This window comes from Myripristis murdjan, chromosome 9 (genome assembly GCF_902150065.1).
Source record: "Myripristis murdjan chromosome 9, fMyrMur1.1, whole genome shotgun sequence".
Taxonomy (NCBI): Eukaryota; Metazoa; Chordata; class Actinopteri; order Holocentriformes; family Holocentridae; genus Myripristis; species Myripristis murdjan.
This window is the reverse complement of record NC_043988.1, coordinates 20,223,363-20,366,793: the sequence shown is the minus strand read 5'-3', so window position 1 is coordinate 20,366,793 and position 143,431 is coordinate 20,223,363. Positions and strand designations below refer to the sequence as shown.

General features: G+C 40.3%; 7 protein-coding genes across 13 annotated transcripts in view; 3 read left to right on the top strand and 4 right to left on the bottom strand.

Moving 5' to 3' along the window:
- LOC115365938 (kallikrein-15-like) overlaps nt 1-1,508 on the bottom strand; it is a 3,516-nt gene extending 2,008 nt beyond the window's left edge. Inside the window, exons 1-2 of the mRNA XM_030061168.1 lie at nt 1,466-1,508; nt 961-1,123 (exon numbers count right to left, since the gene is read on the bottom strand). Coding sequence (XP_029917028.1) covers nt 961-1,123; nt 1,466-1,508 — 206 coding nt within the window. The remainder of the gene's footprint in view (nt 1-960; nt 1,124-1,465) is intronic.
- Nucleotides 1,509-12,983: 11,475 nt separating this feature from the next.
- Nucleotides 12,984-15,455, bottom strand: LOC115365939 (kallikrein-15-like). The gene is made up of 5 exons (XM_030061169.1): nt 15,414-15,455; nt 14,938-15,100; nt 13,960-14,243; nt 13,737-13,876; nt 12,984-13,272 (listed from the first exon to the last, which is right to left on the bottom strand). The coding sequence occupies exons 1-5, from the start codon at nt 15,451-15,453 to the stop codon at nt 13,126-13,128; spliced, it is 774 nt and encodes a 257-aa protein (XP_029917029.1). The 5' UTR covers nt 15,454-15,455; the 3' UTR covers nt 12,984-13,125.
- A 3,725-nt stretch (nt 15,456-19,180) lies between these two features.
- golm1 (golgi membrane protein 1) lies at nt 19,181-28,755 on the bottom strand. Of its 2 annotated transcripts, none has more exons than XM_030060425.1 (11): nt 28,580-28,755; nt 27,010-27,151; nt 26,395-26,574; nt 25,836-25,890; nt 25,522-25,624; nt 24,966-25,089; nt 24,011-24,188; nt 23,703-23,921; nt 23,121-23,282; nt 22,686-22,784; nt 19,181-22,023 (listed from the first exon to the last, which is right to left on the bottom strand). In XM_030060425.1, the coding sequence occupies exons 2-10, from the start codon at nt 27,136-27,138 to the stop codon at nt 22,687-22,689; spliced, it is 1,248 nt and encodes a 415-aa protein (XP_029916285.1). In that variant the 5' UTR covers nt 27,139-27,151; nt 28,580-28,755; the 3' UTR covers nt 19,181-22,023; nt 22,686. The 2 variants fall into 2 exon arrangements, with proteins under 2 accessions (XP_029916285.1, XP_029916286.1); XM_030060426.1 differs by having other exon boundaries at nt 24,011-24,185.
- A 1,241-nt stretch (nt 28,756-29,996) lies between these two features.
- LOC115365318 (LMBR1 domain-containing protein 2-B-like) lies at nt 29,997-41,976 on the bottom strand. Its single transcript, XM_030060274.1, has 18 exons — nt 41,617-41,976; nt 40,577-40,799; nt 40,274-40,383; nt 39,798-39,896; nt 39,505-39,672; nt 38,626-38,836; nt 38,041-38,115; nt 36,841-36,957; nt 36,526-36,709; nt 34,924-35,105; nt 34,079-34,212; nt 33,708-33,813; nt 33,429-33,526; nt 32,737-32,840; nt 32,141-32,187; nt 31,885-31,993; nt 31,000-31,099; nt 29,997-30,773 (listed from the first exon to the last, which is right to left on the bottom strand). Exons 2-18 carry the CDS (start codon nt 40,748-40,750, stop codon nt 30,764-30,766), a joined length of 2,028 nt encoding a protein of 675 aa, XP_029916134.1. The 5' UTR covers nt 40,751-40,799; nt 41,617-41,976; the 3' UTR covers nt 29,997-30,763.
- An 11,814-nt stretch (nt 41,977-53,790) lies between these two features.
- On the top strand, nt 53,791-73,995 carry slc1a3a (solute carrier family 1 member 3a). Of its 2 annotated transcripts, XM_030060827.1 has the most exons (11): nt 53,791-53,912; nt 54,620-54,702; nt 54,797-55,000; nt 56,613-56,750; nt 66,088-66,292; nt 66,783-66,825; nt 68,088-68,356; nt 68,522-68,755; nt 69,210-69,404; nt 69,956-70,090; nt 71,794-72,001. In XM_030060827.1, exons 3-11 carry the CDS (start codon nt 54,817-54,819, stop codon nt 71,999-72,001), a joined length of 1,611 nt encoding a protein of 536 aa, XP_029916687.1. In that variant the 5' UTR covers nt 53,791-53,912; nt 54,620-54,702; nt 54,797-54,816. The 2 variants fall into 2 exon arrangements, with proteins under 2 accessions (XP_029916687.1, XP_029916688.1); XM_030060828.1 differs by having other exon boundaries at nt 54,620-55,000; nt 71,794-73,995.
- Nucleotides 73,996-76,669: 2,674 nt separating this feature from the next.
- On the top strand, nt 76,670-118,744 carry nipbla (NIPBL cohesin loading factor a). 4 transcript variants are annotated; one of them, XM_030059580.1, is made up of 49 exons: nt 76,670-77,035; nt 78,560-78,631; nt 80,433-80,584; nt 80,872-81,037; nt 82,151-82,251; nt 82,448-82,562; nt 84,040-84,203; nt 90,584-90,732; nt 91,011-91,101; nt 91,435-91,656; nt 92,700-92,951; nt 93,061-93,815; nt 94,359-94,572; nt 94,765-94,941; nt 96,995-97,171; nt 97,657-97,818; nt 98,162-98,265; nt 98,485-98,571; nt 98,883-99,114; nt 100,461-100,612; nt 100,767-100,847; nt 101,427-101,527; nt 101,867-101,996; nt 102,165-102,247; nt 102,560-102,692; nt 104,061-104,204; nt 105,148-105,234; nt 105,690-105,910; nt 106,106-106,208; nt 106,358-106,456; nt 106,745-106,891; nt 107,410-107,544; nt 107,775-107,873; nt 108,042-108,095; nt 108,193-108,301; nt 108,526-108,656; nt 109,442-109,582; nt 109,847-109,940; nt 110,172-110,326; nt 111,199-111,289; nt 112,655-112,828; nt 113,410-113,600; nt 114,280-114,387; nt 115,072-115,272; nt 115,563-115,709; nt 115,873-116,249; nt 116,418-116,592; nt 117,133-117,330; nt 117,431-118,744. In XM_030059580.1, the coding sequence occupies exons 3-49, from the start codon at nt 80,521-80,523 to the stop codon at nt 117,791-117,793; spliced, it is 7,656 nt and encodes a 2,551-aa protein (XP_029915440.1). In that variant the 5' UTR covers nt 76,670-77,035; nt 78,560-78,631; nt 80,433-80,520; the 3' UTR covers nt 117,794-118,744. The 4 variants fall into 4 exon arrangements, with proteins under 4 accessions (XP_029915440.1, XP_029915441.1, XP_029915442.1 ...); XM_030059581.1 differs by having other exon boundaries at nt 82,451-82,562; nt 117,431-117,793; XM_030059582.1 differs by having other exon boundaries at nt 93,061-93,236; nt 117,431-117,793.
- A 631-nt stretch (nt 118,745-119,375) lies between these two features.
- Nucleotides 119,376-131,512, top strand: ndc80 (NDC80 kinetochore complex component). Of its 2 annotated transcripts, none has more exons than XM_030061194.1 (17): nt 119,376-119,445; nt 119,990-120,085; nt 121,381-121,464; nt 121,724-121,850; nt 122,152-122,324; nt 122,639-122,741; nt 122,963-123,049; nt 123,492-123,585; nt 123,876-123,976; nt 124,234-124,378; nt 125,000-125,205; nt 125,518-125,670; nt 126,031-126,120; nt 126,550-126,642; nt 129,519-129,649; nt 130,340-130,442; nt 130,905-131,512. In XM_030061194.1, exons 2-17 carry the CDS (start codon nt 119,997-119,999, stop codon nt 131,031-131,033), a joined length of 1,908 nt encoding a protein of 635 aa, XP_029917054.1. In that variant the 5' UTR covers nt 119,376-119,445; nt 119,990-119,996; the 3' UTR covers nt 131,034-131,512. The 2 variants fall into 2 exon arrangements, with proteins under 2 accessions (XP_029917054.1, XP_029917053.1); XM_030061193.1 differs by having other exon boundaries at nt 119,397-119,518.
- The last annotated feature ends 11,919 nt before the right edge of the window (nt 131,513-143,431 follow it).

Genomic DNA, 143,431 nt, shown 5'->3' with positions numbered 1-143,431 from the left:
TTTTTTGGTAACTCCAGATGGCCGGCTAAACTGGATGAGAAGCTGACAGCAAAGCAGGTAGATGCCGCCCTTGTGTCCTGGATTGTTGACTACCTGACTGGCAGACCAAGTATGTGCGCTTGCTACGCGTTTCAATCCAAGGGGTCGGCATGGACATTGTGAAGGACTACGAGCACTTGGGAGTGTACATAGACAATAAACTGGACTGGGCTAAGAACATTGAAGCCCTCTATAAGAAGGGCCAGAGCTGCCTCTGCTTTCTGAGGAGGCTGAGGTCCCTCAACATCTGCCGGACAATGCTGAGGATGTTTTATGAGTCTGTGGTGGCCAGCGCTCTCCTGTTTGCTGTGGCACGCTGGGGCAGCAGGTTGAGGGCAGCAGGCATCAACAGACTCAATAGACTAATTTGCAAGGCTGGTGACGTTGTTGGGGTGGAGCTGGACTCTCAGGCAGTTTTGTCAGAGAGGAGGATGCTGTCCAAAAACTATGTCATCTTGGAAAATGTCTCCCACCCACTCCATGACACACTGGTTAAGCACAGGAGTGCATTTGGTGGAAGACTGATCCCACCAAGATGCACCACAGAGTGCCACAGGAAGTCATTTCTTCATGTGGCCATCAGACTTTTTAATGCCTCCCATGAAGGGTCAGACAGTCAGAGGTAAAGGACGTCATAACTGCACACTATTTAAACTGTTGATTTAACCATTTAACTGTGCAATATAGTGTATATATATACAGTATATAAGGTGTATAGAGGTGTATATACTCTTTAACATATGGTCAATTTCTTATTTTCTGTATTTATTGTATTATTTTGTAAGATTAATGCACATATTTAGACTTGATGTACATGATACACATACTTTTGATACAACTTTATACATACTGCACATACTTTTTTTGATTCCTCGGAGATCAAAAAAAGTATTTCTGATATCGATGTTTAATATTTCTTACCGTCCAGCACAGTGAGCAGCAGTGAGGACCCAGCGAGTGTTGAGCAGGGAGCCTCCACAGACAATTCCTCCTTGGACTGACTCCACCTGGACATGGTAAGGCCTCTCCTTTTTACAAGACAGACTCCCAACAATTCTCTTTTCTACGCCCTCTGATGCTGCACCTGTGAGGGACAGAGGGCAGGAGAGCAGAGATTGCCTGGCTGAGTGAAATGACTCCTGGGTGTCTTCGCTCTGAAAGCTTCCCACTCAGCCCTGCTCATGTCATGGCTAGTCTGGGTTCACACATGGAAGGAGCTCTAGGTTGTTTAAATGAGAAGACCCGAGACTTTTTTTTTTTTTTCCAATTTATACTTTCATATTAAATTCATTTAATACACTTAAATGGTTTAGCCAGTGCACTGGTAAAAATAATGCTGGGTTCCTCCAAAGCATGATAGATTGCATTTCAGCTCCTCTAAAAAAGTGCAGAAAATCTGAATGTGGTAGAAGAATGAAAAACTCACCAGCTAGCATCAGAGCGAGAAGAACGAGGCATAGCTTCATCATGGTCCCTCTGAACGAAATAACTTAACAGGGTGATGCCTCAACATTTATATGGAACTGATCAGATCAATACTTTTTCTATTGGCTGCCCCTGTGGGCAGAGTTGACGTTTTACCAAATTATATTTGACTATCAGACCATACACAGGTCCTTCTTGCCATAGCCTTTTATGGCTATGGATGCTTATCCACCTCAGGGTAATGGGCGGTGATGAAGGCAGGACGAAGAGTGCTGATGCAATGGAAAAGGAATGGAAAAATTTAAGTTTCAGTTTCCATTTTTAAAAAATCATTACCCAATTTTCTCTTGGGGATTAGTGAAGTATTTCTGATTCTGATTCTGATTCTGGTTTTGACACTCTAAGTAGTCAATACTGTTGGGATCTCAGAGACAGAAACAGCAGGTTTTGCAATGTCGGAGGTAACTTCCTCCTTCCTCAGAGAGCGTCCAACTGACAGCCAGAGTGGCATGTCAGCCATGTCTGACCAAAAGAAACGAAAAACGTCTTTTTAGTGAAAAGGAAGACATGATGAATATGTTTGAACTACCACCATTATCCATTATTTTATTTTAAATTAACTGTTAAAAATTATTATTGAACAGTTTAACAGCTTTGACAGACATTTATTACACAAGTAAGATGACAGAATATATGTATATGAGGGAAAGACAGTAACAAGTCCTATTCACTGGAACATCGTTTCTAATTGTATTTGTGTTGTTTTCTAATTCAATTTATTTCCCTTTTCATTTCTTCATGATCATTTATTTGTTTCTATATAGTTTGTTTCAGTGGCTACAGTCTGACTCTGGTGTGTTCGGATGTTTGTGTTTACACATGTTGCTTATGTTGTGAATTAATACATTTAAGGAGAGGAAACAGAGGAAATAAAGAGGGAGGTAAAGAGGATGTCTGGAAGTGCAACCAGTTATATTTATTATGCATATACATATGTATAATACATATTATACAGATACGTGTGTGTGTGTGTGTGTGTGTGTGTGTGTGTGTGTGTGTGTGTGTGTGTCTCTTTATTTCCTATCTTCATAATTGTATGACCATATGAAAATTGAGTTCCTTATCTTATGAAAAGGCCTTAGGGGTCATCTTAAAACATGCAAAACAGTCAAACTGTGTTGAGCGGTTATCAACACAAATGCTTTGAAACATTCATGAAACACTTTCCAAATAAATTTCAGAAATGCACCAATGTAAAACTAAGAAAGTCTTTCTGGATGCCTGAAAAGCAGATTTTAGTGAAATGTGATTTCAGTGATTTCAAATGCCAAAGGTGATTTGTCATTGTTGTATCATTGTTAGCAGCCACACCAACAGACCAGAGACAACCAACTTCTCCAAAACTTAATGAAACAGACTGTCTTGATAGTGGTAATAAAAGCTTTTTTTATTAGTTATCCTACAATCATCAGTATTTCCTCAATAAAGGCTGTGATTGATAAACATATGAGTTTGTTCATGAATGGTTCAGAACAAACAACAAACAAAACTACAACTAAACAAAACAGTGAACCCAAATGATAAGCATCATGACGTATTCTCTATGAATACACAGACGTCTAAATCAAGGCAAAGATTACTTTCTGACAAAATAACACAGCTGCTGCCAAAGCTTTGCTGTGTCCGGGGAAAATAATCTTCAGTGAAAATGGCATATACAAAGAAAAAATACACCACAAATATCCTTCATTCATTTAAACAGCATTTTTCTGAAATCCCACTCCACCAACAGCCCATTCAGTTCGGCAGAGCAGGACCAGCACCCATACAGTTCATTTACAAACCTCTGACAGGGAGTGGAGGCAGATAATTAAAGAGGCACAGCCGCACTATGAAGCTGGTCCTGTATGCAGGCTGGGTAAAACTGGCCTGTATGCATTTCTAAACAATAGATCCATAAATATCATCAGTGTCTTCCAAACCATATCTTCAATTTTGATCCAGAATATTTCTGATCCTTGATCAGACAGAGGCTGATAAAATAAGAATCTTGTCAGGATGAAATATGCTAGACTCTTGAGCTTAACACACATCCAAACATCCAACATTTTGATTCCTACATTATATCAAAGCATTTCAAAAGTGGAACTTCAGAAACAACTGGGCTTTGATCATCTCATGATCATTTTGCACTAATTATGTTCAGTATGACTTTTTAAGTTAAATTAAGAGATAAAGCAGTAGCTGATTTGTCTATTTCTCATGTGGCAAACACTGTGCTTTCTGCTCAGCTAAATCATCTCGTTTGCAGCAACCAGAAGACGTTGCAGTGCCAGTCAGTGTGGACAAAGTGTTTTCTTTTGCCCATTTCACTGTGTTCAGCATCAGAGTCTGACAAGCTTCTCAACACATTTCCTTTACACATGCTTGGCTGATATCGGATATTGGTGGATTTCAAAATACACATTCAAATGTCTAATGAAAGCCAGCATTTTTGATGTGAATGAATTAATGAATGAATGAATATGTTTATTTCAATCACAGCAGCACAACATATTAAACATAATTAAAGAACTAAAGAAAATGAATATGGCTGGTCGAAAAGGGTTTTCGGCTGAAGCAAAAGCTTATGGCTGCCGAACCCTTGATGTCTGAATATAATATTGTATAGCAGAATACAAGACAAGCATAGACACTTTTATTTTTCCAGACTGAGTGCATACAGTGCAGTTAAATTCAGTTAGGTGATAATGTAAAGTGCTAACAACTTCCCTGTCAGGTTCTTGTCGCTGGCAGCCTGACAAAGGCTGAGCGGCTGCATCACACCAGCTTTGGGGCTGGACTACTGGACCGTGCCATTCTGTGTGATCCATGTATTCTGAATACCAAGTACATGGCTGTGAGTGTGACAATATAGTCATTTTATTTGGATTACCTCAAATGCTTCATTTAACGACTACTAATACCAGCAAAACCAAATGAATGAAAAACAGCAACCCCTGTACATCTCTGGAACCGGTACCACCCTTTATTTTCTTTATTATAATGTTAAAATTGAATGTAAAAATGTTATCGCTTATTTTGAAAATGATACATCTAACATTGAATTTATGGTAAAGTTATTGATTCTTTATGGTAAGTTTCATACACATGAATGCAGAATGTCAGAGCTTACCCCCGGTTTCATTGTTTTATTAATGTGAATTTAAAAAATGCAAAGAATGCAAGACTACCACAGAGGACTCCTCTGGCCATCAGCCAATGGTCAGTGGGTGTGTAGCTCCCAGCCAATAACAGTGTCTGTGCAGAGTCAGATCCACAGCAGGACATCCAATAGTAAAAAAAAAAAAAAAAAAAGTAAACACAGTGAGGAGAAACGCCAAGCAGACAAAGCTCCCTCCACAGTTGTAAATATGAGATTGGCTTCGACCTGCTGATGAGCACTGAAGGAGAGGATGAGGATGAAGAGCAAAGCAATACTGACCTGTTTTCTGTTGCTTGTAGGACAGGTATTTTTTTGTTGTTGTTTTTTGTCCTAGGATGGCAACAGAATGGTTTCCGGGCAGGGTGGAGGGGGCAACTTTTTTTTTTCCAAACATAGTTTTATTGAATTAATTTGCAGAGGAACAACAGCAGCAGCAACAACAACAACAACAATATACAGGTGCAGTAAAACAACACAGCATACTGACAACCAAACAAAACAAAAAGACACAGACTGTACTGGTCTCACCAGCTGATAGGTTACCCAGTCAGTTAAACACAGAGTTCAATAAAATCCAGTAGAAATCGGGACTCGTTTTGGACGCTTTACTGAACCACAGTGTCAAACTGTAACAAAAACATGATAAAATATACATGTTACAGGTAGGTACAAAAAGGTAGGTAAAACAGTATAGTATATTGAATATAGCACACAGGTGAGTATGTGAGGTAATTATATACTGTACTGTAGTGTATACACTGACAGGTAAGTAAACTAAGAATGTATACTGCATACAAGAAAAATTTTCTGTACCACAAGAGGTAATATACTCATAATATACGTAGGTAGGTATGTAAAGTGGGTATATGCATGAAAACACAGTAGCATAGAAGGCCATCCTACCATCCAAACTGAGTTAGCAAATAAACATAACAAGTTTTGCGGTAACTAGTGATTTTACCATGAAACGACCACTAGGGGGCTCCACAACAAACATCAAGAGTCACTCAAGAGTCTATTGAGTCGATAACACTCCCCGCCCAGTGGTCTTAATGGCCCCACAAGAACTTTACTCTTCACCTGGACTCCTCAGGAGAAAGGAGAAGGACCACTTCGGTAACAGGTTGAGAGAAAACTTTCTGGGCTCCATCTTTGAAGACTCTGATGTCCATCTTTCTGACTTTTCCGTCTTGGCTTGGCGAGGCTTTTGTGATGATGGCCAAAGGCCACGCGTTCCTTTTGGCCTGGTTGTGCTTCATCAGGACTATTGCCCCTTTTCCACTAGTACCTACTCGGCTCGACTCAGCTCGACTCTACTCACCTCGACATGGTTTAGGTGGTTTTCCATTACAATTGAGTACCACCTCGCCGTGGGTGGAGTCATCATAGCAAGGCGGCACACCATCCAGCTCCCTTTGGATTCTTTGGGCCGCCACCAAGCACAGAAGAGTCTCCACCTCTTCATTTGACCACGGTACCAGTTTGCTTGGCATTTTCCGACTTTGTCAGCAATGATCAATGCGCACAGTCGCTGTTGCCGTTTTTTTTTTTTTTTTTTTTTTAATGCCGGGTTTGGTTTTTGTGCAGGAGTCGCTCTCATGTGTCATCGCTCCCTGTCCAATCAGTGGCCTGCACGGCGTTTACATCACATTTCGGGTCGACTCAGCTCACTTGGAACCCCGGCTGAGTAGGTCTTAAAATGGGACCTGCTACCAGGTACAACCACCTAATGGAAAAGCTCTCAAACCGAGTGGAGTCGAGCCGAGTCGAGCCGAGTAGGTACTAGTGGAAAAGGGCCATATGTCTCCTTCCTTGAGATTAGGCCTGTTATCTTGCCACTTGCATTGACACTGTAGTGTGTTCAGGTATTCCCGTCGACACCTGTTCCAAAATGTCTCTGCTAGGCTCTGTGCATGTTTCCATTCTTCTTTGAGGAGTACCACTTTTCCGAAGTCCCCAGGTGGAGGGGGAAGGATGCCAGTTTTCTGGGTCAGCAGCACAGCTGGAGTCAGGATAAGTGGTGCTTCTGGGTCCGAAGACGGGAATGAGAGGTCTTGAATTAATCACAGCTGTGACCTCAGCCATGAATGTCGTCAATGTCATAGGGCAGAAGTGTTTTTATGGTTTTATTTGTAGTGTTTATGCATGCTTTTATGTTTTTATTATTTATGCATGATTTTATTTGAATTTGGTTTTATATGTATTTGTTGTGTTTTGATCCATAATTTTATTTGCATGTTTGATGTTTTAGACACACTTCTGGCCTTAATTGGCACCTGATTTGAGATAGCCTGCAGGTGTAGTCTTGTGATTGACAGCTTTTACAGCCACTGGGGGAAGGGGAACAGTACTCCTGCAGCCAATCAGTGCCAGGGAGGTGGGCCTCACCTGCAGGGCGGCAGGGAGAAAAGGCCCTGGCAGGAAAGGACAGCAGAGGCCCGAGGGACTAGCAGGAGATGGTGGTGCCGGCCACCTGGCCAGAGCGGCCAGGTGGCCGCTCTGGCAGAGCCGAGGGAAGTGGGAGTTGCGGCAGGAGCGGCCAGACAGAGACGAAAGCACACATTTTGGAGGAAGAAGGGTTGGCGCGTGGCAGCAGAGAGGCATTCACCTGCCTTGCGCAGCGGAAGCGGACGACACCGTGGGCCAGCAGAAGGCTGCGACTGAGTGCGGCAAGCGGCCGAGACGGGACGAGAGGTTCCCCCAAACAACGCAACCGAGCTGCAATTTGCAATGCAGTTCAGTTCTTTGAGAAAACACTCATGCTGCACACCTTTCAACGATCACGAGGATCTTAGCTTTCTCCAGCTTTTCCTCAGTAGGGCCTGTACGACAGATGTGTCATCCATGACAGGCGTTGTCTGGTGTAGACTGATTGAAGGAACGAGCTATGTGGATTAGGCGTGCAACTGATGTCATGAGTGTGCTCCATTTAGAGAAACGCTCAAACCTTTCAGTGCTCATCAGGTCTTTTGAAACTTCTGCGGCGCTATCTGTGATCATTGGATGTATCTCAGTATCGGTGAGAGGGTTGATGAGGTGGAAGGTTTCTTCAGGTTCTGAGAAGTGTAGGGATGGATTCTGGAAGAAAGCTGGTCCAGACAACCAAGTTGTGCTGCTAAGGCAAGCTGCAGCGACTGACCTGGACCAATGGTCAGCTGGGTTGTGTTCTGTGAGAACGTATCGCTGCTGCTCTGGGGATGAGGATTGTCGGATCCGCTGGACTCGGTTATTCACATAGATCAGATTCAGATTCAGATTACCTTTATCTGCCATTTTATGATAATACACAATTGGAATGTGTCACAGCCCATGCTGTGTGTGTGTTTTTAAATTCTTTTCATGTAAATAAAGTGCAGAGACAGGACAGGACAGCGAAACCACAACAATCAACCACAACAACAGTCAATGCAATGGATGGTAGTGCAATAGGTAGACCAGGATGAGAATAAAGTGTTGGTGCAAAAAAGGTTTAGCCCTGCTAGTGGGGGAAGGGGAGAGGGAGGCCTGAGTCATTCACCATCCTGGCGGCTGATGAGAAAAAACTGTTTCTGTGCCGGGACTTCACAGCCTTCGGCAGTCGCAGCCTTCTGCCTGAAGGAAGCGGGGTGAAGAGGCCATGGCCGAGGTGGGAGGTGTCAACCATGATCTTTCTTACCCTCCTCAGTGCCCTCGTATCATACAGGGACTTGAGGGAAGGCAAGGGGCAGCCGATCACCCTCTCCGCTGTGCGAATCACCTGCTGCAGTTTGGTGAGGTCCCTGTTAGCTGCAGCGGGGAACCAGGTGATGATGGAGTGGGTGAGGATGGACTCAATGATGGCAGTGTAGAATTTGACCATCATGGTCCTCGGCAGCCTGAATTTCTTCAGCTGCCAGAGGAAGAATTTCCTCTTCTGGGCCTTCTTCAGGAGGGCCACGCTGTTAAGGTCCCACTTCAGGTTCTGACTGACGGTCATGCCAAGAAAATGGCATGACCCCATGGAGGCCACCTCAGTGCCTCCCAGTGTGATGGGGGGGAGGGGGGCAGGGTTCCTCCTGAAGTCCACCACTGTCTTCTGGGGGTTGAGTTCCAGGTTGTTACAGCTACACCAGCTCCGCAGTCACGCAATTTCACTCCTGTAAGCAGACTCCGGAGATAAGGCCTACCAGGGTGGTGTCGTCTGCAAATTTCAGGAGCTTGACTGACGGGTGGAGGGAGGTGCAGCTGTACAGGGAGAACAATGGCGGAGACAGGACGCAGCCCTGAGGGGAGCCTGTGCTGGTGGTTCTGGAGCTGGATATGCACCTCCACAGCTTCACCCGCTGAGTCCTGTTGGTCAGGAGGTCCGTTATCCACCAGTGGGTGGGGGCCGGTATCTGTAACTGGGCAAGTTGGCGCTCCAGGATGAATGGGAGGATGGTATTGAAGGCCAAACTGAAGTCCACAAACAGGATCCTACATAGTTGCCTGCAGTGTCCAGATGTTCCAGCATGTAGTGGAGAGCCATGTTCACCACGTCCTCAGTGGATCTGTTGGCTCGGTAGGAAAACTGCAGGGGGTCCAGCACAGGATCTGTTGTGGACTTCAGGTCGGCCAGGACCAGGCGCTCCAAGTCCTTCATGGGAACAGAGGTCAGGTTTAATCTCTGCCATAGAACCGCCTTGGTAGATTGTGAATATATCCCAACACCACTTTGCTGTCAGTATAGTAAGTTATGCGGTCGAACTTCAGGTCCATTTCCTCGACTACCAGCTCTGCAATCTCGACTGCCAGAACTGCCGCACATATAGTTTTATGTATTTTATTTTATTTTGTCTTCATGAAGATGGCGAAAATTAAGATAATTGTTACACCTCACCTCAATTGCAAGACTATGCCAATTAAAGTAATTGTACACATGGCTACATTGTAACATACCTGATGCGACCCAATGTCTCCTGTCTGTATTCTTCCTGTCCAAAACAGGTTAGTAACATGTGCTGAAGCATCACAATGTACTTTGACAGACTCATAAGCCTTTCTCCTTTCAGTTTTGCTAAATACTGATACAGGAAGTAGAATTAATTTAGTGTTTTGTTTATGTTGAAAATTCGGGAATTGTATAATGGAAAGTGACCGGTTTTCCAAAATGGCGGCCTCCTTGTTTATTTCCGGTGAAAAATGGGATGTACTTTATATCTGTGCTTTTACATAAATGGTTAGCATCTAGGTTGTGCACAATATAGTTAAGGTTTATTATTGAAGGAAAGTGAATGTTGTGTGTGTGTGTGTGTGTGTGTGTGTGTGTGTGTGAGCGACTAAGTTTAATGCTTAGCTGTATTTTTATTAGCTGTTCAGATAAAATAATATTTTCATACTTGCACTAAAGTGCTCGATACGCAGTGAGACTGTGGAAACTAAACCAAAAAGGGTTTGAATATTGTATTATTTGTGTAATTTTGAAGTGAATCTAAGCTTGTAAAGCAGCATTCAGAGACTTTATAGCGCTCTAGCAAGACACATATAGATGTATTTTAAAACTTTATTTTTGGTGAAATGTGGAAACAGACCAATGTGCAGAATTTATAGTTGAACAGTAATAGTTGATCCTATGTTTTATTGCAAAAGGGTGAACAGTGGAATTTACTGATTTAAAATTATTGTCATTACTGCAGTTTTGTTTGAAATTAAGAAAAGGATGAAAAGAGAAAACGGAAATGATATGATTCTGTTTAATAAATATACAGACCACAGCCTGCATGACAAACAGACATAACGTCTCCTGTCCATATTCTTCCTGTCCCAAACAGGACACATCTTCTGCTAACAGGTATCTCTTGCGAGGCCTGTAACATACTCATAATATACGCAGGTAGGTATGTAAAGCAGGTATATGTATAAAAACACAGTAGCATAGAAGGCCACCCTACCATCCAAACCGAGGTAGCAAATAAACATATCAATTTCGGTTGTACTTCTCAAATAATGCACTCTAAGCATCAGTATAAACTTTATAAACAAATATACTTACAGACATTAATAGGCATATAAAGAGGATGGAGATAGATGAAAACACACAGAAAAACCTGTCAGCTGCATATGCATCATTCATTTCCTGAATTATGACAACTTCCTGTCTAGACCGGAAATAAAGTAACCCTGCGTTCCAATACCCATACTACCATACTATTTAGTAGGGAAAAAAAGAATTAGTATGTCCCAATACATACTAAACTACATACTTTTTAAGGGCAGCTGCAGTACATACTAAAAGTAAAAAGTATAAGTATGCGATTTGGAACGCAAGTTTTGCGGTAACTAGTGATTTTACCATGAAACGACCACTAGGGGGGCCCACAACAAACATAACAGACACTCAAGAGTCTATTGAGTCCTTAACACAGACCAAACAGAGATCTAAAATTTAAAAAAGAAAAAGAAAAAACAACCTGTAGTCCTTACATCTTACATCAAGCCTGATACACGCTGCACTTCAAAATCATATCAAGCTATAATTTAACATTCTTTTTCCAGTCCAAGTCTGTCATTCCCAATTTCATCCTTTGTGATTCAGTGGCTCCCAGGTTTTCAAAGACGGCGTCCCAGGTCTCCTAGAACAGAGGGAGCTATCCTTAAAGACTGTGGAGAAAGCTTGTCACAATATGCAGCTGATTTAGAGTGGGAGCTTATCAGTAATCCACATGACTAAGATACATGTCCGAGCAGAGTACAAGAAAATATGCTGGGTCGTTGTTACAAAAATCAGCAGGTAGCTCATCATTTCCCAGCAGACAAGTCCTTGCATCCAGATGTAACTTAAAAAAATTATGAAGCTGTTTGGCAATTGTAATCCAGTAGCACTGAAAATGAAAACAGCTCCATAAACAATTAAAAAAATATACCACCAGCAGATTGACATTTAGCACAAAGATGTGATAGCTCTGGGTTGATTCTGTGCCTGGCTTCAGGAGTAATTAAAGCATTTGTAAAATCTTAAATTGCCTCTCCCATGCTGAATTAGATGCTAGGACACCAGAAGGCAGGCTACACAATCAAATCAATTCCTACATTGAGTGATTGATTTTATGTACATGATTAAAATGAAAATTCCTACCCTTAGGATGCAAAACATGCAAAGCGTCAACTAGGCCAAGTTCACTGCAAGTATCTGAAACAGCTTTGGCTCTTTTAGACATTGGACTCTGCAGTGTTGGGGACCTATCCATCACTGAAGAAAAGGAAACTATCACAGTGTTGTCACATATCCAATCAGCAAATTTAGAAAAAACATGGGAGATGAAATTAGACTGTATAAGTAAGCAGGGGCGCCGCCAGGGATTTTGGGCCCCATGAAAAGAAATCTTATTGGGCCCTTGTATAGCTGGCCAATATGCAAACCTTTTTATTTCAGGCCTTTTGAGGGCCCCCTCCCCCATTGTGGCCCTAGGTAATCAGTCCTACTTTTCCCCCCACTACGACGCCCCTGTAAGTAAGTATATGTTTATGAACGACACCATCTGAAATAGAATCAGAAATAGGACATCAGACATCTAATTTCTTAAAAACCAGGTCAATCCTTTTGTCAAAGAAGGCTTCTACACCTTTAAGCACTTCAGTAGCTATTCTTACCACCAAGCTGTCAGCCCCCATGTGACTCATAAGTGATGGCGTGTTGTCCATCGTGGTAGCTTGACTGTTTTGGGGTGACTTAACTTCTCCTGACTTAGTGGTTTTCGCTGTGAGGGTGAGCTTTCTTTGAGTGCTCGGTATTCTCTGACTTATTGTCCAAGATTCTTGCTCCCCTTCGCTGTTTTTATCTATGAAAACCAAAAACAGTTGCAAGCTGAGGGAGCCCAGGCGTTGAGCTGCTACTCTGAAATTTGTTTCATGTGACCCCTGGGAGACCAAATTTGAATGTTGTGTTCACAAAGGGCAATGGACAAATCCTACTCATTCTGCCTCTAAGTGATTTGCAACTGCTTAAATTCTGTCTCGTGATAACTGTGTCTCATATATACATTACAGGCTTACAATCATAGTGACTATTTAGTATAGTGGGGTAAGGAAGAGGAAGAACTTGGGCCTCTGTCCACAATAAGTAAGATAATGGTAGGCACACTACATTTAGACAAAATTTATTTGAATTTGAAATTTCAAATGTTATTTGTAACAAATGTAATCTGCAAAATTTGGTTTTGCAGAACTGAATGAAGAATATATAAAGCATCAATGGATCAAGAAGCTAATCACAGGAAATGAAATGTATGATCATACCAAAAAAGGCTGAGAAAAATATATTTGGGTGGTACAAGGGTCTATTCTGTTCTCTAATCCCCTAGTTGATTTACTGTATTCAGATACATATTTAATTTGTAGGGTGATTACTTGTTCTAAATGAACAGACACACAAACACTTGTTTACTCGTAGGGGGATTTGTGATCTTTATTAACTTGTAAGAAGATCTGATTTCTCTTTTAGTACTATTAAGGTTTACTAATCACTTGCCACGCATGGTTTCATCAATCCACTTCTTATAGTAACAAATATCCATTATTACAATTGTGTTTGCACACTCATCTACAGGTTTGCTGACAATAACACCACGCAGGAACTCCTCGAATACTACGGCTGTACCACCATCTCCCTGAAAGAGAAGAGAGACAGAAAAATTTAAATTGAGGGGGTTTCCTTGATAGATAATAGTAACAACAACAACAACAACAATAATAATAATAATAATGATAACTTTATTTATACACAAAGTGCTTAACAATAAAACAAATAACACAATAAAATAATAAAGTATAGAATCCAACATGAAAAACAAAATAATAATAAAAAAAAAAACAAGCCGGGATCCAGGGACCAGAAGTTGATCCCTACTGGAGGATCTCAGGAAGCAATCAGGCTTGTAAGGGAGCAACAGCAAAGGAGAAGAGCAGAGGATGATGAGGCATCACCAAACATCAGGACGTATCTGACAGGGCTACACCACTGATGCCAACATGATTCTTCAGACAGTTAATCAAGACATCATGGACATCAGATAGATAAATAGATAGATAGATGAAATATTCAACAACAACAACAACAACAAAAAAGACTTACTAGGCAAGCCTCCACACCAGGTTTGAAGGCACACATGGTGTTTGTCTCGTCACTGTGGTACTTTTCATCCGGTTTATCGTTCTCACCACATGAAACGATTTCTGTCATGGCACACCTCAGGGATTTGGGGGTTTTGGCCTCTGAGAATTTTAAGAGAAAGGTCATGAAAATGACTTTTACTTTAAATTGGTGAAATTGAAAGTAGTATCTCAGTGTGCCTCACTTGTGACATCGGCCTTCTTGGCTCCCCAGCCCCCGACTTGGACCTCCGTCCCCTCGCCTGGTCTGGTGCATTCACCAGCAGGGAGCTTGATGATGGGGAGTTCAGGTGCAGCATCTTGACTTAGTCTTATAAGCATGATGTCATGAGGCTTTTCATCTTCACCTTTGAAGGGAAACTGTTGTGTAACTTGAATTTGCTGTTCACTTTTTATTGACTTAAATTTCTTTTTCAGTTTTTTAAAAAAGCCAAGATCAAAGGCTAAGCCAATCTTCACGTTCACGATCCTGTAAAGAAATGAGGCAAGGTAAACTTGATAAGAGAACTGACATAAATTAAAGCAAAAGCAAAATAAAAGATAAAACCTGGTCACTTCACTGGGGCTATACGAACAGATATCCTACTATAAACCTCTTACAGGAGTGGATTTCTTATCTGTCTTTTCTTTTTCTTTTTTTGTTTCTGGTGGGATGTCTGAACTTGACTGTCCTGTCCATCCTTGAATGACACCCACTGTTTCAAAACACATATCCTGGTTACAGCTTGAGGCAAAAACAAGACGTAAGTTGTAATTTCATCTAGTATATGCTTTTGTTTTTTGGGTATATTCAGTTGTCGATGACAGAATTTACACTTCATTCAGCAACAGTATTTAGTGCAACTGCATTACTATCTTGAGCTGTTTTTTATACCTAGGCTAGCCAGTAAGCCAATAGCAGGGCATTGAAAGCAACACCAAGACAAAAAACACTCCTTAAAAACAGAACTAATACATTCCATATTGAAAAAAAACTCTTAAAATTCCAGTTCTGAGGAGCTGGTAAAAAAAGAATGGCTACAACAGATACAAAGCAACACAACCCCTGCCTGTTTGATCTTATGTAGACAACACTTCACAGGAAGATGAAGTAGCAGACTAGAAACTCTTCAGTTTCAGTGATTGAAGCTTCTATACACGTCTTAATGCTTAATATTTCTTACCGTCCGCCACACTGAGCAGCAGTGAGGACCCAGCGAGTGTTGAGCAGGGAGCCTCCACAGACAATTCCTCCTTGGACTGACTCCACCTGGACATGGTAAGGCCTCCCCTTTTTACAAGACAGACTCCCAACAATTCTCTTTTCTACGCCCTCTGATGCTGCACCTGAGAGGGACAGAGGGCAGGAGAGCAGAGATTGCCTGGCTGAGTGAAATGACTCCTGGGTGTCTTCACTCTGAACACTGCCCACTCAGCCCTGCTCATGTCATGGCTAGTATGGGTTCCCACACTGAAGGAGCACTACTTTTTTTCTAATTTATACTTTGTATTAAATTCATTTGCTCCATACACTCAAGGGACTTAGCCAATGCACTGGAAAAAAAATAATGCTGGGTTCCTCGAAAGCATGATAGATTGCATTTCAGCTCCTCTGAAAAGTGCAGAAAATCTGAATGTGGTAGAAGAATGAAAAACTCACCAGCTAGCATCAGAGTGAGAAAAACGAGGCACAGGTTCATCGTGGTCCCTCTGAATGAAGTAACTTAACAGTGTGATGCTTGAACATTTATATGGAACTGATCAGATCAATACTTTTTTCTATTGGCTGCCCCTGTGGGCAGAGTTAATGTTTTACCAAATTACGTTTGACTATCAGACCATACACAGGTCCTTCTTGCTATAGCCCTATAGCCTTAACAGCCTTTGTGATAGCTTTAACATCAATAATAATAGTAATAATAATAATAATAAAAAATACTGTTGGGATCACAGAGACAGAAATAGCATGTTTTGCAATGTGATAATTCTGTTAATTCATATTTAGAATACAAACACCATCATTATCCATTATTTTATTTTAAAGTAACTGTTAAAAATGATTGTTTAACAGTTTAACAGCTTTGACAGACATTTATTCTGCAAGTAAGGTGAAAGAATATATGTATATGAGGGAAAGACAGTTACAATTCCTGTTCTTTAATGGGTCCAGGAACATTTTTTTCTAATTGTGAAATTGATTTCCCTTTTCATTTCTTTATAATCATTTGTTTGTTTCTATATAGTTTATTTTAGTGGCTGCAGTCTGACTCTTGTGTGTTTAGATGAGTGTGTTCACATGTTTATTATGTTATGAATTAATACATTTAAGGAAAGGAAGAAGAGGAAGAAAAAAAGACTTTGGTAGGTCAATGTGACATTTTCCTTGTTGTAGGTTGATATCATACTATTTTCAGATTAAATATTGAATTCATTTATTTGCCTTCGTCCCTTGCAGTACTACTGTTAATATTGCAATAGAATTATAGTCCTGTAATATTGATATCATGTTTAAACAAGGAAAACAGTCAAAGCAGTTATCTGTGAAACCATCATCAACATTTTGCAGATTTTTTTTAAATTGCTACAATATGAAAATGAGACTATCCTGTTTCCTGAAAAGCAGATTTTTGCGAAATGTGAGATTTTATCAGTGATAGAGTTCATTTAGGAACAACAAGCCTCACGTAAAATATCAACATGTTGAATGGTAACTTGTTTAAGAGTAAGCTATAAAATTTAAATTTACAGTTTTACATGCAAATGTTATTTCCTATCTTCATAATTCTACGAACATGAAAATAGAGTTCCTTGTCCTTTGAAAGGGCCATTGGGGTCATGTTTAAACAGGAAAATCAGTCAAACTGTGTTGAGCGGGTTATCTACACAAATGCCTTACACATTGAAACGTCCAACATTTTATGCTTTGAAATGTCGCTGTGTGTCAAAGCCTTGATTCCTACATTATGTCAAAACATTTCAAGAGTGGAACTAATAATGTTCTGTATGACTTTTTAAGTTAAATTAAGAGATAAAGCAGTAGCTGATTTGTCTATTTCTCATGTGGCAAACACTGTGCTTTCTGCTCAGCTAAACCTTCTCTTTTGCAGCAACCAGAAGACGTTGCAGTGCCAGCCAGTGTGGATAAAGTGTTTTCTTTTGCCCATTTCACTGCGTTCAGCATCAGAGTCTGACAAGCTACTCAACACATTTCCTTCACACATGCTTGGCTGATATCAGATATTGGTGGATTACAAAACACACATTCAAATTTCTAATCAAAGCCAGTAATTTTGATGTATGAATATAATATTGTATAGCAGAATACAAGACAAGCATAGGCACTTTTTCCAGACTGAGTGCATACAGTTCAATTAAATGATAATGTAAATTGCTAACAACTTCCCTGTCAGGTTCTTCTGGCAAAGACTGAGCAGCTGCATCACTCCAGCCTTGGGGCTGGACTACTGGACTGTGCCATTCTGTGTGATCCAGAGGGGTGTTCTCGGGTGCCACATCATCTATGCTAATTTTTTTTTTTTTTTTTTTTTTTTTAAGAGGAGGAATGTGTCCTTTCCCCCTGCAAACTATTATGGACTGGCAAGCATAGCATATAAACTAGGCAAAAAAGTTCTGCACCGCTTTTTCAGTCTATAATTTCGCCCCTTTATTTATACCCAATAGTGTTGTATCTTATACCATAGTAAAGCCTGATTCGTTCTCTTTCCAATGAGATACAACTTGTAAGGATCCTGCATTTCTGGAACGAGTGACAAAATCCCATGCAATATTTTTTCACTTGGTCATTTCTCCCCTGAGATAAGACCAATTGGATTTGTGAGTTATACTGTTGGAATGCCAGACACCTTTACAATAGGGTATAACTGTAAGGATAAGGCAGCTAAACAGGTGTGAAACACAATATTTTATTCATTTTCTCATTTTGCCATATATTGTCAATTAAGTGGCAGTTAGGTACACCTGTGAGTGCAATTTAAATTACCAACAGAAGAACACTGAAGGGAATTTTGATTGACTGAAAGGACGCTGAATGGGATTTTGCTCCCCTCAAAAAGGGGGGGAGGGGACATGTTTAGCCATGTTGGTCATACCAATCGATTGACAATCCTTACAACTTATTTCTCATTGAAAAGGGGACTAATCAGGCTTTCTAACGGTATAAAAGACAACACCAATCAGTATTGTTAAATGGGAGAAATGATCAAGTGAAAAAATATTGCAGGGGATTTTGTAAAAAAAAAAATTGGTCGCTTCCCACACAATTACCGGTGTCACTCATTCCAGAAATGCAGGATCCTTACAAGTTGTGTCTCACTGGAAAGAGAACGAATCAGGCTTTACAACGGTATAAGATACAACACTATTGGGTATAAATAAAGGGGAGAAATTATAGACTGAAAAAGCGGTGCAGAACTTTTTTTGCCTAGTATATAATCCTGCAGATGAAAGCAGTGTCTCTTGGTCAGAGGAGCACTCATTATGCTGCTTTAAGTAAGTTCTGTTCTGTTTAGCTGATCTATATTCCCTTAGCAGTAAAGGTATATTTCTTGCTTAAATGTGTTTCCAATAATTTGACACGTCATTTTAAGAGAGGAGCTTTGTGAACTGTAGCAACTTTAGTTTGTTCTTCTATGAAGGCCTGTGGAAGTGCAGTTAGTGTGGTATGTAGGCAAGCCTATAGGATAGGGAGCAGTAAGCCACTGGACAAATACCTCTCATGTCAGCCTTAGGATAATAACAAGTTGTAGGCCTACAGTCAGGCAGACAGGTGTGGCTATCCCATCTTAGACTGTAAGGTGTAATGACCTACACATACACCTGATTGTATGAAAAGTAGAATGCAGCTGCAGTTGCAAGAAGAGATTAGTAAATACATAAATTAATTAAAAATAAGGGATTTTGGCATCAGAGGAGTTTGCAAAAAAGATCAGGAAAATGAATTCTACTTTAAATGGCAACATTAACCCTTACATTAAGCTAGTGTTTCAGTGTGCCTCATTTGTCAAGTTGGCCTTCTTGGCTGCGCCGCCAGCTGCCAACATGAATACAGTGGAAGTTGTAAAATTTACATTTTACCGTGTCAAATGCAAATCTTGCTATCTTCAGATTTCTGAGTGTATGAAAATTGTGGGCCTGTTATTTTGAATAAACTGCCACTATTTAATTAGGTGAGAGAGTCATACAGTCTGGATAAGGGTATCTATAGAACTGCTTTGACACATTTATGAAACATTTTCCAAATATCAAAAAGGCAACAATGTGAAAAGTAAAGCTAAAAAGACAACTTTTGGGAAACATCACTGCCAAAGTTGGTTTGTCTAACAAGTGTCACCTCATCACAAGCCGCCACACCAATGGACCAGTGACCACAAGTTCCCAAAGCCACTTTTCCCAAACTGACACACTATCTTGATAGTGGTAATAAAAACAATTTTATTGGTTAACCTTCAGTCAGACAACTCCTCAATAGAGCCTATGATTACCAAACATTTCGCTAATTTGTTCATCAACGGTTCAGAACATAGAGGTTTTCAAGCAAATCAACAAAAACGTGAATCCAACTGATAAAAATCATAACATAATATCTCCAAGTAGACAGACGTCCAGTTCAAAAAGTGGGCGTTGTTATACAAACAAAGTTTAGTACCCGGCAGAAACAAAGCATTGGCGGGCCAGACTTTGCTGTGTCAGAGAAACTAACCCACCGTAAATTAGCGACAACTACAAAACAACAATACACCACAAAAATCATGTTTTACAGCATAAGCAGTCTGTACAGGAGCAGAGTGTGCCCTGTAAGTTTTAACAAGAGGAAAATAAAAAGGCAGACGGAAGACACTTTTCACCAACATACTGGTGGGTCCACGTTCATAACTCAGAGCAGGAGTGCTGATTTGGGAGCAGTCTGCCAACTGTGAAAATAGACATGAGCAACATTTGGACACAATGTCAACAGATCAATGTCAAAAGATAAATCAAAAAGATGCCATTATAGGTTATCTTATGATTTGGCAGTGATCCTGAATCATTACTCCTATTCTTATATGACTACACTGGGACTTGATGATAAGGACCAGACAAAATAAAAATAAAATAAAAACAATAAAAATTAAAATTAAACAATAAGTTAAAAATCCTGATCTCATAGAAGGTAAAGTGACCTTAATAATGTGACTTAACAGGGTGAAGCCTCCCTGGAAAAATTTTAAAATCATAAACCATTCTATTTCTAATACGCTCCTTCACATTTTTATCAAGATTTAACCACTGACACACAAGTCATGTCAGACAGGCAAAAGACGGCAACATAGAAAGATAATTGACTAAAACATTATGGATCCTGTGCGTGAAAATGTACAAGGACAGCCAACATAGATCACAAAGAAATGCACATTAATTGTCAGAACTAGCAGTCAGTGTATGCCAAATAATGGTTGTTACAATTAGGAAACTGCAAGTATGCAGTCAGACCAGCCGGTTCTATGAACAGTACCTGGAACCAAATGAAATTCTGTCAAATATACAGTATAAGGCAACAAAACATAGGACCTCTGCAAAATTTAACAGAAACAGCTGCATTTTTGTTTCTTTGTTTTTGTTTTGTCTTGTTTGATCTCTAACATTTCTTTACTTTTATACTCAATGATTTCATTTTTAAGTTCAGCAGACTGTCCTGCATGTGCAATCAACATTAAAAATAGTACAGTTATTTTAACAGTTCAAATCTACAGGCTTGTGGGTGGGTTAAATAACATGTTGCTCCACTCTAAGGACATGTCCTTCATTCAGTTTTACAGCAGTTTTCAGAAATCCCACTCCAGTTTCTCCACAGTCCATTCAATTCAGCAGACCAGGGCCAGTATCCACAAAGTTCATTTACAAACCTCTGAGGAGGAGTAGAGATAGCACACAATCTAAACATTTGTTCTAGAGGAACTGGTGCTACCTGTGCTATTGGAAAGCTGATATATGCAGGAACGGTAATACTGGCCTGCATGCAACATCTTGAGAAAACAGATCTGATCAATGAATACCATCAAGTTCTTCTGAATCATTCATTTCATTTTGAGCCAAAACCTTTAATAATGCTGGGTTAACCAAACCAGATAAAAAGAGTAGATGTAGATTCTTCTGGCCCCTGAGCTGAGTACACATTCAAACTTTTGTGCTTTGATCTGCCAAAGCTTGTCAAGGGCGACACTTCGCAAAAACTGGTCACTGATCATCCCCTGCACTGACTGTTTTTTTTTTCCACTACTAATTAAAAAATGAAACCAGTAGCTTTGGTGTTCATGTGACATATATTGTGCTGATGTTGCAGTGACACCGAGGTGGACAAAGTGCTTTCAGTTGTCTGTTTCACTGGCTTTAACATCAGAGTCTAACAAGCAACTCAACACATTTCCTTCATTTGTTGCCAGCATTTTTGCAATCACCAATTACCACCATGGTCAGTAACTTTCCAATGAACAACTTTGTGAATACTGGGCCCAGGAGTAACTTAAGGCAAATTGTGACATGCTGTTACACCTCTGGATGGGCAGGAGCGGATGTTACAGAGTCCCTTTATAGAAGAGTTCTGTCATTGAAATCACTCAGATCGTCTACGATGTATGTAATATTCCACAAACCAGCTAATATGATGGGTCTCTCTTGCTGTTACAAACATGAATTAAAATATTTCTATGGAACATAAATAACATAGGCATAACAGAGTGAATATAAAGAATATATCCTAAGACATCTTCAAAACACACATTGGAATGTCTAACAGAAGCCTAATGAGTGTTTTTAAGACAGCCTTGTAAAATGTCTTGCCATGTCTTAAGCTGTGAGACATCTTAAGACATGTGTCAGGGCAGTGCCCGAAACAATAACCGCTGTGAATGCAACTAAATGGGTAGTGTGTACACATGCTTGGCTGATATTGTAAATTTGATGATGCTTTAAATGTGCCAACACAAAGGCAAAGGACTTGAATATCCCAAGTAATAATGAGATATTAAGTGTATGCAAAGCACTCATAAAATAGTTTCCATTACACATTCCATGGCAAATACCAATGATGTTAACCAGCTGAATGTCAGAACACTTCCATACAGGAAGTTCTGTCTGGGTGTGTTTTGTGTTCACTGTGTTTGTGACTGTCGTGACTTGTACGATGCTGTTGTGCTGAAGTCAAAAAGAACTACTGGTTCAGTTCATATTTGTTAATGTGGTGGATGGGATACTTCTCTGATCCTTCAACATCTCTGCAAGAAAAAAAAAACACAATATCAGGCAAATTCATTTTGTATCATGGAAATTACATGGTTGTGCTGAAACTTGACGTGACTTGAAGTGAATGGCAACATGCAACTTGTGCTGTAAAGTCAATGTTCTGTGCAGTCATTAAAGAGAAAACAGGATTACCGCCTCACGGTTGTATGCCTCTGTCAACATAAGTTGTAGTTCACATCCATGTCTTTCCAGACTCATAATATATGAGGAGTTTGAGTGAATTTAAGAAAAAGGTACCAAGTGTAATTACGTGTATTGTTTGGTGAAATTGATGTTGTAATTATACTGACATGTATGATTCCCTACATGAAAGTGAAGGCTTTGAAGGTAGCTTGCTCCTCACGGCATAAGACACTGCCATGCTCACATACCACTGGACACTGAAATACTGTCTTGCTTGACTGTATGTGATTGCCAGCTACCGCAATGACACATGTTGATTGTGGTCTTGCTGCTACGCCAACAAAGTTAAATCACATGGGAAAGTGTTATGTGAATCTAAAACAAATCTGAAATGTGGTGTTACAGTGAACTTGAAGCCCTGTGTATCTGGCTATATCACACTGAGGAAATGAGAGAGGGGAAGTGAATGAAAGAGGGGAGGATTTCAGTATGTTTGTGTAGAAGTGCGTACCTTAGATTTGTGCAAGCTCAGCTTGTTTGTCTGCTTCAAACTCTCCTTCATTCTCGTCGTCGCCATTATAGTCAGCCAGCTCCTCCTCCATGTCCTTGTCTGTCAGTCGGTACAACATGATTACATGACACATACATCCTCAAACATCACAATCTGCTTGAGAACAAAACAATGTGTATGCGTATATGCACACACACACCTGTTCAGTTGGTAGACCATGATAATTATTATATTGTATTCTGTTCATGTTCTAAAAAGTATCATTCACTCTCTATCTTTATCAGAAAATGACTATTAGTAAAACGTTACCCCGATGGTGGCCTTAAAATGTTCTTTAGACCCCCAAGTATTGCGAGCACACACTCATCCTACTCAGGACAAGGAGGTTCTCATTCTCTCACATATAGCATGCTCTAAGTCTCTCAGTGCACACACCTATATTTTCACCCTGCTGATTCTGTGGTTTTTCCAAATCAACTCCGCCCACTATTTGTTCATCTGCGTCGTAATCCTCTGGGTCCTCAACTCTGTGACCAAGAGGAGTCTCACCAGCCTTCCCCTGGTCAATCAGCATGTCTTCCATGCCAGGATCTGCCTCTGGAGAAACAACCAAGTTCCAGATCAGTGATGTGTTTGAGTATTATCCCTTTCTACTGAATTAAGTTAAGAGTGCACCACCTCATCTCGATGAGCTGCCATAATACTCAAAAGTTTAATTTATATGGATTTCAAAAAAAGTTTAACTTTGTCATGGTTTAAATTCAGGTTCAGAGGGCTTTCCAAGAAATATATCGGAAGGAAAGTTGAGGTGATCTTCTACTACCTCATGTTAGTTTGATACACATACAGCTCACATCAGTGTTTCCATCACATACTGTGGATTCAAAATGGGCAAAATGGACTTGTTTCAGGTGGAAAACTTAATGTGTTTGGTTACAGGCCGAGACTAAAATACTGCATTTAGCTACTTGAAATACAAAAAAATACATCTGGAATATAAAAGGTGAATTTTCTTACCTTCTATTTGTGTGCCTTCTCCATGAGCATCCATCACCTCCACCTCATCTTGAGTCTTCTTCTGTGGTTTGCTAGCCTCTGCCTCCCGGTCTTCTGCCCCCACAGGCCCCTCTGGTGGCAGCAGGGTTTCCTGCTTCACTGTGACGGTTAAGGGAACAGACTTGGACTCTGGCTTGGAGAGATCCTTTGCAGAAGGCATAAGCCGTGGGGCATCCAGACCTCGAAAATAAAAAGGAGGAAACTCAGATTAGATTAGGAGCACCACTTATCAGCAGACTTAACCATCAAAATATCTCCAGTTCTTCTACCTTTGTCCACTATAATCTCATTGGTCAGGAGTTCAGCTGGCTCATTTACTTTTGCCTGGGCAAGGTTGGGGTTCTGGCTTACGACAGGTGTAGTCTTAGTTTCATCAAATCCTGCCTTCACCTGCGCCTCCTCTTTAGTTTGCTCTTCTCCATTCACAGTGGGAACTCCATTTACCTGCTGAAGAGCAAGCATTTTTGTCACCACAAGTACATTTTGGTAGATAATGGTCCACAATTTGCAATAGCAGAGAATAAACATATCAGAGGCAATGAAACATTTTAAAATATCTACTGTAATTGAAAATAGTCAACTCAGGTGATTATGATGACAGAAAAAAGGCAGTCAAATGTATTCCTCACGTAAAACTTAATTGTGATTTATATTCATGATCACAATATCTAACAAAATAATAAAAAGCTGTCCACATTATTAAAGGCAATGCATGCACTAGGGCTGTCACAATATCAGAGTTTCTGTACACGATAATCGTGGCCAAAATCATTCACAAAATCGATATAAATGAATTACAAATGAACTGCACTTAAAATGTGAGTGTAGAGGAGTATGTAACCACGCCACGTGTGTGCTCTGTGTGTGTGGCATTGGGGAAAGAAGACAAAGTGAGAAGGGAGAGAAATGGAAATGATTTAGCAGGTGCCGGATTATTTACTAAAAATTATTATATCCATATTATTAACATGATATCAATATGTCATTTTCTGATGGTTAAAATCAAAACCGGTATATCACGACACCCCTATTACCATCAAGACCATATTTAGAATAAATGTACACGGCATGAAAACACCTACCCTAAATGTATACAATTCTGCCTCAGTAGTCACAGTCATTTCTTTTAGATAGAGTGTTTTCATATCACTCATACATATTTGCATGCATGTAAACGCAGTCACTGTGTAGTGAGTTTAGAGTGAGAGGAGAAAGCTGACTCACCTGTGAGGAGATAACAGGAGGAGGGATGAGCTTCTCCATCTTCTTCTGAACTTCAAGTTTTGCTGACGCCACTCTCTCATCACACAGCTCCTTCTGCGACAGGATCTGCGTGTTACACTGGGTCCTACACACACACACACACAATTAAAGCAAGAACAGAAAAATATTTAGCTGTCTGAGAGGGAAAGAGCACTGAAGCACTAACAAATCACTCCTTCACACATGACAAACACAAGGAAATGATTTTCCCCATGAGGTGGAGATGCTCTGTGTGCTGAGGACAGTGAAGTGAAGTCAGTCGATCACTCAGCAACACACTCCACTCCCTCAGCCCAAAAAAAGGAACATGTCACAGTGTAGAGTACGCTTCTGCACATAGTGAGCATGTTTATATATCATTTGCATTGTGCTGACTGGTATAGATGACAAATTCAAAGATCAACTATCAAACCTTAGTGATGAAATTTTGCATAATGCTGGCTTGGTTTTCAATGAAAATCCCACAAAACCTTTTAAGATTGAAAAAATCATCTGATTGGTAGTGGATTTTTCTTACATGTCATAAGTGAGTTTCTTGTTAAGGGTGTTGAGGTTGCCTTGGCAACTCTGCAGCTCCTTCTGAAGTTTTCCCAGGTCATCATTCAACTGGTTCAACTGACCTACACACACACACACACACACACACACACACACACACACACAAAAGTATGTATACAGAGAACTCCATTTCACATTGTAAAACCATATAATAGCTGCATTTTCTTGATTATTATGTATAATGTGTTGTTTTTGTAGGGCAGTATTTTCCACTCAGTTGAGTTTTAAAATATTTTGTTTGAAAAATGTGAACTGTGACAAAGTTACCATTACCTTTGAGTGCCTGTATGGTTTGGGTACTGGTGGAAATGTTTTGCTGCAGCAGACTCTGAAAACAAAAATACAGCAACAGTCAATTATCAAAATCTCTGACAGGTTCGTACATTTTAGACATCTCCCCCCTTGTAATTTTTTTTTATTCGACCTCATTGCCTCCTTTATATAATCTTTAGTTATTTTTAGCATTGTTGCTACTAATCCTTCAGTACTGTTTTAGCCGGGTTTTTGTTGTATTCATGTTGTTATTTAATGCTGTAAACTTTGCTGAAATTGAGCAATCCTTTTCAACCTTTTCATCATTTTCAAGTACAAAAATAAAGGATAATGATGATGGTGATGATGTGAGTAGGCGGTGCGGTATATAATTTGCATAGTTATACTGAATTAAGCTCCTGTCATCTAGTGACTTGAATTTAAGAGTATCAGCAGATGACTTGTGTATCTAAAGTGTGCTTTAATGCATTAGATCCACAAATTCCAATAATGACACAGTTATAAGATGATGTGCAATGATGGCATTCCCATGTAAACACCCTCCAGTGTTTGTGTGTACCTTGTCCTGGCTGCAGGTGTTCTGGGCTCCTTCTAGCTGTTTCTTGTAAAGGTTTTCCATCTGAGTGAGCTGATCCTTCTGCCTCTGGATCTCCTCCTGAAACTCATTCTTCTTTATCTCTGCTGCTCCTCGCTCTGCTGCCCCCCGCCTCACCTGGCCCTCCAACTCATACAGCTTGGTCTGGATGGACACACAGAAAGAGAGAGAGAGAGAGAGAGAGAGAGAGAGAGAGAGAGAGAGAGAGAGAGAAATAAAATATAAACACATGATATTCACTAACATACAGTTTGAGTAATTCAAGCATTCAAGCAGTAATTCAATGCCAAATCAACACACAATATGTCGATACACACATACTGAAATCCACTGAGGAGTTTTCCAAGAAATTATTTTTAATGTCTGATTTCTGACGGTTGGCCAGACACACTAAAATGATCTTGGCATTTTCTTCCTCTCTGTCACTCTCATCTCATATGCCCCAACCACTCCCGACTCTTTTGCAGGTGTGACATTTTTTTAAAGGGCATATTTGCACTCTTCAGAATAGTAAACAGACCACAGGAAATCTTTCTCAATCACTTCTTCACAGACACAGTCACACACAGAGAAACCTACCTGTAGTTCCAGGTTGCGGGAGCTGGATACCCAGTAGTTAAACCCCAGGACCAGTATACAGGCAATAAGGGCGCCAATCATCAGAGGAGGAGACCTACCGCCGCGCCGACCATTACCCAGCCCACCCATGGCTGCCTACAGACTGAAGACAGACACCACAGCCAGGGTGAGTGCACTTATGCACTTAGTACACAAATTAAATCAAGCACTTGTTTTGAATTAAACTTCTCTGTACGTACACCACCAACCATATCTGCTATTTGAATTGAGCCAGTTAATCCTAGCTGATATAATGGCAGGTGCTGCTGATAACAAGAGATATCTGTTCCTATAACTCTGAGAGGACAACAAAGGTCAATAGCTATAACAAAATTTAAGTAAATGATGATGAGGATGTTGATTTTTTTTTTTTTTTTTATTATTAATTCCACTAAAGAAACTGTTGTCATTTGATCACTTTAACAAATATATGATTTTTTGATGTCTGTCACTTAGCTTAGGCCTAATGTCAATTCCAGCAAAATTTCTGCCAGACGCATAGATGCAGGAGGCTGAGAAACATGGGCCAAGCTCAAGCGTTAAGGATTTCATTTCTCTGAGACAATAATGGCTTTCTAAAGTGTCTGGATGTATTGTGGTGTAATACAACCTTTGTACATGCCCATCCCTAATTCAGCTCACTGGCTTCTTTCCAACATAACACAATAATATAAGCATGGCCCCAGGGAAAAGGACTGTATAAACTGTTAACATCAGTAATCCAATAATAGAATCATGTACACGCCCAACCCTCCCTTTGTGCTCACTTGGTTGTTTCCAATATGGCAATGATAAGAGTATGCAAAATAAATAGTAAACACATAAATTCAAATAAAATAAAATAAACATGTGTTTCATGAACAAAAAATGCAACTTTAATAGGACGGAAGAGTGGCTGCAAATCAAATGTCGCTAAAGGGTGAAACATGGAAATGAAGAGGCTGCATGGTGCATCCCACACACCGCGCTGGGATGGCGGCGGTACCGTTAACTTGGCCCGGCCGCGCACACACAGGCTGGCCCGGTGCAGACACCACGTCCACCCCGGCTCTGACCACCTAGCCTCGGAGGTAAGATGAGAGACTGAGCCGTGTGCTGGCCAAATCACAGCTCAGCCACTCGAATGAGCTGGAGACAGGTTTGGTTGTGAGGACGATCCACCGGGAACCATTAAATATGTAATTAGACAAACAGGTGACAGGTTAAAAACCCATCACCCAAATTGAGGAAGCCCCTCCGCGGACGTTTGGTGGATAGTAGCCGTTACCGTTAATTGTGCGCCTGCCTGGCATCACTACCACACAACAACCCTACACAACGATGCGATGTGTCTTTAAATTACAATATAAAACCTTTCACACCATCGACGACGGAGGAGATACAGCCAGGGCAACGTTAAAGGTCAGCACAGTCGCTTCTTTTTTATTCGCTTCGACACTAAGAACAACGAACTTGGCTAACTTACGTTACGGTGCAAGCTAATGGCTAGCTAACATTTTTAGCCAGTGTGTTAACAAGGGAGCAGCCAGACCTGGTGAACGTGAGACTCCCAAAGCAGGAAAAAAATTAGGTGTCCCGTTAATACAACGCTGATGGTGGACAGGCAGTATCGGTGGAGATGGGTCTCTATTGTCTTGCTGCGTTTCTCCAGCGGTTATCAACGGAGCAGTCGGTATTTACATAGTGGCGATCCGCTTCTTCATCTTGTTATGCACTTCCGGCAGGCTGGGGGTCTTTGGGCACAGTGCTGCCTCTCGCAGGTCGAGATTATGCTGCACTTCGGGGTACATTATTTGCAAAGGTGTATTGTAATCCTCTTGCCGTGATGGAGGCCTTTAATGGTTCTCGGTGGGTTTAGAGTGACCGCGACTGTCTGTATTCCCATACGTGTTAAATGTGGTATATAACTGTGCTCCATTCACTTCGTAGTCCATATAAGCAGATGTTAGACAGTTTTTTTCCCCTGCAGGTTCCAAACTGTCCATCCCAATGCTTGCATATCTTCGCTGGATCCCATGCCAGCCTACAATGCCCTAGTCTTTTTCTGCTCATACTGTCAGTGTGCTTTGTCTGGTTGCCTAGATAGCAGTGCTATGACTACACCCTTTTGTATCAAGAAGTAATGAGAGCCATTCTTTTTTATTTTCCCACTGTTTCTGCCACACAGCTGTTTTGTTTTCCTCAGTGATAGATGGACATTCAGATATCTCCATGCATACACTCAGATCAGTGTCTCCCTCCAGAGCCCTTTTAGCTGCTGTGTCTGCTGCTTAACTCCCTTCTACCCCAACATTAGCTGGCACGCAAAACAAACAAACAAACAAAAAAAAAAACACTCTCAGCCTCCAGCCTGTTCAGTTTCACACAACATAACTAACAACTTCACCACAAGGTCTGGTTGGGCCCTTAACTTGTTTTGTTTCAGTTTCATTTGAAACAGAGGCTGAGTCTGAGCATATGACTGCCCCAGAGATCATCCAGCAACACTTGTTGCAGAGAGAACAACTTTATTAATAGAACAGCACATTTTAGCTTGGAGCCTTCATTACTGTCATCCAAGGATGGCCCTGAATGAATTATTTATTGCTTGAGCAAGGCCTTAAATAATTATTTTGCTTCATTCAAAGGCGGAGTGCTTTTGTTTCGGCCATGGTTGTCTCCGTCACTTAAAGATTAATATCAAGCAAGACATCTGGGATTTTGTTTCTAAATGGACTTTTACCTGCCTCTCTAAAGAGCACCTGTTAAATGAGCCAGTAGAGCCATGCAACACTTCCTTCTCCATATGTAAAAAAAAAATGCAATAACATTGTTTCATATGTGCCTCACCCCTACGCTATTCATAATCCAACAAAGGACTACAGTATACTTCTCTTTTCGTGCATGATCATAATTCTTGTTGAACACACAAATGCCCATTTTGTACAGAAAACAGGCTGTAGAATTCATTAGATAGGAAAATTCTTGTCATTTAATAGCAAATATATCTCAAACAGGATTCAGACACTAAATGCCAAACATGAGAAATACGTTGATTAGTGTTCCCTTTGAGGGGAGTGTAAACAGATTTTTTTTTTTTTTTTTTTTTTTTTTTTTTTTTTTGCTTTGACTGTAGTGGTGCATTTCATTGACTTCATAGTGACAACTCTTACTGTCGGCATGAACTTTTGTTACACTTTTTCACAAAACAATGAATTGCCATGTACCACTGGTATGTGTTATTTAGTGTTGTTCATATTAGCTGGTGTAGTCAGCCAATATGTGTTTTTTTTCCCCACAGTTTGGTGCATAACTTTGCCATATGTCATCCAGTTCATCATTAATCTGCTCTTTATGAAAACAGCTAGAGAAATACCACATTAAAAAGAGATGGCTAATAAGCACAAACATGTTAAGAGTTTGAATGAGACAAAGTAAGATAAAGGTCCAATCCCGTTAAAATTTCTGTTACAGTGTTCCTTTTACAATAATCCAGTTATAGCAGTTACGATAGCAATGACAGTGCTGACAGGTAATGTTTTCACATTCATCCATTTTCTGCTTGCATCTCAGGTACATAATTTTCTTTTTTTTCTGAGATATTATATCCCATCGTGAGAAAGTCCTTTCAAGACCCGCATAATTCTTTGTGACTTCTTTGTGACTCGTCTTGCCTTCAGTGTATGAAAGCTCATCAAAGATGTTGATCTGAGAGGACGACAGAGAGGTGATGTCCTCATGTGCACCTGAAATGAAAGAGAGATATACAGAGATGATGTTGAAGAATGAGGAAGTTTTTTTCATTAAACATAGTTCTGTATGCCATCTTATTGTTATTTGTTTTTCTAATGTCTGCTTCTGTTTGGTGGTGCCATTTCCTCATACCTTCAACTAAGCACCATGTTTGATTTAATATGTGATTGATTATGGGAGTTGTAGTCTGATATGATATGAGGTAAATCAGGCCCATACCTGGTTGGTGAGCCTGTGAGGTTTTCATTACTGCCACTGTCGTGCAGCAGGCCCACCTGCTGCTCTGTCCTCTCTCTGTCTCTCCAAGAGAACTGAAAAGCTGAGACACAAACATAACAATATACTGAATATAAGCACAAGCATACAAACACATCAGGCCGATATTGGCTATAAAATGAAATATAGGCATTGGCCACAAATGAAAGTTTATACCCAAGTGTGAAATGGGTTAAATTTGCCTGGGTTGTGGCTGTTTAAGTGTTTAAGCTGTTTAAGCCTGTTTGAGTGGGATGAATTTTACAGTTTTATATGAGAAAATGTTGTATAAAAATAAATATGGCATGTTTTACACAACCTTAGATGAAGTAGTTTTCTTATTTTGCCCAGTGAATGTGTACATTTTGAAAAGTATTGCATGTTATGTCAGCATCTGCAAGTGGGTAATTCCACAACGAGAGAGACTTGATGTTCTCTGTTATTAGATGGAAAAAATATGTGGGCCTATATTCGCATCGGCAGAAAAAGTTGGAAAATATTGGCATGCCAGATTATCAGCAAAAAATCCAATATCGTGTATCCTTAACTGTAAACCTTTATGGGCAGATGTTTAGTTCCCTGTGTTGGAGAAGGAATCTCCTCTGTTAAACTGAACCTGTCCACAGATAATTGTTAAATTGTTCTAATCTTTAATTTCTACAAAAAACTAACTCTCTCTCATACATACTCCTGCATATTGAATTATATCCATCCATTGGCCTGAAGTGCAATAAAGGGGGAAAATATGGCATGTTGGTGTCCCAAGGCCTTTCTGTTTCTCTAACTGTGCACACTAAATTATTTTATTGTTTGATTAAAGTTGTTTTTTTTTTTTTTTCAGGGCTTTACCGGTTTTATTGGTCTTGGTGAAAAGGCTGCTGTCGCTGTCCTTTAACTCAGAGTAACCGTTTCTGATCCGTCCTACAGCTCCCTGGACCCCATACCGCTCCCTCCAGCTCTGAGACACACACACACACACACACACACACACACACACACACACAAGTACAATCAGTGAGTCAGCAGGTTGGTTGCTTTATGTGAGTAATGTTGTCATCTTAGGGCAATGTCAGAGAAATGACATGACAGAATTAATTCTTCTAACCCATCTGTGCTTCTCCCCATCTTCGATCCTCTGTCGTTTTCTTCTCTCTACAAAGAAACCACAAATTATTGAGTGTTTTAAAGTAGACATTTTAATTACATTTTTAGCTCTCACTGTATTAATATGCATTTTTTCCTGTTTCCATATGCACATGTTATTTATGGACCACTGATTGTTGAATGACTTTGTTGAATGAGTAAATAAATTTAAAACAACAAAAATTACAGAGCTTTTTTATTATAAGAAAAATTAATGACCTTCTTTTGAAACTTTACTGTCAAATGTTGATAATTCACTGTGCATGCTGCAGTGTTGCTCAGAATTGCAGTAACTGAGCAGATAGAAGAATGAATACCTCAAGTGCAAATGGATTTGAACTGAGCCGTAAACAAATTAATGTAAACGAATGAGCCAATGAATAACTGAAAGAGTCAGCCTCATCTAAAAAGTATAGCAAGAACATTTACTAAAAACAATAAAGGGGCAAAGAAATGAACAAGTCTGGAATTGCAAAATATACGACTGAATGAGTCAAACAATGAGCAGAAGTTTTAGAAAGATGAGGAGGATGAGACGAGTGAATGAAGCTTCTGTACCTCTTCTGATGAGTTCTCTGCCTTCATCCACCAGGTCAGAGGTCAAGTCATCATCGGTGATGTACTGATGGAAGCCCAAGAGGTTCAAACAGCGAGAGCCCAAGCTGCAAATGAAAAACTAAGGTCACATATTTAACTTTTCTTTTTTTTTTTTTTTTTTTTTAGGTTCTTTGGTTGGTAAGAATTGGACCTCTAAAAGCTTTTAAGAGTTGACACATTCTGCATAAGCACTATCTAATAAATATTCAGTGGAAAAAAGCTGCAGCACATCAGTCACACCAGAAGGGGACAACATGACCAGTGCTGGCAAAATGATACATAGAAATAATCCCATTTAACACATATAAAATCAGTGATTTTTTTTTCTTCTTTTCAAAAATAATCTTTGGCACACAAACAAATACACATAAAACAGACAGGACATAAACTGAGTTAGGTTACACCATGCAGTTTAACTAGTTGAGTTTTATTCAACTAGTTCTCCAGAGAGTCAAGCTATAGGAGCAAGCAAGAAGGAGCTGGTGGTGACTAACACACACAAACAATAAGATAGCCACAGCTACATCAAGTTAATTAACCACTCATATCATCAAGGCAATTTAACAATTTTCATTTAGCACATAATTAAAATTTTAACTGCAGTATTGTATTGAAATTATCCACATAGTGGTTTCTAAATGTCTAAGGCTTACTTGCAATAAGTGGCAAAGCACAGCAGCAATACCAGCATTGGGTAATAGATGTAAAACCCATCAGATATGAAGGACAACAGTCGCATTGAGCCCATGATCTGGCAGAGAGCGGGAGACGGAGAGAGAGGAATACGGGGCATGATTAAAATAGTGTCACACTTCTAGTATATCGGTCTGTTTGGTCTGCACACTATCCAAATTAGACTTGTCTAGGTGTCTAGAGTTTGTGTGTATGGGTTTAGTGTGTGTGTGTGTGTGTGGGTGTGCGTGCAGACCCACAGAAGTGTAGGAGGTCTGTATTCTGTCTTGATGGGAGATGGCAGAGTCCATGTGAATCAGACCCAGGAAGTTGAGGCACAGAGGAGGAGTCAAACGACAAAACAACCTGATCAGAGAGGAGAAAAGAAAGCAGGTCTGAACTCGATCATAACACCTGAGTGAAACCTGGCGTGACCAAACAGACCAAAGTCAGGTTCTGCCTTCAGAACTGTGTCTAACACAAATTGTCTGGAGGTGTCATGAACAGAATACAGAGATATCTCAGTCTATGCATCACGTTTACTACAAATCTAAATCTAATGGCCACACTGGCTTAAAGCAAAAGCATTACAAAGCATTTCAAAGAATTTTGGATTGTAGCAGGGACATACGTGCCACTGAACTGCAGACTGTAAGCATCAGTCTGGTGATGTGGCACCAGGTAGAAGTAATTGAAAACTCGTATCCTGAACACTGTGGAGTAGACACACACACACAGGAAGAGGATACTGACAAAGCACGCCATCTGGTGGAGAGGAAACACAACAGGTAGAAAGATGAGGCAGGTAAATTGAAAAGAATTCAGTACAAATTAACGTAATGCTGTGCTATACACAGGCTCATTCGGGCCAGGGACAAAAATAACTTTTCACATCTGGGTGTTTGATAATGAGCAAATTAAAGTGACTAATTTGCACAATTGTCCAACAATCATAAAAGGAAAAATATGGAATATGTAGGAAGTCACAGACTGAGATAACCAGATAATGCAGGTTGGGGAAAGTGAGTACACAATAAATAAATGTAACACTTAAATTGTAACACTTTATCACAAAATAACTCCTGAAATGCATTGAATGGCACAGGTCAGTGATGCCTAACTGTATCTGAGGATACAAGACCCAGTTTGCATTTTGGCACTAAATGCTGCCATGAAGGTGATACAACTCCACTTGAGCAGCTTCATTTTTTCAGAAATGTTCAAGAAATAAGTGTTAAAATGGTGAGTGACAAGAGAATAAAGTAAATGACCCCACCTGCATGCATCACAAAATTACACTTATGGAAGGAAAAAAAACTCTTGAAATGAGATGATTTGTATAGAAAAAAAATAGGTTGCAACAGGTTGCAACTTTTTTCAGTGTTTTTGCTTCATTTATGTCTGGCTATGTGCTCGGATGTGTGTGTTGGCTTGCTCTGTATGTGTTTCTGTGCGCCTCCATGTTTATCTGCCCACCTCGATACAAATGTAGTTGTGTTGCTTTTCGGCCATCTGGATGAAGACAGCGAAGAGGGAGAGGACAGGCTGTGTGCTGAAGAAGGTGCACTCCGACCAGACCACGGCTACGGACAGGAGACACAAGAGCACCGCCAGCGCCCTGTAGAAACTCTGCCTCAACACACACTCCCAGTACCACTCTGAGGAGGGAGCGTAAACAAAGACACAGACAAACATGGACACAGAACTTACATGTGACACATATGGAGATGGATGGATGCATACACATACTGGAAAAACAAAGATGAGTATATTATTGCCAAACTATTTGAATTCTGTTTCTCATACACTGTCCTCCAATGAAACAATGATTTCCTACAATTTTTCATGATGTGTACATACATACAAAATAGTTACATCAGGAGGAGTCCTTTCTATGGATTTTCATTCTATGAGTGCTACACCTCTCTATTACTTTGAGTTTTTTTTTTTTTTTAAATCTGCTTTCCATGACCATATGTTTCTACTGAAGCTGTGCTAATAGTCAATATTTTGCGCAGACATTCAGAATCTGTAAATTTGACCGTATCCACGGCCCAAACATTATGTTTCCTATAGAATTTCATTCCTGTCGGTGTGGAAAACCTCTGATTTAACCATAACTGGACACTGAAACTCTTCATTCAAACCAAGCCAGATGCAATTATTTTAAGGTTAGCAGCTCTTAAAGGTAGAGACCGACCACCCACATTCAACTGCAGGGGAAAAACCTCTGGGTTTTGTTTGGCCTGTTAATGGAAAACACTACAGGCACATTGCTGAAGAGCTGACTGAGTGAGAAAATACAAACTGAATACAGGTTTTGCAAACTGGTTTTATGTAGCCATGATCATGGAGAAACCTAAATCATATTGGCAATGGAGTGACTGTCCAGTAAATATGCCTGATACATGAAATATGACTGATTACAAAAGCCAAACACTGGCTCAACATGAGGCAAGGCATGGCTACAAACAGAATAACAGTTTCAGGAGAAAAGCTGTCAAGAAAAACACTATAATACATTTTACACTGTAAAGCCATGCCCAGCATCAAATATTTTTCTGCAATGCCCCACTTAGACACTGTTTATGTTGAGCAGAATGGTACATGAGCTATGTGTGGGTTCAGAGATGCAATGAGACAAAAGCAATGACTTGTGTGTGAACAATACAGGACAGTTTGACACGTGTTCACAGAGTCTTTGCCTGCCTTTAGAGATAAATTCAAATAAACAAATTAACTGATGTAGATACACTGGCTGGTGTGTTGTCAGTTCTGTGCCATGAATCCTGGTTTATGCTGTCAATGCTGTATATTATATTGTTGTCCTCCATTATGTCATGGTGCTATTTAAAACAATAATACTTGACATTGGTAGTATGTGTGTGTGTGTGTACGGTGTGTGTTTCTGTTTAGCATGCATGGATCGTGTAGTATTGTGCTGCATCTATACAACATATTGCACTAGTGAGTGTATCCATTGTCATTTGGCATTTTCAGTAAGAGAGCTTGTTAAGCAAAAATCCTCCCCCTGATGTGGAAAGAAAATTCAGACATTTGAGTACAATTCGACCTCACCTGCTGTAGGAGTGTAGATAAACCTGCGGAACCAGCCGCGGTGTTGTGCCGAGGGGAAGCTGTGGAGGAACTGGTGGGCTGCGCTGCTCTGGCTCTTAGCTACGTCCTCTAGATGGAAGGCCTGGTCTAACAGGATAGACCACTGCACCTGAGTCTGACCCTGCCTCTGCACTGCAGAGATCACCTGAAACACACACCAACAGCAAGAGTAATCACTCAAATGAATATATGCTGTCAGGCCTCATGCTTGCAATTTTTTTGTGGCATTTCCTTCAAAATCGGAGTGCTACAACACTTAGAAATATTCAAAGTTACTTGTTTATGAAGCTTGACAAGGCTCCTCTTGGTGGGAAGGACATTTTGTTGGTTACCAGCTCCACCACCACAGGTTTCCACATCTCCGCTCATGTGCTCCTGGTACTCAGTAGGGCACTGAAATCAGATGAAGTCAATGAGCAACTGTCTACAAAACCAGGACTGTAAATGTCAGTAAATAAGTCGGTAACATTTTATTTAAATTTCAAAACATGAATTTTGAATTTCTTGACATTATTGTAATACAGGAATCAGAAAATTACAAAAGCACATAAAAGTACAAAAGCACATACGCATTAATGATTAGTGACTCATATAAAATGTGCACCACTGAAGAAGTAGGAAGATCCAGCACAAATTAACTTCTATGACTCTCTCACTTTTTTTTTTTTTTTAATTCCAAGGCATTTAATTCAAATATGCAGGAGACATTGTGTGAGCAAGACAGCTTCGGCGTTGCTGTAAGGTTTATTTTTTCACATTGACAGAGCTTGTCTAATGACTCCCACAGACTTCAAGTTTTCAAGATCTACAGATGTGAAAGTGGTAACAAACATCTTGTCTCAGTCTGGGTAAGTAGGAAAAAGGGTATTTTGACCAAAAAACTGGAGTATTCCTTTGAGTCTAGAGAAAGGGACTGCCAAAAAACCTTATTTCAAGGACCAGCCTGGGATGTAAGTGTTTAGCAATTCACAAATAAAACTGGGATCCAGGTCACATGTACTCACAAGGATTTTAAAATGTAATGAATTGTCAGAGGCAGCCAGTGAACAGCAGCCAGACCAGGAGTGATGTGAGAGCTGCGTCTGGCCTCTGACAGGAGCTCTGCAGCTGCATCCTGAACTAACTGAAGTTGCACCACAGCCTCGAAGCTGAGGCAGGAAAATAATGCATTGCATGACTATAGTAGTCCAGGCAGGAAGTAATAAAAGCATGGATGATGCGCTCTAAATCCCTCACTGATAACAGAGACTCTACTTTGGTGTTTCTCAATGGAGAGGAGCAGCACTAAACAAGTTCAGTAACATGTTGATCAAATGTGTGCCATTTTAAAGTTTCCATTTTAAATGCCACATAAATGTGGAGTGATTACCAGAAGAAAATACTCTAACGGTCAAACCTTGCCTGTAAAATGGGATATAAATGGGCAGGTAGTAAAATGGACTTGTATTACCACATGTAGAGGTTTAAGCTTCTCACCTTTGTCACAATGGTGTCCACAAACTTCCTGAGACAGTGGTTGTGCTTGACAGATTCATGGACACTTGCCACCTCCTGATAGAGAGAAATGTTTATTTTGTATTACAGTAAAAAATAATTTTTAGCATAGCCTAGTCACAATACATGAAGGATGACTGGGCCAAACCACTGAAAAGATCCTGATTCCTGGAAAACTGAAAAAGTGGTGTTGTGATTTTGCTTGATTTTGATTGTCAGATAAAATAAAAACTCTTAACTCCTCGTTTTTGTGATTTTAATGTAACTACAAATGGAGAATTACATTGTCCTCAATGAGTTAAGAAAAAAAAATCAAGAAAACTTGTGTTTATGAAACCCTTTCAAAACTAAAAATGAACTTAAAAAATACATGGTGGTGAAACTAAATACCAGAATGTTGTTCTTAGCTCCTGGCAAGTTGACATTTTGGAGATATGAGGTTTTCAAAACAAAAAGGCTTTTATGAGAGTGGGACTTTGGCAGATGTTACTGCCGAAGTCCCACTACAACTACCGATATTAAAATTTACTCAGAGAATGATTCCAACCCCATTTTCAGTGCTCTCACCTCCATAACATCTGCCAAGTTCTCCTCGGCCTCCGCCTTCTCAGTGGCCATTTTGGCTGCCTTGAAGTAGGTCTTGGCCAGCAGGTAACCATGGGAAGATGAGAGCCAGTAGGAGCGAGGGATCTCCACCAGGCCGTAGCCTAGCAGCAGCACTAGGAGGAAGAGACCCCAGGTGTTGGCCGCTGTGATGCCGATGGTCTGGAGCTGCGACCTGCTCACGTTTTACAGAGGCAAACAAATCAACACACGGGCATGGGGAGAAAAACACTAACATCGTGCAACCCAAATCACCAATTCTCAATAATGTTCTTTTCTTTGACATTTAAACAAAAGTCTCCCTGAATTTCTTGGCTTGACTGCTATTGGTCGACACTTAGTAATAAAGGTACAAGGAAGACAATGACATCCCAAGAGGAGGTAATTGAAGAAAGACACTCTCATTTCTGTGTCATTTGTATTTTAATTTTTGCCTTAAAGGTTAACCTAGGAATTTCAAGGAAGAGGTTAACACTTAATCAGTGTATCTGAGCAAAAAAATGAGGCACATGTTCGAGAATAAAGACAGAGAAAGGATAAAAAAAACAGGAAATTTGATGTAACCATTGTAATGGTGGCTGATGGCATGTAGGATTTAGTAACTGATCTTTCATAACATCCAGAGGAGGTGAAAGCAGTGAATTGTGCCATATTAAAAAATAAATAAAAGAAATAAAAGAAAGGAAAAGAAAAAAGAGGAGGAGAAGAAACAAGATGAAAACAGAATACATGTCCTTGCTATTCTATTTGTCTGTTTTTGCAGTGCAAATGTAGGACAGATGCCGAGTGTGATGATTCCCAGAATGGCTATCAATGCCTCGGACAACAGCATACGTCACTCACCAGGTGAGTTGCCAGTGCAGGTGAGCAGCCAGGTAGATGAGCAATGAGATAAAGATGAGGAGGTAGGTGCCGTAGTAGATTGCATTTTCAATAAGGGCTGTTTTAATCTTTCCAACCCTGGAGAAAGCCCCTGACCGTGCGTAGGACTGCATGAAGGGCAGCAACAGCCTGCACACACATAAACACACACCAGCATGCATATGAGCATCAACACAGGACAGTGAACAGAGTGAGTGAGTGAGGTAGTGAGTGAGTAAGTGAAGGAGTGAGTGAGTGAGTGATGTCAGAATCACCAGGTGAGAAACTGCGAAGTCCAGTACACAACTCGCCAGAACACTGGTAGGACGCCATCGGGAATGTAGCTCCACGGCTCTTCACATACCGTAGGTACACTGAAACACACATACACACACACATACACACACACACACACACACACACACACACACACACAGCATTGTCGATATCTCTTGTTTACGGTAAATGCCAAGAATGCTTGCCTGATCTTTCCCTGAGGAGCAATGCAAGTCAGAATTGTGAAATTTATGTGTAGTTTTGATGTTTTATTAACATAATTATTGTCATGGATACAACTGTAAAACTAAGTTGATTAGAAAATAAGGGCATTCATCTTCATACATGCTTTTAACTGAAAAGGTGATATTTTATCAAGCATGTTGGAGTCAACAAACTGTATGAGCCTGAATTTCCTGGAAACATGCAAACCACTGCTTCAGTAATTCAAAAATCAAAAAAGTGTTGCATTTACCTGACAGTTGGATAAACAGATAATTTGGTGTCTGTCTGATTGGAGGGACTTCCCCGGGTCACTGGAGTCGGATGTTCACTATTATCAAGCTTACACTGCTTGTAGATGGTCTAAAAAGAGGATTGAGGTACAAATTTATAAACAGAGAATGAAACAGAAGATCAGGCAACAGTGTAAACAATCAGAGGGTCCCACATCCATACATCCATACATATACACATTCACACACACAAATAAAACCTCTGTCCTGTATTTTTCCTGAGCACACACACACCAAACAGCTATAGTAGTTAGTAGTCATACCGTGCTGACATCAAGCGGCAGGATGAAGACGATGAGGAAGGAGAGGTACCAGGACAGCAGCGTTCCCAACAGCACCATCCACTGCTGCTTCCGCAAGTCTCCATAGCGCTGGAGGAGGTAGAGGGCCAAGAAGAAGACCACGATGACCACAACGGCCAGGGCAGCACCACTCATAGCGATGGCGGGGATACAGAGACAGGCGTCAGGAATTCATGATGGCAGACTGGGGGAGGGAGAGGGAGAGAGATACACAGAAGAAACGTATTGGAGGAACTCACAGAGTAGATTGGATATCACCTCTTATCTGGAGAACAGAGTCAGGGAGAAAAGTAGTATGACCTGATCACACAGGGCAAACCGACCCAGTGCATGTGATTAAGTGGCAGGGCAGGGGAGGGCTGAGGAGGAGGAGGAGAAAGAGGAGGAGGCAAAACAGTAGGGGAGGGGTCACAACTGTCCCAGTAGAGACAAAAAGTCATATGTGTGTTTAATCTTTAATTCTGGTGGGATTAAACATATGATCTTTGCAGCAAACAGTGACTAACTTGACAATGTTAAAAAAAAAAAAAAAAAAAAAAAAAAAAAAGGGAACCAAAATGTCCCAGTAACATTCCTGCTGAGGTCCTATGTGTGTTTTAGTGACCTTATCATAGTTTATGGTATTTGTTGTCTTAATTTATCACTACAATATCAGTATAATATCCCTATAGCATAAAATACAACATTTATAATTCGGCTGTAATTTTTGTGCAATAGCCTATTCTTTTAAAAATATTATTACCAGGCGATAAGATTAACAGTACTTCATACGGGTGTAGTCAGGCGCCCAGTTCCAAGGGAGGCTCGGCTGATTATTTTCACGAGTTCTGCCTCTGCCATTGGCTCATTATGACTGTCTAATGTTATTGGTTGCAATCGCTGCTCATTTCTAATGCATGCCTGCAATTATTAAGATCTTCTGATCACAATCTTCCAGTTAAGTTGTATTCCGTGGACGGATACAGTCGCAAGAAGCAGAAGTGAGGTGTTTTCGTGCTTACCCGCCGAGTTTCTGCGCTCCGGCTGAGATCCTCCGCTCTGTCAACTCATAAACTTGCAGTCACATCGTGTTCCCGAAACGTGGAAACCTCGAAGTGTACACAATCTTTGAACCAGCATTGCGTAACGATCATACGCGTGGATACGCACGCTGAACATGGAATTCTGGGTATTGTAGGCAAAATAGAGGCTGCAGAGAAAACTTGCAAAAGTAGGAATTAGTGGCCTATTTCTCAAGGGGAGATGCACTGTATTTACTATATTTAGGAACAAAGAGGAGGTCAGACCTGATTTGTCCCATCTTGCCTGTTACTCAACTGTGCAGAAACGGTATGCTCACAATATGCTCACAAATATGTTGATGTTAATATGTTGATCTCTTAACATGATGAGACTAGATATTTTGAATATGAAGATACATTTTATTCTGATGCATTATGATAATGGTTTAAGATTTCTCTTTTCCTGGTTTTAAAGGCTGCATTAATGACTGCAGGTTATTTTCTGAACTTATTAGACTGTTGTAGCTGTTCTATCTGCCTCTACCAGCTTGGTCAACATATTCACATTATTAATTGTTGTTTATTTAAAATCTCTTATGTGGAAATATCTTACAAAATACCAGTAGTCACCCCTATTTGTGACATTTGATTTTGTCTCCCAGCCCTAATTGCAAAACAAACTAAGCAGCACTAAAAAGGCAGAAAGGATCCCCTCACCTACATTGGCTGCTTCCTGACTAAAAAATGTATTCATTACAGTGAAAAGTTGTGGTTTTATCTCAAAATGGTGCTTCAAAGGCTTTTCAATCTAAAAATCTAAAACAAAAAAAGTTACAAAACAGCATCCTCAACCCATTTTAGCTGTGGAGGAACATCACCACATAGGGGTCATCAGCGTACAGCGGGCCCAGCACGTTGAAGCACACGGCCCAGTGATCCAGCAGGAAGTCCATGTGGCCCAGAAGGTCCAGACACAAGTGCTGAACCAGGTTCAGACACACAGACCAGTCGTCCGTAACGCTCGCCTCCTCCAGTGCATCCATCCACACCGACCCAAAAAGCTCTAGCGACTCCGGCCAGTCCTCTAGAAAACTGTCCATCAGCTCCATCTGGGCTGTACAGTGGTGTTGGGGTTCACATCAACAAACAACAAAAAAGGCTTCTGTATCTTCACTGTTTATATAAAGGGTACTTTATTCCTAGTTCCTCTGTTTGCAGTTTCGGCTCATATTTTTTTGTTGCGGTTTTCCTCTCTTTCACTCTGCTGCTGTGTGTCTGCCTTTCTCTCTGCACAGGAAGGTTAAGTGCCCTGATCCATGCATGTGTCTTTGCAGTGCACATAAAGCCTAGCCGTAGTAGCAGGTGCTGCAACAGTGTCAGGAGCAGCTTAGTGAGGCCACCTGTCAGCATGTATCTTCACCTTAACCCTCTCTCTCTCTCTCTCTCTCTCTCTCTCTCTCTCTCTCTCTCTCTCTCTGTCTGTCTCTCTGTGTTTCTGTCTCTCTCTCTCTCTCTCTCTCTCTCTCTCTGTCTCTCTCTCTCTCTCTCTCGTGAGGTGTATTGGATATTGGATTAGTGTCTTATCTACTGCCATTCAGGTCTACAAACCCTTTTTTCTGCTCTGCACAGAGCTGTAGGATGAAATTCCTTCATCCTTCATCCATTCACTCCTTCAGTCTGCGGCAGGACTGTGGGAGAAACACAATGGCAGATAAACATAAGAGCATTTTTTTTTCTGCCACTGGACTGGACTATTTTGTCACCTTTTGTTTCATGCATTCTCCTGCTCAGTGAGTCACACCAGAGAAACTCTAAATTTAGGAGTTTTACAGTGTGTAGGCGTGTTCATTCATTCACTCATGCAAACACTTCACAGAAAGGGCCTGGGATGATGCATGGTCAGTTTGATTCACACTCGTGTCTTTTGTGATGTGAGATGACAATCTGGATGTGCAGTGTGTAGAGTTATTGTCATTGTTTTGAGAAACACATTCTGCAGGTGAGCAGATCAGGTCAGTTATATATTATATATAATTGTCTGGCATCATGGGAATAACCATCGCTAGCTGCAGCTCTCAGTTTGGTTAAATAGTCAAGCAATACCCCTCACCTGTTGTCAGCTGTGTTTTTTTCCTTATGAAAATCAAATTTACAATTGTCACCACCAGATGGGGTGAATTCTGCTGTTTCCTGAAACAACCTATTACAGGGATTTGAGAGCAGAGGAGAGCAGGATGGAACACACCTCAGCAAAGACTGTTATTTAAATGCAGCAACTGTCTTAGTGATATTATTAAAGGAATTTTCAGGAAGAGACAGTTTTCATGTTTATGTCTAAAGCTGTGTTGTGTTGAGGTAGGTATGAGGTATGACACAAATGCAGAGGCAGGCAGGTAACCAGGCTCAAAAGAACTAAAATATTTAATTAGTAACTCAAAAAGACCAGGAACACTTGAAGCACTAGGAAACAGTGGGAACTCAAGAAGCAACACATGGGAGCAAAGACGATAACCGGACAAAGAACTGCACTGAGACAGGACTTAAATACACTGGGAACTAACTGGGGAAACAAGACACAACCTGGGGAAGGGTCTGGAACACAAGACTGGAGGACACAGAGGACTGGCTGAGGGAAACACCGAGGAGGGAACAGAACAATCAGGGATTTCAATCACAGACTCAGGACAGGTGTGGAACAAGACACAGGTGAAAATACTGATGAGTAGGCTAACACAGCAGGGCCAAGAAAACAACACCAAACATAAGGAAAACACAGCATGAAACGAACTCAAAGAACAAAGTCCACAAACACAGAGTCCAGGAGCACGAGACCAAGAACACACAAGTACACAAAGTCCAAAAATAAAGTCCAGGGGAAACTCAAAAGACAGAGTTCAACAATAGTCCAAAACCAAACTCCAAATACAGAACCATGACAAACATAATAACCTACGTATATAGCAATAACCACCTCACCTGTAGCTTGTATCTATCTATCGATCGATCGATCGATCGATATATATATATATGTATATGGTGTTACATATTATGTTTAGCTGAGGGTGCTTTTATGTATCCACTAATATGGAATCACTTAAATCCTGCATTACTGGCATTCAATACTGTGTATGTCAGTTGACATCTAGTATTTTACTTGATTTGATTTTTTAATTCATCTTTTCTGTTTTGTTATGTTCTGCTTACAAACATGCACTTATGTTTTGGGTTAGATACTTGTTTTTGTTTTTGGACCACAGTATCGAACTGTTTTTTTTTCTCTTTGCTACTGCTGTTATTCATAAAACCAATAATAAAACTAAAACTAAAACATATGTGACTTTTTTATTTTGTATTTATTTATGTATTTATTCATTGGTTTTTTTGGGTTTTTTTTTTTCAGATTTTCTTAGCCAAGAACTGTACGCAGTGTAGATACTTAGATACTTCTCTTGGAAACAAAAAATTTTAAAAATTAAAAAAAAATAAAATAAAACAATAAGAACTCTTATGTAATCTATTTGTATATCTGTCAGTTCTTAGGACAAAGTGCACGATAACTGGAAGGCAAAAAATAAGTGGAATTGCAAGTTAGGCTTCCTGAAGTGGCCTCAGACCTCAGTTACTGTATAACAGAGTTACAAACAAGACGAGGAATCAAGAGACAGAAAGCATAAGAGAGAAAGAGAATGAAACAAAATAACTAAAAATACTCAACTATTTTTCTCAGTTTTAAATCTTGTTTTTTTTTTCACCCATGAAACAAGGCAAAAATATGTAGACCGTTCACCGCTCGACAAGAAGGAGAATGCTGGTGGAAAGCATCTGTTCGGTAGATCTTTCTCACTGTGATTTCTTGAAACGAGTGGGGCGACAGTCTACTTATATGACACATCACCGTTCAGCTTGTGCCTCCAATCTGAGACAGAGAAGCGAGCAAGGATCATGCATTTTATGTCATTGTGCAAAATCTGTTTGATGCACACTGCTTTTCCTTTTTCCTACATAAGATATATTGCCATGCCTTTTAGTTTTATTTCTGTTGATGATACATAGTAGTTTTCTGCAAAGATGTTGTTGATGTTTTACCAAATTTTGTTTTTAAAAAATTGTATCTAAAGGTCTGCATTCCTCTCTCGTTTCTTTATTACAGGCCATTTTGAATCTCCACTTGTGATCTTCCAGTTTCACTGAAATAGAGAGTAAGGTGTTGAGACTGAAACCAAACCACTGCTGCTCTGCTGATGAGATACTAACACAGTCTGAACTCCCACACACTTACTGAAATACAGAGATCTGTTTCTCCTTTAACTTTCCTTCACCCTGTTATCATCTCTCTTTCATCTTATTGTCACCCTGTCATCTTTTATTCATATTCACAATAGTGAGCCTCTTACACCATGCTGGACAATAAAGTTGATCGTTGTGTCTTATTCTTTGAGAGGGAACATAACCTTAAACACATTGTTAACAAAGCTACGGTCAGGTTTCTAGTCATTCTCCCTTGGCACCACGGTGCAAAAATTGCTGAGGAAAAAAAAAACATTTTGCCTTTTACCGAGTGCATGTGCTATCTAACATGAGTTATATACACTGCTATCACACCACAGGTTCTTGAGAAAGAAGTAAGCTTTGCTATAAATGAAAATGAAAAGTGCAATTCCAAAATGCTTTGCATCCATTTAAAATGTTCATAAGTGTGAAACTATTGCACTGCTCATTTGTGGTATTCATTTTAGATTGGAATTAGAAATGTACAAGAAAAAGTGGAAAATACAAAGGTTGAATTATGACCTCTGAACCTTGCACAGATCTGCGCTAATGGTGAAATGGACTTATTTACAGGCGTTTTTTAAACTGTACTTATTTCTGAACTTGTCTCCATTGTAAAATTGTTCAGGAGTTTCCTTCTCTTGTGCCTTGGCCTGAAACCGTAAAACAGCTGGTCCAGAAGGGCTTCCTTCTTGGCTGACAGATGGATGTTTGTTTTCCTGTGTAGGAGAACCTGGACCTGAACACAGGTCTCCTACAGTTACAAGTGTCTAGACTTCCTCTGCCTCTTGTACTTCCTTTAGATGCTCTCTTTCTCTCTTCCACTCCTCTCTGTCGCCTTACTGTTCGGCCCTTGTCTGCCTCCCTCTTCTCCTTATCCACATTTTAAGCATCTGCTCTGCCTCCCTCCCTCCCTCCTTATCCACTGGCAGACGAGGAGTTGGTAACTGGGACCAAATCCAGTGTGGTCTTATTCAGATCAGTGAGAAACAGCCTGTGTGTGTGAGTACCCTCGTCTCCCAGCGTGCCCACTGAACAACAGTTACGAGTGCGCTGAGACCCCGGGGTTTGAAGTCCATAACATTTGATCCATGGGAAACCCTGGTGCACAATGACGCTGGTGAACAATGAGGACCCAGTTCTGTGTGTCCCCAGAGGGCCACCGTAGACTGCAGATCTTATAACCTGTCCTGGATACATCACCCCCCTGGGACAGGACCACTCCCACCTGAATCTACTGGCCTGGTAGGGCAGCCTGGGCCAGCTAGAGTTACACACTCAACCACACTCAACCATGGTCTATCTCTCTCTCTCTGTGTGTGTGTGTGTGTGTGTGTGTGTGTGTATGTATGTGTGCGTGTGTATTTGTGTGTGTGTGTGTGTGTGTGTGTGTGTGTGTGTGACACCTACAATCCACACCTTTGATTGAAGGATTGCAGATTGATGATGACATCATATTCTGCAGTTGCAGTACAAAAGTAGCTGCAATGAGATGATGAGGTTGCCCAGCATATCATAACTGTATTTGCTTTATTGTATTGGAAAACACATTAATTTTGTAGTGTTCCTTTTACTTTATGAATCATAGAAACAAAGAGACCAGAAGTTACTTACCTACTCATGGGAGACTAAAACAAAACTTTAACAAGCATAAAAGAAGACAATTTTCCATTGTGGTTCTCATTTTTATCAATACAGCTATCACACAACAAGATCAGAATTTGAATATGATTTAGATCCCCTCATGACATGCAATACCAATAGACACGTCATCAAGAAGCATTACATCAGAGTGGAAAAACACACACACACAAAAAAAAAACACAATCCCATTTCATTCCACATTCCCCCTGTAATGTATTTAACAGATTTGAAAACAAATTTTACGCTGAAGTATTCCAGGAGACAATTTCCCAACCCTGCTACTCCTTTACCAGGGAGGGAGAGGGAGAGAGAGAGAGAGAGAGAGAGAGAGAGGATGATATGCAACAAAGGGCTGAGCTCAGAGTTGAACCCAGGCCGCTGTGGTAAGGACACAGCCTTGATACGTGGTACACACTCCCCCAAGTTCTGTGATTGGTCTTTATTGTAAAATGAAAGAATGAGAGAGATAAAGGGGGCAATGAGGCAAACTTAGTTTATTTCATGCACAAGAGAAACACGGAGACACAGGGATGCCCTCCTCTGAAATGCTGTATCACACATTTCAGTGCTCCAGGTAGCTAGTGCCCATACTAATCAGGGCCATCCTGAGGTTCTAGATTTACTCACTCACAAACAAACACACACACACACACACACACATACACACACACACACACAAACACACCTAAAGTGACAAATTCTACCCAGCGTCCATGGTGATGCGTCACATTCACCTGATTATCCGCGGTTCCTTTCTGTGTGTTTTATGGTGGGGTCTCTGGCTCCCTGTCCCTCACTCTTCCTTTTCCTGAATTTACAAGTTATTCTCTTCAGCCGAGCCCTGCTCTGTCCTCTCAAGACAAAGGAGTGTTGTTGCTTGTTGGGATAGTTGTGTGACAGATGCCATGGGTCGCTGTGGTGAGGGAAAAGAATGGTGGTGTTTCAGATTCAGTGGCTTCCAGATGAGCTGAGGTTTCATGATGGAAACCGAGGACTTTGTCCTGTATTGGATTTATGTTCCAGAGGAACTGGCCTCTCCTTCATATGCAGAACATGCACATGCACATGCACATGTACACACACACACACACACACACACACACACACACACACACATATTTTTAAAAAAAATTCAGAGATTGACACTATAACATCTAAGACTTTTAAACTAAAGAGTCTTAGACGAAAGTTATTGAGGTTCAACAATGAATGTAATGTTGCAGTAAAATGACTATGTTCTCTGTGTGCCTAATCTGACAGCACTAGTTGGGGTAAAGTTAGTACCTCAGGAATGTCCAAGTGAATTATGAATGAGAACTGTCTTGCATGTAAACTATAAGCCGTGTCTTAATCAAATAAATAGATTACGCTCATTATTTGATGCTCCACTAAAAGTATACTATTTTGATTCTGCAAAGTGAGTCTTTAAAGATAATTCTTTTCTCATTGTTCCTCCTCTCTGCAGTATTTCTGCTGGGGTTGGAACACAGTCAATGGTTGGAGATAAATTTGGTGGCTGTCAAAGTGAGATAATCTGTCACAGTTAAACATTAAGCTATAAGTTATTTTTGTCAGAGTTTCTGTCGTATGTTTTTTTCACTGTGAAGGAGCTGCATGATTACATATCAGTGCATGAACTGAGTTCCTCTCTGCTAACTGTCAATCACCTGAGACCCACAGGAAGACATGGACATCCCTGCCACCAAGTGTTATGACCCTGTCTAGGGGTAACTGGGGACACAACATGAAAGGTGCATCTTCCTCCACTCTCAAGCCGAGGAACACTAAATCTGACACAACAATGGCAAGTGAATCACACATGTTTGTTTACAGTTGTGAAGTGAACTATATAGAGTGCCAGGTACTAAAGGAGGATAGCTTCACGGTGGACGTCGACCAAAATAACAAACAAAACAACACTAACTCAGAGGTGGGAGATAACCTACAAAAGAAAGAGAAAAGAACATACAACTTAAGTAACCTCCCTAACTTAACAAAACCAGGAGAAAAGGAAACCACAAAGAAAAATGGCAGCCCACCCCTATTGTTACTTATCTCACCGTATATTTTAAACAAGAACAATATCTAAAGCTACAGCGCCCACAGTCGAGTTGGGAGCGGAAGAAGGGTGCCTCATTCCTCTTCCACTGGCCTCCATTTATAATACCTGCCCCGCTGGCTGGTCCAATCATGGCCATCCCGCTTCAGTCCAGCCAATCAGGCACCAAATCACTGCACAAACACACATACATTAGACAGCAATATGACCATAGGTCGTAACACAAGCAATCATTAAGATATTAGGATGACATGCTTCTTGCTTCCAGCATCTTTGTTTGCCAAGACAGCAGATCATGTCAAAAACAACAGTAATTGCCAAGTATGCATTGCAAAATGTTTGGGGGTAATGTAAACTAGATGTAGGTACAAGTAAATGAACTGTAACTCTGCACCTTTAATTTGATAGAGTAGTCAGTGCATGTCTGTCCTTGATGGTTTGTTGTTTCTTTTTTAAAGCTTTATGTTTTGTGCTGCACAAAATAAATCAAAGACATTTAAACAGTGAGAAGACTGAAAGAAGAGAAGAGAGAAGCAAAGTGAAGAGGTAAAACATGGAGGGGTAAGGAGATACTAAAAGATGGAGCAACAAAAAGTCTTACAAATGGAGATGGAGGTCCTAAAAAGACATATGGAAGTGACAGAAGGGGAGAGCATTGACTGCATGCATGAAAAACCAAAAGAAATTTAAAAAGCCTTTCTTAAAATAATTACACATGAAACATGAGCAATATGATACATGGTATTTCTGGAAATATAAAATTGCATCAACAGAGCCTGCTAGAGACCCAAGGAAAGAACCAGAAGGCTGTTGACCTGCCCGTGGAGCTCAATGTGAGGGTTCAAGATGAAAGAATTCATCGATCACAAGGCACCTGGATTAAATGAAAACTGAGAAAGTTTCAGGTTGCTACCCTCAATGAAGGGGAGAACTCACCAACAAGAAAGAGGAGACAGAAAAGCTCGACCTCACAGGTTAGTCAGCCCTTTTTGAGTCTTCATCCTCTCTGAGCAGGCAGGCCAACAGCAGGCGATGGCTTCAAAATTAAAACAAAGGCCCAGTGATGGTGCTGGACAGGCTGGATGACATCAGTAACCATAACCACCAGAGAGAGGAAGGAGGGGGAACAATATGGGAGGTGGGTCACCAACGAAGAGGTTCGGATTCTGCGCCTCAGATTTCACCCCTGGAGAGGAGAGCATGCAGTCTTCTCCTTATACTCCCAAGGAAAGAATGACAAAATGGCAGAAGAGCTGGTAGAAATTAACATTATAAATAATAAAAATAATAATAAAATAATAATAAAAATCAAACGAAATTAAATAGAGAGGAACCCTCAACATGGTCATACTTGTGTAATCTTTAATCACTTTTCCATGTGTTTGAAGGGTAATTACTTACGTGTATCTCTTTGTTTGTCTCCACAATCTGATAACCTAAGGCAACTGAACTGCCTTGAAGCCAGCTGTCGTCATTGCTTCTTTTCCTTCCCACATTCATTTCCATTTCAGCCCCGACAGACCTTTGTTTGATTCTTCTTCTGAATGAAAATGACATAAAATACTTACACACTGCCTTTCTATGTTGCTGAACTGTCTGCAAAGGAAATCAAGGCAAACGTATACATGTAGGGAGCCAGACAGCTGAGATCACATTCACGTAAACTGCTCCCACAGGACTCAGCTTGTTGACTGTTAATAGGAATATTCATATCATCACAGGTAATGCCAGTCCTTTGCCCAAATGTTTAATAAAGAGTTTGCAATTGTCCTGCCAGAAACCTGTGCCGACAAGATAAATAACAGTCTTTAAGCTACTTTCAGTTCTTGTCATGTCTATAAACTGCTCCCTCCACTTTGCAGATACATCTATGATACTCTTATATTTTATCACTCTGGTGAGAAAGAGCTGAAACAATGAGCTTGAAACACATTGAAACACAGCAGTCTCACAGAGGATCTGCCAGCATCGATGTCCAACCTTTAATCAATGGCTTTGTGTTTAAATGTAAGTGGTATAGCTGCAGTAATGTAGTAGGATCTGTGGCCTTAACATCTGATAAGTGTACCAGCCAGTGTGTATACTGTGCCAGTGGCTGTTGCCTAGTCTCCAGTCCTTCAGCAGTGATGAGAGGAGCTGTCCAGTGTTTCTGAGGCCCAGGGGATGACAGAGGAAGACCATAACACCGTTAGGATTCTCTTTCCCTGCTATTCAGCTCTAAACTGCCTGTTTGTCCAAGGCTAATGATGGTTATCTAAGCATCTCTGAGGAACGATTGTATCACAAATAATCCAATGCTTCTCTTTGTTGCTCAGTTTATATTATGAATAATGAATCTAGTGGACAGCCCCAAGGATTCGCTTTGGGTTTGCAAAGGTCTCAAGCTGCAGTGTGTCCTTGTTTGCTTTGTTTTTTCACACCTTCAGTGTTTGTTTGACATGTTGAAACCAATATTGTTACTAGATCAGCCATTCTCAAATTGCGTCATACAGGCCAATGGCGGCCCACAGAAAGTTTTCTGATGGCCCATGATGTGTTAGTTGATTTCATCATCATTTAGGAAAACTGACAGAAACACTAAAGTAAAGAGAGTTGTTGCAACAATACAGCTGTCTGGTCTACTCTCATTGGTGTAAACGGACAGATATCAGAATATTGAAGACAATGTACTTGTAAGTTTCATCTCCTCTCTGAGTCTTTTAGTGTAAACTCACCTGACAAGAGAGCTGATGATTTTCATATGGCGAGCTGATAGCCACACAGTTCTGCAGCTGTGCAGTCAGCGCAACAGAACAAGTGATTAAAGAGGAATTGACTGCGCTACAGCCAGCGACCTTTTCAACTCCAAGTCATGTTGGTCAGCTGGAGAGCAACCCTTGGCCATATTTAGATCCGACAGCTGACAGTTGATGAATAGTCTGCACACCAAATAAAAATGCTGTTAAAGTATGTCTTTTTGAATCACATTTCTTTATTTTACCACATGACGTGAAAATACGCCAAACTAAAAAAGTAGTTTTTAAGTGAATGCTCTTACATTTACTTTTAGTTAAGTAGTTTTCTTACATGATCACTTTTTCTCATAATCAAGTACATTTTTTGATGAGTAACTGTGATCTTACTCAAGTGAAATTATTCTGAACTCACTCCACCCATGCACATTGCTCAGGTACAACTCACTTCTGCTGCCAAGCGTCCCTGGGGAAAAAAAAAAAAAAATACTCCGCTAATCTTTTAACAGTCAGTATTTAGCCAACATGTGCTTGCATCATCTTCCATGAAATAATTTTCCTTTCAAAGCCACTGTGACCCCTGTGACCAAACCTTGCTACTTGTTACATTTTAACACATCATGCCAAGTCAAAAATGGCCCATCTGAAGCTAACAACCACAGTAAGATCATAACATAACATAGTAAAGCCCCCCTGATCCCCCAGCACAGTTATCACTGGTGTTTGCACTTCTAACAGATTGTTCCTTTCACAGCCAAAAGTTGCATGGTACCAGCTGTACCACAGACACTAAATATTTACCTGCTGTGTTTAGCTCGGCAAACTAAGGACTCTGTCATCTTTCAGGGAGAAAAAAAGAGGACTAAGTGTACTTTGAAAAGTGTGCAAGCTGAACTGCCTGCATGTGTGCTACAATGGTGCAAAAGAAGCCAAAAGGGTGAACTGGTGTCAGTGATTGACTGACGACCATATCTGTGGGCGATATGCCAAAGTAAATACATGAATGGGTAATCCACTTCTATATTTTTTGATGGATGGGAGGACTTTTACTTCTTTGTTGATTCATTCTCCACAGGAACCTACAATCAGCCTGAACTTATCAAGTGTGAAAAACCATTTGAAAGGAAGACTGGGAGAGGGAGAGGAGAAAACAAGAAGGTCCTTTCTCTTTTTCCTACTTGGAAAAGCTCATTATTCCTCAAGCTCCCATCTGAAAAGCAGAGCCCCCCCCAACACACACACACATACACACACACACATCCTCTTACTTTACTTTTTAAGTCCCCGCCTCCCCTCTCCACAAGCCCACACTGTGTGTGTGACTAGCTTTTTCTTCTACTATGCACCGCCTCCATTCTCTCACTGGCTCTTTCATTCCCTCATCCCCTCCACTGCACCCTCCTTTCCTCCCCCCTCTCCTGTCCTCTCTCTCTCACTCTCTCTCTCTCTCTTCAGTGCTGGTTGCTTACACCAACCAGCTCACAGCCAAGGAGCTCTTCTGTCCGTCTCACACTGTCCGAGAATTTAAGCCAGAAATAACCCCACCAAAACTGAGAAATTACTGTACAGGAAGTAATTGCTCAAGTCTAAAGGTACAGGAACAGCTCCTCTTTCAACATTTTACCATTTTCTGTGTGTGTGTCTGTATTTATTTTTTTACCAGTCGACGTGTGTTTGCGTGTGTGTGTGTGTGTGTGTGTGCATGCAAGAAAAGTCTGTTGTGACTCAATCTGTGTAATCACTATCAGAATACCCATCCATATGGGCCATACTGTTTTCAGTAAGGACGTTTGCTTTGTGGTTGCGTGTGCTCCATGTGGTTTTGACTCAGGGAGAAGGCTTCTGCTCCGCTTCAGCAGCATTTTGCTGTATTGTGTTTTTTTATGAAACATTTTCTGTTCATGAAGGAACATTCATCAGACCTTTCCTAATTTTGCGTTTATTGTTAATTATGCATTCTGTATTGAAATGTGGTTCAGTCCAATCTGTGCGTTGTTTAGATAGATAAATAGATTTACTTTACTGATCCCAAACTGGGAAATAATTTCCACACTAGGAAATTACTAAAGTTACTGATTGTTTGACTGAGTGACTGTTTAAATTGACTTTGGGATGTTGACAATACTATCAAACATACATCAAATGGTAAAATATCTAACTTTTTTTGTCTGACTGGATAAAAAATGTGGCACGGTGTATGACTGTTTTTAAATTTTATTTTCTATTTGATTTGATTTGATCATTATTATCCATTATTATTGTTTTTTGAGCTCCTTACGTATCTGACGTTTACTTTTAGAAATCCTCAGTCCCCTCATCCTGAAGTGTCAAGCCACACAGAGAAGGAGAGGACACTGATATAATACGAGATAAGTGCAACAGGTAACAACATTATCAGCAGGATCTTCCACATTCATGCCAGAGTGAGGTGGGACTGAATTCAAGTTTCTACAAGTTTGATAACGGATTCCCGCAGTACCATCCCCAGCTGTAGCCATGACTCAGAGCAATGGGGAGAACGCGCAGCGGACCCGGAGTGGTTTCCACCAGCTCCGGGACAGGATCCAGTCTCGTTCACTGATGGCAAAGAAGAGAGTGGAGAACATCACCAAAGACGATGTGAAAGGATTCTTTCGGAGAAATGCCTTTGTGATCTTCACTGTTGCTGCTGTTATCATCGGTGAGTGGGTTTAATGTCCTTAATGTTTTTTTGTTTCTTTGTTTTTTTTCCCCATGCACTTTAGTTAGTGAGATGATTTAATATCATCTCACTAACAAGATTTTTTTTTATCATCAATTTCCTACCCTCAAACTTTGAACCTCAATGAGTCATCTGGGAACTGAGGTGACAAAACAGTTGAGATTCCTGACTTGCCTTCACATGAAAAGATTTTAAAGATGGGTATGATAGGGCCCTTATTTATAGAGACTGAATAAACTATGTTCAGTTTGAATGAATTTCAGCTTTTGCTTTCTTCTTTGCCACTTAAGTGTCGCTGTCAGATCTTGTTAATTCAGCCCTGTTTCCTGCTTCCTTTGTTTCTGTTACCTCGCACTTTGCCTGTACACCTGCTAACTACTTCAGTAAAGACAACAGCAACTACGCCTTGCCTCCGTGATCTGTATTTGGATCCACTTGCCTGCTCACTGTGACAAAAATACTACCTTTGTTTCTATTTCTTTCTCCTCTCCTATTTCTCTATCATTACTTGATGATACTCCTTTCAGATACATCTTTCAAAAGAAGGCTCCAGATTTTCTCTGTCACCCACACAATCAGTCAGTGTGGTGTGACGACCCCCTTCGAACCGGATGGAAGAAGGAATAGAACAGAAAGAAACTAATAGGGTCAGGGAATGGGGAAAGCTCAGATGAACTGTGCAGGCTGCCCCAAACGTGACCCCTTAGCTGACTCTTGACATGTAGCCATTAACCTTTGAACCTCGCCCAGTAGGAAGTGAGCCATGCCCACCCACTGCTTCCACATCTGCAGCCCTGATTGAATTACACAGTGCCAGGAAGAAAACATTTGACTGATTGTGCTACTATGCACGGTTGGCTTTATTTTAGGCCCCTGGGTCAGCCACCTGGACCTGTTGGAGGATTAGGGCTGCAGTGGTCAAACCTCCTTTTTAAGGAATGAGCTTCATTAGTCGGCTATTGAAGATAGTAACAGCAGCAGACATTTTTTACAGGAAGTTGAAAACCCTGTGACATCAGAGTTACAGATCTGACAACAGCAAAGCAATTAATCTCTCAAAACTGAGTGCATGATCACTTGAACTTGTGACTCAAGGAAGGAGCAACCCAGTGACTTCTAGTCTCTGACTGTTAGAGCCTGGCTAATCACATGTAGCCTATTCTAGCCTTTAACATGTTCCATTTAGCCTTTAATGATAAACTTGTAGTGATTACAGGTGTGATCCTGGTGTGCTTTAACATTTAAATGTCATTACACAGCTTTTCTTGCTGATTTGTCAGGGAGCTGCAAGGAAGTCCTAAACAGAAAAGATGTTTCTGTGTTTTCACCAAGTTGATGGGATTCTAAGAAAGAAGAACATTGATATTTATTGTTAAATCCAACCTGTTGATCAATTTTCAACTCTACATGGGTAACGCTGGTGCTGTCATATTGATCAATTGTAATATGCCATCGATACATATTGATAATATACTGTACCACTGCAAGTATTGAGCTTGGGGCTCACATAGTAATAAATCATGAAAGGCACTGGTCATTTTAACATCCAAAATCTTGATATAATGTGATATAATTCTTTTATTTTCCACAGGCATTATCATGGGATTCGCCCTGCGGCCTTATAAAATGTCTTACCGCGAGGTGAAGTTCTTTTCTTTCCCTGGAGAGCTGCTGATGAGGATGCTTCAGATGCTGGTGCTGCCCCTGCTGGTCTCCAGTCTCATCACAGGTATGGACCAGGGTACATGAGAGCAGCCAGAACACCAGGGGCTGCAGGTTCACCTCCCAGATCTACATGATAATGTATAGCTGCATTCACCCCATATTATGTGCTAAACAGAGAGTTAAGACAGAGGACAGTTATATTGAAGAAAATTATTGTACCAGACCAAACAAAGATAAATCATAGGTGTAAATGTATAATTTCACAAAATAAATAAATAAATAAATAACATTGTGAGAGGCAACATTTTTTGACACCACCGACTCACATTCTCTAGCCAAATACGACAGCCAAAGGGGAAGAGAAAATATTTCATTTGCTCACAACACAGACCACAATGCGTGGAGTGATGTGGTCTCACTCTCATTAAACATAGTTATGTGAAGCTAAGTGTTGATATGCTCCCCTCTAAAAACAGACCCAGGATTGGATTTCTCCAACACTATTTGCAAATGTCAAGAAGAAAAATTGATCCTGAATCTGCAGTCAGGAAATAAAGTTAATTTATGCATTCTTTCTGTGAAATGGCAAAGTTATTGTACATTTGGCCACTTTTTGGCGTTACTGATCGCACACTGGACAGAGGACAAAATTACTGTACAAATAGGATAATTATTGTTCATCTGGCAAAGTTGGATATACTGATCTACAGTCTCCTGCATACTAACAGAAATAGCAGACATCAGTAGTGCTAATAATTGTTTTAATACAAATATCTCAATGTTGCTCACACCTAGTGATACACAGTCATGCTTTCCCTCACACCCACTCTGTTGTAACACCATTGCAGGAAATATTCATAATGGTTTAGCTGTCAGTGGCTATTTTTAGTTCAAACATACTGCAGATAGCCAAAATTAGCCCATGCATCCCAGACACTTGCATTTCCAGAAGTTTTAACATTGTTTTGTTCTAAATTTATATCCAGAAACTGACTTATCCACAAACATACCCTGTATTGTATAATTGATATCATTGGACCCGCTTTACATTTTCTCTCACTCACATTGCCATGGTTACAGCGGTCAGTTTATATGCAGCCTGGGCCTTTGTGAAGCAACAATGATTGCAGCATCAGTGTTGCAAGTATGGAAAGAGTGGGACTATGTGTATTTAGACCATATCTCTCCTCTTGTATTTTTCTGTCTGTTTTTCTGTGAGATGTTTCCTAAGTCCTGAGTGTCATCTGTGTGAATGGAGCGTGCCAGTGGCAGCGCTGTTTGTTGTTTTCTTACTCCAATGTCCCCTAAGTATCTGAGATGGAGGACTGGGACTGATGTTTATTCAGCCGACGCTGTTTGTTGGTTTTAGGCCAAGCAGTGGATGGAGTTAAGATGACCTCATACAAGGGAGGGAGAAAGAGAGAGAGAGAGAGAGAGAGAGAGAGAGAGAGAGAGAGAGACTTGTTTGATAAACCAACTTAGATTCATGGTTTGAAGTTATTGGTCTCAGTCACATGCTTGTCCCATGTTCAAGGCCCCGGCCTTGGTGTTATAACATACCGTGTGCATTTGTAACTAAACTCTGTGTGTTTAATCAATAAGCAACTCAAGGTTATTCAATAGACAGACCTTATGTGTTTTTAGTAGACATCTGGGCCTTTTTGATTTTAAAGACGCCTCGATTATAGATGCCTGAACCGTGATCATAGCTGATGTAGCACACTATGTAGTAATTTGAAATATAATGTATGCTTTCAGAGCAAGAGGATACAAAAAATCATTGCATCTTTCTTCATAGACAATATAATTATTTCTAAATGTAATTTCATAGTTACTGTTATTATTAGTATTTTCAATTTAGTAGGCATTTTCAGTGGGCCCATGTGTATTTAGGCCTGTACTTCAGGAGAACCCAAACCTATTATAATGAGCTTGTCAACTCCAATCAAGGAATAAGAATCACTCCTTTCATTTCTACTATCATGATTATTAGATCCATTCAGTTAAACACTGGTGTTTTCTTCCAGGGACAAAGGCCCACAGGTTTGTTTTGGAGCAGAGCTCCTGGTTGTTTTTCTTGCTCTGGTGGAAGTATAGGTTTGATCATGGAACATGTGAGTGTCCAGTAGCACTGTCACTGACCAGCAGCAGGGACTGACGGAGAGTAGGCGGGACATAGGAAGACCTTGTGCTAAGTCATGATGCAGTGATTGACAGCAGCAGGGGCCAGTCTGCTGAGAGGAGGACATAGAGACAATGCCCGATAATAACCCGCTTTGTGCAGCAGTGGCGTGTAGCATCAGCATCTTCTGACATCATGTCACATGACAGAAGATACAATATGTGGAAGCCAACAAAGAGAACTGTTCTGCTGTCAAGACATCAACCACACAGCTCCTCTTGTGTGTGTGTGTGTGTGTGTGTATGTGTGTGTGTACGAGAAAGAGTGAGTGAGAGTGTCTCTGCGTGCATGTCCGCCTTAATTACTTGCGGGATAAAGTCATCCTTACGCGGACAAAACATGTCAAATACACAGCATACTGCATTGACATATAACATTTTACAATGGACGTTATGATCAGAAAAAGTATTGCTTTCCCATAAGATGATATTCAGCTAAGCTATTATATTTGGTCACTTGTGCCAACAAACAGGTGCAATGAGCCATCCCATAAGTAACTGCATTTGTACCAAATTACAATAAATTCCACACCTGGGCTATTTGTAAAATTTAGCAAATTAAAGTGCAAATTTAGTTTTTGCACTTTAAATAGTCTGTTTCAGTCCATTTGGGTGCTAGATCAATGGGATTTACCATACAGGAGAAACAGATTTGTCAACATTCTGCTTGATCTGATGTGGTAAACCCCACCCATCTGGTCTGTCATGCAGCATGCAAAAATGATCTCATATTGTTTGGATTGTGCAAGTTGTACTGATTATGAGTGATCAAACTTCCACAGAAGTTCCACAGAAACACACAGAACAAGAAATACAATGATCTGCAGCCTAAAGTTGACATGCTGTTTATTTATAGATTGTAGTATGGCTTGAAAAGGTCAAATTTCTCGTTTGAAGTTGTAATCAGGGCCACATCTAAGAACAGCCCAAGTTAAGATTTCCTGAATTTTGAACTTAACTAAATGATGCTTGGTAGGCGTAAGACGGGAAAAGAAAGAAAAGAAAGAAATTCATTTGGCAAGAAGAATAGAGTAGGAATAAAGAGAGAGACAAAATGACAGAAAAAGGAGAGAACAGAGTAGCAGAAAGTGAAAGGACGAGGGGGAGTTGAGAAGAGTGTTAGAAAAAGAGGCTGAAGAGGGGCAAAGGTTACAAAATTAATGAACACAAGGCGATGCAGGGACATGATGGCAACAAGCGCTCCATTTAGTTTTTATATGGTTTTACAGTCCCTCGCTTTAGAATAAGATTTAAAGGAAAGAACAATATCACAATGCATACTCACCATCACACATGTGAACTTAGCAGGAATTTGTCACAAACAAAATGGACTAAAACATGTGCAAAAATTTGTCATCAACAAAAAGGACTAGAAGATGTTGCTGCAGTTCCTGTGTGGTTGTCATCAGTAGCCAATCAGAAGTTTAGAATGGAGTGAGGTCAGAGGTCATGGTAACCATGCAGAGACATGGCCGAGAGCAACAAAAGGGGCTTTATCTGCCTGAGGCTGTGAATAGGAACTGTTTCACTACATGACATGCACACGCGCGTGCACACACACACACACACACACACAGATGCACATTCATATACACATGTGCACGTACACACCTACACGCTCACTGTTGTAAAATGATAAAACAAAAAACGATTTGGAGGACTGTCCTGCTGTTTAATATGTGGGTGAAGCTATTACATAATTTTTTTTGGCTAGTATATCAGATTACAGCACTACCGGAAATCCCTGTAATTTTTTCCACATTTTTACAATTCATCCTATGAAACCATGACTTCAGCTGAAAAGCCCAAGGGAGTACTGTCATAGATAAAGACACACCTTCTCGCTGTTCTTGAGGAGCAGTTTGACAGTGTTTCCATCACTACAGAACAGGAAAGATTGAGAGGACCTGTCACCCTGCCTAAAATAATGGAATTACCGCTTTCAGTGAACAGCGGTGCCATGAAGTCTAAATACCGTTTCACATACCTCTAATTCTAGTGCACAAGTTGCCTTACATACACATTTAGGAGCGTATCGACAACATCCACAACACGTCTTACTGCATGAGAGCACTGTGGCTAAGATCCTCTGACTTCTGCTGGAAACATGTGGCCCCAGTCCAAACAACCTTTCACTCTTTGACGATTGAATTATGCCTCTGTATGCCTCTTGCTACATTCTGTAGACAACTGTTTTTGAGCTGTTTTTCTGATGATGCAGGCCTTTCCTTTGAACTTTGAACAGATAGGCGGGCGGGAGAAGAGAGGCTTATGAGAAATGACTTGTCTTGTATGTCCATGACAGTGAGGGAGGGAGGGAAAGAGAGAAAGAGAGAGAGAGAGAGAGAGAGAGAGAGAGAGAGAGAGAGAAAATAGTCTCTTGACCCAGTGAAAAGGATAAAACTCCAGGGGCCTCCTCCATCTATAGCTCCACCTTTCTTTATCCTTGAAACACACACACACACACACACACACACACACACACACACACACACACGTTTTACTATCTTTGTGGAGACATTGTATTGACTTACTATACATCCATTCTCTATAGCATTTCCCTAATTAGGGAAATAGCCATTACCATTACCCATAACCATTACCCAGCTTAACCCTAACCCTGATTAACTTAGACCTAAGTCCAACCTTAGCCAATGAGCCAAAATTACTTTTTCCTTTGTGAGGATCCCCCAAAATGTCCTCAAAACCTGAATTGTCCTCACAGAACAGGTTATTTCTCAGTTGTTGGTCCTCACAAGTATTGTAAAACAAGCCCCCCACACACACACCTACCCACCCACCCACACACACACACACATACACAAACTCTTTCTCAACCCCTGCCCCAATGCTAACCACTCACCATGTGTGCAGCAAAGGCCATATTGTCTGCAGGCGCTTCATTACCAAAGATTAGAGGACACCACAGAAAATTTATAAGCCCGAAGAGAAACTGGACAGGCAGAGCGGATGTGGGAAGCGAAAAGAGGAAAACATGATGATTATGGAGGAGGGAGGCAAGGGGGAGAACAGCAGCAGGGATAAGGCTGGGGAATGGGGAATGAGGTGGAAGGAGGACAGAGAAAGACTTACACCAGTTTTGGATGGTTCTGTGTAACTCTGCCAGGGTTGTTTATGAGATTAGGAAAGCAGACACAATATTTGAGAAGAAGAATGCACTTAAAATAGCAGATGGCAGATGACTTTTCCCTCAAGACTTTGTGCTTAGCTTGTGTTGTTTATGCAAGAAGTGAATGGAGTTAGCCAGAGAACAAGAAATGTTTTCATGCTGTTGATTCATGAATGATGAAAACTGAAATTTTATTTTCAAAAGTCAAGCCATAGCCCATAGACTAAAAATCTATACTGACCAAAGGTCAAACTTCATTCATAGCATACTGAATGTTACCTAGCATACTATGTGATAAAATATTAACATCTACTTATGTTCATGTTATGGCATCTTATAGCCTCCAACATTGGAGTAGTCATATATTTGAGTTTATTTGACAATTTATTATACTGTCATTGTGTGCACACAAGAATAAGCTTGTTTCCTCATTTTAATTAATTCAAGTGTACAAGATATGGCCTTTTAATAGAAAATGTCCTGATTTTGGTACATTTGTACACTCACATTGATAAGCTTGTGTCCTCGACTTAATTAAATTAAGGGAGATGTTCCATATCTGATGTGAAGGTCTAAGGACACAGGATGTTGTATTGCTGTGAAGCCCCTTGAGGCAAATTTGTAATTTGTGGATATTGGGCTACACAAATAAAAATGATGTGACTTGATTTAAATGGCCACATTTTTAAACAGTGTGTGTTTAGCTCCTGCAGCAAGTTCCAGTCAGATTTCACTCACTTGCCATAATTAGCTGAATTTACTTGATTGCACTCACTTACTGAATAAGGCATCTGATAAATTACAGTGGATAGTGGATGAGTTATTACGCCATTACCTACTGGCAGTATTTGCCATGAAAGGCGTGATTATTAGCAATAAACATCAGCTACATAATAAACATCCTGCTGGCATATTAAGAGCTAAAAAGGTCCGCCACTATTACTATAACAAGTCAGTGTCTGCTGTTGACTTATGTTACTCGGATGCTTTTTTTTTTTTTTGCGACTCAAGCCAATGTTTTATCATATGTGTGGGAAAGTGTGTGATGAGCTACAGAATTGCCTCTGCTATGCTCTGTACCCAGCCTTGGCAGCATTAAAGTTAAGTTAGCCTCCAGGTAAAATCTTGTGAGAACTGAAGGGTTATTATTTGTGTGGGAGCAGTGAATGTTCATTGGCCTACACACAGGCCTCTTGCAATTGCTGTGCTCTGAACATCAACCTTTTCTCCTTTAAGCACTTTTGTGTCTAATGAACATTCCCCATATGAGAAAGAAAGTCATTCTCCCTCCTCTGCTGCAGTTTCAGTTCTCTCCCTCTTTTGAAAGGATGGAATTGGTGAGGCTGCGTCTGTTGTTGCCTGGACAACAGGCTGAGGATCAATTGTGTCCGTACGAGGCCGACTAAGTCAACAAGTTTTCCCAGGGCTGTCAGAAAAGGAATAGGAGGGGAGAAGGAGAAGGGGTATGGTAGGGGGAAGGGGTGGCCATGAAAGAGGATTGAGGCAATAAGATCAGTGTGTAAGAAAAAAAAGAGAGAAGAAGGAGGGTGGCCGAGGGGTTAGGGAGGAAGAAGAGGAGGGGAGGGGCACACTGAAACAAGAGGTGTAGATGGAGGGGTGGTAGGGAGAGGAGGTTAAGAATTTGGGGTAAGAGAATGAGGGAGGGAAGGGAGAGAGGAGGATCAAAAAGAAATGGATAAAGGCTCAGTTCCTGGGCATGTTGAGACAAGAGGAACAGAGAGGGCCAAACAGGGGGCAGTAGGCCCTCACATCCCACACATACACACCCACCCACACCCACACACACATACACACCCACACACACACACACACACACACACACACACACACACACACACACACACACACACACACACACATATGTATACACAGAGTCAACATCTGAAAGGAACACATACATCTCCTGTCGCACAAAGCCTGCTTTGCCTTGTACAGCTCTGAATGAAGATAATGGCCATAATAGGATCTGACACTTTGAAAATACAACGCTAACGTCATGCCCATTGAAGTGCTCTCAAATCCCCATCTCTGAATGGCCATATTTCTTTTGCCACCATTAAAAACTTTAAAAAGTCTGTTTCATGTTGTTCAGACTGTAGAGGAGGTTCAACCTTCTTGTAAACTCATTCTGGCATGTACAAAACTTTGTGTTTTTGGTTTAGCATTTTTTAACTGGCAACACACATTTTCCAAAACAATTTTTCTTGCCAGAACCTAGAACCCACTTTGTGGATTACTGTGCAGGCCAACTAATAAAATTCACCACATTATTGTGAGTTACGTGCAAAGTGACAGTATCCAACCTATCTTGAAAGAATTTTGGAATGCTATGGTAGAAAAACATAGCCAATAATCAGCAAGATACACATTTTTATTACTCAGTAGTAATAAGTTATTTCTCCAGAATTATCATTATCCTACCAATGATAAATATGTTTCCTGGAATTGTATTGCAGCTCATTTTACAGTTTAATGTGTCCAGTAGTTGGTTCATGACACAGTCATATTTTGTTTGTTTTTTTCAGTTGCATTCTAAATCAAGTCTAAATCAAGTCAAATGAAATTTTATTTAGCACAGTTTATTCAACAGAAATCTCAGCATGCTTCTAATATTGACTGAATATACTTCATAGCTTTCAGGCTGACCTTCTCTATGCACAAAATGACTTTATGCTTACAAATCTGCTTCCAATTGAGATGTAATGACAGAGAAACCTTGGCTCAAATGCAAAACGTAATGATCTTTGGTTATAGTATATACATTGCACAGCTGTTGTATAATAAAACACAAGTTAGTGACCTTGTTCTCTACATTAAGATTTCCTACATGATAGAAATATTGAGACTGTTGTACTGTAGTACACATTTCAGTCTGTTATCTGTGTTTACAACAAAATTACATTGCATTTCCCACTGATGTATGATCAAATAAAAGACAGAGATTGCAGCGATGCCAGCTCACTTTGGGGTGATGTACACAACATCCTCAGCAGCAGGAACTAGGGTCTCAGCTGTTTCTTTTGAATGTTGTTGTTTTATTGCAGTTTCTCTCTGTTACTCGTATGCGTGCACCCAGGGGCGCCGCCAGGGATTTTGGGCCCCATGAAAATAAATCTTATTGGGCCCTTGTATAGCTGGCCAATAGGCAAACCTTTTTATTTCAGGCCTGTCGAGGGCTCCCTCCCACATTGTGGCCCTGGGTAATCAGTCCCACTTTTCCCCCCACTACGACGCCCCTGCGTGCACCTATTTACAGTGCATATGCAGATTTGCATCAGACCTGCTCCCTCTGTTGCTGTAGGTGTTGTTTTCCCACTAGTAAAGGTCAGGCTCAGATTGTGTTTCCTCCTCTGAGACTGCACCCCTTTGTCCTCACAGATAGCCAGGCAGATAATCCAGAGGGGTGTATTCCACCAATAATTACAACACTATTTCCCAGGCTAGCTGTATGGCCATAGAGACAGAGAGTCTTGAAGAAAACATGTGTACAGGACAACATGATAAGGGATGACCTGGATGGCATGTTTAGATGGAAAACAACATAAAAATGTGCATATTGGCAAATTGACCTTTCAGAAAAATATCACCCCCATCCCCATGCCCTTCATGCTATTATAAATAAATGCCATTTTCTTTTGTTATTTTCTTTTGGTGACATTCTGTGACTGTATAGATGTCTTAACGAGTGAATGGATTCCTAATGTAAAATGGGGAAATGAATGAATAAAAATAGGCAGCCGATGAAAAGAATGAATCAGTCAGTTGATCTGTAAATGACTCAGTGATGTCCAACACAGCTTGGCTTCTTTGCATGCGTACTACTGCTCTGGCTGCAGTAGTACTTATTTGGAATTCCTGTAGGCCTACTAATGTTTTGTAAATGTACGACAGGCATCTTTTACAACAATAGCTATATCTCTGCCTAGAGTTGGCAGGTGGCGTATTTGGGCAGCCATGTTCAGAAAACTGTATGTATGGTGACAGAACACTGTGTAGAAACCCCTGTACTGCTGATACAGAATACAGCTGGGAGGGTTTCTGTAATGTATGACTGGTATATTCTCTGCAGGTATGGCCGCGCTGGACAGTCGCGCGTCTGGTAAGATGGGTATGAGGGCGGTGGTTTACTACACCACCACTACTGTCATCGCTGTGTTCATCGGCATTGTCATGGTACTCATTATTCACCCTGGAAAAGGATCCAAGGATGAGTTCACCAAGCAGCAGAAGATTGAGCAGGTCAGCCCGGCCGATGCCTTCCTAGACCTTATCAGGTACTCTCCCTCTCTCTCTCTCTCTCTCTCTTTCTCTCTCTCTCTCGCTCTCTCTCGCTCTCTCCCGCTCACACACACACACACACACACACACACACACACAAATGCACAGATATTCTACTGGAGGGCAAGTATGAACTTTCAAGAGCTGCATATGCTGAATTTACAAAATATTATACACTCATAGTCACATAGTGGTGACATGTCAAGTAAATGCCCTTATCTCTCATTGTTTTGCTTTATTAAATCAACACCAGTCACAGTGGAGGATGCAGATACAAAGATGCAAATTAGCTTTTTTTTTTTTTTTTTTTAGCTTTGAGACAACTCAGATGTGGATTTTCCCAGTGGGGTATAGCTCAATATTTCGAGGATTTTCCTAACATTATTTTATTTTGGTTTGCATTTGCAAAGGTGCGCATTCACTGTGTGGGTAATTAGATATGTCCACCCCCCCAAAAAATTGTATCACTTTCATTTTGTATTCCAGAAACATGTTTCCTCCTAACCTTGTGGACGCATGCACCAAACAGGTAAATCTCACCCCATGTTCTCACTCACCTTGTCCTTTTCCTCCCCTTTCCTTTATGTATTTTATTAACCCATTGTATAAACTCTTGTAGTTTGGTATCTTAATTGCCTCTTTTAAGCATGTCATTATCTACGCTTGGCTGTTTATTTAAGAGCATTGCTTAGAAATTCTCAAAGACAGGGTTAACATTTAGTGTTTTAGTCTCTTTTCAGTGTAAATTACAATGACACTCACTTCTACTGGCCATCAACCACTAATCAGAGATCTTTATTAAGTTCTAACTGCTGAACTTAAATTTATGTCTCAATCAGCAATAAAATCTAAATCTGCTATGTAATAAATCATATAATGATAAATTATTTTCTCTAAATCTGCTCGTCAAGTTTGGATTTAGCAGCAAAAAAAAAAAAGAAAAAGAAAAAAAACTGAGCAAAGGCTTTCAGAGTAATGTAGGCTGTATTTGGTGGATAGCATTGATGACTTGAAGACCACATGACAAAAGCATATTATTACATCAATTCATCAGAAAGATCACCAGTGACCAGTGAAGTCAGACATCATGGAGATTACCACAATCTTCATGGGAAGGAGAAACTCCTAAAATGTTTTGTTTTGTTTTGTTTTGTTTTGTTTTTTTACAGAAATGACAATGTCATGACAAGGCCTTTCTACTTTTGCAATATAAGTCAGGAGCAAAGTGATTATTTTTTTCAGTTCAGTCAAGGATTATGTAATCATTTAGAAAAAGGTCCCTTTCCTCATCATACATTTATTTAGATCTTTTTATCTGACCTTGCTTGCCACTTGCTGTTGACATTGTCTAATTTATGAGCCAGACGCTTTCCTCTCTTGCCACTTTCACTGCCCCATTCTAACATAAAACATGCATTTGGCCCGATTATTAAATTTAAGCATGGCTGTTACAGAAACTATGATTGCCTCCATTTACAGACACACAGAGGCACTCTTTGTAAATTGTTCATTCAATTAGCTTTTGTGTCAATTACTTGCTGTACCACGTATCTCTAATCTCGATCATAATTGTGGATTCTATACATTTAAAACAGCAACATGTAATATTTTAGTCTGAAAATTTATAGTACAATCTAGAGGCCTGCTTTACTGTCGCTCAGTCAGATATAATCATATCATCATGTTGTATGTTATTTGCCCCTGAGCCAAACCCCAACAAAATGATTCTTGAATAAACAAAGCAGATATTGAATACATATCTCATGCTCTTGCCATCTGTTTTAAATCCAGCACAGGACACAGTATGGCAAGAGAGTGATCCATGTGAAGGTGACGGTGAATGACACGTTATACGCGCTGAATGGCAGCCAGGACATAACACAGGAGGAGGTGATCCCAGTGTTGGGGTCTGTTGACGGAGTGAACGCCCTAGGCCTGGTGGTTTTCTCTATGTGCTTTGGTCTGATCATTGGGAACATGAGGGAGCAGGGGCAGCCGCTGAAGGACTTCTTTGACTGCCTCAATGAAGCCATCATGAGACTGGTTGCTATAATCATGTGGTGAGTGTGAGGAAGGAGGGTGGGACATTAACTATGTCTTTACAGATGCAGGGATCGATGAGTGGATGACTGGCAGACTGGATGAACAAATGTATTTAAAAAACTTTTCAATAAAATAGTGTTTGAATGCATGACTTAATACTGGAAACCTCCCTCCATCCTCAGGTACGCTCCTATCGGTATCCTGTTCCTAATTGCTGGTAAGATCGTGGAGATGGAGGACATCTCGGTCATGGGAGGCCAGTTGGGCATGTACACAGTGACGGTCATTTGCGGCCTGCTAATCCATGCCATCTTCGTCCTTCCAACGCTCTACTTCGTCATCACAAGGAAGAACCCCTTCGTCTTTATTGCAGGGCTGCTGCAGGCGCTCATCACTGCCCTGGGGACATCTTCCAGGTATGTAACTGTGTTGAGCTTTACTGAGTTACAGTACCGCTGGGTACAGCTCTCCACTGTAAAATCAAATGCTCACAGACCAGCAAGAGATCAGCACTCGACAGTACAACTGTGCGTGCTTGGTCCAAAAATAATTATGGTCCAGTCCGGTTTCATTCCTGTTGTATATGAACTTCTGCACTTTGGAAAGCTGGAAGTTCCTCCATTGTTGAAGACTTGAACTGAACAATTTCCAGACCTTGATATATAATCAGCCTTCAGAAATGCCGCAAAATCTGTAAAATTCATAAAACTGAATAAAGTAACTTCACTAATGCCTTTATTATATTATTGTTCTAATTTTGCACTTCTGAAATGCAATTGTCTGACATTGCTCACAACTCCACCTCCTTTTCCCTCTCTTTCACGATGTCTCTCATCCTGCCTCTCCCTTGAACCTACCATCCACTCTCAGTTCTGCCACGTTGCCCATCACCTTCAAATGCCTTGAGGAGAACAACAAAGTGGACAAACGTGTGACCCGTTTTGTGCTCCCGGTCGGTGCTACCATAAACATGGACGGAACAGCCCTGTACGAAGCCCTGGCAGCCATCTTCATCGCTCAGGTCAATGATTATGACCTTAACTTTGGACAGATTCTCACCATCAGGTATGCGATATACAGTATTCTTGAAAATGTGCTACATTTCTTGGTTGAGAAACAGTCATTTATTACTTTCACTTTGGTGTCAGTGCCACCTTTTTGTACAGCTAAAATGCAGCCAAAACACTTTGACTCAATAAGCAACTTGGTGTTGGCCTCTTTTTCTCTGCTGTGTGTTGGATATGAGTCAGTCTTGGGGATGGATATACAGTAAATATCTGTATCACATTTGCCTTTCATCATTGCAAAACTTGCTGCAGCAACACAGAGGGAGCCCTCTCCAAGTCTCAAAACCACAAGTCCCAACTTGATAGATACAGGCTCACCACCAGCCCAGCTATTTCACATCAAATGGTGGATTGTATTTCAGCCAAGGGAATGAATTTAAGTGACCAATTCAGATCTGTTACCAAGAAGTAACTGCTAGAGAGATCAAGAAGATATGTATTCTTTTCCCCTGCCTGTAAAATTAAACTTGGATTGCAATGACAATTAAAACACAGCCAAGTTTTGACTGGTGTCTAAGGATCTGTCTTCCTGTGCTCTTTGGCCTCCAGTATCACAGCCACAGCAGCCAGTATTGGAGCAGCTGGAATCCCTCAGGCTGGATTGGTCACTATGGTGATCGTGCTAACGTCTGTCGGTCTGCCCACTGATGACATCACACTCATCATTGCTGTTGATTGGTTCCTGTAAGTATTGGCTATACAATTTCACAGGACACAATTTGCTTAGATACTGAATTACTGAAGGAAAACAAGGGTTGTGCTTGTGCTTGATCGCACTGAGACTTGATAAACTTCACCACCATTTGAGTATTACAGTATTAGTATAACATATGAAAGTATTCCCTTGTGGCTGTGACTTCCTCTGCTAGCACCAAATTAAATTCTAGGTTCTGCACTCTGCACTAGCAGGAGACAGTGGAGAGTCTTGGCTAAAGAGCAGTGGTTTAGTCATGAGGAGATAAAAGATAGTGTGGTATGAGTTTGATCAAATCACTGCCAGTTTTTTTTTTTCTTATTTTTTGGCAAGCTGTATGCACTTGACTGGGTTACAGCGTAGGTTAAAGAGGCACTCCCCTCACATTCCATGTCCCTCAATCCATCTGGTTCTGATTCTGCCGGCATTTTATTACACTGCTCCAGTATTCTGGTTGTAGTGTTTCATGTGGTCGAGTAATTGCCTTGAGCTAGTGAAAATATACCTCCAGTAGTCTGATGAGGGCATTGAGTGGGAATTGTTATTGCACACAATGTTTTTATGTGCATAAACCTGTTAATATCCTCCACATGGATTTAGTTAATGATGTCTTTTTTGGAAATTTTCAATGTATCTTGTTTGTCCTCAGTGTATAAATACATTGAGTAGCATATTCACTGTTGGATAAAACCTTGTAACTCCTCATGATCCTTTACTGGTGAAGAAAATTCTACTACTCTTGGTCTAATAAAAGCCTTTGAAAATTCTTTGGACCAAAAAAATTCAGGTTGTCAAATCGCAAACAAAGCCATTTTGTTACTTAGTGAGAAGTTGACACTTTGCAAAACGGAAGAATGGCACATGGGAGGACTGAACTGCCAGTCTCAGCAAGATTGAGACTTCAAACTTATAAGCACATCAGAAGAATACTGAGACAGAATCAGGGCTGGATGATATGCTAAAGAGAAATATTTGCCTATTGTTTTGACAGGTACTGCGTTTGTGATATGATTCACAATTTTAGCGGGAACAATCATTTTACTGAAAAGAAAAAAAAACTTTGAAATGATGATGATGTGGCTTTTGCTGGGGTCAGCACCAAACAAACATGTTTTCTTACATCTGGAGAATACTTTTTGTCTCTCTGCAGCACCACAATGCTTCATTTATAATGGTATTTTGTCATGCTTTTTACTTTTATTGAAAAAAACTGCAGCTACTTTGATTTGGATTATGGACTTGGCATTACTGAGATTCTGATAAGATGTCAATTAATTGTTCCACTCAGAATGGACAGAATGCTTTTTTTCTCCAAAATAAACTTTATCAATGGTTTCTAAAGTATCCAAACTTAACCCTATAAAGCCTGAACTATGAAAGAATTGGCAGAAAATTCAAATTTTTTGAAATTGAACCCTTTATTTAGTCCTATAACAAAATATATATAAAAAACTAAATAAAAAAATATGTTATTACACGACCTTCCTGGTGTATGATATATGATATGTACTTGAAGTGCCAATGGTATGGTCCAGGGTGAACAGGGGAAGTGTTCAAAGGTATACAACAGTATTTTGGTCAAGTGTTGATTAAACTGAAAACGAAAAACGGAATTGAAAATGTGTATCATATATGATACAAATGGCTTTATAGGGTTAAAGATAGATCTGTCTTATCCTCTCCTCTCCCTCAGGGACCGATTGCGCACCACCACTAATGTCCTCGGAGACTCCATCGGCGCAGGTATAGTGGAGCACCTGTCTCGCCACGAGTTGCAGAACAAGGACGCAGAGATGGGCAACTCAGTGGTGGAGGAGGCCGACAAGAAGCCGTACCACCTCATCTGCCAAGAGAATGAGTACGAGAACGAGAGAGCTGCTAACAGCGAGACCAAGATGTAGAGGGAAGATTTTCTCTGTGGCTGCCTGCATTCTGAGGAAGAAAAAAAATAGGCTATGTGCATTGAACCTTTTTTTTGTTGTTGTTGTTTGTTTGCACCAGAAAGCTCTACTTCATTTGTTATGACACAAACCTTCCCCTCGTGAGATGGAAGGATTCACATAAAATGGATCTATGGATAGAATCTATCTTATTAATACACTTAGCAAAGAGGAGTTCAACCAGTGTAGGATGTCTGATGTAAAACCCTCTTGATGCCATGTAAACCTGAGATGCTTCTCTGGAATGCTGCTTTTCTAAGGGTCTGTGCTGTCTCGTTGTATGTATGTCTGTCATAGGGTGGCAGTCGTTTACCGTATAGAATGAACTACTCTGAAGCCTGGTGGTCTGTGGTGTATCTGCATGCTATAGCCAACTCCCCTCTGAGTTGTTGTAAGTACTTTCACTCTTAGGGGGGCAGTGTTGCTGCAAGTGGTTGGACACAGTCAAACACAGCACATACAAGCGCCCACCTTTTCTCACTCTGATTTGTACACTTGTTTAATTGTTCATAGATGATACATTTGATAAATCGCATGGAAGTGGTAGGAAAAATGTGCAGAATCACATAGCAGCAGGAGAAAAGAGTTGGCTATAGGGCGACCAGGCTCATTTCTTTTGGGGGAAAGAAGGGCTCTGCTTTCACAAGTCCCTGTACAGACTTTAGTGGCTTTATTTTGCCTGTGTTCTTTGATTTTATGTTTTTGTACAGGTATACATTGACAGGATGATGGTGTTTAAATAATTCAAAGCAGACATAGTTTCGTCCTCGTCGTAATTGTCTCTGGCAGTGAAAACTATTATTAGGCAAAGAAGCGCTGAGAATATCTTGGCAACTGTTGTCAACACTTTGAGCTCTCGTTTCCACATTGTGTCTGACAGTTCGATCAGTCTAGTTTTCAGTTGAATACATTGTGAATTTCTTGAACCAATCATTAGGGCTGGCAAACCAAAATAACTCAAGATTTGAATTGTGAATTTGCTGAGAAACTTATCTGATCAGCTACCAAGAGAATTTGAACTGTCCAAATTGAGATCAGCATTTTAAGTAGTCTAATCAAACTTTTGACCAAAAATGCACTAAAATCGTCATCCAAATTTCCGGTGTTTTTTGCAAAGAAATCGCTTCCATTTCCAAAGCAAAATAGCAATGATTTTAATTCTAATAAATGCCTCACAACACTAAGCTTTTTTACTGAGGCAGACCAAACCTAACCCTGGAATTCAAAATAATGATGTAGTTTAAACACTCTTTTAGTCACTCACATGCCAATATTTTGCAATCTCCTATTAATATTTGATTTCAATTTGTTTGATGAAGTAGTGATTTTAGTAGATTGGTAATTTTAGTTCCAATTTTGTTTTTTACTTTTTGACCATGAAGCGTTTAAAATTTAGCCTGACTATATTCTAATCTTGACTATTTTCAATTCAAACCACTGTAGGTAATAAAATATTCTTATTTCATATGGTTTAATATGGACTAATGATATAAGAAATTTTACTGCATTCACTGTGTTTTTACCTTCCTGAAATTTCTAAGTACTGCTCCTATCTGAATAAATTCATTACCTGTAGAAATCTCATTCTTTGTTAGCAATATTGCTTTGTATAGAAGTTTCCTCTGAATATATTTTTTTAGAGAAATGTAGATATCTGTGTACATTAATTGTAGATTTGAACTGTAAAAGGATACTTAAACATGACGTCTGAAAAGATGCTGTAATCGTGCTCCTGTCAGATTTGAGTAGCAAACTAATGATCCCCTCGGTTCCTTTTACAGATGCCTCACCGGCTGACTTAAATGACCAAATGTTGTTGTTTTTTTCTACACACTTAAGGAAAAGTAATAGTTCCTTTGTTTACAATTGCTGATGCCTGTCTTTATATGACCATTTCTCTAATGAATGCAAATGTTGAAGCACACACACACAACTGAATGAAAGTAGTTTTTTTCTTGTATAGATTTTTTTGGAATAAAAATAAACAAATAAATGAAATCAGTGGCTCTGTATTTATAATGTGCATCTGAAAGAATGAATCTGAGATATGAGACTTGAAGCCTCCCAGTGAAAAAAACATAAACAACGGTTTGACAAGTAGAAGTGAAAGTACAACAGCTAAACATACTGATGAAAAGATATCAACCCTTTCAGCCTGAGTTTATCTGATTAAATGACACATTCTTATTTACAGCAGTGGCCTTAGGGAGTAGTTACTGGGGAGGGGAGATTTCTTGTGCTCACACTTGGCAGCTGCCCAGTACTACCACAGCCGTGCACTAAGCCACTAAACAGCTCACCGAGTGCAGGTGGAGGTCAGTGCCTTGCCCAAGGTCACATCAGTGGCTGGTATTAAATGGAAGGGAAAGCTTTGTTTGTTTTCCTCCACCCACTCATACTGGCCCAGTCAGAATTGAGCCTTCAGACCAGCTCCATTCATAAATCTGCACTGCTAAACTTCAGGCTACTGCTGCTCCCTTCTGACAATCAGAGAGAGCACAGATTTACAATGTTTTTGGAGCAGAAAACTATGAAACAGACTGGAAATAATAGAACCCCATGATATTTAGTAAATGGCTATGCTGACACCTAATGGTCAAATAGTAATTCGGTCTTGTGTAAGGAGAAAAAAAATCGCTTGCACCCAGAAAATCGTGTTTTTATTGCCTTGCTTATATATGAAAGAACGCAGATCTCTCTGATAATTTGACTCTTTGAGATTTGCAAGGTGTACTCTTTACAGTACTGCAACAGGTAATGTATTTGTTGATCTGGGAATATCTTTTTTCTTTTTGGGGGGGTGGGGGGGTGTCTTCTTTTTTAATTGAAAGTGACAGTGGAGAGAAAGGAAAGGCAAGGGAGTCTGGGCAGATCTTACATCCTTGCTTTGTTACCTGTGAGGATGGTAATGAAACCAGAACAGCTTCAGCGTACCTTGGCATATATTCTCCAAGTCTGAAGATGGAACACCATTCTTCCAAAAGATATTCCCTCATTTGGTGTTTAGATAATGGTGGTGGAAAGTGCTGTCAAACAACAGGGTTGAGATCTGGTTATTGTGTAGGCCATATCATATAGTTTACATCATTTTCATCCTCATGAGCCCACTGAGTGAGCTCACATGCCCTGTGGATGGGGGTATTGTCATCCTGGAAGAGCGCACGTTTCATCATAGGATAAAGACGAAGAATAACTTTGTGTTGATTTGCAGTGAGCCTTTTCCTCTATATATATATAAGTGGAGGTATAAGTGGAGTGAAACCATGACAGGAAAACGCCCCCCACAGTTAGACAGAGCCAGCGTACCCCCCTCACTGTAGGGGTCCAGCATTCAGGCCTGTATCGCCCCCTTGTCCAGAATATGAAGGATGACTCATCTGACCACTTTCTTCCACATCTGTGTAAACCAGTGCCCATGGGTTTTGTACCACTGAACTCTCTAATGTGCACTTGTCTTTGTAATGAGGGGTTTATGCACTGCAACCCTACTATAATATCCCTAATTAGTTGTTGATATAGACTGTTCTTGCTCATACAGCCTGATCACATCCTTCGTTTATATTCTCAGTCACCTAAGGAAGAATTGCTCATGTTTTTCCTTACATAGCACACTCATGTATGCGCATTTTGACCACAATGTCTGACCCTATTTACTGTTGTCTCTCCCACAGCTCTAAATGCAGATGTCACTTTATAGTGACATCTGCAGAACAGTATATTGAAACACTAGCCAGCTGAGTGGTCTTTGTGACTTAAGCTCTTGCCATTCATGTGTCAGTAATAAACCTTATTTGAAAGTCACCTAGGTCTTTTCCTCTTGCCATGTTGATCTAAAATCAAGGTCAGCCGGCTCTGCTCAGTATTTTCACACATAGCACAGGATATGACACAATGTTACTTGTTTAATTGTATCATGCAGTACACCTGTCTGAAAACATGTGCACTCGTTATGTTTCTTGGCCCATTTATTCAGGTTTTTCCTTTATCACCGCTCTTCATATTCCTCACCTTATTCCTTACTTTTACCTTAACCTAACTAACTTCAGAGTCTACCGCCAAGATATCACTTTCCACACTGAGGTCCGCAAAATAGTGTGGATCCCCACTAGTGTAAACCCATAATGGTGCTTTTATGTTTTCAAAGAGACAGGTGGGGACATCAGATGAAGTGAACCGCGAAAGACAAGGCAGAAAGAAAGGTCTCTCTCTCTCTTTCTCTCTCTCTCTCAAACACACACACACACACACACACACACACATTATTTTTCAGTGTGTCGTTTTGTTTGATCTCCTTTGCTATTTCTATAATATTTGCACAATAATTTTCCGGTAGATGTTTACATAATATTGCTTTTGTTTCCTGTGGTATCACCGTCATATTTCTATATTATCCTCTGAAGTTAGAGTGTGTCTGTGGTACACAGCAGTCACATTTATAACTCTGCTGTGATATTTGTGTTGACTGATTTTAGGAAGAGCTATTTTTTTTTTAATCCGGAACACAGAGAGACAACAGAAACTTGTCTTGCAGCGCCCTCTACCGACCCACATACGAAACGTTGCATGGTATTTCGTTTGGCGCCGATGGAGGGAGTCACTCTTGAGATCTTTGGTCAGTCAGACGGCAGAACTTCCGGTCGGCATTTTGTTCTACGAGAGGAGAGCCTCTTGATCATCGCAACAATCGTCATATTTCTCATTTGCTGTCGAAATTGGCTACGCTTTTTATTTATGTCGGTACAGACCGACTGAAACATCGAAGAACGAATGTTTCCCCATAAATTTGCGTTGAAACATTCACCCTTGAGTGACGGAAGAAGAACGAATCGGTCCGACCCGGATTATTGTTGATAGCTAGCAAGCTAGCTTACCAGCTAGCTGGCAAGCCAGTCGAGTTCTTTTTGGAGGAGCTGCGAGTGAGAAGAAAGGGGGAGCTAGAGATACGGACACAACCAAGCTAAAACATTCCCCTCCCTTAGAACGCAACATCCGAAGGTAAATACATTTAGTTCCCCATCTTGATGAAGTTAACTTTCTAAATTGCGATTTATTTTTTTCTGAATAAATGTTCCACGGCAGACCACCTATAGCGTCGATAACCGTTGACCGAGAGGCAACGGAAGCTAACGAACTAGCCAACCCGCTAGCTAGGTGTGTTTTTGCTCTGCTGAGGCGCACGGCCTCAACTGGATGTCATTTGTCGAGTCCGAGGATTGGGCCGTTGCCACGGAATTAGAATCTGTGCTGTTGCCTTTACATCTTGTTGACCGTTCCCTTCGCCTGTTCTCTAGTTTACGGAAGGTTGGCTTACGTTTAATAATCTGATTAGCCGTTCGGTTTTATTTCGATTAGCTCGCTTCTTTTGACGGAACGTCGTTAGTAGCTAACTAACAACAGTTAGAGCTAGTTAGCTTAACTAGCTAGCCATTAAAGCGCGACTATTGTTGTTAGCTAACGTTAGGCAGCTAACATAAGTGAGCCTAGCTGCTAGTGTAAAGTGGAAACATTAGCTACGCGGCGAATTCGAAAGCTATCCAGGCAGTTAACTTGACGGCAGTGTAATAACGGGTTTGTTCGCAAATAGCCAATATCCACTTGCATTTCTAGCATATTAAGATTAACAATTAATTGGATTGCTAACGTTATGATAGCTAACGTTATTTTCTACCGTTTGAGTCGTGTTAGACGTTCTGTTTTGGCTTGCGAGAATGGTTGGCAGGACTAATGTTAGTTTAGATTGGTGTCCTGTTTTGAAATGTTTTGACCTCCTATTGACTGGGCACAAGCTACCCCAGTTGATCTCAACTGTCGGAGTCTGGTGGATAGGTTAATATTGATCGTAGGAAGCGTAAAAGTGTTTGCATATTATCCACAACAAACACTATTTCATTGCTTTCTGCAGCAACGTTAGCCAGCTTTCTGAAAGCATACGCTTACTGTTAGCTACAGGAAGATGCAGCCCCCCCACTACCGCCGCCGCCACCATCACAGTGCATCTGTTCCTTTGTGCTGCCTCTTGCCTGTCAGTCTCACAGCTGTCAGCCAAGCCCCTGCCTAGGGAGAGAGAGAGGGCATAGGCACAGCGTGCGGCAACTAGCTGGTGTTGTTGACATTATTCATCTTTAGTCTTGGTGTATGTTCATGCAGAACCTGTTTCACATATATCCAAAAGTCTTAAGTGATGAGATTGGAATCAGTTGTTGGTTGCAGTACTGTCTTGACAAATTTGCATGCCATCAGTTCCCTGCAGATGTTAATTTAAGAAGTTTGTGCGTGACTGTAGAAAAAGCTAATCAGAAGAGTTTCTCATTTAGTTAAAAAAAAAAAGTTGCACATATTTTTTTTTTCCTGTCTTGAGGGATCTGTAGCAAGAAAGAAGGACCATGGCCAATTTTCAGTGCATGTCTGACAGTGAATACTAACTGCCATTGACAAGACATTTATAACTGTCAAAAGGAAGCACAGTATACTTTTGTCTCATGCCAAGTCTGATGTAGTGCCATTCTTTTCTTTTAACAGATTGTAGGAGTAGGACTTTTTTTCTGAAATGTCAGTGGGTCCAACCAAGACTGAAAAGAGTTCTTCAAAAAGGTATTTATATCAGCAGGCAGTGGATAACCTGATGATTTGAGTCATTTATCTTAGCTTAAACACTGAATAGTCTTTCTTCATAACAAGACAGCGACAATTTAGAATGTTTTTTTCTTGTTTTGTAAGAGTTGTGAAAATACAGCATATTTTGCATTTTATCGTTGTCAATGTTTAGACGCAAGAGAAATCATCAGAATTTGGAGAGAGACAAGAGACCCCCAAGCTGGCCTTCTCTGCAGCTTGTTGTAGCAACCAGGCTTATCCATGAAACGTGGGCTGCGTTTACATTGTGTGAAAATTGCAACTGGCTTCTCCCTCCCCTTTTCCTTGATTTCTGTCATAGTCATGCCTAAGAGATCAAGGATATCATAAGGATATAGATGTCTTGACTCCTTGAAAGTACCACAGGCCCTAGCTTATCCACTTTAGCCACATGGATTTTAAAAAATGTTATGCTTTTAAGGCAAGGTTCATGCCATATTCAGGTGTATGGTTTAAAATCCATGTAGGAGGTCAGACTTGGAAGTTAGCAAGTGGACTTTCCATGTGTGGTTACTGCTTAGCTGTTGTTACAGTTTTGCTACTCTAAAGTAAATATAAAAGTATATTAGCTGAGAATTTTTAAATGTTAATGTGCCCATAAATGTCCACACTGAAAGATTGATATCCATGACAGGGTCAGTCACCATGTGCTAATTATGTAGTTTCCAAAACAGCATTTCTTTGTTACATATTTATCCACATATTTTGCCAGCAGATGAAAAATGCAAAGGACAAAACAGGCATGATTTCAGAAAAAAAGTCAAAATATTAACTTGTTCAAGGCTATTTATCAGTTATCATTTATTAATAGTTGTAGATTTTTATGAAACTGGTGATCAGTCCACTGCCACAAGGCTTACTTGTGTAGTGCAATCATTTCATGCAGGGAATGCAAACAGTTTATACATTTTTTGGTAGTCTTCAAGAAGTATATTAGGCATTGGCTCCTAGTGAAAGACTGAATATTGTGTCATCACATTTATTCATATCACTCATATCAAAATAAGGATAATTTTACTAAACTAAACTTAAGTAAACTGCAACTACACTAGTATTTTAAGTGTGTAAAATTATGTAAGCAAATAATTATGTAGCGAATTGGATCAGATAACTTAAAATCACTGCTGGTCTGTTTCTGCATATCATATTAGCAGTATATAATATTAGCAGTCCGAATGATACATTTAAATGTTAGCATCAAGATTGCATAATGGCTAGTAACCCAATCAAAATGTCCATGTTTGATTCTTCTGTATACCTGTTGAAGTATTCTTAAAGAAGACACTGCAGTGCCACGTATTTCTGAGGAACCTCATTAACCCAATCTGTGTCCCAAGTACCCCTTGGGTATCAATAAAATATACAAAAGATTATTATTTTACATGCATGAATGAAAACAAAAGATCACACATCAATAAATGATTAACATGCCCCTTTTTCTCAGATGACAAGATTTAATAGGACAAAATGAAAACACAAAAGACTCTCCATATCAAATTATTTTCTCCTTCTCAAAATCTGATTTCACTGTCAAAGCAGAATAGATGGTTGGCGGTCAGTCTTTGATTTCATACTATAACCAATATTTGGTGATAATCAGTGTTGAATTGATTCCATGTATATGACAGCCCTTTTGTTTTTACTTGTTTTAATTTTTTTTCCCGATTAACTCTTGCCTTCTTCCTTCCCTGCCCCCCCCCCTCCTCTCCCTGTCTCCCCTTCCTTCTCACGGACTCACCCCCAACTTCTTTTCTTCCAGGTGTCAGGAGATGTGAGGACGGGTGTGTCGTCCATCGACCCCCCGATCTACCTGTGTATTGACACACTCCCCCACCCTCACCTTCAGCATGAATGGGGATATGCCTCATGTTCCCATCACCACTCTTGCTGGGATCGCTAGCCTCACAGACTGTGAGTGGCACAATTTTCTGTGTTTTGGAAAGCTAGCTGAAAAGTCTGTCTGAGCAAGTGCAAATTTACAATTATATTTACATTTATGTATTCTTCCTGATTTCTCTTGATTTGTCTGCCCCATTTTCCCTATTTTTCTACCATCATGTCTTCTTTTTTGGTTACCCCTTCCCCTTATTTTTTCTCTTTTCCTCCCTGTTCTTTTTCATTATTCTTCTACCTGCCTCACTTCCTTTTTCTGTACCTCCCTGCCTTCCTCTTTTCCTCTGTCTCCCACTTTGTTACAGTGTTGAACCAGCTGCCCTTGCCCTCCCCTCTCCCGGCCACCACCACTAAGAGCTTGCTATACAATGGAAGGATTGCAGAGGATGTCACCTGCCTGCTGGCCTGTCGGGATGAGAACCTGGCTTCTCAGCTAGCCCATGGCCTCAACCAGGTCTCCACAGAGCACATGTGAGTGTATGAGTAGGAGTACTTGCATGGCAAAATACTGGCTAACTTAGGTCTTAAGGTTAGACTTTGCGGCACTCAGGGGGCTCAGTCTGAGGATGAGATGTAACTGCTATGAAAATGATCTGGAAATCAAACAGGTAACAAATGAAGAGGAAGCCAGAATTGTAATGATGTGGTTTTCTCTGGTTGTACCAACAGCTAAGTCTGGTAGTATTTCAGTAGTTTTGCCTTACTTTGTTATTCAAAATACACCATGGCGGTAATACAGTGTGAAGGCTTAGTTCTGCATAGTATGGATTCTCTCTAGAACCTGTTGTTCAGAATTGGGATGTATTGTTTTTGCATTTAAAGCTTGGATAGGCAGTTTTCTGGAAAAGGTAAAAAAACAACAAATTAAAACAAAGAAATGCTGGAATTTAAAAATACAGCCTTCCCTCTGCAGCCACCCCCACCCCTCTCTGTCCTAAGCCCTGCCCACCAGATAAGCACAGGAACAGAAACTTGTAGTTGATAATATGTCCAAGTTAAATTTTTCTTTGTCAGCGAATATCCTAGTTACACCAATATTGTTATTGTGAAGCAGACGTTTTGAGCTGGTTTTAGTGTTTTTTTTTTTTTTTTTTTAAATAAAATACTCATGTGGGGGGGTAGCGGAGAGAGCAGGAAGACTAGTTCAGGCAGGGCAGCAGACACGAACTGATTGCATACATGCCCACCTGCATTTGCAGAACAGCCAATAGGAATGCCCTCTCTCTGAAATGACCCTTGTTTGGCTAAAATCTTCTGTCATGGGCTAGATCCTCTCTGCTTGAAGGTGTGGTAATCACTGAAATAACCTGGTGGAGTTTTTGGTTGGAATGAAAACCTATTGCCTCTTGGCCCTCCATGGCACCAGTTTGACACATATGGGCTAGATTTTCTGAAGCCTACAGGATGTGCATAAGTCAAATTTTCTCTCAGACCCCTTGAATTATAATATACTGAATGGTTATTATGGAATTTTTACACAGTGACACCAATGACACCTGCCCCAGCTTTAATTAATTGTGTTACCAGCTGTCATGCTCTGTGTACACTATAATGTGGTCAAACCTGATTTGTATATGTTTCCAGAGAGCTGAAGGACAACCTGGGTAGCGATGAGCCAGAGGGAGATGCACCACTGCTGCTGCAGACCATGCTGGCCAGGAACCCTGGCATCTTCAGGGAGAAAAGTAATGAAATACTTATTCATCCAGGACATTCTGACACCCACAAGAACATACAGCACAATCATATAGTCATTTATTAACCAAATACATCTTTGCCTGAAATCTGTGTTATTTTTTCCTCAACTGTTTGCTCCACTCACACTGTATGTAGTCATAAAATAATGACAGCATCTCAATGTTTTCTCTCACTATTCCTAAGCAGATGTTATGCAGCAGCCTATGGTACCACAGTACAAGATCAACCAGAATTCCATTCATAGCCCGGCCCAGTCCGGGAACTTCCAGCAGGCAGCCATTTCTCCCAACCCATCAAGGTAGGTCGGGGTTAGAGAGAGGAGCTGAGTAGTATTGCAGTACAGCAGCAAGTGATGTGATTAGGCCCGTTTCCACCGCAGGAACTTCGGGGTAATTTTACGCGGCCGTGGCCATTGTCGCGTGTCTCCACCGCCGGATCTACCCCGAAGGAGAGAGTTCTGGAACCTTTACTGGGGCTAAAAAAACGGCCCTGCTTCGGGGTAGGGACTCTGAGCAGCCCCGAAAAACTCCTGGGTTTACTCACGGCGCAATGTGATGTCAACAGAAAGCAGGTGTCCCTAGCAACATGGCCAACACTACCAAGCTAACGCTAACGTGCTAGCTAACGTTAACAACACACTTTTTAGCTGGCATTTTTAGGGGCGCTAATGTTGGCTTTAGCGGACGTTAGCTAACGCTAACAACACGCTTTTTAGCCGGCTTTTTTATGGGCGATAACGTTAGTTTTAGCGGACGTTAGCTAACGCTAACAACACACTTTTTAGCCGGCTTTTTTATGGGCGATAACGTTAGTTTTAGCGGACGTTAGCTAACGCTAACAATAGGCTTTTTAACAACGCGCATTTTGATGCCGCGGTCACGGTCGCGCAACCGCCTGGTAACTTTACAGGAACCATCCTCCTACTCTGCCCTCTCAGTGGAGACACAGCAGTTGAGAGGGCCGAGCGAGAGGACGTTCCTGTAGTAGCTCCTGCCCCCCAAATACTGCCAGGAACATTTTGGTGGAAACGGGCCTATTATAATGATTGTTCGTATTATTTACATTTTTCTCATTTTGTTTCCTGATCACATTTGTTTAATGATCACATCACATTTGGTTTAACTAGTTTCATGAATATCATAGCAAAAACCTGATGACATAGTTTCTACTTATATTACTTATTACTTACATAACTAGATTTTAGATTAATTTACTGGGTTGGGCAATAAACCCATCATCAGTATCATGATCATGATCTGGGATTTTGGATATTGTAATATTGTGGTATGGCATAAGCGTTGTCTTTTATTTTACAGGCTGCATTAAAGTAATGGGACATAATTTTCTGAACTGAATGTTATAGCTGTTCTGTTATTTACCGCTACCTGCTTGATCATCATATCCACATTACTAATAGTTAGTTTATCAGAAGTCTCATTGTGTAAAACATTTGTGAAAGCATGTACAGTCAAGTCTGTAGCATCATCACAATATCGTTATTTAGGTATTCAGTCAGAACTATTGTGATATTTGATTTAGTCTACATAGCCCAGCCCTATTAATTTGAAATTACTCAAATAAATGGGAGTTATCAGTATGCTAGATCATGGAATCTAAATGCTAATAACCTCATACTTTTTTTTTTTCTTACTTACTTTCCACTATACACCTTTTCTCTACTATGCATTATCTTTCCACAACCCTCCTGCTCTACCTCTTTTAACCCCTTATCTTGCTGATTTCCTCCCTTCCTGTTTCATCCTCATCTCTACCAGCCGTTTTGTGTCGCCTCCAACTGGTTCCAGTAGCCGGTACATGGGCCAGCAGAACAGTCCAGTGCCCAGCCCCTACACTCCTCAGAGCCCTGCCACTAGCTACATCCAGCAGTATCCCCACCAACAACCACCCACCTATAACCAACACCAACAGATACAGCAAGGTAACATTCAAGAGTGTGTGTGTGTGTGAGCATGGGAGTTTTTTGTAAATATAGATCATTGTTTTACAGATGTTGGCAGATTACGTGGTGATGGGGATAGTATGCAAAATATTTTATGTTTTTTTTTTTTTTAAACTTTGAGTGTATATTAGAGATGTAATTAATGAATAATAAGCAATGAGCATGTAAAGGAATTAATGAGAAAGTAACAACTAGTAACCAGGTGCTTGGGGGGGGGGGGCATTCAATGGCCATTTCCATTTTTAGATCATCATTCAAGGGCCATACACATTGATCAAATTAATATGTATCACAATACTTCTATTAATATTAATAATAATTTAATTGTTAAATAATCATATTTTTATTGATCAAACTTAACTTTAACCTCAATGTGATGGCTGGAACTACATCTTTTTGGTGAGGTGGCAGATGGTAGTGGTGATGATGCTGTTCGCAGCTGGGTTTCGAGGTTTGGGTCAGTCAAACTTCAGTTGAACCAAGTCTTTGCAAGAGTCACTTTTGAAACTGTTGTGAGGTTACAAGACATAGAGTTACCATGCACTTTAAATATAACATCAAATTGTTTGCTCGTAAAGGATGAATGACGTGACACTTACAAAACAATAATCGATCAATTGATTTTTTGTAAACATCCCTGATCTCTAGTGTGTGTTTTTATACAAAGGCTATGTTTCAGCTACTTCTTTTTATTGAGCTCAGTTTCTTTGCCTAGGCATCAAATTATCTTACACCTCTTAATCTAATGAGAATACCATTGAGTAGTTTTCTGCTGCAGCTGTAATTCTACTGTTTAGTAACTGCTAGTTTGAAATGCATTTAAAGCATACGGCTAATTATGAATGGTTACCATTTCATTCTGTAGAGATTAACTTAAACTTTGCCTCTTCTGAGTTTGTGTCGAGCTTTTTAGTGTGCTGGATGGTGTTCGGGTTTCTGTTTGCATTGTAGTCTGAGTAGTTGCCCTTTGTAGTCAAAGTTGTTTTATGAAAGTAAACATTTCACTCCATGTGGGGAGTGAAATGTTGTCTGGACCTAAAGCACCTACAAAATTATCGGTGTTTGGTATGGTGTGGAGAAACCTTGACTCGTGGAGTAAAAGAAACAGAAACGGTTTTTGGCTTGTTTCCAGCTATACCAAAAAACCTGAAAAATTGGCCGTCGCCCCCAGAGGCTGAATCACACTCAAAATAGCTGATAATAGCTGATGGGTTCTGAGATTGGCACCACTGGAACTCATGGAGGTTGTAATTACAACCTATCAGCTGTGTTTTCTTGACATGTGACTTGAAACTTAACATGGCATTCAGTTTATATGAAAGTTATTATTTTTATGCATGCAATGGCTTAAAGAAAAGTAGACTGCAGTTTTGAAGCTATTTTGCATAACTGGCATTTTAAAAGCTACAGAACTCAGGACAATTGAAACCTTTTGTCAAATGTATCTGCAGAGTTCATCAAATACAGATACAATGATGCAAGTTAATATGATGGAACTATTTCTTTAATCTGATTTTAGACTGCAGAATGTTGTTTTTAATTTAGTTAGCTTTTAGATGGTAGAATGTTGATTAGGACTTCAGACTAACCTTTTTCACCATCATCCTCAAGTCTTTGTTAACTGTAAAATTCAAAATGTTGTTCTTTTACTCTCTTGTCATTTGTAATGGTTACTTGCATAACATCACACCATTCAAATGATTAGCCAAAAAATGCAATTTGTTTTTTAAATATTTGATTTTATTTTTAAAAATGCTTGAGGCTTGTAGGTCAACTCAGGTAAGATGCAGTTCTCCTCTGTTTGGTGGTCAGTCTGCAACACTGCTCTCTTTACTCTCTTTAAATAGCACAAAAATATTAAATATTGCCGGTGTGGCATGCTGTGTCAGTGCCTGGTGTGTTTCGGCCGTAAGGGGCAGCTAGTGAATACTGACAGTAACAGCAAGAGGAGACCCGTTCAGTTTTAGTCAGCTGCGGTAGTGGAAACACTGGTTGTAGTTGCTGTTCATGTACAGTCGATCCGATGTGTCATTTCCTAATTAACAGGCAAATAAAAATGACAATGATAATAAAGTCCCAGACACATTTTTTTTTCTGTCCTGGGATGATGGGATGGCCTTACCCCTTATCCAGACTGCGGGCGCATCAGAAGTGTTTTTTACTGGCATGTGATATGCAACAAATTTGTTCTCTTTTTATCTATGCAGCTGTCTGCACTGGCTCAGTACAGGCTCACATCTCGGTTGCGTCTCATAGGCGTAACCTTAACCCGAAACGTTTTTATGCTTCAAGTGTATTTCCTTCCGTGTTTAACTGTAGTCATAGTGTATTGGGCCATGAGTGCTTCCAAAATGTGGTTGACCTATGCTCAACACTAAACGCCTCCTGATTCGATACACAGATGGAGCACTTGATGCTGCAGCTCTCCTAAACGTGCTGCTCACACTACGACAGGGGCTTAGTCTCAAGGCCTACTGTTGTTGTTTTTTGTCTATAATGGAGCTGCAACTATAGGTGGTGGCAAGTGATAACCAGTCTCCAGGAGGTGTCTTTGTAGTATATAGGCATAGGGATGTCACGAGAACCGATACTTTTGTACCAAGTCGATGCCAGTAGTCCAAAAATACGATGATACCCATTTTCTGTGGCATTGTAGGTGCTTGATGTACCTAGTTAGATTTATGCTGCGTTCCAGGCCACCCGTAACTGGTAATTTACCGGTTAAAAGTGGGCGGGGCTATAGCCAAACCTGTGAATTCACGCCTGTGAACTCGATTGTGCTCAACGTACTCCGACTTCCTTGTTCGAATGGAGACCAACTGAAGACGGTTGTATTTATCGGTTATGCCTGGAACGGTTTGAAGTCGTAACTCGTGACTTTGAAGTCGTGATTCACAGGTTCACAGGTCCGCTGGAACGCAGCACTAGTATTTATTTAGATTTAGCCTTCAAGAGGCCGTAACATATTCATCCGGAACTGACGGGGGCTGTACGATTTACACTTCAAGTGTGCGCCTAAGACGAGACAAACACACATGAAAGATGGCTAAAGATGACTACTGGAGTGGCAGCTCCGCCCTGGCTTGTTAAAAAGAAACACAGCAAGAGTCTTGAGTGGAAGGATTTTGCGTTGGAGGTAGATACTCAGGAGATAATAATAAATTCGCGAAACAAAATATGCAAATGTGCCATCGAAGTTTCCTGTTAAATAGTTATTTCTTTTACTGTTTATGTATAAGCCCACTTATAATTTCCATATTTTACTCATGTCTCTCCCGAATACTGTAATTGAAATTCTGTGCAGTCTAAAAAGTTGCTTTTTAAGCACAGTTGACTTATTGTTTGTTCTAAATACTTGAGGCTGAAATGCTTGAGTGTTCAACAGATTTTAATGAAGGATTGTATGTAGAAGTAAAGGGGATTTTTTTTCTTTTTTTTTTTTTTTTACCGTGGACTCGAAACGGGTATCAAGAAACGTGGAAACTCACTTGTATTTGTATCAACAGCTGAATTTCTGGTTTCATGACAGCCTACTTAAGCATATGACCACTAACTAGAATATGCAGTTGCTAACAACCGTGTATCCCCCAGACAAGTTTAGGAGCTTTAGCCAAAGTAGTTTTTACTTTTGCCAAGGTAGTGAAAATTGATGCATGTTGTGGCCTAATCATGACCCATGTCCATACCAAATATTGAAAGATTTTGTCAGTAATTGTAGCATTGGGAGCACTCACAAGAAAATCTCTATGGACAGTTGTATATCTGTAGTATCCCTCAGACTGTGTCTGGGCAAGAGGGCCTGGCTCGCATTCTCCGTTCTAGTTCATCCCAAAGATGTTGTATGGGGTTTAGGTCAGGGCTCTGTGCAGGTCATTCAAGTACTTCCACACCAAACTCACCCAACCATGCTTTTATGGAGCTTGCTTTGTGCACTGGGGCACAGTCATGCTGGAGCAGAAAAGGGCCTTCCTCAAACTGTTCCCACAAATTTGGAAGTGTAGAATTGTGCAAAATGTCTTGGTCATCTGAAGCACTAAGGTTTCTCTTCACTGGAACCAAGGGGTCTAGGCCAACCCCAGAAGAAGAAGCCCATGGTATTATCCCTCCCCCACCAAACTTTACAGCTGGCACAGTGGAGCAGTGGAAATATGTTCTGTGGACTGATCATGCTTCTCTATCCCTGCTGTTTCCTGCCTGACTGCAGAGCCCAGTGGTTGTGTTTTTTGCACCACTCTATCCGACAATTGGCATTGTGCTTGGTGAGTTAAGGCTTGCATGTGGCTGCTTGGCCATGGAGACCCATGCAGTGAAGCTTCCGGCACAGTTTTTGTGCTGATGTTAATGCCAGAGGAGACTTGGAGCTCTGCAGTTAGTGAGTCAGCAGAGCGTTGGCCACTTTTATGCACTATGCACCTTAGTACTCAGTGACCCTGCTGTGTAACTTTACGTGGTCTGTCACTTGGTGGCTGAGTTGCCGTGGTTCGTGAACACCTCCACTTTGCAATAATACCAGCTACAGTTGATCATTGAATATTTAGGAGGGAAAAAATTTCACAGACTGACTTGTGGCAATGTTGGCATCCTATTATCCTATTACTTTGCTCTTACAGTACCACGCTCAAATTCAGTAAGCTCTTTAGAACGACCCATTCTCTCACAAATGTTTGCAAAGGCAGACTGCATGGCTAGGTCCTTGATTTTATACACCTGTGGCATTGGGACTGGATGAAACACCTGAATTTGATGATAAAGAGGTGTGGCAATACTTTAGTGCAGTGGTCCCCAAACTACGGCCCGGATACGGCCCGCCTCCACATTTGGCCCGGCCCCCTGAACAATACCAGAGACGCATTCTGATTTATTTTTTTTTCAGTCTGGCCACGCGATCGAGACTAATACACGCATAGAACGTGACAAGCCTACTGGAACCTACAAAATTATAAGGAAGGAACACAAGAACTTTGAGAGACTGCTCATATGAGTCATTTAAGCAGTGGCGGTTCTGCCTATGTTGCCGCTCTAGGCGAAATTACTGGCTTGCGCCCTTTCATGTTACTACTCCAACCGGAGCAGCATTAGGCGAGCCGGCACTGGCCGGCATTAAGCCACTCACCTGTCAGATCCGGCAGACCAGACCGGGTGGGCGCGGTACCGGCCGGTGCCGTGGCCGGCCCGCCAGATGCCGACTGATGGTACTGATGGCATGTGCGGGTCAATACGGTAGTCTAGAAAACTGGTGATTTTTTTTTTTCTCGTGCGCCCCCAAGTAGATTGCGCCCTGGGTGGTTGCCCACACTGCCCATAGCAAAAACCGTCCCTGCTAAGTAAGAGATTCTGCTCTGACAACTAAGCTGAACTTTTACCTGTTAAGATTGTGCACGACACAACAGAAAGTTAATGTTCCATAGACTTTTTTTTCTGTGAATTGATTTAATTAATAGTGTAATTTATTTCATTAATAGTGTTATTATTTATTTCCTGAGTTTTTTTCTGTGAAGATCCCGGAAAGGGTTATTAATATTTGGTTATGTGTGGCTTTCTGGAAAACAATCAATGTTTACATTTAGGCACCCCTGCGATCGTCACACTTTTTCTGTTACAAACTGACCCCGGCCCCCCATCAGAGAAGGGAAAAGTTATGTGGCCCTCACAGGAAAAAGTTTGGGGACCCCTGCTTTAGTGTATGACATTTTATACAAACTGTTGAAAAATGACTGTCAGTTATTGAATAGATATTATTGCAGACTCGTCATCATGGCGTCACACAACTGCACAATTAAACGTGAGTTGTGTATCTATGTGATGTCATTTCAAAGTCCCTCAAAATCCATGCACATAAATCACACATCCCTATTTAATAAGGAAAATCTGAAAAACATTTTCATTGTTGCTTGTTATTTGCTGCTGAATTAGGATAGATGAACAGGGAGGGTAAGTGTGGGGAGACATGGGGTGTCATTGTCTCACTCTCATAAGTGAAAATGAATGAAGCTAAAATGATGTTAAATTAGTTCTGGAACTCGTTAATGGACCCCTGAATAAGACACCACACAGGGGACCTATGCTATGAGTTTAGTTTAGTTCATCAAATTCATTTTTTTTATCAAGGAGTATGTACAAAATACATAAAAAATACATGAAAATACATACATCTCACACATGTACATGCATATACATGGGCGAGTTTTTTGGAGGTTTTGTAAATAATTTTTTTTTTTCATGATTTATTTCTTTTTGGACACAGTCCCTATGCATAAACAATGTACAAGCCCCACACCATTATTTACTTCTTGTGCTTCCTTTATCAAATTTTGGATGGTTTAAAGAAGAAATGGCCTCTTCTCCACTTTGTCTGACAGTGTCTGTGGCCAGCCCCATGGTTCCAGGTGGCATAAGGAACATTCATGAGGGCAAAGTGTCAGGTCAGATGGCCAACACTGCCAACCACCACCCAGACAGACATGGCACTGACGATTACCTAAATATTGTACCCAGGCTGGGTAATGAGGTAAGACTATGATACTTAATGTAGAAATGAATAAAAACATGAAAAATATATAACCTCAACTGGCCAAGTGAGAATAAACAAAGAAAAGCATGCACATTCCATTATAAAACCTGTTTAAGCAAGAAATGTTGACAATGAATAAATTGCTGCTGGCCAGTCATTTTGTGATGTTTCACATTGTGTATATTTACTACCCCTTAAATTCACCATGATGCTGTTTCCGAAAACATGCCAACACATTGTTTTTGTCATTGTTTTTGACATTTCTGTGTATCCAGGAGGGTGACTCGGCCATGAGGAATGCCTCTTTCCCTCTGAGGTCTCCCCAGTCTGGCTGCTCCCCAGCAGGGAGTGAAGGAACACCTAAACGTAAGGAGGATGGTGGGGGGTGAAGGAAGGACTAGGCTGGACAGACTCTCCACATTTATGGAGAAACCTCTTGCTCGATTAGCCTTATAATTTGCATTTCACTACATAGTAATTTGATGCTATTAGGCCTCAAATTTGATGTAAGGCCGCATGTTTTTATTTTTTACCCTGGTAGCCTTATTCCTTTTGGATAAGATTGGATAGCATTAGAGTATAATAGAATAGACTTTTGATGTCTGTCTATGTCATGGCAGTGTTAGTGTTGGTTTTATGCACTGCTCTTTTTTATGCTTTGAGGGAATTTCTTTTCATTTTGGCTGTGCTCCTTCACAGCGGGCTCTCGTCCCCCATTGATTCTGCAGTCACCACCTCCCTATGCAGCCTCACCAAGGGAGGGGGGACCTGACCAGAAACAGCAGCTTCAGCAAAGGAAGAAAGGCCCTTCGGTGAAAGAGGAGAAAGACATGTATGACATTGTCAGTTCTCCAAACAAGGACTCCACTAAACTCACCCTCAAGCTGTCTAGGGTCAAGTCCAGTGAGTCTGACCCTCCTGGTAAGTGATTGAGAGCTGACAGTGCAGATTTTGAAATTGTCTATATCTGTAGGTAGGGATGTATATCGTTAGGATTTTCACGGTATCGATACCGATACTGCTTATCGGTGCCGGTACTTAACAATACCCTTATCGATACTATTATATTTAATTTGGTGTAAAAAAAAATAAAGACGTGAAAAGAGTTTTTAAACCATGTTTTTTAATGATATTAAAAATCAGAAACAAAGTTCAAGGGGCTGGGGGTAACACCAGCACAATCATGATTCATGAAAACACTGGCAGGTTACAGCAGCAAGCAACACAAAGAATAACAGCTTATTTGACTTATTTTCCACGTCACCATCCAAAGCTAAAATAGGGTCTCTGCAGTAGGGTTAATATTGAACATAATATTAACTTAAATATTTAAACAATATAAATACAAGTCACATATGGTACTAATAAACTCGTGCCATTTGTGCGCAATCGCGGGGGGGGGGGGTTACAGTCGGGCTGCACGGCGCGGTCAGGAATGTCTCGCGGACCGGTACTGGTCCACGGACCGGTGGTTGTGGACCGCTGACGTAGATTATCAAACACGGTGCATTGTTTGGCTTTGAAATAAACTGCATTTGTGCCAGATGTTTCATTTAATTCGATGTGTTACCTCCTTTGCATGACCTTGCTTTAAGGCATTTGTTGCATGTCGCAGAGTCTGCATCCTCCTTAGACGTGAAATGTAGCCAAACCTTGGAGCGTTTTGCCTTAGGCATCTTTATTGATCCTCTCACTATCAGTTCTGATCAACAAGTGTGCGGAGTAGTGGCACTGATGTCACGTTCAACAACCGGCACCAAAATTTTTGTTCTTATTCGGTCTCGTTACTACTGCTTACGTCGGAACCGGTGCCCTATTGGCATCGTGTTTCGGTACCCAACCCTATCTGTAGGTGGATGTTCACAGTTATCAATCAGCTAACTAGTGCTCACTAGGAGATGCAATTTTAAAACAAACCTTTAACAACTTATGTATTTTTATATTTTTATTTTTTACCCACCCAGGTGAGGTTGTGCCAGGTATGGACCAGAACTCGGACAACATAGAGCCTGAACTGGGTTTCCAGCAGGTGCCTGTTCTCCAGCCGACTGTGGCAGCCCGCCAGCAGCAAGCTCCCCAGCAGACAAGTGGTGCCAGTGGCCTTCAGCCTCCCTCCTCCCCTTATGACGATGTTGAGCTAGATGCCCTGGCTGAAATTGAAAGGATAGAGAGAGAGGCAGCCAGCGAGAGATGCTCCAAGGAGGTGCAAGACAAAGGTATGTAGGATTCACCAAAGATTGCTCAACACGAATATGTAGAACATTGATTGTTTTCCTAGAGGTAATAAATATTTGTTTTTATCTCCTTTTCTCTATGTATTTCCAGACAAGCCGCTGAAGAAGAGAAAGCAGGACTCGTTCCCCCTTGAGCCAGGCGCAGGCGGGCCGGGGGGACCCACAGGAGCCCCAGGCAGTGGATCAGCAGGAGGGGGCAACGCTGGCAAGCTGACCCCGCAAGAGGCCACCGCGGCTGGTAATGGAGCCAGCCGCCCTCCCCTCATGGTGAGCATCGACCTCCAGCAGGCAGGCAGAGCTGACGGCCAGCTAGACCCCTGTCTGGCTGCCCCTATTCCAGCCCTTGAGGCCCAACGCTGGCCTGAAGAACCAGCAAGCGGACCTGCTGCAGTGGAAGGTTCCGACACCGTTTTGCGGTTGAAACCAGATGGACGACCAGAAGTGATCAAGAACCGAGTGGATAAACATGATGGCCGGCGAGAAGGTCGGGAGACATCAAAGCATCGGCATGATGGGAAACCTTCTTCGGACAGACGGGGAGAGGCGCCAAAGTCGTCAAACCGCGGAGATCATGGACGAGACAGAGATCGAGACTCTGACCGAGATAGGAGACATCGTAGTGAGACAGGAGGTCGGGACAGACGCTCACCTGATGCGCGCTACCGAAGTGATCGAGACAGGTCTGGGTACCGGTCCACTTCCACCGGAGAGCCTGGTCGAAGTAGCAGCAGGCAAGAGGGGACCAAACCAGCCTCCTCTGCTTCTGGTGCCAAGCTTCCAGACTCCTTTCCTGCTCACCTCCTGGGAGGGCACAGTGGCGCGCTGAAGAACTTCCAGATCCCTAAGGTGATCTGGACTGACCCAATCCAATACCTACCCACCTACCAATCATTCAACCGCCACTGCCTGCAACCTCACAAAACCAAATCACACCACTGCTCGCTTGCTTGTTTTCGGTTTGAATCATTGCCACCTAGAAGCCTTTTGGTTATCCCATGGATGTTTTTTAAAAATCTGTAAATACATTACATTTACAACCTAACCATCTATTATGGATAGATGGATGTGGTTTAGTTTGATTTGTTAAGTGTAAGTCCTGAGTATAGCCAAAAGCAAGTGCCTTAAGTCTGATGCTAAAAAGATGTTGGATACTAACATCATTTTAACCAATCACATTTTGGGAAATCAACTTTATTTTTTCTGTTATTTTTTCAAGACAGTGTCATTAGATCAGTAAAATCCATTATTTACATTTTTGTTGATTCCCTTACTTTATTTTCTTGCTTGTAATCAAAGCTCATATCTTTGAAAGTTCAAAACTTTGAAGTGAGAACAATGTCAAAAAATAACGTCAATATCCTCTCCTCACCTCTGCCACCCCTCTTTCAGGTGAAACGTGATAAGGATGGCAGTGTGTCAACAGAAGGGCACATGTGGGGCCAACCCAAGGTGAAATTGGAGAGGCTGGGTTTGGTGCAGGACTTTGAGAAGAGACCCAAACCTGTGGTGGTTTTGAAGAAGCTTTCTATTGACCAGGTCCAGAGGATCATCCGGCACAGCAAGTCTGGCAAGAACAGGCTCTCCTCAGGGAAGTCCGGCAAAAGTAAGGAGCACAAGCTTTTGCATACTTCCTGGCAATTAGATGATGGATATTGTTCACTGTCTCTTCCTCCTTGTCATATGGACCTCTTTCATTGTTTAGGCTGCTTTTCATTGATATTGCCTTTCCAACCATGACCACCTTTCTATAAACAGTTAAATTGACAGTATGTGTGTATGTGTAATAAACCCTCAGGTGGTATGGACCCAGCAGTTCTGAAGGAGCTGCCCCCAGAGCTGCTGGCAGAGATTGAGTCCACTATGCCGCTTTGTGAAAGGGTAAAGATGAACAAGAGAAAACGAAGCACTGTCAACGAGAGGCCCAAGTATGCTGAGGTCAGCTCGGATGAAGACTTTGACGCCAATGGAGAGTGTAAGTCCTTGGAGAAATTTTATTCCTTTAAAACTATAGGTTGGGGGGAGTGAGAATACGTGGAAAATAGTGAATATGTTGAAATTGCTGTCTGTTTTACACTATTCACTAGTGAGGGTTTCGCTTTTAGAATGATTTCGAATTTCGCTTTTTTTTTTTTTTTTGAATCATATGACAGTATTACTTTGAAACACAGTGGCAACAAATATGGTTCACAATTGATGAACAAATATGAAATGAAGAAGGTGAGACCCAAACAAACAAAAAAGCCCAAGCAAGTTTATTGTGTCATGTTTGCTTTGAAATGCTATTGTTTTGAGCATTGTTATTGTTCTTCATCATTACACAGTTCCATCTTCTTCATGACAAAAGTACTTGAACATATATTAAAAAAAAAAAAAGAATTTTATTTATTCTCTCCAGTGTTCGCCTCATTTAGCGGTCTTGTGCATAGAACTACATTATGCTTGGACCAGTCTTTAAAAATGAAACTGACAACAATGGTAACATAACCCACTGTTTAGCAGCTTGTCCAGCTGTCAGTTGTGATGCCACTTTGTGAGCTTCACAGAACTATCTCTTCATGCTTTATCTTCATACATCTGGAGAATTGACTTTTGACTGAAGAACTGGTGGATAAGTGTTGAAGATGGATGGATTTATTGTGGTTCCAAAGTGCTTAATTTCTGTTTTACAAATCCTACACACTCCACAGCTATTGTCTAGGTTGCTGTTTCTCTTATAGAAGCCTACATTTTCCCAGACCTCAGGACTTAGGTTTGGCGGAGCTGGAAATCTTGTGTCTGTCAGCCGTGCCAGTGTGCCGTGTTGTGGTTAGCACTTGGTGTAACAGGATATGGGGCTTTGAGCAACCTGCAACTCATACTGTTTACCCTGTGGGTGTTCGGTATGTTTTTCTAAGAATTGGGAGTAAATCTATTGAAAGCAATTAGAGTGATTGGTTCCATCAATTTCTTTTGAAGAAATTGGTTGTTTGGTTGGCTTGCACAACTGACTGACAGGTGCTAGGAGAAAGACAGTCTCGTGCAATAATAAGTTTACTTCTTGCACACCATCTGCAGTACAAAATGTCTTTTATTTAAGTACACATACTATTGTCTGGCCTGTAGGAGGCCAGACAATAGTAGGACTGTCGTCAGTATTCAAAATTAACTTTTTGGCTCATCTGCCAATGGCAGGTAAAGGGAGAAAATTTACTTTACATAAAACTGCATTATGCATTGTTTGACTAAAATTGTGACCTCAAGTCATGTCCTTGAGGTGCTTTGCCTAGTTTTAGGTGCTAGACCCCTTTATTGGCACTACGTTGTAGCGATGTTTGCATATTGGCCTGTTGACATCCTTGGCCTATCCGTGATCGTTAGCTTCATGGAAAGAAATAAACACAGAACATCCCAGCTGTTTTCTTTTTTGACCCAAACTTTTCTGGGGCCTCTGCCGCACCTGCCATGTTTAGTTAGCAATTTTACTTTGGGAGTACACTCCCTAAAGTAAGAGCAGGAAGTTATTGAAGCTAACGTGAAATAATGTTGAGACAAAGCAAGAGCTGCAGGTGAGAGGAGGGGCTGTGTGGCTACTGGACAGCAGTGTGCTCCATATGTGTCTGTTTCTGTGTGTGTGTGTGTGTGTGTGTGTGTGTGTGTGTGTGTGTGTGTGTGTGTGTGTGTGTGGCTGTCGGAGATGAGTGAGAAAGGTGAGAACGGTTTTACATTTTATTTACAGGGAAAATAAACCTATTGGGATCACCTCGCTGGTTTCTGCCAAGCCCAAAATTTTACCCTCATTTGGCGCTTGGTGGGTTTTAATTTTGGACCTTGGGCATCATACATATTACTAATATCAACATCAGTTCTCATTGGGCGATCATAACCAGTCACAATAAATTTCAGTAAAAATTGAGATGTTTGCTTCAAGGACAACAGGTCACTGTAGTGATGACTTGTTTGATAGTGTGTCATGTTGTGTCATTATTAGATTACTTGAGCCTGTTTGAAGGCTTTTCCTGAGTTATATCTCACTTTTGATGCTACAGCTGCAAGAAAACGGCAACGTCGAGACAAAGACAAAGCCTGGGAGCACGATGACAGAGAACGCCGGGGTTCAGGAGATCATCGGAGAAGCGGGGGTCACAGAGACAGCCGGCGAGGCTCAGGCAGTCGCTACAGGGACTCCTCTGATGAGGATTCTCCACCGCCCAGCATGAGCGAAGGTCTGTTTTCAAGCCATAGTGTAGAGTTGAGCTCTGTTAAACTGAATGTGAGGCTCATACAATCATCCGGTGTTTCTTTGCTGGGTCTTTTACCAATTTACAGTCAAATCTGCAGCCAAACAAAATTTGATATTTTACACCACAGGGATGAGTCCAAATCAAAATGCTAAATTTTTACTTTCATATGTATGAAAGGCAGCCTACATGTAATTATTTTTGTTTGTCCCAGATGTTTGATATCTATTGATGTTTTTTTGGATGATTCATGCTGCTCAGTGACAATGTAAAATGATACAAAAGAACACAAGAACATACAAAAAACAGCTTTGCAGGTGCTGGAGACAGGCTCACAAACAAAAACATTAGTGAAATTCCTTGGGGGGCTTGAATGGTGCTCACTCTGGCACACAAGGTCAAAACAAGATGATCCAAGAAGAGAAAAGATTGTAGAAAACAAAGGTAAAGATGCATTTTTTGTTTCGCAGTTGCCAGAAAAATGAAGATGAAGGAGAAGCAAAAGAAAAGGAAAGCATATGAACCCAAGCTGACCCAAGAAGAACTGATGGACTCGTCAACATTTAAGAGGTTCTTAGCCAGCATTGACAACATACTGGAGAATCTGGAGGATGTAGACTTCACTGCCATGGGTAAATATCAGATCTAACTGACTATCCAGTCATTATCATAACATGAAAATATTAGATACTGGCTTTGGATTTTCCTTCATTATCTTCTGAGCTGTTGAAAAATACAAAGATAATTCTTAAGAAGTGATTAATATGAGCTTATTTTGTTTTCATGTGGATGAAAATTGGTCATAGATAAATGTTTTCTGGTGTTTTTTTTCTCCACAAATTATTACTAGCACTTTTGTTAAAATTATTTGGGAAAACAACAATATAAATAACCTCGCCAAATATCATCGTGTTTTTCTTTAGTTTTTATATTATATATGTGTAATGTTTTCACTATTTATTTGTTTTCTAACAGCTGATGATGATGAGATCCCTCAGGAATTGTTGCTGGGTAAACACCAGCTGAATGAGCTGGGCAGTGAGTCTGCCAAGATTAAGGCCATGGGCATCTCCAGCAGGGTACTAAACAGTATTTAAATATTTGTGTAACATACTCATGCACATGTTTCTCTCAAATGCTAATACATGACTGTTTCTACTATTAATGTGTTAAATAAAAAACAGTATTCAAGCAAAATATGTTTTGCACTACATATTGACAGACTGTTGTGTGCTTGTTGTCCATTGTTGTCTATTGCTGTTGCACATTGGCCTAAATGGTGTTCTTTGTTGTCCCAGATCCCATCAGACAAGCTGGTGAAGCTGCTGAACATCCTGGAGAAGAATATCCAGGACGGGTCCAAGCTCTCCACTATGATGAACCATGTAAGCTCCCTCCTCTCTCTTTATGTGCCTCAGATGGTGTTTTATATTATTTACTTAGTCAACATGAAACTGGTGGATTTCCTGATTATGCTGGCAGAGAATTGGAAATGTGCATACAGTATTTGAATATTCTTGCTGCCCTTGACTATGTTGGTGTGCTAGCAAAATAAAGTTATCCAATAATGTCAAATTTGAAACTTCTCATTGAAATACTGCACAAGTGTGTCTTTGTTAGTGAGTAAAACAAAGGTGGCTCCCAGTTTGTAGACTTTCAAGACCTCAAAAATCATTCAATTCTTCTTTGCCCTCAGGATCATGATGCTGAAGATGAGGAGAGACTATGGAGGGACCTGATCATGGAGAGAGTCACAAAGTCAGCAGATGCTTGTCTGACAGCCCTCAACATCATGACTTCAACGCACATGCCTAAGGCTGTCTACATAGAGGATGTCATAGAACGGGTGCTACAGTACACCAAGTTCCATCTTCAGAATACACTGTATCCTCAGTACGATCCTGTCTACAGGGTAGACCCACATGGAGGTGAGAAAAAAGCAAAAACACCAGACCTTTATTATGAGCCTGGACCTTAGACTGAGGATACCTTCATGAAATTAAATTAATTCAGCCACGGACCCAAGTTGACCCAAGTACTCCATAGCAGACCCAAGAACTCCGTAGCAGAGTAATGTGGTGGATTTATGAGTGTCCATAAATCTTTGCCTGGGGATACAAGAAGATCCAAAAGCCTAGCAGACAGACAAACAGACATGGCAGGAAATGATCTCTGATGTCTGGGAGTCACAGGGCTCTCCTCCCAAGATACACCTCTCTCCATTACTGTTTTTATAGCCTTGTCCTGTCTTAACTCAAGTACAAATATTATGAACTATGGTAGGCAAGGGTTAACACGTCAGCCTCATGCAGAATTTTTCACAGCTGGATTGATGAGCCATGGTTTTCGGTCATCGTGTCATACTACTTTAGCTAACAAGTACTCCACACTGATTTCATTTCAACAATCAAGACTACAAACCTGGTAATGTTAAACTCATGTGGCCACTGTCACTCATGTCAGTGATGACTGATGATGCTTTACCATGACATGTTGAAACCATAGAAAAAAAACAAAAAAACAAGCCTTGATGTTAAAAAAAAAAATCACTGGCTGCCATTTTCTTACTGTCTGCACATATATATTGTCTGTCTTGTGTGACATTTCTTGCACATAATCCCTGAATAATCAGTGACTTACCCCAAATGTCGGGTATGTTAAGCTACTCAATGAAAGTCTAAGTTCCTCATTACTTTCTGCAGATTTTAGGTTACTTTACTAATTACTCTATTGCAAAAACTATTAGATTACTAATTTCTCATTATTTTTGTGTTGTTTATTTTATACTCTCCACTACAGAATTGGAACCCCCACCCCAAAAAAAAAAATCATAATAAAAAGCTCCTGTGCTCAAGTAATGAAAATAATTAGAATTTTATTTGAACAGTAACTTTAACGTGTTTACTGAAAATTAAAATGTAATCCCTTACATTTTCATGTTACATATCATGTAATCTAATTACAGTAATCTGAGTAAATGTTATCTAATCATACATCAACCAGGAGCTGAACACTAGAATTTGACACACTCAAATGGCCACCTGTGGTTCCCAGAGACGCTGCAAACCTTTCAACAACATTTCTGCTGTGGTATCCCTGAAAATCCCAGCAGTCCAAGGCATACTGGCTAAGACACTGTCAGAGGCTTAAAAAGAGCATTAAATTTGCTAGAGCAGCTTGCCTAGTGGCATACAAAATGTATTTTGTTATGCAAGAAAAAACTTTGTGCCCACAGAGAAGAAGTTTGAAAATAACTGCTTTTGTTCATATACAGGTGGTATGTTGAGCTCCAAGGCCAAGCGAGCTAAGTGCACCACACACAAGCAACGTGTAATTGTCATGTTGTACAACAAGGTGTGTGACATCGTCAGCAACATCTCAGAGCTTCTGGAGATCCAGCTGCTTACAGACACCACCATCCTCCAGGTAAGTTTAACAAGGCAAATAATTGGTTGATAATGATGTTAAGTTGATGCAAGACTACTTCATTTGGCTAACTCTTAACACGGCCTTCTTAATCTGATTTCTCACTCTCCTGTTTCCTCATGTCTTCTTGACTCTCTTCCTTTCTTTTGCCCAGGTTTCTTCCATGGGAATCACTCCGTTCTTTGTGGAGAATGTCAGTGAGCTGCAGCTGTGTGCCATCAAACTGGTTACAGCAGTAAGCATTTTATTTTTACGTGACTAAAAAGAACAAAAGGTTAAAGGATTCTAAGTCAGTAGTTGTCTGAATATGCTCTCTTGCAATTCTCTGGTTTAGCATTAGAGCTGCAAACAACGATTAATCTGTCGTTTATTCGTAGTTTGGTCCATAAAATGTCAGAAAATGGTGAAAAATGTTGATCACAAATGTTGATTTCCACCAGCTCAAGGTGACGTCCTCAAATGTCTTGTTTTGTCTGAAACAGCAGTCCACTTCCCAAAGATATTTAGTGTACTGTCATAGAGGACTAAAGAAACCAGAAGCTGGAAGTAGAGAATTTGGAAATTTTCTTTTCAAGAATGACTCCACGCGATTAATTGGTTGTCAAAATAGTTGGCTATTAATGTAATAGCAGGCAACTAATTAATTATTTGACTAGACATTGCAGCTCTAGTTAGCGTAAATGGAAGTGTTTTGAGACATTCAGGTACATGATTTTCTGCCAAACATTAGATTGTTCCAATTCACTTGAACTCTCTTCTGATCTAATATTCTGTAATAGACTAACCCTCCACCCCATTATTGCCTGTCAACCAGGTTTTCTCACGTTATGAGAAACATCGGCAGCTCATCCTGGAGGAGATCTTCACCTCTCTGGCCAGGCTGCCTACCAGCAAACGCTCCCTCAGGAACTTCAGGTATTCAGTTTGATTTGTATTTGCATACATTGTTTGTCATTGGGTTTTGCAAGCAAGAAGCATACATGACGATGCTTGAATATGTCCTTAATGCAATAACTTGGGCCGAGTGCGGTCTCAGTTTTTCTCCCCATCTCCATTTGCTCTACAGTGATCTGTGTCTATACTTCCAAAGTTGTCTACATTCTTTTCACAAACCAGACTGAACCTACATAACACACTCGTCCAGTGAAATACTCTACTGCCCAATTACAGTAGTCCTCAGCCACCTCTGCCAATAATAAAATTGATATTCTATCATCTAACGAGTGAGCTGATCCCAACCTTTGTTATCCTTAGGCTGAACAGTTCAGACCAGGATGGTGAGCCAATGTACATCCAAATGGTGACAGCGCTGGTGTTGCAGCTCATCCAGTGTGTGGTCCACCTGCCCAATGACAAGGACAGCTTAGAGGAGTACGACAGCAAGGTAGGGCAGCAGGCAAACACACTAAGAAACACCATGTGTAAATAAAAGCACACACCAACACACACACACACACACACACACACACACTCTGATATAACATTTACAAATGATAGTACATTAACATGAGTTGGATTTAATCCAGGTGAATTCTCCTTTTTTATGTTTTAGGTGGATCAAGATGTGTTGATAACCAACTCGTATGAGACCGCCATGAGGACAGCACAAAACTTCCTCTCAGTCTTCCTCAAGAAGTAATAACCCTCATGCGGCCTTTAATATGCTGGATTTTAATGAAACTATACTGTGGCATTTATGCTGCACATACTGGCTCAGCCACATTCTCTCAATCAGGAGCCTTAGTTTAAGCTTAAGCAAGTAATTTGTTGATTAGATTTCTTACATTTGTTTAATAGTTGCCTGACAGTGTTTCATTCTCTGTTTCTTAATTTTCTACTTACTTTATGGCCCTTCACCCTTTGTCATTGTGCTTTCCTTTCATCCCTTAAATTTCCTTTCCCCTTTCACCCTTCCTCACACCTCCTCTTTCTCCTTCCTTCTTCCAGGTGTGGCAGTAAACAAGGAGAAGAAGACTACCGGCCATTGTTTGAGAACTTTGTTCAGGACTTGTTGTCTACAGTCAACAAACCAGAGTGGCCTGCTGCTGAGCTGCTGCTTAGTCTGCTTGGCAGACTACTGGTTAGTGTTGCAGTCTCTGGGGCCCTTTCTAATTAGAACTGTGACCATGTATGTTTCAGTGTTCGCAGAATACAGTTTACTTGGCAGACCACTCATTGGTTGTACAGTCTCAACAAGTATTATTTTGTAATTGTAACCATGTGGATATTTATGGTTCTCCACAGAGTGTACAAGAAAGAGCTATCACATGTTCTTTCCATGAATAGAGTTACCAAATGAATAGCAGATGAAAACTGTGATCATTGATGGGTTTAACTTTTTAATACCCTACAATATGGTAGGAGAAAAGTAGAAAATGTATTTTAAAATTTTGAAATAGATTTTAAAGTCTTAAGTCATGGCTTTTCCTGACTTAAAATTTTCCTAGTCAGCCAATAGCTGTTAGTCATCGCATCTTTATGATATTAATTTGATTGTGAAATATATATTTTGGACCCTCAGAAATTGGGTTGAGTTTGTGGCTGAGAAAGAATGTTTTAAGTAAATTTGTTAACACTCTGTTACATTACAAAAAATACAAGACTGTAATAATGGGTTTTTAAAATATAAATTTTACAAGTGCACACATGACACAAGCCACCTGACACTAGCAAAAGTGGTAATCATTCTGAATGTGTAGGAACTAGGTGGCTAACTTAAGGCTACTTCCCTGTTTCAGATTATAAGTCATGTTTGAGGTAGATGAATGAAAGACAAATCTTTGCCAACAGAGTTTGCATGTCACCTTCTTGGGGTTGTCCTTTACCCTCTCAAAATGATCGCGTTTTTTCCTGGCCAGTATAATCTAGTAAATGCAGGGACCAGACGTGTAAACAATGTCTGTCCCTGTCTGACTGAGTATCACAACTTCCTCTGTCTCGTTTCAAATTAAAAGGCCTCTAGGGTTTTATACACGGTCCAGCCATGATAAGTTTTGAACTAGTCTTGTTAACGACAAAGCGGAGCTTGGTTGACTAAGACTCGAGGTTCAAATTATTCCAGCAGAGTGCACCCTTGCATCTATCACTGGTCATTAATTATTTCTTAATTTTGATATGTTGGAATGAACCATAGAAACAAAGTGGGGTATATGATGTGTGCATTTTCATGTTATACATAATATATCATCACATCTGTCTGTCATGGCTTCTATCTTACTTGTAGAACACTATTCTCAGTGTCAAATTTTAATCACACAAAGTAAAAAGTACAGGCGAGTTTGACTTATTTGCATGGTGACATAATAGAATCATTGTGGGTCACTATTTTTCCTTGTTCACCGAAGCTGGGTCATGCATGTAGTGTGACATTGTAACTATTTGACCATAGTCTGTTGGTGACCTCTGTCCTCCTGTCCTACCCCTCTTTCTCTGTCTCCACTTTCCCCAGGTGCACCAGTTCAGTAACAAGCAGACAGAAATGGCTCTGAGAGTGGCATCCCTAGACTATTTGGGAACAGTGGCCGCCCGTCTTCGGAAGGACGCAGTCACTAGCAAGATGGACCAGAGGTCAATTGACCGAATCTTGCAAGAGGTAGATAAATGCCTTCCCATTTGTTGATATCAATTGAGGATAGAAGCTCTTATTTTCTCTGTAGCTGCAGAACTAAGAATAATGGAATGACCAGGGACCACGTGGACAATTTAGAGGTCGCTTAAGGAGCACTTTAACTGTAATGCATAATTTTTGTGCCAAGTACTCACCTTCTGCTGCCTTTAACCTCAGATGAAAAGCTTTACTCACAAGCTTTAATAATAAACTCCTATTCCAAAAATACTAGCCCTCTCTGATGTAATGGGGAAAATTGGGCCCATAATTTCACAATTTTACAACATGAAAAAGCTATCAAAAGTTCAGTTCAGCTATCAAAACTTCAAGGACGCACTGGTAGCTCATCTGATAGAGCGCGTACCACTTTTCAACGATGAGTCCTGACTGCAGTGTCCTGGGTTTAAATACGAGCCCAGGCTCTTTGCTGCATGTCATCCCATCTCTTTTCCCCACCTTTCCTGTCACTCTCTCTACTGTCACTATTAAATAAAACAGAAAAGGCAAAAAAAGTTAAGTTTAAAATACTTAGTATTTTCCAAAATTTCCACAGATGAGTCTAAGATAGTGAAACCAAGAGATTATTGATGTCTTTGTACTGCAACCTCTCCACTACAGTGATTCACCCTCATGAACATTATTGACATTACAGAGCTACATAGATTCTATTCTCAAATTTGTGGGTAGCAGAGGTTGCAAATGGTCTAGTTGAATACAATTCCGTGCCTCATACTGGCAATTACCTGACATTGGTTCCTGGCTTATGCTGACTTTCTGCTGTCTTTGCTATTTAACTTCAGTGAATATCCACAGTAAAAAGTTAAAGAAGATTCACTTTGCAATCTTGCATATAAAAAGTATGTGAGTAAGTTTCATTTTAATTCTGTGATTTAAACTTTTTTTGTGGTCTTTCTTTCTTTTTCTGTAGACCCCAGGAAATGATGAGACTCAGCAGCTGCAGAAGGCTCTACTGGACTACTTAGAGGAAAATGCTGAAACTGATGCCTCTCTGGTGGTGAGTTTACCACACCGGTGGTGACTTAAAAAACTGGTGGACCTTTAAACCTATGACCCTACTTAGTGTTTGGTAGGCCTGAGTTTATTAATTTAATAATGTCATTTGGTTATTTGGTGTTGCAAGTCTTTTAAAAACACTGCTAATTGGTAAACTTTATACCCCAGTTATGTATATCGCCTTTAATCAGCTGCTACATTTGCATACTCGGCGACTGCTGCTCTGCTCTAGTCTCTACTATTATAACCCCTCTTCCCCCACCCCTTCAGGCAAGAATGTCCCTTCACACACCTTTTCATTCTTCTGAGGTCCATAGGCAACACATAAGAAACGAATAACAATGTGGGCATGTGCAGAAAAATTGCTTATACTATGACTAAATTTCTTTTTTCGCAGATTTTTATTTTAAGGAAATAAGCTCATATAGACACTGACATTTTCTCTCTCTCTTCCAGTTTGCTAGAAAATTCTACATTGCCCAGTGGTTCCGGGATGCCACTACAGAGGCTGAGAAGTCCATTCGGAACCAGAATCAGAAAGATGAGGACTCTTCGGATGGGCCGCACCATGCCAAGGAAGTGGAGACCACCGGCGAAATTATGCAGCGTGCTGAGAAGCGCAAGAAGTTCCTGCGCACCATCATTAAGACCACACCAGCTCAGTTCACTACACTGAAGTAAGAGCCGGGATATCTGTTGGCCTTGTCCATGCATTTCATCATACCACTTCATCCCAGTTTTGTAATAGTTTGCTTTTCCACTCCTGTCTCTGTCTCCTCTCTTGCTGTTGTAGCTACTTGTCAGCGACAGTGTTATGTGTCATTTGAATGATTATCTAACCTTACTCTTCTCTTTGCTCTCCTCTTTTACAGAATGAACTCTGATACTGTGGATTATGATGACTCCTGTCTGATTGTGCGTTATTTGGCCTCCATGAGGCCGTTCGCCCAGAGCTTTGATATTTATTTAACTCAGGTAAGATTTGAATATTACTATCTTACGTAGCAGTCTCTGTTCATTCACCATATACCTTAATGTAGTTCCATTATTGCTACTGAACGTCTGAAATGTTCAGTCTCTTTCAGTTGACCCTCCTAAAACCTGTAACATGGTTTTGTTTTTAGATCTTGCGAGTCCTTGGAGAAAGTGCCATCGCTGTAAGGACTAAAGCCATGAAATGTTTGTCTGAGGTTGTGGCTGTAGACCCCAGTATACTGGCAAGGGTATGTGTTTTTGAGAGATATATTTGTTGTTTTTCATGAGTCTTGCAGATGCATGAATTTCTATTTTCTACATTTATTTTATCATCTCTCCCCGTCTGTTGTTGTCAGTTAAAATATATTTCTGTATTTAGATATTCTGTTCTAGGCTGTTCTATAATAATAATATAGATAATAATAATACTCTAAATTCTTTTCAGTTCAAAACTTCTTGTTGGAAATTCTCTGTGGGTCTTTTTTTCTTCTCATGTTGTGTGGAGCACTGATCTTCTCCTGTTTGTTTGTTTACAGTTGGACATGCAGCGTGGCGTCCATGGCCGGTTGATGGACAACTCCACCAGTGTAAGAGAGGCAGCTGTTGAACTGCTGGGACGATTTGTGCTCAGCAGACCCCAGCTCACTGAGCAGTACTACGACATGCTGATAGAGAGGATACTGGTAAATTCTCCTTTTATTTTAATATGGTTTCCCCATGGCTTTCAGGAGCTGAGGAGCAGAAAACCACCATATAGAGAGAAATCTTTTAGAACCTATTGAAATACATGGGATGTGAAAAACTGGAACAGTTTAATGAAAACTTAGAAAGCTGCACAGTCTTTTATGTATATTTCATGGCACCACAGAGGCAGTCATTCTGATGGCTACGTTCTATACGTTACTGATTGAGAAACACAATCCAACTCAAAAAAGCTTTCTACTACTCTTTGTACTCACAGTCCTAGGAGTAAATGCATTGAAATTGTTGTGCCTGTTGTCATGGAAATAGTCTGGAGGGTTCATGAAAAGTTCACTGTGCTCTTTGAATGGTTTTATACTGCCACCTATTGGCAGAATAATGCCATTGCACCCAATAGAGTTTGTAAATAGAAAAAAAGACTCTGATATTTATTTATTGTTTTGAGAACATTGCACAGCTTTTGTCAATCCAAAATACAATAGTGTTTCTGGGTCCACAGGACACTGGTATCAGTGTGAGAAAGCGAGTGATCAAAATCCTACGAGACATCTGTCTGGAGCAGCCAACCTTCAGCAAGATTACAGAGATGTGTGTAAGGATGATCCGCAGGGTCAATGATGAGGAGGGTATCAAGGTATGTATGCAGTCAAATTATCAGCAACTGAGCCTTTTCTGTTCACATTCTTTTGGCCTTCATCCCTCATCTAAATTCTTGTTCCTTTGCCATACTGCTTTACATAGTCTGTGCGTTTTTTTTTTTTTTTTTAATCTTGTCCAAAGAATATTGTTGCATTGTCCAATATTGTCCATGAAATGTGAAACCTTTCAGAAAATCCATGCATTGTGTATTTTGTTTTTTTATAGAAATTGGTAAATGAGACATTCCAGAAGCTGTGGTTTACTCCAACTCCAGCCCATGACAAGGAGACCATGACCAGGAAGATCCTCAACATCACAGATGTGGTGAGTTGTTTACTTTTGTTCTTAGTCAAAAAACCTGATTCTTCAGTTTCCCATAAGAATTACAGTATTGAGCCTCTACAAATAGTCATCCGCCTTCATTTGATCATTTTTGTGTAATGAGGAATGCTGGCCACTGTTTTTAATTCTCATTTCTGATGTCCGCCTCAGGTTGCAGCATGTAGAGACACCGGCTATGACTGGTTTGAGCAGCTTCTTCAGAATGTAAGTATATAGTTCTGTGTTGGGGCCCCACCTGGGGAACACGCTAGTGTCAAGTCCCTGCCTTTTTAAAAATTGAAAATTATCCCTCTTGTTCCAGCTGCTAAAGTCTGAGGAGGAAGCATCCTATAAGCCAGCCAAAAAGGCTTGTGTTCAGCTTGTTGACAATCTGGTGGAGCACATCCTCAAATATGAAGAATCCCTTGCAGGTTTGCTATTTTGTTTATCTGCTGGTAAAAGACAACAACTAGCATTTTTACCTCCAGTTCAGTTAGTCAGACTTTTTGCCGTAGTAAAATTGGTACCAATGCTTGCAAATGAGAGATATGAAAAAGATATGAGCATATTTTCGCATTTTGACCACACTTTGCATTCAAATCACTTGTCGAAGTCGGCAGTAACCACTTTCATTGTTTTTTCCTCTGCTCTGTAGAGAACAAGGGTGTAAACTCAACACGGCTGGTGGCATGCATCACCACATTGTATTTGTTCAGTAAAATCAGGGCCCAGCTAATGGTCAAACATGCCATGACCATGCAACCCTACCTGACCACCAAGTGCAACGTAAGTCATCTTTGTTAATTAAGTCATTTTCACATTGCTTAAGGAATGACCTGTACATCAACATGGATTTTCAAATTTCCACACTAACTTGCAACTCTGCCACTGCAGTAGGCTGCATTTTCCCACCGCATTCTGGCATTGTCAAAATTGTATTGATTGGCTCAAGGTGAAGGCACTACCATTACAGGCTGAAGTAAAAAATAATTATCATATCTCCTACACATTGGAGTTACAATAGTTAGATGACTTAGTGATGATGTAGTCCATATATCTAAATATACTTACTCTACAAATTAACACTGGATTTCGTATCAGTTTGATTTACTCGGCCACCATGTTTCCCTTTTAGAGGTTTTTATTTACTCATCAAAGGGCATGACTGCATCATTTTTGCAGTCAGCCAATACAACATGCTACAAATACAAGATACTACAAATGACCCCACATAAGTGTTTGTGCATTTTTACATGATAGATTTGAAATTTTGACCTTTTTAACAATGTAAAATTTGTTAGCCATTTAACAAACTGACTGCATCGTGTTTGTTTGGGCATTATGTTTTCTGTTGTCCTGTTTATCCCATAGTGCCAGTGACTTCACTGTTTTGCAGAAACACAGTTAAGAGTAATGTTATCTAAGTCATAATAGTACAGTTTCATTCGTTCTGTTAAATATTATTGTCAGGAAGTTATCATTGTGGTCATCATCATTTTAATTTGTTTGTCCTTAAGATTCCCGCGCTAACAGTAATTTTAATCATTGGCATTACATTGTATTACCTGCAGACTGCCAATGACTTCATGGTCATTTGTAATGTGGCAAAGATTTTGGAGCTTGTGGTTCCTCTGATGGAGCACCCCAGTGAGACTTTCCTTGCTACCATAGAAGAAGACCTCATGAAGCTCATCATCAAATATGGCATGACGGTACGTGGCAGTGTGTAGGAGTCTGTATGTAAAACCTCTCAGAAATTTGGCACTGACAAAAAACACTGTCTTCAAACTAAGACATAATTGTGATTCTTAATCATGGTAATATTTGGAATAATAATAATAATAATAATAATGTGCACTCCCAGCTTTACTCATTTTGGGGTCTTATTTTTTAACACCATTGTTGTACCAGTCTTGGTCTTGAAATGTAAACATGTCATGTTCTATAGGACTTAAATCTCTTGATCTTTCCTCTAGGTGGTCCAGCACTGTGTGAGCTGTCTGGGAGCTGTTGTTAACAAAGTCACACACAACTACAAGTTTGTCTGGGCTTGCTTCAACAGGTTCTATGGTGAGATGTTTTGTTCTGTTTAAACAAACAATTCATTGGAATGCAATAAACATTTTTTTTTTTTAAACTTAACCATGAATGTGGTGTTCATAAGTGGTATGTCCGGAAAATGTGGAAGGAAAAAAATAATGCCGCCCAACAAATTAACTAGAGAGTATTACTTATGCAAGACTGGTCGATTGCTTACGATTAGCCTAAAACGCTTTTTTTGTTTGTTGCTATTTTCCTCAGGTGCGCTTAACAAGTTGAAGATTCAGCATCAGGAGGACCCTAACAGCACCACGTTGGTAGCCAATAAGCCCTTCCTACTGCGATCGCTCTTCACTGTGGGCGCACTAGGACGACACTTTGATTTTGATTTAGAGGACTTCAAGGGCACCAACAAGGTAGGACTATAACTTTACATGTGCAATTTCAAGCTTTTTTTAAACATTCCAACCTAATCTAATGTGCCGAATGAGTGCTGAGTAGGCTAGGGATGGCGAAAATGGAAAATTTTCTTGGTCGACCACCGGGCCTCATTAATCGGTTTATTTTGGTTAACCGAGAATATTATTTGACTGTCTGTAAAGTTTACAGACAGTCAAAAACGCGACCGTGTCCATTCTGTACCACGGATGTCCCCTCAGCAGGCCCAAAACCAATTCAGACATAAGATAATATGGAACACCATTCATCCCGAAGTCAATTCAACAAACATTATCACTAACTATACGTGATCACCATAAGATTGGCTTGTTTCTCCGGTCTGTCTCTACCGAGCTGAGCTCTGTGCGTAATGACGTAATCCAAACCCGGCAGATCGTCCCGTCGCCATGTTTACTGTATTAAACTGTATGTGGGTTCATGAGCAACTTCTTAGCTTTCAGGAACAGTTGGAATTTTTGCGATAGAGCAAACTTTATGGAAGTTACGGTATTTACAATATGACATGCGCATTTGTGTCAGTGACGACACATTCGGCCTTAACCGACAAGATTATTCGGTTAAAGTTCAAACGGTCAACAACCGGTCAAACGGCCACCAGTTAGCAACACAAGAGTAGGCTCCACCATCCTGCAACCCTAATTAGGACAAGAGGATTGGAACATGAATGAATGAATGAATCAACCTAATCTAGGGCCAGGACAAAAATAAGGTTGAATGCGGATCCAATAACAAAACAATAGTTGCCATACCACTCCTACAGCAAATGGTCAAATATTACACTGTTGTGCCACAAATCTGTATTTACCATTTGTGTGTTTGTTGTGTCCAGGTGGTGATTAAGGAGAAAGTGCTGGAGTTGTTGCTCTACTTCACAAAGCATGAAGATGAGGAGGTCAAGACTAAAGCCATCATCGGCTTAGGTAAGAAAACAATACTTCTGTATTTAAAGGTCATCATATTTGCACATGCAAAAAATCAACAACATTATCAAGTAACTTTTTTCCCAAAGTTGGAATGTGGCAACATCTCTTCTTGTAAACATGGATAATATTCTGTCATTTGGAGATTCTTTGGTTTTAAGCCAAATAATGACATTTATATTATAGTCGTCTTAGGGTTTTATCACGAAATCAGGAGTCAGCAGGGAAATCTACTGTGTGATGCATGATAACTTGTTCTTGCCTAATTGTCTGGTCTCTGTGTATTTGACCCAAAACATGTTTCATGATCTGTGTGTGTGTTTAGGAGTTTAGGAGTTTATTAGGATCCCCATTAGTCTTCACTGAGGTGAAGACTATTCTTCCTGGGGTCCAAATTAAAGAAACACTCAACTTACATACAACGAGTATACAGAAATACTTGAAAAAGGAAATGCAATTACATTGAATAATTAAACATATAGCAAACAATAACAACAATGTCAATTCATTCACTGCATTGCAGCTACACTTTGGTTGACAACCTGCTAAGTAAACTTAAAATTTCTACTAATTATCTCTACTTTTAATTTCTTTTTGAATCTCCATTTATTATCTATCATAATTACATTTGTAGGGAGCTTATTCCAATATGTTATTGCTCTATAAATTACAGTTCTCTTAAGTGCATTTGTTCTAGGTAGAGGCAGGGTAAAGTGAACGCCCATGGCTTGTCTAGTGGCATAGCCATGTCTAGTATTTGTTGGTTGTATCTTTAACAGTAAATTATTAGGTTTTCCACAATTATAAACATTAAACAAAAATGTCACAAGACTACATGCCAGTCTCTGATCCACCATCATCCATGACAAAGCCCCATGCATCCACTCAACACTACGTCTCCCTGTGCAGCGCAGTGCAAGTCGTGCTGCCCTATTCTGAGTGATTTGGAGTTTGTGCAAGTCTTGTTTTGGAGCACTAGACCATGTTATTGGACAATAGTCAAGACAGGACAAAACTAGAGATTGCAATACAAGTTTGATCACTGAATCAGACAACAAGTGTGAGGCCCTCCTTATCATCGAAATGTTACTACTCATTTTAGACACTATTTTGTTAATATGCGATGACCATGAAAGTGTTTGATCAATGACCACACCCAGTATGTGTGTGTGTGTGTGTGTGTGTGTGTGTGTGTCATGCATTGCATTTTTTAAAATTGCGTACATCTTGCCTGCACTCATACAGGACAACAAAAAGTATCACATTTGTTACAGATTAGCAAAGAGGGTGACGGCATCATTCGGGGCCACTGACATGTTTACATTTAATTGCTCTAAATTATGTTTACTCATTGTTTTCCATTAGGCTTCCTTGTGATCATGCATCCCAGCCAGATGTTTGTGCCCGAGGTGAAGGCCTTGTACAATGGCATCCTGGCTGACACCACCTCTTCCATCAACCTCAAGATTCAGATCCTCAAAAACCTCCAGACATACCTGCAGGAGGAGGACACGCGGATGCAGGAGGCCGACAGAGAATGTATGTGAAGGCCTCCTCACGGCTGTATCAGTAGTAGTGCAGGTTCACATAATGAAGGTGTTAAGATAGCTTTTTACACAGATGGAAACATTTTTTGTTGGTGGCACAAATCAAGAGCAATCAAAGATTGAGTATGACCGACTTGGAAAAAAAAAAAAAAATTAATAATAATAGGCAGCTGGACATGTGGTGAAGTCATCAATGAGGGGTGATTCTTTACCCACAACAGTTTACCAGTTTTGGAACATCTCTGAATAGGCTCAAGTTTGAACTGCAATAAGGTGTAACTCAATTCAGTATTTTTTTGTCATTTGGCTTATTTAAATTAAGGAACTGTAGAGTGCATCAAAATTTCACAACCCAAACAGTCTGAAAAGTTGAAACTGGTAGATCTTCTCATGGAGTGCAAGTTAAGGTCATTTGCTAATGAAGAGCCAATGAAGTCTGTAAAAACTGTTGCAAAAGGTTTCATCCTACAACAATGCAGCAAGGGTGATTTAAGTTATTATTATTATTGTTATGATATGGCCTTCATTAGAGTGTCAGACCATGTTGTTAGAAACTTGTTTGTTTCTTCGCAGGGAAGAAACTGTCAAAACAGGAGGATCTGAAGGAGATGGGGGACATTTCTTCAGGGATGAGCAGCTCCATTATGCAGCTCTATCTTAAGCAGGTGCTGGAGGCATTCTTCCACACACAATCCAGTGTACGGCACTTTGCTCTCAACGTCATAGCTCTCACACTCAACCAGGGCCTCATCCACCCTGTACAGGTAAGAGGGGCAACGGAAACAATTATAGTTAGTGGTGGTATGTCATCTGTCTTATGTTCAGTAGCTGTATCATTTTTATAAGTTGTGGCACGTTCACTCAACCATCCTGTCCACTGTAATTAACAAACTGTGAAGTCCCGCTTTCACAGTAGAAATGAGTTAGCCTTATATTTAGACTGAAAGACGATTCTTTTTCCACTCCATCATTATTTAGTCTGAAATGACCTGTTAGCTGATTTCTGTAAACTAACTCTGTGGAACAGAGCTAGGCTAATTCTAACAGCCCAGTCTTAGCTAATATGCTATGATCTCCCTGGCTCTGGCATGGCTTGATTACATCAACATTTGTCCTGCCCTGCAATGGTGCTGCTGATTGGCCCGGTTCTTTTTTTCAACTGAGCAATTGCACTGAAATTGGGCAAGCAGACTGGTACGAATTGTTGCTAGAAAGTGTGATTCACAGGACTTGAACCAGACCTGAAATTAATATGTTTGCTAATTAGAGACAGAACAGCACTAAAAATTACTTTGGTTTTTCTTTTGTATTTTCCCTCAACACATAACTCAGCTGCATCCTATTTCTGTGTCCATAGAGGTCCTATTTAAATGTGTGCATGTTATTATGTAAATACGAATTACATCCCAACTGCAACCCTCTGTCTCTATGCTGTGTCTACAGTGTGTCCCCTACCTCATAGCCATGGGAACAGACCCAGAGCCCAGTATGAGGAACAAAGCTGACCAGCAACTGGTGGAGATTGACAAGAAATACACAGGATTCATCCATGTGAGTTGATGTCCCGAGTCACATCCAGTTTCTGAATGAATGACTCATTTTGCTGTGAGTTGCTATGAGGACATGAGTAGAACAAGCCATTTCAGTCTGGATGAAGAATTCCCTGAGAGTGTAAAAATTAGTTGATTGACAGATTAGTCAACGCTATCAGTCCTCAATACTGAGTAACCATCAGATGATAGATTAGTCTGCTAGTAAGATTTTCAATCTTGACGTGATAGACTGCTTAAGATAAGCCAGAGCTGTGTGTTATTTTCGAATATCGCAAACAAGAAAAGACATTGCACATTTCACTCAGTGCCAAATCCCCATTTTTGAAAAAGGCAGAGTGAACACTGACCACTTCAAATTCATTCATGTTCATGGCTGCTTTGTTGTACATGGACTTGTTGAGACAGGTTGGTGAGTGGATTTCAGCCTTCCATTGAGTTTAAATGTTGACAGTACCGCAAATGAAAGTGTTGTTTCTTCAAGTTCTAGCTTTTAATAGCTCTCTCAACATTCATAATGTAGATTGAACTTTCCACTCATGGTGAAATAGTGATTCTGTGAACATGGTTTCCAAATTTACAATATTTTCATGGCAAATTTTTAAATTGATGGTGTTTCCTACTCACAGTTGACCTAATAGTTTCTTAGTGTCTAACCTTTTCGCCTTATTATCTTGTTTCTCAGATGAAGGCAGTTGCTGGGATGAAGATGTCATACCAAGTCCAGCAGGCGATTGCCTCGTCCCGTAGGACCATTATAAGAGGTTTCAGACAGGACGAAACCCACTCAGCACTCTGCTCACACCTCTTCACCATGGTCAGGGGGAACCGGCAGCACCGGAGGGCCTTCCTCATCTCTCTGCTCAACCTCTTTGATGACAGTGCTGTGAGTTAACATGCACTTAACAGCTGACAGTGCCCAAAGTCAGCTGACGTTTCCTTGTTAGTCTCTACCAACTGAATGACATGCTAGGTGAAAAAAATGAAAGCACATTTAAGCTTGTTAAATAATTGTCAGATGTTACATTTTAACCATTTTATGTTTGCCATTGTTGCACAAAAGTGTTAACAATTGTGTAAGTTCAGTTTACCCATTCCAGATTTGCTTTCCATTTTCTGTACTGGTTGTCTCTAAATCATGCTCTTTCCCTCTCTCTTCTTCTTTCCACTCTGCAGAAGACAGAAGTGAACATGCTGCTGTTTATAGCTGACAACCTGGCCTGTTTCCCATACCAGAGCCAGGAGGAGCCTCTGTTCATTATGCACCACATAGACATCACCCTGTCTGTGTCTGGAAGTAACTTGTTGCAAACCTTCAAAGAGGTAGGACTCCATTACTTCTAAAGGTTGCTAATTTTAAGTGTTATTCCCATGAGGATATGAGGTTGAAGAATCTTTAAGAACACATGACATGTCAAGTTAATAGAGCCCATTGAGGAAGCAGATTCAGTTTAATTTCTTCTCCAATTTCTTTACTACATCCTAGTTTCTGCTGAAGGAGCCACGGCGTAAAGAGAAAAAGGTGAAGAAGGACTGGAAGAATACATCGGATGGGGAGGAAGAGGAGGACAAGATGAACTGTGACTCTCCTAGAAGTGACGAGGAGGAAAACAGCAACAGTGATGATGATGATGAAGATGTGGTACGGCGGCCTAAAAAGGCCCGAAAACCTGTTGCAGACTCGGAGAGCTCTGACTCGGAATCAGATTTGGAGGATTTGGATGTGGAGGATGTGGAAAAGGTAATGAGGCTCCTCCCTGAAAATCCTTCCACTCTCTTGGATTTTGCCAACGCTGTGCAGGGCATCCTGTTGCTGCTCGTTCTGAAGCAGCACCTGAAAAACCTGTATGGATTTTCTGACAGGTAAGATGTCCAAATTTATAAGAACTTTTTGTGTAAGGCTATGTGATAACATTTTTTTTTTTAAAACAAGGATTACTTTTATCCATTCAGCTGTATAGTAGTAGTTTATGGACAATGACTTTGATAAGATGTCTCACTCATGTTTTTTTCCCCTTTTCTTGCCAACAGTAAAATTCAGAAGTACTCTCCATCAGAGTCAGCCAAGGTGTATGATAAGGCAGTCAACAGAAAAAGCAATGTAAATTTTAATCCCCGACAGACCATCGACTTCATCTCCAACAACATGGCTAACGCCAACCTCACAGAAGACGTCAAAAGACGGATAGTCAAACAGTACCTAGATGTAAGTAATTGGGCCTAACTATTTTTTTTTCAGTGGATGCTAGTATTCAAGAAATTTAATTAAAGATTACTAATTAATCTTCCAAAGAACATTTTGTACTATTTTTCATCTCACTTTAAGATATTACAGTGAGTGATTAGAAGGTGTAATCACTGATTTGTTTGAATTTGAATAACAAAATTTGTTTCCATATCAGGTACATCAGAAATTGTGCTTTTCATTTTGTGTCAGTGGTAATGATATGAACCAGTGTATGCAGGCATACAAATTTAGGCCTGTGTTGTTTGAGAATTAAAGTTTTGCATCTGTGTCTGTGCTTTGTATGAAACAAATGTGGTCATCAAGCCTGTCTGTTTTTTGTCAAATGTATACACCAAGTAAGAGTTAGGTCATCAAATCATTCGAGACCCTAGTAGTTTGTGATGGTTATCCCAATTCTGTTGTGTAACACAATTCATCCTCTGTGGACTACAATGTCCCAGCGCCTCCCAGAATTTAGTATCTCTCTGAAAACGAGATTCTTCTGTTTTCACTTCACAGTTCAAGGTTCTGATGGAACACCTGGACCCAGACGAGGAGGATGAGGAGGGAGAGGCGTCTGCCAGTGCTAACATCAGAAACAAAGCCATAAATGCCCTGCTGGGAGGCTCCGGCCCCATGTCAGGACCCAGCCCACGCAATCAGGCAGGACCAGAGACAGATGATGATGACAGCGATGGCGATGAGAGGAACCCTGGGGTGAGAGATAACTATAATAATCATGAAAAACATTGTAAATTGTGGGGAAATATATAATTAAAAGACGCTTAACTTTAACTTTTTTCTCGTCTCCTTTCAGTCCTCTCGAAGGTCAAAGCGATTGGGTGACTCCTCGGACCCGGGCCGAATGAGTGAGACAGTGGAAGCTATGGATGTGATAGCTCTCTGCTGCCCCAAGTACAAGGACCGGCCGCAGATAGCTAGGGTTATCCAGAAGACTTCCAATGGATACAGCATCCACTGGATGGCTGGCTCCTACTCGGGGCCCTGGGCAGAGGCCAAAAAACGAGATGGCCGCAAACTGGTGCCTTGGGTGGACACTATTAAGGAGTCGGACATCATCTACAAGAAGATTGCCTTGACCAGCAACCACAAACTGAGCAACAAAGTAGTGCAGACTTTACGCTCGCTGTATGCAGCGCGGGAGGGAGGGGCTAGCTAATGCCCCCCTTTGTTTTTCTGTTTTTTTTTTTTCTTTTTCTTTTTTTTTTTCTTTTTTTTTTTTTTTTTTGGTCCCCTGGCCCCATTTCTACTTTATCAGACACCTTCTCCCTGCTCCTGCTCCTCCTCAACCTGCCACCTCCAACAACACAGCCAAACTTCACTGGATTCCTACCCTCCTCTCCCTCCTCATTTTTGTAAGAAAACACGAGGGCAAGAATATTTGACACTACATACTTTTACATGCGTTATTCTTGCAAAAATGAAAATGAAACAAAAACATAAGACTTATTATATTAGAGAGACTGGTCATGTTTTGTTTGTGTACAAGTGCAGAGGATAGAATCCAGAAGGCATTAAAGGAATAATTCACCCAAATTATCCCTTAAAAAGGCTATCAGAGAAGAGACCTGGAGGGAAATGTTTTGTCAACATTGTTGTGGGAGCTCCTTCGCTGTTGTGCAGCAGATTCTAGTCGCTCATTTCTACTCCCACTGTATCATAGTTTAACTCGACAAAAAAACTAAAATGTTTATATCTCTGAAGACAAAAAAGCTGTAAAAAAAAAAAATAAAACCTTAAGTGAATGTTCGAAATTAGTCTTTTGATGTTCTTATTAAAAAGTGTTTTTGGAGTTTATTATACTACTAGCACCCTGTTTTTTTTTTCCTTTTAGCTTTTAGATCTTTGAAAAAAAAAAAAAAAAAGAAAAAAAAGAAGAATTTTTATTTTTGTTCACTTTTATTTGTCCATGCTGTACAATGGCAGAGTCCTCTGGATATAATTTATTCTATTTCGAACTACGCATGCAGTATATGTGGCCTATTGCAGGAGGATATTTTGTAAATGTAGATTTTGTTGTATTAGGTCACCCTAGTAATAAGAGGAAAGGGGATTCATACCCCTTTTGGTGGAACAAATACTGCAATAAATTTTCTACTTCTCTTTGTCACTTGTCTGCTCAAAGTGTTAATCTGATCTTTTTGTTTTTCAAATAATGCAAGACTATGATAGGACTACTATATTGCCACTAATTCAAAGATATGTCTCTCTTTATATGTTGTACCTAGTGCATAATAACAGTAAGCTGTTATATAGAGCAAAGATAAATGTTAGCAAGCAGCTACAAACCAGGAATTTCCAGGTTCCACCTGACAGAAATGGACGTGTTGAGAACAAATAGTAGTTGTGTAAACAATGTTAAAAATATGTTTTTGGTTGAAAAGCTCTTCAGGGGTACTACTGGGGCCTTGCTCAACTTTGGCATGGCCCAGACTGTCTAAAAACGGCTAAGATTAAGACAACCCCACTTCCCTGTCTATACAGGAAATGCAGTTATGTTTATACGTGTCTAAATATATAGTGTGTGGGGGGAAATTTTTTTGTTTACTCAAACGAGTACTCATTATTAATACTCATTAGACAGCAGACTTCATCACATGAAGATTTTATCAACTGTCTTTGTTTATCAAAGGCTTTTAAATCGCCTCATACATTTTCCTTCACATAAACGCAACACAACTGTGAATGATTTGTCTGTTCCTGTGATTGGTTGGCTTAGGGTTTTCTTTAGCGCTGCAACACTTTTGGACCAAGAGGCTCTCCGTAGACCGTAGCTCGTTTGAACGTCACCAGCGTCGGTTGGACTGAAAGGTTTGGCGGTTTTTATGAGTGTCGGCTGTGCGGTATATAAAACATTACTTTGCAGCTAGGGGGAAATGGACCGGTACGTTTTGAATAATAATACCGAACAACCACTTTATGTGTGTCGTTTTGTGAAAGACAGTAAGCAGGCAAGAGCAGAGCTGTATTTTGACAAACTAAAGTAAACCAGATCGTCGTATTGTGTTATGTTCGGCACTGCTAGCTAAAGTTAGCTAGTTAGTCCGAGTTCCGTGTTGATGTTGTGTTAGTTGTTACTGGTGACCATTTGATCGTCAGGTTTATGCTGGGTCCTAGCTAACTATTTGTGTGCTCTTCTAAAAAACAGACGGTCGCACATTCTCTTTTTGTCCTAAGTCTTAACCACAGAGTGCTACAGCTATCGCTACCTACTAGAGAATTGTGATTTCTGCGTTAGCTCTGGTCACTGTAAGAGACGTCGTGAACAAACTTGAATTGTGGAGGAGCTAATGTTACTGTAGAGCAGTTTTGTTTAACAATAACTGTCCCCCTTCCTCATATAACTTCTGTCCAGAGGAAGAATGAGCCGAGCGTCTAGCAGACTGTCGGAGCTGCCTATGCGGGTGGCAGACAGCAACAGGATGAGCATGGTGTATACAACACCTCAGAGGTTGGTTTACAATACTACCTGAAGCATGCGATCACAGGCACTTTAAAATTCAATGCAGATAATATAACCAAGACGCCACTGAGAACAAGGCAACTTTCTTTCTTTCTTTCTTTCTTTCTTTCTTTCTTTCTTTCTTTCTTTCTTTCTTTCTTTCTTTCTTTACCACCCATCAGCAAAAATAACTCAATAAACTGTAATAAATGGTGTAAACTCATAGTTGAATATGGGCACACCGTGATCAGAAGCAGAAACCTTTCCTCAGTGAAAATGTCTCTTATCAGATGCTAAAACTTCCCTGGGGACACAAGCTGACAGTATAAGCAGACTGTGACTGAGTCCAATTCTGTTAATGAGGCCGAATACCTGAAAGCCCATGTCAGAGGCAAATAATGGAATATCTTATATCTAGCCTATATCATATTTGTAATGTGTAATGGGGTTTGATAGTAAGTCCCCCTGGCTTCTGTATGTCAGTAGTCAGGTAAAGCTGAAGTTTATCTAAATTATCTTCTGTAAACAAAAATATCAAAGTGTATCATTCTAAGGGTCGTAAGCGAGGGCGGACCTCTGTTCAGTACGAAATACATTGGCATGTAACATCTTGTAATGTAGTGCTGGTAAGAACTTTGCTATTGCTCTTGCTATTTGCTCTCTGGATTACAAGGACAGACAGACATTCAGCTGCACAGAACAGCATACTTTAACTCATGTTTTTTACTACTGAGTACTTGGGCCCAAAATGATCACAGGTTTTTGCTGCTTGCTCGCCTCATAGCAAGAGTAAACTTCTTTGCTCTTGGACTGAGCTTGAAGTGATAGCTTGAGATCCAAACAATGTACTCAGTATGCTTTAAAGCTGTTTACCATCACTGAAGTGAGAAAGTGATAGGCGCACTCAGAACAAGAGAGATTTGTAAGGGGACTGGGTTTTAGTGGCTGCCGAATATATGTTTCATCTCAGTGTTGGCATTGGCTCCTATTTATAGACATTTGTGATTAAATATGATGATTCAGTGAAGAAATACATTACATGTGATGGCATCTGAATTAGGGGCCTTTTTTGAAGAAATTTGTTCAAATCGGAAGAAGTCAACAATCAGAGCATGCCCTCGATTTTTCCTGTAACTGCCAAATTTAAGAGCTGTTTAATTGTTTGTCATGCTGTCACACTGCTTTAATTTATTTCTAATGGAGAATCCTGTTTCCTTTTTTTTCTCCCTGATAATTATTAGATGTGATTTACAGGTAAATCTTTATCGCTGCTGACAATAAGCCATGGCTTTATTTCTTTACAGTAAACAGCCTTCATTTGGAAAACTCAACATACCCAAACCTCAGTCTGTGACCTCTGAAAGGAGGACCAGCTTCTTTGGTGCCCGGTATGTAAAGGTTAACAAAACAAAGCAGACAAGTTGACTGGCTTGTCATATCACATCCCATGAGCTCTACGGATCAATTATTTCACTTTTTGAATATACTAGAGAGGTTATAAAGGAGTTACTTTATTTCCACCAAATGACATTTTTTGACAGATAGACTGGACATTCTTAGTTTCCCCTCCCCAACAACAAAACTGATATCTCATCCAAAGATGTTATGTTGGTGTGGCAAGTCAATATTGTGAACTTGTGGCCACAGGACCAGCGGAGCTGGCTTGCCTCGCAACAGCACCTTGGGAGGGTTTGGAGGAGCTGAGAAGATCAAAGATGTTAGACCTCTGCACGATAAGGCCTTTGTTCAGCAGTGTATCAGACAGCTGCATGAGGTATGAACACTTTCTTGGTGTGTGTACACAGTAATTACACTTATTAATCAGTTGAGTGTTGTTAGAATTTGATTTGAATTGGAAATGGACTAGTCTGCAAGATCTGTTAACACCAATGAAGCAGATCTGATTTGATAGACCTGTTGAGCACCACAGTAAACCTACTACACCCTCCTGTCTTCTGAACATGTGATGGACAACACAAGTCCAAGGACTTAAATTCATATCATGCCCATTTGTGCCTTATTACAAAGCCCTTTGGTGCTTTTCAGCCTGATATTGTTTATTTGCTTCTTTGTAGTTCCTGACAGAGAAAGGCTTTCCTGGATCTGTATCAACCAAAACCCTTCAGTCTCCCTCAAGTAAGGAGTTCCTTAAGATGTTTGAGTTCATCTACAGCCAACTGGACCCAACCTTTCAAATGCCAACCTCAAAAGTAGAGGAGGAGGTACCACGTATCCTGAAAGACCTTGGGTAAGTTGATCTTTGTTCATCATTAAGAATGTTGTTCACTTGCTATGTCAGGACAGCAGGTCAGTGACCACTTTCGGGCAGTGGTCAAGCTGGATCATTTGCTGATCAATTAACTGGTCAGAGTCAGTGTGACACCAGATCATCAGGCTGTCCCTGTTGTTGAACCCTAAAAATGTAAAATGAAAATATGACTGATGTACTTTTAATCCCTACAAGCAGTCTTTTAAGCATCCATTTTAGATCCTTTTCCATTAAAATCCTGACTTTGCCATCTTTGGTTCTCCATGTTTCTCTGTCTTTATTTTTGATTTAAGGTATCCGTTTGCTCTCTCGAAGAGCTCAATGTACTCTGTTGGAGCTCCACATACCTGGCCACAAGTGCTGGGGTCTCTCATCTGGCTAATTGACACTGTCAAGGTGAGGGACCACAATATTTTCCCACAGAAATCAGAGTTGGCACTTATTTACTGACATTAGGATCAATGAAAAAGTGCAACAACCTAAAGGAAGTAGCCTAGCCATACAAATCTAAACATAGCCCTATGTTTTTTCTACATTGTCTAGTGCTGCTGGTGTAGTTTAAGTAATAATTGAAGCTCTGTGACATTTATTGAGAACAATGTTTATATGTGTGTCAGATCTACTGGTATATGAGTAAGCAGGAGCTGCTGTTCAGTGATTTCTCTGAAGACATCAGCATCGAGGAAGGGGCAGAATATAACAAGGTACAGTGGCTGCAGCTTTAATCAGCAATATCAAGATTAAAATATTACATGCTTACTTTTCATTCAATTTCAATCTTGTAGATGACGCTTTAATACAGAATTGGATACAGTAATTAAATATGGATACTGAGACATGTCAATACGACATGTCTCTTGCTGGGATCAACCCTGAAATCTTTTGGCTATGTGATCAAAAGGTCTCATAACTAAATGGCTTACTAACCAGCAGTTCCATATGTTCACTTGTGGTTGTGTCTGGGTGTACAACACAGGACTACTATGTTTCTCACACTTCCCTTTGTGCTTGCCTATGTCTATGTGTTTCTCTTATCACATTGTCCGATTAGGTAGAACTTTCTCGTGCATTACTCATCTCATTAGTGTTTTTCTCCTCTGCATGTTGGTCTGCTTTTGTCTCTTTTCTTTTATTTTGTTCATGCAGCTCTTCCTAGACTACACAGCTGAGACGTATTCCAAGTTCATGCAGGGAGCTGACACATTTGAAGATGAGGATGAGGCATACCTTGCTAAATTAAGTAAGCACTACTCCTCCCTCTGAAAATAGGCGGTTATTGATTGACTTATTTATTCATCTGTTTATTTACCATGTAACTGAATGTTCATCAGTGTTAGTATGCTTGCCTGCACAAAACAAAAGTTGTTTTTTTCCTCAAGAGCCCGCACCCGGAAGGAGCTAACTGATATTTCACCTTCTGAAGGAAAATATTTCTTTTTATGTCAAATTAGCTTACAACACCTCTCACATTGATATCAGTGAAATGTGTGGGATAAGAAATTTACACAAGTATCGAACAATTTATTGCAGAGAAGCTTTACAATGTTGATGAGGCCCTGCTGGCTTCAATGGAGGAGAAGCACGGAATACTAAGTGATGAAGTGGAACGACTGGAGAAGGAGAGCCAAACGGTCAGAAACATAATTTTTAGATTCACCCATCTTAAGCAGTCATTAGCATCCCATAGGGAATTAATGATATCATAGACACTTAATTACATGGATGAAATTTATGAATATTCATTTGATGTCCCTCATATTTATTTATTTATTTGTGCTTAGTTGAAATATTTTAAACTTTCAGGCTATTACAAACATGAAATATCTTTTTCAGTGTGAGCACAATGAAAGATTTTATTAAAGAGTATAACATTCCTTCTCCTTGATAGGACCGTCTGATGTCGAAGAGGATGGACAAGGTGAGGCTGCAGACAGACCTCAAGAAGCTCCAGCTTTTTCGTAGCAATGTGGAGTCCTTCAAAGCCAACCTGGAGAGCAAATGTTCAGAACTGAACGAAGAGCTGGAGTCCACTGGTAAATTAGGATAATTAAGAGCTTGGTCTACTTATATAGACAGCCTGTTCCTTGGCAGGACACAGATTCCTGATAGATGTGATGAATCTGATCTGGATCTGAATCTGAATATTTATCTCCGCCAGGTGGTTAGGCGGAGGGGATCATGCGTTTTGTTGGGTGGGTGTGTCTATCCGCAGCTAATCTCACATACTACTGGGCCTAAAAGTTTTTTCTCATATTGTGACTGTGTTCGTTCTGATTTTGGGTGAAAAAAAAATCTGGGATGTGTTACATTTTTTGGGCATACCAAGAGTACAATTTGGGTTAAGGGGACTTAACCCATACATTCCAGCTGGTTGAAAACATTCAACATGCCTATATTTCAGAAATAAGCCAGGAAAAGTCAGGCTTGACAGTGATTTTACAATAGCAGAGGCACTGATAGACATGTATTTGCTTTTCCAAGCAATCAAACCAGGAGTGGAACTTGAGTCATTTAATGTACCTCTCTCTCTCTTTCTCTCTCTCTTTCTCCCTTTCTCTCTTCCTCTCTCTTTCTCTTTGTCTCTCTCTGTCTCTCTCTCTCTTGTCTTGCTCTGTCTTTTTGTCTCTCTCGTCTCGCTCTGTCTCTGTGTGCAGCCCAGCATCTGGAGTCTCTGAAACAGGAGCAAGACAGACTGCAGCACCTCCTGCAGAACCAGAAGTTCACTCCAGCTGATGTAGAACGGATAAACAGGGAGAAGAAGGAACTCCAACAGACCATCTCCAGTCTCACCAAGTCCCTTGAGGAAGCAGAGCAGCATATGTGGAATGAAGAGACCGCTGTGAGCAAAGAGAAAGAAAAGGTATGTATACCGCCTAAGTATTCAAAGAAGAGCAACATTGTTTAGGATTGATCATTCAATGCAGAAAGATACATTTCTTATTACTTTATTTTTTCATGATTTTCATTACTTTATTATTTTTTAACGTTTATTTATGTATTCATTTATTTTAATGAAATTGTAATTTTGGGGATCAGGTTTTCTTTTTGCTACCCAATCTGCTGTAGATTTACAATGATATATTTTTCAGCTCAATGATGCCCATTTTGACCCTTGGTGTTCTCTTTCCTTCTCTGCCTTCTGCTCCGTCTCTGTTATCTCACTCCATCCCAGGCGGCACTGAAGCTAGTAGAGTATAACAAGCTGGCACGCAAGTTAAAGCTGATACCAATGTCTGCAGAGAACGCCTGCGGGCATGATTTTGAAATCAGGACCATCTCAGATTATGGACCCAGCACCATGGTTCAGTATAAAACACAGATACAGGTACTCTTTTTTTTTTCACATTTGAGCTTCTGACGTACACAGTCTGAAAGGGCATTTGTTGTCTTCTATTCTCAGAAGTGAGATAATGAAATCTTCTTGTTCCTGTACTTAGTTAATTTTGTTGTGGTGATTTAACACTGTAGTATAACTGTAAGAATTGATACTTTGTGTCTGTAATTTTTGTCAAAGACCTGATCATATTGTGATTATGGGTCTTTCCATCTAGTTGTATTTTTGTGTAATGTATGTTTAAAAGTTAAGTTCTTTGTAAGCTTTTAAAAATCAGTTATTTTATTGTGTGTGAAGATGGATAGAGTTTGGTTCCCCATGTAATTGAACCAATCTGCGTGGTGTGTTTAGATGCCCCTGAGCAAGCTGATCAGTAATGTGGAGGAAGAGAACAGTCGACTGACCAACATGAAGCTCAGTCTGGAGGAGTCTGTTGAGCAGGTAGCAATGTTGCAAATACATTGTACTGTTTTCTCGATCACATTTATTGTTAATTAAAACTTATCTTGTCCCAGCACACGCATGCCATATGTGTGTTTTAAATAAGATTAATATGAGGAAATTAAAGTTTTCACTCCCGTGTCTAATTCCCTTGCCATAGTTTTTCCTTATTATCTCATTACATCCATTTTTTTTCTTTTTTCTTTTTTTTTAATTTTGAAAGGACTGTCTTGATTACTTCTGTGACTTGTAGACCTCCAATTGAACATGTCTTGATCTGTTTATCTTGCTGCATAGGTGTTTTACATCTAGGATAAGTTCAGAAATAATAATATATGCAGCAGCTAGATATTAGGCTGTTAGTATTTTTGCATTTTGTTGTATTGCAGCATATGACTAACAGTGTACATCTGTATGTACACTTTCCAGGTGAATTCAAACATCTTGGACAAGTCCAATGACCTCAAGCAGCTGAGAGAGCAGATTCGCAGGCTGGATGAACAGTTGGAGCATGACATGCAGGTAAAGTACATGTAGGTTTGCCCAAGACAAGACAAGTGGGAGTGATTTATGTGACAGAAAGTCCTCAGTGTAGTGAAATTCAAAGGTCAACTGGCAGTGATTTGGAATCTACTGGATTGGATTTTAAATGTATTTTGACCATCTTGTAATCTGCTTTACATTTTCTAATAGTGGGATTTGGGAAACGTGTCAGAGTGCTCAGTGACTTATTTTAAGAAAGGATGTCATATGTAGAGAAGCTTTTAATATCAGTTGGGAGGAGAAACAAGTTGTGAAAATGTCAAGTTCATATTGGATGGCCTTCTCCTATCACAGTTCATTTAAGGCTCTGACCGGAATTAGTCACTCTCAGATTGTCAAATCAATTTTTTTTTTTTGTTTGTTTTTTGTTTGTTTTAATTATGTGATCTGAGTTGACTCTGGCAGACATTCCCAGAGGCTGCACAAACATTTAATCTCATTACTGCCACATCTTGATGGTCAAGAATTCTTCAAAATAAAGTGAAAAACTCAAAACCAGCATTCCCCAAACTCTAGGTCATGACGAGAAGTGGGTTTTCCTCTGGCGCTCATGTTTTGTGCTGTGCTGTAGTCTGTTTGGCTCTTCGCATTGTGTACGTATGGAAAGCCATTTGGTCCTCCCCCCCATGGCGTTTATGGCGCGCCAGGTCTTTCAGTCTGATGGGTTTTAAACTGAACAAATTGGACAGATTTTGGCCTTTACAGGGGCAGGTCCATGCAGACCTCGTGGACTTGGGTAGTGATGAAATTCACATCCTGTGGACCCTTGCATACTCACAGATGCAGAAATTATATCACCAGCATGAGTCCTGTACTGTCCTACTCTGTCCCCAGTGGCTGATCCATACAGGAATGCACAGTAGGAACTAGTGAAGTGCCAAAGAATGGAACAGTTTAACATGATGTTTCCTTGCGTAGTGTAATTTGAATAGTGTTGGCTTTATTAACAGCAATGAATTATATTTTTGTTTTTATTTTTTAACTCAACCGTTTTTAAAACTCGCTCCAGTGCCAGGATAGGTAATGCACATTATGTAGCTAGCTAACTGCTTTGCCAGCTAATGTCGAGGAACATTGACAACTGACAGGAAAATGAAATAGTGAAACAAAAAATCTGTCTTTTCTCACTCTTTGCCATGGACTAAATCCCCGGCTTCTTCTACATCAGATGCTGACGATTCTAAGACTGACTAGGCCAGTGGTGTTCTCAGCTACAGGAGTCATAGCCGGACTTAGTATTCAGTATTCATTTAGTATTAGTATTCAGAGTATTCAGTCAATGTCAGATGATAGTGAAGTACAGCTAATCATTTTTTTGTTTTGTCTGGAGCCCTGGCTCTGCACAGTATTTTAGCTATCTCTACCACTGTACTCCTCTGGACGGCAATCTCAGTTGTTGTTTGTGGAATCTGTTGAAGCCATTCTCTCATTTTGGGGGGTCATGGCCCTGGGTGTTCCTGTTACCACTGGGACCACTTTAGCCTTCATTTTCCACATCCTCTTCAGTTCCTCTTTCAGTCGTTGGTAGTTCTCCAGCTTCTCATCTTCCTTCTTGATGTTGCTGTCACTGTGAATTGCAACATCTATCACCACAAGCTGTTTTCAGTTCTTTGTCCATTACCTTAGTGACTCATTAGCTCAATCGATCAAAATGACTAATATCCTCCTCTTCTCTCAGGGAGTGTTTCCAAGTATTTGGAAGGCGTACTGACACCCATTTTTGAAAAGTAATTCTGCACTCAGTTTGAGCTCCTCTTTACCTAAAGCACAATAAAAAAAAAAAAAAAAGACTACAAAAAGCAGAACAGTGGATGTGAATGTGATGATTGGGGAGAGGAGGGACCATTTGGAGTGTTTGTAGGCTTGTGTACATGCTGATGGACTGAGGAGACAACATTTATGATGTATCTTAAAGGGACAAACTGAGCCAAGAATAGTGATTTTAAATACGGCCCCATCAACATTAGTATGCCAAAGCTGATAATAGAACTGTTGTTGTATTTTATAACTCCATACTACCAAAATACCCATTCATAACTGGTATTTCGTGTTAGTGTTTTGTGTGGGTTTAGTAAGTTTGGTTATGCTCCTGTTGCTTTGAGATATCCAGCTTTTAAAATAATAAAAAAAACATTAATTTTATAAGAAAATGAAAATATGAAACTATGATTGGCCTGTTAGGCCTAAATAAATTTAAATTTTGTTAATTGAAAGTCTGACCCTCACATTCTGGTCTTTGAATGAATGCAGATGATGACCTCTGCTGTGAATCTTGCGGTTCCTAAACAACCCTAACTGTAGCTCCTCTAGCTAAACCTCTCAAGCTGACAAGCTGTATGTGACTACTATGATTATATCTCACCTGACTTTTTGTTTAACCAGCTGTTCACATTCAAATAAATCTACTTTGGAGCCTAAATATACCCACACATTAGCTGAAGGCCATAGTGAAGAACTCAGAGCATGAGATCATTTTAAGGATTCTGAGCTTGGGAATGTTGATCAACTGTGCAGTCATATGTTTCGTCCATAAAAATACATTGCAGGGTTTGTTCCCTACTCAAATGCGTTGTTCATCAGGGGAAATGCACAACTACGAGTACATGAGGTGCCTCAAGAGGGAACTGCATGCTAGTTTGTTCTCTGTGAATATGTATACATCCACATGTGTTCTCAGTATCTGCTCAAATGTTCTGTTGCCAGTGCTCTTCTATCCTTTGTCATGTTTAATCATGGGCACACACATTCAAGCCAAACTAAGTTCTTCAGAGGAGATTGACGCTTTAGATCTACAGTTTACAAATGCATGCAACATTATTTCGTGTGTATGTGTGCCTGTGTGTGTGTGTGTGTAGGAACTAGCACATGAGGAACAGAAGTGGGCAGCTGAGGTGGAGTCAGTGGAAAACCACCAAAAGCTTCTACAAAAGAAGGTGAACCAAGGTTACGATGAGGCCATGCAACAACTGAAGGCAGCGCAGCAACAGTAAGTGTTTTTCCCCCTCCTTAAGCGTTGCTGCCCCTCCACTCCAAAACCACTCTCCAAGATCAGCAATCCGATGATTCATAGGGTAGAATACTCCCAGAGCTACAGTATTAAGAAGTATTATCTTGATATCACATCGAGAATCACATCCATGATACTTCTCACATCTGGATCAGTTTTGGCAACAAGTATGCCATAGTAGCATTGTTTATACTAGCACATTTCCCTACAAAACTAATCAATATAACAAGATAATATAAAGTTAAAAAACAATATGCATTTTTTTTTCTATATAAATTTTGTGGTGGGCTAAAATTTATGCCAGACTAGTAAAATCCAGTCACCCATCACCCCAAAAGAAGGGGGCTTGGTAAAACATTTAAGTGTCCTTGTAATGCAAGTATAAATGAATATGATGCATAAGCTCTTCATGGAGGCACAGAAAATAATTGTTTAGCACTTTTCTCATGCATAGGGTGAAGACTGGTAATCATGGCCAAATGTGCATTCATTTTGTTGCAAAAGTCCATACCAAACATTGAATATTGCATTTTAAAACTTAAAAGTGGAAGAGCAAAATTCTTTAGTAGTCTGAGGAAGTTCTTTAGTAGTCTAATGATAGTCTATTGTCTGTCAAAAAGGTAATGTATTTTAGAAAAAGACATTGACTAATGATCCTCTGCTCTCCAGGTACCACCTTGTGCTGCAGGAGACCAAGGAGGAGAGGCGAACAGTAGCTAACAACCTTGCGTCGGTCTTCACCACTGCCACTAACCACTTGACGATTGCGGAGGTACAGATTTATCTTCCTAGCCTTTCATGCCACAGGAGCCCATCTGTCTCTCAAAGACATGCAGCTCTATAACTGTTGCTTGACCTGATTATTCTTGCAACTCATTTAAAGATTTTTAACTTTTAATAAATCTAACGTGTTGTAGTATAAAAATATTGTCTCTTAATATAATAAATGAAAAACTATTTATCTTTGAGCTGCCATATATAAATCATGTACAGTCGCTGACAGAAATGCCCATTGTATAGTGCTAAAGCAGAGTGCACTTTTCAGTTGTTTTATTTCACATTTTTCTTGTTTGTTACTATTAATGACATGAGACGGTGGCCTGTCTGATATCATAATTTAATTGGTTACTTATTAGTTTATCTGTGAAAATGAATGACTTGCGCATGAAAAACAAAAACATGGTAAGCATACTCTGACCTGTCACCTTTGGCTCTCGTGGTTCTTGTACAACAGAAGTTTCTGGAGGATCTGCACAGCAGGGTGCAGCGTGTCTGCGCCAAGGCAACAGAGGAGGATGAGGCTGCTCTGCAGAAGCTCCGGGAAATGATGAAGACCTTCACGTCCAAAGCAAACTGTCAATAAGTGGTGTCCCTGTGATGGAGGATTTTAGGGGTTATGAAAGCTTATGTGAACCTCCTTGTATATTTTTAGGCTATTTTCTTTTTGGAAAAACACAAGAAAACAGCATTTGGAATAAGACAATGTTGCTTCCTATTTGGCAACTATATCACTCCTCTTTTGGCTTCATTGGTGTCCTTACTGGACTGAAGTCATTCCTTTCCCACTTTTCACTCTCTCAAAGGACTGAGTTGCTCATTTCTACTCTTATTGTATTATAGTTCAACATGATGTAAAAAAAAAAAAAAAAAAGCAGGATAACTTACTAAACTGTTAGTATTTTTGAAAAGGATATAAATTAAGTTCAAAAACCTACATGAAGTGGAAATGTCTCCTTTTTTAACCTTATATTTTAAGACATGTCCAGGTGCTCCAACATTTTTCCTGTTAGCTTTGAGTTTAAAAAAAAAAAAAAAATGTATACTTTATTTGCATAAAGACCATTTTCTGAATATAATTTACTGTTTTGTACTTAAGCATCAATAGGCCTGTGTCTCCTGTCAGCAGGATATTTTGAAAATGTAAATGTGCTGCATAAAGTTGGTGATCGTGATTTGATGCTTGCTGAAGATTTTCATGCTCTTGTGTTTTGTCATTGAATTTAACTTTCTCTGTCAATTTATTAAAATTTCTGTTTAACACAAAACAAAAATATGTACATTAAACCGTCCTAAAACCTTCCAATCTAATCATTTAATAATACAAATAATTGTTAATATGAGAGCAAATAAACAGGACAGGGCACATATGGCTGGCTTAATTGCTACCCAAATGGTTTAACCAAACTGTTTTGCTTGCATAACTTACTGCTAACCTTAATTAATACCAACTATAATTATTAATTTTAAAAGTGATTGAGTCAAAAGCCTTTTCTTGTCAAAAAACTGATCTGTGAAAAGGGTGGCTTTGCCCTACACTATGGGAGGACTGGTCCCTCTCAAATCTCCACAGGTTTGTCTCCTCAAAAAAATACAGTTGCCTTGCCTGAACGAGTAGTCGTGATGGCCTCACATGTGCATCACTCTTCACAACTGTTAGTGAAGAGTTGATGTGTACCTGATGACATGAAGTTGAGCAAGTTAAAGGAGCAGTCAGCAATTTCCAAAAATGGCACTTATTCTTCCATTTATAACAGAAGTTTTTATCTGCAAGCTTCTCTAAACAGGACTGGAATAAAAAAAAAATCTTGACCTACCTAATATATGTGGCCCATGAGGAGGGAAAATGTGTAAAGATAAGGTTGGAGATGACTGACACAATCTAGAGTCAACAGTCAGGAGTGCAGCACCTACTGTGTTAGCAGGGCAGAAAAGGAAGCCATGAGGTAGTCCAGTGGGTGCCAGCCTGAGAATAAGGCAACCCACAGTATATGGGATGAGGTAATATAGGGCCATGCATTATTCATGGAAGAGAAAAATGGTTGTAAGTCAAATGCACTGACGGGGAGGCAGCAGTGTGTGCTAAGGTGATGTCAGGCCAAACAGGGCTAGTGGATGAACTGGGAAAGTGGAGAGGAAGAAACTCGGCTGGAGACAAGTAGGGGGAATGGGAGCAAACTGTTAGATCCATCACAAGTGTAATTCACTGTGTTACCTTCTGCCCAGAATCTGCCAGTTGGTAGGTCCACTGCCTTCCTGTCCATATTGCATTTCCATTTTGTTCAGGTGTATTTCATCAGTTGGTGTGATGCTTTGAACTCTTTGGGGCATGCAGAAATAGAGCATTACTTTGCTGTAGAGTAAATATTAATCAAAACATTTCCAAGCAAAAATGAAGTTCCTCAATTAAAATATCTTCAGCAAGTGACATCTGCCATACAATAATTAAAAAAAAATAAAAAAAATAAAAAATCAATGCTTTTCACCTGTAAGACTACTGAGAGATTTTGTAGGTGCATTTGCCAATACCACTGAAGCTGGTACAAAGGAACACTATGTATATGACAAACAATCATTTTTAAAATTTTTATTTTATTTGTTTATTTTACAATTTCACATTTTTTCACTTATAAGAGCAGCAATGTCTTTTCAGACTTTCTGTGGTGAATCTTCCCTCTCCACCATCCACAGATCTGTCTCCATGAAGCACAACTAAAGCTGCTCTTATTCCTCCACTTCTGGCACTGAAATGGCGAGTGCAGAGGGCACAGAGGATCAGGCAGGCGAGGCAGGAAAAGATCAGTGAAACGGCCTCCAGCTTTTGGTATGAGGAATGGGAAACTGTTAACGCTGATGGGGAACTGTGGAGAATGAGCAGAAAATGTGTGGGATACTAATGACTTGGAAGTAACATTATTATTATTTACTCATGTCACTGTAGCTTTTTTATACGTTTACTTTCTAAAGCATTCTTAAATGTTGGTAATTTTGCTTTTCTACATTTTTGTTTAAGTATTGTACTTAAACCTAAACCATCATGCTCTTTTTTTTTTTTTTTTTTTTTTTTTTTTTTTTTTTTGTCATTTTCAGACATCCGTTTTAAAGAATCCAAATTAGAACAATTAGAATCATACTTTTGTCTTTTTAGAACTGGTTGGAAAAAATTGCATCTAACAAGTAGCTCATCAATTTATACTTGGAGCACATTTTAAATAACATTTTTGTTTTTGTTTTGATTAGAATTTTTTTTTTACAGTGTTACTGCTACTTCTGCTTCATATCAGCAAAGTAACAATACATCTGAGTAGCGATTATTTTCATAACTGTTTATGACTATGAAAAAAGAAAGAAGTAATGCAGAAAAAACACTGCTGTGGAAATGACAAGCGTGGCAGAGGATGATTTTTTTTTTTTTTTTTTTTTTTTTTTTTTGATAGCACTGATGAGTGCAACGAGTCTTCAGAGGAAATGGAAGAAAAGAAATAACAAGGTTGGATAGCCCCTCCCAAGGATCCCTTTAATTTTGCTGAATTAGAAGAGCAGAAGTCTGAAAGCAAGAGCATGAGAGCAGGAAGTCCCCCAAAAGAAGAGAGGCTTGAACAGGTAGGCCCCTCAGACTGAATAGCCATCTGAATGTTACCCTCACCCAAATGGAGAGGTGCAAAATACAGCGAGTCAGAGTGTCATCATCTCCAGAGCCAAAACAATTTCCTTGTCATGTAAAAAAAAAAAAAAAAAAAAAAGACAACCAGATTTTTTAGAGTTTTATTGACTTATGGGTGAATCAGCTAATCCTGAGCTCATGGTAAAGGACCTGAGGAATCCCAAATGAGAGAATATTTAAAAATATTCCCACATCAGTTTTGTTCTTTGTTCTTGATATAGGGGAGAGTTGTTTTTTTTTTTTGTTTTGTTTTTTTTTTTTGCAGAAACTGGTGCCATGACAAGATGCATGACACCTGTGCATCAAAGTGGGTTATAGGTCAGAAAAGATGGCAGGGAGGTATTTGCTTCCAGTTCACCAGGTTATGATATGACACATGATTACACTTACAAATAGACTTATAATAAACTATAAGTTCAGCAATATCGTAAGATGGTTTCAGATGAAGTTTTAACCATAAAGATGAAGTTTTAACCATAAAAATTCAGGAATAAGGCAATTCTATCAGTATTTAGTGGTGGTAGACAGCAACGATAGACCCAAATCTCATTATTCAGTGATCACTGTATTACTAAACATCTCTGAGATGTTACTGAGTAGTCCAAATATCTGTGATGTGACATGACTCATTTGATAAACCTGAGTGCATCATCGCTTTCCCCCTTTCCTCTAACATTGAAGGAAGCTTCTTCATAGGTGATTCCTCTAAACAGCACAACAGTGCGTTTACATCTGAACACATGTTCTGCTGAAATCACTCTTGTGGATAAATACAGGACAAAAACAACTTTAGTTCAAAACCTCAAGTTCTTTCATAATTTACCAACTAACAGTGCTGCAATGACACCACTAGAGGGCAGCACACACCACTGTCTGGTAAAAGCAAAGCTAAGAGAGGGAGGAGAATACCAACACAGGGAATAAGTCTAAAAATGGGTACACAGAGACAATATGCATATTTAACAGTTTAAACAGTAGAAGTGTAACTCGAGAATAGATTAAAAACAGTTAAGAACAATAAGAAAATAAAAAATTCAAAACAGATAACACGTGGTGACCGAGTTGCCAGCCTGCAGCAGATCCAACAAAATCATTCCAAAAGGTGGTAACATTTCTGAGACTCACTTTGTGAACCAAATAATGTTTATTTCAAGTTACAGTAGCATTTTCAAACCTGAACCATAAACCATGATCTAAGGAAAACCAGCCTGTACAGTCAGTCAGTGAGAATTATTTCATTTTTACTCAGGGTCATATTTTAAAATCACACTGTCTGCTTCTCCTTTGACTTGCACTAATATTACTAATAGAAGAGACTGCAGCTAATTTTTCAAAACCAAAAAAAGGAATCCTTTCTGAAGATTCAACAGAGATCTTTGTTTCTACCTTTACAGGAAAACAAGGTTTTCTTTGGCTGCAGTAAATGCAAGGAAACACATGTTGTCTTGTTGTCCTCATCCCCCGCTTGACCTTTCTGTTTTTGTTGTTCTGTTACTGTTAATGCCCACTTTGATTTTTGTTTGCTGTTTAGTCACTATCATTGAGCCCTCCTCCATAACAAATGAACCAGAGTCTGAAATCATCTGTGTCTCTGTGTAACATGTGGAGCAACACAACAACAACATTACCCACTGCTGCTGGGAACATGTTTCGTTAGCCTGAGCTGTTTTTTCTGGGAGAAAAACAATGAAAAATGTCCTCACATTAATTGATCTGTATTCACAATTATATAATTTCAGCAAACAAATGAACACAAACCCACACATCAATAAACCTGTACATCTATGTCTTTGAAAGCAAGGGCTACATTTTTTGCTTGATATTTTTTGAAGACAGATATATTTTGTCCAATCAGGCTTTTGTTGAGGTTTACTGGATTCATTTTACTTCCAGCATTCCAGAGATGAGTTATTAAGGCATTTGAATTTGGGAATTGTAATGTCATCTGCCTCATTCACCTCAGCACCATGTTGGTTAACTGGCATCATGAGGATGATTAGACGCAGATCTGTTTTATAGTAGCTACTGAGATGATTCCCAGCTGTGACTGAATAATACTACTCTTGAAATAGTAATCTTTTTTTTAACACTGGAGTCTATGGGACTTCCATATTTAATCGCCCTCATGACATCAGTTTACTAAACATGACGATGAGGTAAATAAGCCCAGTTGTAGGTAATAAACAGGGCTACTTAGAGCTGCTATACAGTTGATTTTAGGGCTGGGCAAAAGGATTGACACATATGATATTTTTTTCACAATACTCTATCAATTTTCTAGCCTCTTATATCAGTAGGTATCATCATAGTCTTCATTTTCATGTTGCATTGTGCTAATTCTGTTTTAATTTTAATTGGAACTGAATCTTTTCCAATACCCCTCCCAATTTGTAGATTTGAGCAACATTACAGATTTAATAGGCGATCAGTTGCCAGGATTGGCTGTGGTCAACAAGGGGGTCAGTGCAGCTGCATTGACTGCATTGTATGTATTATTATATATGAAAATTTGATATGCCTTTACACACATTTTATGTAACTTGACCACATTTTATTCTCCACTATCAGTAAATATTTTTTTTCCTTAAAGGATGGCCACTCTTAGGTGGGACAAAACCCACTTTTCTTTCATCCTACAATTGATTTTTTAGGTTAAGGTGCAGGCTAACCTGCAAAATTGGCCCTAAAAATTGCTCTAAGAGCTCCATGTTACAGAAGGGGTCCGGGGAAGTATAGTTGCAAGGAACTGGAGGGCATTATGAGTCATGCATACAGTGTGTCCAGAGGTCCACAGCTTTTCTTATGTTTGCTTTTCTTTCTTAGATAGAGCGCTCTTACCAAGATAAGACAAAAAAATGTCACTGTCAGTCCACCAATTGGTTGTCCAGCACATGGAAACATACATTTTAAAACTGAAGAACCTAAAAAATACATTTAATGAATTTCAGCGTATAATACCATTTAGATTATTTTACCGTAATTATAATGGTTACATTATTAAAATAACAACATTTGAATGCAGGTATTTAAATGTTCATTGAAGTTACAGCAAAAGGCTTATAACTTACTTAAACATAGTTTGAATTTTAGAGTGTTAATGTGAGTGCTGGTGTTGTTTTAGAAACTGTCCTGTCCTCCTGCAGTCATCATCATGGAGCCCTCAGCTTGGCCAGAGCATTTTTTGGTTTCCATTTAATTTTGAACCATTTTCATTTTAACTGTACATCCCTCAGTGTTCACAGCGTCACAGATTTTTTTTTTTTTTGTTGTTGTTGCCTTTTTGCCTTTTTGACTTTCTTGTAAAACCACTAGGCTCTTTGATGTGATGAGTCATATTTGCTTTTTGTATGTTCATGTAACAGTGCTTTAGTTCAGTTCAGGCCCTTATTGTCCCAAGAAGCGAAACCACACAATTCCAATCAAACCTAATTTCAGCTGCTGAATTTATTTTTTGTCCTACAGCTTTATTTTGCTTCTGTCTCCAGTTCTTGAGTTGAGTATTTTTCACACGGCACAAGTGCCCTTATGTAGTGTTTATGGGGCGTTACCTTATGCTAATTACAAATTCTCAGAGACACGCCTCCACTTTACGAACAGGTGGGCTTCATCATTCAGCACACCTGGTAAAAGCAGATTTGTTTGGTGAATCTAGAGTTGGCTTCTCTTATGTTCTCACCTAAGAGAAAAATAAAGGAAAAAATAAGAGAAATTTAAGAGAATGTTGGTCAGTGTGCAGCAATGGACAGGAGAGGTTGGAGAGGTTGGAGAAGTTGTCCAAGCATTTGCTGGTGTTAGAGAGAGAGAGGCTCATTCGCTTCCTCTGCCCATTTTTTCCATCCAGTCTAGGAATTTAGACCAGCAATATTCAGAAAAAAAGAAACATAACAATAACAAAATTTAACTATTTAAAATATCAGTGGCCAACATTGGTGTCAGTCTTTTTGAGACCAAAGATCAAGATTTTTCTCATAACATTTTGCTCTTAGTTTCAGCAGTCATACAGAGAAAAGTCTTTCATAGAAGATGCAGAAATACCAGATTCTCTGACAATAGCTTCAACAGACCATAATGCAATGCAGCCAAAAGACATGTGATGCAAAACTCACTTTTTCTTGATTGGAAAAAAACTCAATCTCTTGCTCTTGCTATCATTATTGATATCACAATTGTTATTCATGCATGTGAACTGAGGGTTCTTCAGAGGCATTTTGGGAAATGTAGGAAATCACTAACTGATGTGGAAGTAAAGGAAGTGGGTTAATACATATTAAACATAACAGATTGTAATACAATCTGAGAGTGGAATTATCATTTCAGAAGAAACTGGAGTCAAAGAGGATATGACATCGTGAAATTTAGGAGAGGCTCATTTCTATATCTCCACTGTCAATACAATGAGGACTTCACAACCTGTTTCAGGGGGAAGACCTTCAGTGCTGCAAGCGTGAGAGAAATGTTTTGGCAGATGTGATGAGGAGAGATGAGGTGATTGTGAGGGGCTCCATGGAGAGAGGGAATGAAAAATGTGATGGATAACTTCCACCACAAGCGGAGGCAACTCAGGAACTTGGGGCGGGGTTGAAGGGGGCAGAAAGAGTGAGAGAGAGAGAGAAGAGAGCAGAATGAAAAGCAGGAAGAGAAAGAGAGGAGAGAGGCCGATGGCATGTGTTAATAACTGCAGATACGTCATGCAACACCACCAGACAATCTGTTCTGTTTGTTATTCAGATCTCTAGGACAAGTTGCATCCATAGAAACCATCTGATGTGACTTTCATATGTATGTATGAGTGTGTGCGTGTGTGTGTGTGTGTGTGTGTGTGTGTGTGTGTGTGTGTGCGTGCGTGTGTGCCTTGCGATAAAGTGAAAGTGATTGTTTGTGTATCTTGGAAAAACTGTGCCCCCACAGGCATGTGCATGTTGGCATAAAAGTTTGTTTGTGTGTGTGTGTGTGTGTGTGTGTGAGAGAGAGAGAGAGAGAGACTGTTTCTGCATGTGTTGTGACTGTTTCTCAACCCATGTGAAAATATTTGCCTGCTTGAGTCTGTATACACGAGTGTTGTGTAGGTTCATGTGTTCATGCTTTTATGTGTGTACGTTTCTGTGCTCACGTGCACAGAAGTGTGTGCGGACATCATGTTTGTGATTGTGTGCTTCTCCTCTGTTGGCTTTGCTGCTGTGGCCCTCAGCCTTTGTGGGTCTCTTCTATCATGGATCGTTGGAGTGAAAGACATGCACCATGAATTCCTAATACACTGTATGTTCCTGCCCTCACACAGGGGAAGTCAATATGACCCAGCCGTGCTCAACCCCTCTATGGATGGTGTGTGTGAGTGTGTGTGTGTGTGCAATTCTCATGGGGCCCATAATAGAAGGGAGAGTTAGGAGGAGGGTATGTGGTGGTTTGCATGCGAGTGTGCACATGAAAGTGAGTGAGAGAGAAACAGAGAGACATTCACATGCAAAGGAAAAGGGCTAGGTATGAAGACAGAGCTCAAATGCAAAGGTTATCTCTGCGCCATGATTTTGGGAAAGTGTGTGTCACTCATTTTCCATGTTCCATGTCGCCCATATGGCTTTTTAGCAGCTAATCTGTCATAGCAGAGACAAGCAGCCATGGTGGAGCAGTGAGGTGTTAATGTGGAGTCTTATTAGGGGTTAATCTCACTCATCCACCGCTAGAATAATATGTTCTACAGATGTGGGGAAATGGGAGCAGAGAGAACGAGAAGAGAGAGATCTGTAATATGCTCTCTCCCATTTTCTCCTCCCCAGCTCCCTGTCAAAACACCATTGTGTAGCTGAAATCTGTCTTCCTTAGACCTACATTATGACTAGCTCTGGCATTTTTATTTCTCTTCCAGGAACTAATTGTCTCCAGATTTGGAAGACAGATCAACTTCTGCTTAAACTGTGTGGCAAACATGCAATAATGACGCAACTGTTGTAATAAGATTCAGATTTTAAAAAAAACGTTGCAATCCATCTAATTGAATAAGACAGAAAATATTTGACATAAAATCATTAATAACAACAATAAAAAACAATCACAAACATGCATGAACAATTTTAAGGTAGTCAAATATATGATATATTAAAGGCAGATTTTGCAACGTTGCTGCTTTGATCTGCTGTGGTATGCGTTACTCATCTCTTGATTGTGTTGTCTTGAAAATGTGGCAGTGTGTCTGCTCCACACACGCTGTCTGGGAGGCGGCCGGGCGGACAGAAGTGGTCTGCCTTTCATTGCATGTTCAGTTTGTTCACATAGATTGACGTGGTTATGTAACACTTGAGTTTGCTCTCGATCTCCAGTCTGGTATTGTTTTTGAAAGTCTCGGTCTTGTACCAGACTTGGATGCAATTTGTCATGACCTTAATGTGGTTTTCTTAAGTTTTTATTTTTATTCATTTATTTATTTATTTATTTTTAGGTGTTGTATTTCGATACAGATAATCCCATGATCATTTCAGAGTTACATGCAGTACCTTTTCCACTGTTGTTTCTGCGTAATGTGTTATATTCCCCGCTGAGTATCACTTTCATACTGAGTTTGAATGGTTAGCCCACTGTGTTGGCATTGACTTGATTTTTTTTTTTTTTTTTTTTTTTTTTTTGAACCCAAATCAAATAAAACTCAATTTTCCCTTGTTCACTTGGACGATCTATGCAAAATTTTACTGAGGTGGTGAAAACGATGCCTAAAGTGTCTAGCTCTGCAATCTGACCGTGTTTTGCATGTAGCAGATCACTGCTCCCTGCACATGTGGGGCAGTCAGTGGTTCCCTCTTGTTTTGGTTCCTTTGATGACAGCTTCCCGTGTTGCTGTGTTGACATTATGGCAGCTTCCTGTGTGATTTCGGCGCTTGATGACATTTTCCTGTGTTGTCAGTCTCGGCGTGAAATCGCTGTAATCAGGGTCTCTTCTGTTGGAGCAAAAGACATTAATGAATGACTGGTACACATGTCGCACGGTTTTCCATCTCACCTCCAAAACAGCCTGGGCACAATGCACCTAAAGGGAGGAATCCATGCAATTTCTCAAAGGTTATTCCCTTGTCTTATTGTACCGACAGCATGGAACATTCACAACAGATTTAGCATAAAAAACATCAGTGAAGACTTTCTCTCAGCTCTGATTCAGCCCCGCTGCAGTCAAGTACAGCTCCATTAAGATTGAGGGGAAAAGAAATGGAAAACTGACTGGGGATTTACCCAGAGTGCTTTTCTGGGGATTAGAGTACATTTTGTGGTCCGTAACGTTCAGCCTCATTGTGAAATGTAGCTCATTTGAGTATAAAGGCTCAGACAAAATTTCTTGGTCCCCTGTTCGTGGTTAGTTTAACACCTCTAAAATATATTGCCCATTAGACGGAGATTCTTTGGCTCTTTGAGAGACGCTTGAGAGACACTCGTCTGTACGTTTGACAGAGTAAATAAATAAATAACTAATTCGAATGAAGTATTATTTGGTGAAACATCCTTTTTGGAGAGGGCAGGGAAATGGCTTGTAAATCTTTTTAACTTTCCCTTTTTTAATTTTCCCTTCAGAGGATTAAGTAAGTATTGGCTCTGTGCTTGAGGTGTATGTGGCTCATGATATCATCTCAAGATCTTGTTTTCACACCATCTAAAGCAGAGAAAAGTTGATTTTTTTTTAGAGGGTGAGTGTTGTCCTGTGTACCTCGCTGGTATGAATATGGCACCAACATTGCCAGGGGTCAGCGTTTTGTTTTCTGCTCTGTTAAATCTGTGTTAAAAATGTGTCCACTTTATGGCATTGTGGGTGAAAAACATGCGCCGCCATATGGCATAACTTATATGAATCAAAGGGCAAATAAACATGACATATCATTTTCCTCATTTGTTCTGACCCCATTTTTTTGTTCTGGGTGCAGAAGAGTAGTCCTTCTCCTTGCACCATGAAGACATCAGTCAGTCTCTATGCGTGCTCATGATGTGCGTGAGTGTGTGGCCATGTTGAAGTGCCTACATACTTTCAGGCAGATATACTTACATGTGGATTTGGAGGAGGAGGGGGGGCTCAGTTAGTTGCGATGTGAGTGAATTACAGGGCAACTGAACATGGCATATCAAATTTCCACCACTTCTGTCTTGGCTCACTCAGGTCTGAATGGGGGTTATTAAGGCACTATGTGGGGTCATAAGAAGGTCATGTGAGACTATGAAAGGTTATAGCGGGGTTATAAAGGGGCTGTGAGTCAGAGGTTTGAACTGTTTGCTCCCTGCTTTGGTTCTGTGAGTCATTTTCTGGCTTAGTAGGATCCATTTCAGGGTCCATTCACCTCAGGGGGGAAACAGATGTCTGTTAGATGCTTGTAAATAGTGCTGTAGGTATTTTAGGGATGTCACACACTAATGTCTGTCTTTGGATTTGGTCAGGATTGAATAACTCCAGTCTCTAATGGGAATGTTGTTTTTCAGGGCAATCGCTTTTCAAATGGCTGCTAATGTGTGACTCATTGTTTCATCTGAGGATATACTCTTTTTTGGTTTAAACTCCACATTTGTCATAAATTACTTTCACTGCCCCTGTGGATCAGTGGGTTGGAGTAAATATATATTCACAGTGTTGTGGGTTTGAATCTGGCTCCTGACCTTAGTGCTCGTGTCACTCCGCAGCCTCTCCATCATCTCTCCTCCGTCTTTCCACTGTAAACCCTCCAGTAAAGCAGAAATGGCATGAACATGATCATTAGCAGTGAAGCTTTGTTTGAAAATTTTAATTAAGAGTTATTCAGAGCTATAAATCTTATTTTAAACTTAAGATAAATGATAGGTAATTTGTTGTTGTCGTGCTGTGATTTTTTTCCCCCCTTCAGGACCAAGACAGAAAACACTTATGCAATGCTGCTCCTATTTCATGATCGGTGCACAGCGATCAGAGAGGAATGCTTGCTTACATGGTTGGAAAGCCCATATTGTTTTAGCATCCTGATGAGCGGTAGATTTATGTATACACACATGGTTCAGTGGTATGTCAATTTTTGGCATGCTGCAGTGTTGTTCTTTCCATTTGGCCTGAGCTGAAAGTATGGACGTGGCTTGTGTTGAACGGTATGGGGAGCTGTGCTTATGTGCCTGTTTGTGTTTGTGTGCGTGCCTGTGTGTGCGTCACATTGTCTGTCAGATACTAAATCCAACCTGTGAGATATTACACTTCCCCTCAATAGCAGATTTACGCTCGGTAGATTTATTATCTTGTGACAGACAGCGCAACAGCTGAATTCAGAGAGAATCTTTATTTTGAGTTAAGAAAAGAGAACGGAAAGGAATAATGGTCTGAAATACAGACAAAG

What these genes read in the sequence shown, in the direction of transcription:
- ndc80 (XM_030061193.1), top strand. An exon ending in AAGGGGCAGAATATAACAAG is followed by an intron (nt 123,050 to 123,491) that starts GTACAGTGGCTG and finishes TTGTTCATGCAG; the next exon opens with CTCTTCCTAGACTACACAGC. An exon ending in CGAAGAGCTGGAGTCCACTG is followed by an intron (nt 124,379 to 124,999) that starts GTAAATTAGGAT and finishes CTCTGTGTGCAG; the next exon opens with CCCAGCATCTGGAGTCTCTG.
- slc1a3a (XM_030060828.1), top strand. Translation starts at nt 54,817, where the DNA reads ATGACTCAGAGCAATGGGGAGAACGCGCAGCGGACCCGGAGTGGTTTC. An exon ending in TGTTGCTGCTGTTATCATCG is followed by an intron (nt 55,001 to 56,612) that starts GTGAGTGGGTTT and finishes TATTTTCCACAG; the next exon opens with GCATTATCATGGGATTCGCC. An exon ending in CTGGTTGCTATAATCATGTG is followed by an intron (nt 68,357 to 68,521) that starts GTGAGTGTGAGG and finishes CTCCATCCTCAG; the next exon opens with GTACGCTCCTATCGGTATCC.
- nipbla (XM_030059580.1), top strand. Translation starts at nt 80,521, where the DNA reads ATGAATGGGGATATGCCTCATGTTCCCATCACCACTCTTGCTGGGATC. An exon ending in TGGCATCTTCAGGGAGAAAA is followed by an intron (nt 82,252 to 82,447) that starts GTAATGAAATAC and finishes ACTATTCCTAAG; the next exon opens with CAGATGTTATGCAGCAGCCT. An exon ending in CTGTATGGATTTTCTGACAG is followed by an intron (nt 116,250 to 116,417) that starts GTAAGATGTCCA and finishes TCTTGCCAACAG; the next exon opens with TAAAATTCAGAAGTACTCTC.
- golm1 (XM_030060425.1), bottom strand. Translation starts at nt 27,138, where the DNA reads ATGGGTGGGCTGGGTAATGGTCGGCGCGGCGGTAGGTCTCCTCCTCTG. An exon ending in AAGAAACTCACTTATGACAT is followed by an intron (nt 25,090 to 25,521) that starts GTAAGAAAAATC and finishes GTGTGTGTGTAG; the next exon opens with GACCCAGTGTAACACGCAGA. An exon ending in TCAGCAGGGTGAAAATATAG is followed by an intron (nt 22,785 to 23,120) that starts GTGTGTGCACTG and finishes ACCGACTGACAG; the next exon opens with ACAAGGACATGGAGGAGGAG.
- LOC115365318 (XM_030060274.1), bottom strand. Translation starts at nt 40,750, where the DNA reads ATGAGTGGTGCTGCCCTGGCCGTTGTGGTCATCGTGGTCTTCTTCTTG. An exon ending in AGTCTGCAGTTCAGTGGCAC is followed by an intron (nt 33,814 to 34,078) that starts GTATGTCCCTGC and finishes CTCTCTGATCAG; the next exon opens with GTTGTTTTGTCGTTTGACTC. An exon ending in CAGAGAACTCATCAGAAGAG is followed by an intron (nt 32,188 to 32,736) that starts GTACAGAAGCTT and finishes GTTTCTTTGTAG; the next exon opens with AGAGAAGAAAACGACAGAGG.
- LOC115365939 (XM_030061169.1), bottom strand. Translation starts at nt 15,453, where the DNA reads ATGAACCTGTGCCTCGTTTTTCTCACTCTGATGCTAGCTG. An exon ending in TCTCACTCTGATGCTAGCTG is followed by an intron (nt 15,101 to 15,413) that starts GTGAGTTTTTCA and finishes TGTCCCTCTCAG; the next exon opens with GTGCAGCATCAGAGGGCGTA. An exon ending in GCTGCTCAGTGTGGCGGACG is followed by an intron (nt 14,244 to 14,937) that starts GTAAGAAATATT and finishes ATTTCTTTACAG; the next exon opens with GATCGTGAACGTGAAGATTG.